Consider the following 144,179-nt stretch of genomic DNA (forward strand, 5'->3'; position numbering starts at 1 on the left):
GGACAACGTTGAGATGGACCTAAGGGAAATCGGTAGGGATGGAAAAGAGTATATAAACCTTGCTCAAGATAGGGACAGATGGAAGGCCTGTGTTGCTGCAGCCATGAACCTTCGGGTTTAAGAAGGCTAGAGAGTTAGTTAGTTAGTTATGTACTCTCTCTGTCCCATAATTATAGTCCGGTATACCAAAATGGTAGTACAGAAATGACAGACGAAGAGGCAGATGGAAAGCACAATTTGTACTGATCCTTGAGTAGTAAAGTTGTATGACTCATTCCCTTGTTTCATGTTCTTCTTCTGCATACACCAATGTCACAGTTTGAATATCAGGCAATTATTATGAGACAACAAACAAAGGTGTACCGGACAATAATTATGGGACAGAGGGAGTAAGATGTAATGAAAAAAAAAAGAACAAAAGAGGCGGATTGTTTGCGACGTACATGGTGTCTGAAAAGTCATGCAATGAAGACTTTAAACGTATGTAACCTTTGTACAAAAAGCGATAAGAGACATGAAACTTATAACAGGTATTCTTGAAACACTTAACAAGAAAATCATGCCCTACATGAACATTCAGTATGTGTAAAAAATCACCAAGGTGTGAAGTAGAGAAGAACAAAATTTTCATCTATAGCTGTGGAGTCGCTTGCAACAATGTTCTGTGTATCGATGATCTGTGTGGATATTTATCGAATTGATAAAAAGAATGATATTTTTTTATGCATAACCATTTATGGAGTTAATTATGGCACACTCATAAAAAAAGTATGGCGAAATATTGTTCTCGTTTGTATGACTTTTTTTCGGATACCGTACAGTACAGGGTGTCTATTATTTTGTGAAAACAAAATTCCCTGACTTCTTCAGGTTTTCCAGACCAAGTCATTAGGGCAATTAATGTAAAGGGTCTTTCATTAAGAGTGATACTTTTTAAAATTTGAAAAAAAAATAAACCACTCAACGTATCAAAGTAAATTGTGCTTTATTTTGAAGCTTAGACATTGCAGTTATGTTCTGAACAAAATATCGTTCAAATGTCCACCACGGCTTTGAACACACTGACGCACACGATGGCTCCACTGATCCTGATTTCAGTGGAAAAATCATCTTCTTAGACGAGGTGCATTGTTGTCTTAGTGGATTCGTCAATATGCAAAATTGTCGTTATTGGAGCGAGAAGAACCCACAAGTGGTCCATGAGGTGCCATTGCATTTAGAAAAACTCACTGTGTGGTGCGGTTTATGGAGTGGCGGCATCATTGGACCTTATTTCTCTCCAGATGATGAGAGAACCGTTATCGTCAATGGCAACCGCTACAGATCCATGTTACGCGAATTTCTGTGGCCAGAACTTGAGACCATAGATATTGAAAACATGTGGTTCCAGCAGGATGGCGCTACGTGCCACACAGCTAATGCTATGCTCGATTTGCTGAGGGAGAAGTTTGGCGACCGGATTATCTCAAGACGTGGATGTGTGAATTGGCCGCCACGGTCGTGTGATTTAACACCCATGGATTTTTTTCTTTGGGGCTACATCAAAGCCCAGGTCTATGCTGACAAGCCATGAACTTTGGAACATTGGAGGCGAACATTCGTCAGGCTATCGCAGACATAACGCCACTAATGTTGGCCAGTGATTAACAATTGGAGCTTCGTGTGCGTCAGTGTGTTCAAAGCCGTGGTGGACATTTGAACGATATTTTGTTCAGAACATAACTGCAATGTCTAAGCTTCAAAATAAAGCACAATTTACTTTGATACGTTGAGTGGTTTATTTTTTTTTCAAATTTTAAAAAGTATCACTCTTAATGAAAGACCCTATACATGAACATGTATGTACAGTAGCAGTGTGTAGGGGGGATTGTCCCCCTACCTTTTGCCCCACCAGAAAAAATTAACTGTCCTTGCCCCAACCCCAAAGTTTTGGCACTCAGTCAAAGGTGATATATGTAAGAAAATCAGAGCACTTAGATGAAAATTCACACATAGTCACAATCAAGTTTAAGACCGTAAACTGTAGTTCATCAGATTAACATTTTCACCACAAAGCATACTTTATCCTCTTGTACCTGTATATTTATGATAATTTACCAATATACTAGCAAGCTTTCATTATCACATTATGTGAAATTATTGATGGCCTCCCTTCAACCCTTATAGCCATCCGATACACCCACACATTATAAAATAATTGTTTTACCAATTTTTTGGAGTTATTTGATTTCCATAGCAATTCAGTAGTCACAAGAAAAATAATATATAGGCTATGTTTACAAACTGAATGTAATTTTGTAAGATAGTTTTCTTCCTTTAAAATAAATGCACAATTTGAATACTTGAAATATTTTTCTAACATAGAAATGGCGTTCACATAGTGTTACCATATGGTAACGCTCAACATTCGAACATTTTCGTGTTAGAGGCTTGTCTATATTCAGTGTGTAGGCAAACCTAGTGCCAGAAGTCGCTCTAGGAAGCATAAAGCTTGTACTTGATACCTTTGTTTTGGTCCAGATAATGGCATTGTTGAGAGAGGATGAATTTGTTTTGACCTTTGATTTTTTTATTCAATATGTCATACACTGGAAAGTAAATATAGTGTTTTTATCTGATTGTCTTTCATTATGTAGTTCTGAATGTTTTCAGCATTTAGTAAACACATAACGGTGGCGTTACCATATGGTAACACTATGCAGATACAGTAGCTACAGGCCTCTTCAAGCAAGAAATTTAAGTTGTAACGGCTTTTCTCGTCTTTTGCATGGTTTATTTATTTCTATTGCTTATAATTTATATTTTATTTTAATAATAATATAAATAATAAAATAATAGTAATAATATATGACCATTTCATGGAACATTTTGTGCCTGTTCAGTAGCTCAGCCTTGTTGAGTCTGTGATACCGTATTATGGAAAATGTTCTTGCAAGCTATTTATTACAGGTAAACCTGTAAGATTTGGTTTACAAAGCCTGCCTGGTGCTTGAAAACCTTCCGTGAATCCATATGCTACACGAATTCCCCGAGACAAAAATTCTCCCAGCTTGAATTTGGATGGATATCACTCAAAACTATATGACATCATTTCACGTTGCACCTAAGGGAGCTTGGCGGCCCATTACAACACAAAGGAAGGTTTTGAAAGATATGTGGTATGCTGGTGGTTCACCAGTAGTGTTCGCATTGGACATATCAAATATGTGGTTGGACTTCACGTTCCATGTTTCATATGTTTCTATGACAAGGGACTCCCCGATGGTGTAGTGGTAACATAATCACCTTGTAATCAAGGAGTCCTGGGTTTGATACACGGTGGAGGTATATGGCACATTGGTTTCGATCTAACTTTAAATTGTAGGTCCAGTCCCGATTAGCTATTCTGTGTATAAAGTGGACTTAAAAACTTCAATTCAACTCAATACAAAGTTTCTATGACAAGTGAATATTCAAAAATGATAAACAATATGTGAATATAGAGTAATCATTATGTACTAAATAGATACCTGAGCACCTTTAGCTCAGAAAATGTGAGATTAATGTACAATCGATCTATAATATTTGTATTATTTAAAAAAATAATTAAATTTTAAAAGTAATTTTAAGGTTAATTAAAAAAAAATCCAAGTTTTCAATAATAAATCAATTTGTAGGGGTGAACGCATAGCGTTACCATATGGTAACGGGGTATAATTCGAAAAGGGAGAATGAAAATTTTCAAAAAATGATTCAAAATCACTTATTAGTACATAACAACAGATATTAGACTAAAAACAAGAAAAAATTGACAAAAAATAATGGTAAAACTTCGATAGCGTCCCAAAGGATTTCTTCATTTTTACACAAGAAACTACTTACCGAAATGAGTTTCTGTAGCATTTAGAAGTTCTTGTTGGCATTTTCTTTCATCGAGAAAAACCGATGTTGTCCGTATATGCTAAATTGAACGAAATGAGTGCTAATGGAACCTAACCTAACCTCGTAGGCATACCTCGTCTCCGTGATTGTTCGTGGGGCTATCGTGAATTTTTGGAGCTAACCTCAATGGTTTTTGGGGCTACCCGTGGATGGTTTTTGGGGCTAATGTCAATGGTTTGTGGGACTAACGTCAATGGTTTTTGGGGCTAACGTAAATGGTTTAATAATTACTCTTTATGTCAAAAATTGAACTTTTTTTTGTCAAAAAAGCAAAATAGCACCTTGAAGAATCTTTCGCAATGCAGAATAGGTAAGTACGAATGTTAAAAATGACGAAATAAACGAGTGAGAGGTGTTGGGATGCTATCAAAGTTTTACCAAAATAATTCATGCGTTTAAGGGTTAACATGTGAAAGTTTCAAAATAACACATTACTCCAACTTCATCAACTTCTTGGATTTCCTTTGCAGATCTCTCAAGGATTTTAGCTTTCTTTGTACTCAGTTCTTTCAGTTCTGCCATATTTCGTTTCCTCTCTTCTAAATGAGTCTTCTGAGTTTCTGTTGTATCATGTTTACTTTTCAGTGCTTCCATTCACTTTCCATTTGCATTCCTTGCTGCATGGATTAAAGATTTTGTTATAGATACTTTTTCAACCCCTCCATAAGTTACAATTGCACCATGTACACATCATTGGGCAATAAGTGAGTCCTCATCAAGATTATCCACAAGGCATTGCTTACTTACAGAGAAACGGCGCTCAACAGAAGCATTTCCATGTGAAAGCATTAAAATCTTCTGGACAAACAGTATAAAGGCACTGTTGTTACAGTCTTCAAGAACTGTCATCCACATCTGATCCAGCCGATCAACAGCAATGTCAAAATTTTTCATTCTTGCATTCACACTGTCATTACTACACAAGTCAGTATATAACCATCTTATATCATCTGCAGCAGGGCCAGAAAAATGGCGTTCCTCAACTAGAACTTGTAATGCCACATTTACTTTGTCTTCACCTACTTCTCTATCCAAAACAGATGCTGGAGAGAGACATGCTGCACCATATGTGAGCCTATATTTCAATGGTGATGTCATACATATCTTATTACCCAAACATTGTAATATTTTCAGCCAACCTTCACGAAAATGTAACACTTGGATGTCAGATAGTTTCACAGATCTAAATGCTACTCGGGTTGCAAATCCAATATCAACTTCTTTTGCAGAAGAGACACATTCTGGATCAGTTAGATTTAGTTTCAAAACATCTTCAGAACTTACAGCTTCAAGCAGAATGGACTTCTTTATAAGCCTGGACATAAGGGATTTCAGTAGCTTGAGCAAATGTTCACAATGGAAAGATACCATTGGTGAATCAGACTGAAACCTGACAAGAAGGGTTCTATATCAGCGGCAATAGTCTGATAGATAGCTAGCCTAACTGGTAACAGAGGATTGCTCACTTGTGACTTAATAGTTTTAAAGCTTTCACACCTTGATACCAGAAACTCTGTCAGCATAGGTTTTCAGAAATGGTAAAAGGTGCTGTGCTTTTTCCACCACACTTCCATTGTCTAATCGCCGAATTGTACAAAACTTTTGATCCTGTAGTTCTTGTGAAATCTGCTCTGCGAGATGGAACATTTTCAAATAAATTGTACACTGCTCTCAAGAATACCACTACGTTCCAACCAGAACTCTGAAAAGATGCTTTGAAAGCACCATGAAGAACATGAAGTATGCAGCTTCCTATTTCCAGCAATGTTGTACTTTCTGACTCATTAATAGGCATGTTTTCCTTGAAAAAGGTGAAAAATTTCCAGTTAACTGTTGGTCCATCCATGGCTATTTTCACTATGCTTTTCAAATTGATACCTTTTGCACCTTCTTGAAATGCCAGTAGCAAGTTACTAGCTTTGGTATAGCCCAGAAAATAAAATACAAATTTTTCCAGAAAAATAGTAAATTTCCCTGACTTTTCCAGAAAAATAAAATTCCCAGACTTTTCCAGGTTTTCCATGTAGAAAAGACCGTCAGTCTTGAACGTCGCATGTTGCATTAGTAAAGTGAATAAATAGGATATGGGCCACCTCGGTACACACATCTTCTTGGCCGTGCAAGGCATAGAAATTAATAAGTATAGGATCATTAAAATAAAATTAAAAAAGTAGACTACAGACACACTGGGGTTGGATCGTCACAGACCTGGAGTACACCTTTAATTTATTTATAATACGTCCAAACTTCTGTACCGCGAAAGCAAATATACTATATCCTGGCAAAAAAAAAAAATGAACTTATTAATGCAATAACAACATTTAAAAACATTTGCCACCTTTCAGTCATTTAATCAACGATCCACCAAATCACACAATAACCGACAACACTTAAAACTGACAAAACAAATCGCGTTGCTTGGCAACGAATTACATGCCATTCTGTCCAGGTGTAAGAGGAATGAGTAAATGTATTTCCTTATTATTCTCCAAAGAAGATGAAGTATTTTTTCTATAAATAAAAATAAATACAAGATGTTGACCATAATAAAAAATGTTGCATCTAAACACAGATTAAATCTAACTAATTAGAAGATATTTCTTGTGTGGAGTAATTATAACCATTGATGAATCGTACTATCAGTGAAAACATGAATTATTCTCGTTTCCCAGAATTCAACGCTTGATGCACTATTCGGCGTTCCGTAACTCACCGATGTCCACCACACCGAACCATGGTGTCATTATTTTGCCCCACCATGCATAGCTGGTGTGGCTGGTGCATCGAAATGACGTTGTTCCATTTTGAAACTAGTTCTGATTTATTCATGATTTCAAGGGGTGCGCGGGATCCCGAAAAGTAGGGATCGGGATCGGGGGAAAAAAATTCCCGTCCCGATCCTGACTTCGGGAAATGACTTCCCGAATTTTTGGATCCCGAGCAGTCGGGAAATACCGAATGGTCATTTTAAAAAGTCGTTAATTCTTGACGTTTTCTGCATTGTAAACAGGGTTGACATGTTTAAAACAAAAGTGTTTAAAACACACGGCTTTGTTTTTTTACAAACGTTTTAAATTTTAAAACAATGTGTTTTATAGAAGTGTTTAAAGCCCCTATCACACGGAACTGGATTTCTAGTAGGAACGCTCTAGTTCACACTTTTAAAATACGATAACTATTCAACCGAGAGGAATATCGCTTCGTATTAAATGGTTTTAGGTAGAGAAGAACGGCGCTGATAAAATACAACATGCCTTTCGTGCTGTATGCACTCGGAAACCACAGACAAAAAAGGCTACTTTGCAAACTCACAGATTATCTTCACATGGCCAAACTTTGCTCTGATTGGCTGGTCCACAGAATCTAGTCGAAGTCTAGCAATTAGAACATGTCCTATTCCTCAAAACCAGTCAAGCAGTCAGCCAGGCGCCCATAATTTCTACCTAGAAAGTCAGTTCATCATTTGGCCATGTGAAAGATAATCTGTGAGTTCGCAATGCAGCGTTTTTTGTCTGTGGTTTCCGAGTGCATACAGCACGAAAGGCATGTTTACAATTGAAAAAAGCTAAAATATTCTTCCATACGTGTATAGTAAACGTTGTAAAGTATGTATTTTATCAGCGCCGTTCTTCTCTACCTAAAAACATTTAATGCGAAGCGAGATTCCTCTCGGTTGAATAGTTATCGTATTTTAAAAATGTGAAGTGATACATTGTTAACATCTCGCGCGGCCGCCATTATGGGAACGAAAGACTATCGACAAGTGCGGTATAACAAGTACCGTGTGAGGCGAAAACTAGCAAATGGGTAGCCAGTCCAGCGTCAACTAGAGCATTCCAACTAGAAATCCAGTTCCGTGTGATAGGGGCTTAAGTTAAGAATAATGCTAAAATATTTTTCAAAACTGCTAAAGAGATAGGTTTGGAAGTTAACAGAAAGTGTCAATGGACATTTCCACTTTGACATGAAAAACGTTTTAAATCCATTCATTTTACAGATAATGACACAAACATGAGATGTGCAAAATATCTCGGCGATATTTGTTTCGGTTCTCGAGAAACACGTCTTCAAACACAGCTGAAATTCACCTACTACGTCACGCATTTGAAAACGTCCTCTCCACAGACAGGAGGTCCTCTGACGTCATCACTTAGAAATGCAAGCAGGCGGGGCTTCTGCTCCTCCCGTCAACTTAGCATGAGCCGCGGAAGCGACAGCATATTCACTTGTTACTGTGTAAAACAAGTATCTTACAACCAGTGGCGCAGGAACGGGAGGGTACAGGGGTACATTGTACCCCCCTAAATTTTTGAAGGGGGGTACTGTACCCCCTAAACCCGTAAATCGAGTTGTACCCCCTGTACCCCCCTTGGTAATTTGACAGCAGACGCAAGGTGCTACTGTTAAAAAAACCTATTTTCAGTTCGCCCAATAGAAAAGTGTATATTGTTTATAACTTATAAACGTTATCTTCCTTTTCCTTACCACAGAAACTCAAACCATTCTAAACTTTTTCTACTACATTGTGCTTGCTACTAGTTAGTTCATTGACCTAAGTTCTTGGAAACCTCTTTAAGGAGATGAAAATTGTTTAAAATGTGTGTGGAACGATGGAATCAGATTTGCTGTCAGAAAATCACGTTGCAGACGAATGCTCCTTTGCGTAAGGGTGGTGGGGGTGGGGGTACACTTTTCTAAAGAAATGGTCGCGTCGATTCGAAGATAAGATACAAATCTTCATCAGAAGAGTATATGACTGATCCCATTTCCTTTTGAATATTTAAAATGGAATTTTCCAAAACGAAATACTTACACGAACGAGACGAGACACTACAGATCAACTTGGTTGGGGATACAATGTACTGCTGTACCTCCCCCATATTTTTCATAACTTTGTAAGCGGGTGTTCGGAAAACCATACTTAAACCTATATATCAAGAGATTTTGAAAATAGAGTCCCGATTATCCTATCTGAGCATGAAGTGAATCTAGAATAAGTTTTAATAACTTCTGAGTGGAAACCGAAACAAAAATTAACACAAACAAGAACGAGACTGACCTCGCCACACCGGAGACGAGATGAGGCTGTGACAATTCTCGACTCATCGCATCGCGATATCATTCCTAGGTGAAATGAAATTTTTCCTAGACATTTAAACAAAGTGCAATTTGCGACATTATCAAAGGAGGGGGGAATTATTTTTACCTATGTATTAGGTATACTTATAATTGGACATTAATTGCTTAAAATCTAATTTTGGTATCGAATGCAACACAAACAACGCCATTATAAGTTAAACCCTAAAGTCAGTCTGTAAGAAAATTACATTAGTCAGATGAATGTACGAGATAAATGAAACTCACTGCAGGTTCTATTGGCAGATTTTGGATTGGATTCGCAAGGTCTTTGAGTGAGATGGGAATGTTTGATTGATTTATTTGGTTTATTTTACTTCGCATTTCTGCCACTTTTGGCTAATCGCAAAGATGAGGATGGGTGATGATATCATGAAATTGATGACCACTCACATGCCCAACCTGGGACCTTTGGCGTCAAAGCCAGTGCCGGATCTACAAATCTTAGGCCCCCGCAAAATATTGCCAAAGGGGCCCTACCTTTACACACACACACACACATAGCGTATGTGTGTGTGTGTGTGTGTGTGTGTGTGTATGCGATTGCCGAGAGGTGTCACCTGTAGTCATTTCACATCGCTATCGTGCTATCGAGATTGCTTAGATTACAAAGCTAACCGCCTATGAACAAATGGTTTGCAGTGGTTTTAAGAATTCACTGGAATTTTTTCACGGTTAGTCTTTTAAATTACATATTTACTTTTCTAGAATGTAGTATATGTAATTTGTATAAGCAAGCGTAAAAGAGGACTTCTTAAAGTACTCGATGTTAGGAAACAATATGATTATATACTCGGTACACAACCCTTCAAGTAATTCTGCCGGACGCCATGCTTATGGATCCCATGAAGTGTAATATCCTTCAAGGTGGGTCCCAGACAGAAAAAGGTTGAGAACCACTAGCTTGGGGGGGAACCACATTGGTGTGTTCCAAGTAGACGCTCACCATATTGAATTCAACTCATTTTTTAAAAAAATGGAAAGGGAGGTGATGTGGTATATACGAGTATTTGACACTGTTTTCTCAGACCTGCAAAATGATACATTTGTTACAATCATGCAGTCGTAAGTTGTTCCTGATTCAAGATAGTTTGAAGAAACCTTCACCTCTGCATTGCTAGTGAAATTCTATCCTCATTTGATTCTGTCTGACTGCCACACGGGAAATCCGGGTGGGTGTCTTAAAATCGGAAATTTTCCGGCTTTGACCCAGTATAAAGCGGCTCTAGGGCCCACCCAGCCTTAAATCAAATGATACCCGGGGGATAAACGCGGCCGCAGCGTGGTGCTGATCACATCACCTCCAAGATGGCCGACAACGAAAATATGTGGAGCCCTACCCCGTGCCTTCATGTCACGGTGCTACGGAGATGCACAGCACAGGGAACTTTACCTTTACCTGTATATATTGTATTCATTTCTGTACCCCTGAGTAACGGAGTTTATTTTTTACATACTTTTTACATACGCATATACGAACCCTATACTATGTCAATGGCTTAGGGCCCCCTAAATGCTTACTTGTCTCGCACTGCGCGATTTTGCGGCTTGTAGATCGAGCACTGGTCAAAGCGCTATGCTAACCTCTCCGCCACGGAGGCCGGCGAGGTGGGAATGTGTGTTGGATTTTCTTTCTAGATGCGAAAATCTTTAACTGTGACGCACACATGCTTTTGCTTACATTAAAGTTTACCTTTTCACATAAACGAGAAATTGACATATCACCCTAAAACACACGCATTGATCTGCATTTAATACTACTACATACGAAAAGAAACCTTGGGCGGTTCTTCATATTGTCCACCAGAGATTGAAACGAAAAAAACAAAACCTACGAGCGTATGTCTTTCCTTGCTTCCCCTGACATCTGAATGATTTCGGTTTTGTATATGTAATGACTAATGAGAGTACTTTCAGTGCTTGAAGAGTGTTATTAGGTACAGCTTTGTCAAATGTTTCACAAATATTTCAAAGTTAGACTTCTTACGAGTTGATCGGGAACCATTTCAACTCAGTTTTTTTTTTCTTTTTTTAATACAACGCCCTTCAGATGTCTGAGTAAATACCAAATACATGGCTTCTAAAAGACATTGGATGTGGTAGTCTACACATCTGCCATAAATTGTTTAAACATATTTTTATGCGTAGCTATGGGAATTTAAAATTACAATGAACTGAACTGAAGTGGAACTCTATAAGTATGGTATATTCAATAATGTGGTTTCTATATTCAGTGGGTGTAAAAGGTAAAGGTAAAGTGCTCCCCTGTGCATAGCACCACGCCATGAAGGCGTATAGGGGGTGTGGGGTAACGCTACACACTTTCTTGATCCGGTCGCGAGTGGGGGTGATGTGATCTGCATCAGTGATAATAATCACCATCTATATTCAGTGGGTGGGAGGTGATTATTCCTGGTTGGGGTGGCTCAAGATCCTCCTCACTCCCTTTAATCTCAACCTGCATTAAAATGAATAGATGTATATTTCTTCGCAATTTTCACATTTCGAACTCCTGATTTTCCGTTCCGTTTAGTGTTGCCCACGAGACGAGACTTTGGCCTGTCTCGTCTCGTGGAAGTCTCGTGGAAATGCTGTCTCGTCTCGAAAATATTCGTTTGTCTCTTGACACATGGTCAATCTCGTCTCGTCTCGAATTTTTAAAAGCCTGTCCCGTCTCGTCCCGTGGACAACACTACTTCCGTTAAATTCAAATAATCCCAGAACAAATTCCAGAGCGTTATATGTTTCAGAATTGTTATCTGGTTTTAAAATCTGTTTTAAAAAACATAAATTCTAAAAAAAACAAAGAAAAAAATAGTTATGCAAATTTTGCATTAAATAACAGGACATTCCTGTGTGCTGTTCTAAAATAGAATATTTCCCATGCCTTCACATTATACTTAGTATCAAGGACGTATTTAGGAGGATGTCCGGACACTCCCCCGAAAGACTAACCAAGAAGTAAAAGTAAATAATCAAAATATAATTGTTTAGCATTTGTTATATAATCGATGGTTATTTCCGCTGAACGTATTGGAAGGCAGGGAATTTGGCTCATACGGCTTTGAAGGGTTCCAAAAGATTTATGCACACAACTAATGATAATATCCATAAAATATTAATCAGAAACTTTACTCTTCGTTAATTGGATCTAACTCCTTGTTTGGTAATCAATAAATATTGAATTATTTTTCTATTTGACATTAAATTCCTTGCCAGGGCAGTTGTTTTTATGCAAATCTTGGCGATCATAACTACACGTAAGCTAGATAACTTACATATTTAATTAATATTTTAATTAATTAAATATAATTATTATAATTATAATTATTTATTATTATTATTGTTATTATTATTGCAACATTTGGTTGGACCCCCGAAATGTATTTCTAGGTGCAGTAGTATGTGTGTTTATATATATGGGAGGCTGAATTTTGTACCCCCCCAAATGAAAAACGTTCCTGCGCCACTGCTTACAACTTCCACTGCAAAAATCTGTGCTCCATTTCTTGGAGATGAATTATGCCCTAGCAATATAGTAGTATTTACTATAATTCAGCTATTCGGTAGAGGGTTTTCCCATTACGGTGACAAAGCAAACCTTGTAACAGTCAATGGATGAACACGTGAACAGCCTTCTTCATTGCGAATACATAGGTTAGTTCTGACTGGCAAGAACTTAATGTTATAGGAATGCCTTTTCTGGAATTACAATTTTTATCGTCATAATATTTTCTTCACAAATTTTAAGATAATACTTTTAGAACGCACTGGTTTACACGCCAATTTCTGCAATATAAGAGGTGATACGGTATAAAAAGGTACGGCGAGTTTTTAAATTTCCTGCAGTAAATGACAGTTTTCTTCAGTTAATATATATATTGCAAATTCTTATATTTAGCCTACTTTTACGTCGCTTTTCCGTTCACTTTGTTTAACCGCAACGATGAGAACGCATGGTTAATTTATTATGTATCATCTCTAACATCACATTTCTTCCCACTTTTGGCTAATCGCTACAATGAAGATGAATGACTTCAAGCCCCCCGCCCCACACACACACACACACTACCACCAACTGCACAATCTAAGTATCACCAAACCTGCCATAAGAGACGAACTTTTTCATCTGTCCCATCTCGTTTCGAAAACATTCACTTGTCCCATCTCCTTTTATGAGACGAGACGGAACATGCCTCGTCTCGTGAGCAACACTAACATTAACAATAGAAGCATCCCCCTAGGTGTCCCCAAAGTCTCGAGCAAACATCCTACCATGTAACAATTTCCAGTTCAATGAAATGTCACTCACAAGGAAACAGTCATGCCCAGGTCGAGAGTCAAACCTGGAACATGCGACTTCCTCAGATAAATCATGAATTTTGTGTATAATAATTACAACGCCAGTTCATTCCTGGTAATTCTGAATCTGCAGTTTGGTTTGCATATATAAGCAGGATAATATTTAGTTTTCGAGGGCTGTACCGTCGAAACGAGGAGTCAAAAAATAATAAAAAAAAAATATTAAGAAAGGTTGTTTTTTTTGTATTTATAATGATAAGCCTTTGCAAACATTGTTAATTCTATATTTTTCTAGACTTGAGACGAGAACGAGAATTGCCCTCCCAAACCGAGACGGATGTTTATAAATTGAGACGAGACTGTTAATGAGACATTTACAAATAAACACGAGACAGACATTTACAACTCTCAACGAGAACGAGACCAAGGCTGCCATGTCTCGTCTCGATAGGATCCTTAGTGGTGAAGTTGTGAACCAACCAATTAATGCGTTCGGGGTAACGAGATGAGGCGGCTTTTTTCGCAGTACAAAATTCAAAATAATTATATCGTACTATTTCAGTATGGGATATTATTATACACATGGGCATAAGGGGGGGAGGGATGGATCAACTTTTAGTATGATTAGGGTTGCTTTATTTCGTAAGTGAAAATCCAGGACACTGCTGGCCGGGAACTTGTTGGGGAGCATGGGGGGAGGGAATGTTGGACCCGACAAAGTTGTGTGTTTGTAGTCACGAAGTGATGCTACTTAGTATTGATACTTTTCTGTTCATCTTGTGTCACTACGTTTCTAAGAACCAAATTTCTTTAATATGATTCGAGGGGGGGGGGGGAATAACTGATTTGACAGTCTCAATGCAGTTTCTTATCGCAGAAATTCCGAAACTATCAGGAAATTCCGAAACTATCAGGAAATTGCAGATACTAGTATGCAGTCCCATCTGGTGTGTGGAATTACGAAATTTCCTTCCCGTCCGTATCCCGTCCTATACGTCTCTAATTTAAGAGAATGAAATAAGTCCGAAGGAATTTTTTATGAACAAGCGGATAGAACAAGGAAACTGGTAATTTTAGTGAACCAAAAAAAGAGGGGGGTTGGACCCGTTGAATCCCCCTTAAATACGCCCATGGTTATACACATTATTTCCTTGTAATAATTATACATAAACTAAGTATAGATATGTACTCTGCAACTAATGTAATCTTCTCAGTGTATTTTCTCTTATCTGCACAAAAATATTTGATCATAATTTGCGCAACAGAAATGGAACACACACTGAAATTGCTTTATGGAAAAGAAAGTTAAATAGGCTTTATAAATAAAGTGAAGAATGTGAAAATTCCTATTTTGCACTACATAGGTTACGGTAAATATCGATAAATATACGTTTAAAAAATATTTTTCAGTGTCTGGTCAGCAACCAATTTTATAAGCAATATTTTTCGCATGGCCTGAGAACACACACGCAACTGAACCTTTCCATTTACCTTGCACGTGAGCAGCACGGATATTTCATAGAAGAATGATCATTACAAAGCGTAGCTTTCCTTTCTCCTATTGTTCCTTTTTCCAGTATTTAAATCGGTACAGATTTGTAAAACTGCTGCACGTGTTCGCTCACCGTGGGCTACCCATCTGGAACTGGACGCTCGAAGCAGACGACAAACGAGCTCTCCCTAAGGAGTGACGTAGTAACATGGCGGCGGCGTGTTTTCAGCGCAACGCTAGCCTCCCAACTTTGGAAGTCTCGTTTCTGCCTTAAACTGGACGCAGAGAAACGCGAGAACTTGCAGCGGTCATTTTTCCAGGGTGTAGTTTTTAAAATTGTTATAAAAAAAATTGAGTGGAAATGTCCATTAATCCTTGCTTTACGGGCCTCACCTATCGCACAACATTTGAGCAATCTTATGTACTGACGTTTTTAATTTTAGGCTAAATGCCTATGTTGTTAGGTTAGGTACGCTAGCTATGTATGCACAAGGTAGCAAAACTGTTGTTCGACAAGAAAGGCCCGTACTTTACTGTGGAATTCGAAACATCTCAATCCTTTGATTCGTACCCAGGGTTGGCAAAATTTGTGTTTTTTTTAAAAAGAACAAAACAAACTGTTTTTTTTGTTTAAAACATGTTTTTTTTGTTTTAAACATAGTTTTAAACATGAGTTTAAAAAAACATGTTTTAAACATGTGTTTTAAACAAAAGAAAGTCAACCTTTTCCCAGTAAATTATAGTTAAAGTCGTTAAAGATAAAAATAGGGGTGTGCGGGATCCCAAAGAGTCGGGACCGGGATCTGGAAAAAAAAATCCCGATTTTTCGGGTTCCCGAGCAGTTAGTTTTTGTACCAGAAGTGCAAAAACAAGCACTTAAGATGAAAATTACGTGTAGAATTCGATATTTTCAGAGGTTCGGGAAATGGCGAATATTTCCCGTCCCGAATGTCGTGATTTAAAAAAATTCTCGTCCCGACCAAAAAAATTCTGTCTCGCACACCCCTAGAAAAAATACTCATTTTTATGAAACTATATTACTGAAGTACAGTGGCTGCAAGGACAGTTCATATCCCTTTGGAGATAATGTTTACCATACTTCAGGGAAGGGGTGTGCGGAACAGAATTTTTTGGGTCGGGACGGGAAAGTCTTTAAATCCCGACATTCGAGACAGGAAATTTTAGGGACGGGATATGTTCGAAATTTCCCGAAGCTCTTAAAATCTCGAATTCTACACGTAATTTTCATCTTAAGTGTTTGGTTTTGCACTTCTGGTACAAAAACTAACAATTTCCGATACGTTCCAGACATACATTTACAGAAGAAAATGTCGAGAATTGACGACTTTTTAAAATGACCATTCTGTATTTCCCTACTGCTTTGGGCGCCGAAAAGTTGGGATCGGGACGAGATTCCCACCCCGATCCCGGTACCGAATTTTCGGGATCCCGCACACCTCTACTGCAGGGACAAAAGTAGGTGGTAATAGCCCCCTTTTTCCGCCACTGCTGAAGTAGGTTAGGATTCATATTCATCTAAATTTCAAGAAACTAAATATTATAGAATTACTATCTTCGTCGTGGAAAAATGAGGGTGAAATATTTCCTGCTGCCTGAACAGTTTATATAGGAGAAAACAACCTGCAGTGTCATAATAGATTCTCCAGATCAATTTATTTATCCAAAGTACAAAATTGTGTTACCAAAAGTAAGTGTCTGCGCTTCATTCAGTTATACGAACGAATGAATCCTATCGCAAGAAAAAAAAAATCACGTCATGATCAAAATCACGCACTGTGTATTCAGTTACTTCCACCAGTCTCAAACTTACAGTACGGTACGAAACAAAGAACTGAGAAGTTTCGATTTCTACAGTAAAGCACGGGCCCTTCTTGTCGCACAACAGTTTTGCTACCTTGTGCATACATAGCTAGCCTGCCTAACCTAACAACGTAGGAGCCAAAATTAAAGGTAGTGTCTGCTGCCACGTTCTTTTTCTGCTGTAACCCAAAAGAGACATGCGCGTGGCAGCAGACTGTTTTATCGTGATTTCATCATGCTATGTATGCAATTACGTCCGTAACACATACTGTGAAGTTTTAGCGATTAATTACACAAAAATGTTTTAAGATTAGGTCCCTTAGCATTCTTCTAATAATAAACCTAAATGCTCTCGTAGTTAGGTTAGGTTCTGTTAGCATTAAAATAATATAACTAAATGCTTTCTAAGAAAAAGGTTCTAAATTACCTGTACAGTGGGATCCATGAGTATTACCGTGCGAATTGTCCATGACTGTTTTCAATAATTTATCTCTTACGTCCTATGTGTTTTTAAGGAATGGATTCTTATGTATGCTGGTGCAGAAGTTCTCAACAGCTTGTTTTGAGTTTTCTTTTAATTCTTGAAGCTCTTATTGGGTCAAATATAAAGTGCACAAACATGGTGATGGACAATTTGCACGGCAATACTCATGGATCCCACTGTACATTGATTCCCACTAGTCATATACTTGTATTTTTATCGTCTTCATCTGTTCTTAAGATTTGTAACATCCTCTTAGCAGACGAATTAAGTGGCAGGAGCAAATTTGACGCTTATTCTTACTGCTGACACGCGCGTGGCAGCAGACTCTGCCAAAATTAAAAAGCTTTCTCCCGTGATGTCAGAACATAAGGTTGATCAAGTGTTGTGCGATAAGTGAGACCCGTAAAGCACGGATTATTTGACACTGATTCAATGGAAAGACAGGGTTGCCAAACAAAAAAAAAATATCACAGACTATAAAATATCAAGTACCAAAATGTGTTTTAAACACTTCTAAAAAAAACATGTTTAAAACACATTGTTTTAAACGTTTAAAACATTTGTAAAAAAAACAAAGCCGTGTGTTTTAAACGTTTAAAACAAAGTGTTTTAAACACTTTTGTTTTAAACATGCCAACCCTGTTCGTACCGTTCTGCAAGTTTGATCATGACGTGATTTTTTTCTCTCTTGCGATACGATTCATTGGTTTGCATAACTGAATGAAGCGCAGATGCTTACTTTTGGTAATATATTTTTTTTTACTTGGAAAGATAATTTGATCTGGAAAATCTATTATGACACTGTAGGTTGTTTTCTGCTATATAAACTGTTCAGGCAGCAGGAAAAAATTCACCCTGATTTTTCCAGGACGAGGATAGTAATTCTATAATATTTAGTTTCTTGAAATTTAGATGAATATGAATCCTAACCTACTTCAGCAGTGGCGGAAAAAGGAGGGCTATTACCCCCAACATTTGTCCCTGCAGTAGAGGTTTGCGGGATCCCAAAAAGTCGGGAAGAAAGATTCCCGTCCCGATCCCGACTTCGGGAAATGACTTCCCGACTTTTCAGGATCCCAAGCAGTCGGAAAATACCGTATGGTCATTTTAAAAAGTCGTCCATTCTCAACGTTTTCTGCATTGTAAATGTCTGGAACTTATGGGAAATTGTTAGTTTTTGAACGAGAGGTGCAAAAACAAGCACTTAAGCCCCTATCACACGGAACTGGATTTCTAGTTGGATTGCTCTAGTTGACGCTGGACTGGCTACCCATTTGCTAGTTTTCGCCTCACACGGTACTTGTTACACCGTACTTGTCGATAGTCTTTCGTTCCCATAATGGCGGCCGCGCGAGATGTAAACAACGTATCACTTCACACTTTTAAAATACGATAATTATTAAACCGAGAGGAATATCGCTTCGGGAAATTTCGAACATTCCCCGACCTTGTCGGGAAATTATGAAATTTTCCCGTCCCGAATGTCGGGATTTAAAGAATTTCCCTTCTCGACCCAAACAAATTTTGTCCGGCACACCCCTATCCTGCAGTATGGTAAACCTTATCTCCAAACTGAAAAAAAACTCTCCTTGCCGCCACTGTACTCAGTGGCGGCAAGGATTATTTTTTCTTTAACGACTTTAACTATAATTTACTGGGAAAAGGTTGACTTTCTTTTGTTTAAAACATGTTTAAACAAGAAAAACATGTTATAACAAAAAAAGTTTGTTTTGTTCTTTTTTTAAAAAAACAAATTTTGCAAATCCTGATTGTAAATGTCTGGAACTTGTCGGAAATTGTTAGTTTTTGTACCAGAAATGCAAATACAATCACTTAAGGTGAAAATGACGTGTAGAACTCGAGATTTCTAGAGCTTCGGGAAATTTCGAACGTTTCCAGTCCCGAAAATTTCCCGACCTTGTCGGGAAATTGTGATTTTTTTCCCGTCCCGAAAGTCGGGATTTAAAAAATTTCTCTTCCCGACCCAAGAAATTCTCTCCCGCACACCCCTAATGATTTCTGATTAGATATCCGTTTGAACAACCTATTTATAATAATATAATAAATTCTTTATTTCCGTAGACCCATATCCATGGGTGTGGAAAACGTCATACAATACTAAATATTACAAATGGAGTAAGATTACAATAAAAAGAACAAAATGCAAACACAAAAATACAAATAAATCATATGGGTTAAACATAAACAGTTATAAGTGTTACATACTAAACTTGTAAAACAGATAATCCAAATATAGGAGACATACAATATCAAAAGAATTTAAATGCTTCAATTTACTAATCCAGTTTAACTATTGAAATTCATTGAGATTATATAGAGGTATATCTGTTAAATACTGTTTAATTGATTTCAGTTTCTTGTGAGTTTCTGTAATTTCTTTAATGTATGTGGGAAGTTAATTTCTAATAATATCACTATGTGGGTTAGAATGCTACGTCCAACATGACATATTGAAAGGGAAAGCGAACAAACTGGGTGTAGACAATCAAATAAAAGAGGTTGATTCATTGAAGCATGCGTCTGCACTCTGCTGCAGTGTGCAGAAAAAAAATCAATCTTTTTTGCAAGTAATGCCAACTCATGTACAATGTACAATGAGAACTTGGGGGGAAAAAGCCGTAATAAAAATGCAAGCATCACTTACATCCTTAAATGACACCGTTAAATTTTTTGTTTCTTGAACAACTTTTTTAATGACGATTAAAAATGCCAAATGGTAATCTAATCACAAAATATTTTGTTGCGCATGTCCCCCAGAACGCAGTAATCAACCCTCTCCAAAAAGGTGTCAGCGCCAGGAGATGTCAAACATTTTGCTACTTATGGCATATTTCTTTCCTGACGAACGTTAGAATAAAAAAAAAATCCCTCCCAGACCAAAGAATATCGGTGCCGCACTTCGCACACCCGTATTTAACACAAGAAAAGAAAAAAAACTTTATGGCGTTTTTGCTTCCATTTAGTCTAGATATGATGTCACATGTCGCTGACGACGAGTTGTGACGAGTGCTGGAAGTATACCACCGATTTCGAAAGTCTTTGCAAGTCTAATCGAATTCTGGGTAGAATACGTGGTGTGATATCAAAAAGAGCAGAACCTATTTATTTTAAAAAAGCATACATGATGTCGGCACACGACCAAATAAGAGCGATGTTGGATCAATTAATGGGGACGGGACGAAATGGTAAGTATAAGCTTCCTTTTTTTTTTTCCTCATCGAAAGTTTTAAACGAATGTGTATGTTTGCTGGTCCCTTTAATGACGCCAGTGCAGCATTTTCACAAAATGGCCGTTTGAGGAAGAGTAGGAGGAATTTATTTGCGAATGTCCAAATACCTTAATAAATATATGTACATGTTTACGAAATGCTAAATGTGTGTAAAACTTTTAAATATCATATTGGAAATAATTTTACTTCCAAGGCAATATAATTTACCAAATGCATACCTTTTCGTGAGAACTTTAGTAGGAGTTACACTTTCAATACGCCTTTTTATTTGGTGAAACTGGCTGTAGTATCCAAATAGCGTCATGTTTGAGGCAATCAGTTGTGTAACATGCACAAAATTGTTTACAGTTAGAGGCAGATGTCATTAGGACAATTGCAACAACCTTTGTCCTTATTGTCGACGAAATTTGAACAATTTTAAGTTAACTACGTATGCACCAACGATGAAAATTTTTTAAAGGTTTTATTTTGTGTGTACAGTAGCATTTTTTAAAAATTTCCATTTGAACTAACGGCAGTCAACAAATTATCACGCTCTAGGTTTAGTACTTTCGCCTTGTGGAAATCTTTTTTTTTCTATGTGCAAGAAAAATAAGTTTAACCCTTAACCACAGTCGTGAACATTTTGGGCACTAACACAGTCGTGCGGTCCACAGGACCTCTGAAAAAAAGGAATATAAATATATCAAGACATATTTTAAATGATGTGAATTTAATCATGTCTTATGCTTTGTTATTCACTGAACACAATTACGTAGTTTTGAGAGCGAAGCATTATTTTTTAACTTCCCTCAAAAAAGTATTTTGTTTATATTGTGAGTTTAAGCAAAACAAATACACCAATCCAAAATATCTCTTAACTGAGTATTTACACACAACTGATCAACGTGAATTTAGTCCTTAGTTATTGTTTAACATTCATTCTTCAAAACCACGGGTCCCTCTATTCAGTATATGCCACAAATAAAAAATCTGCAATTCTCTTGTCTATTGATCGTAATAAATCATTGGTGATTTTAACCCTCAAACACAGTTGTGACTTCCGTGGGACCGCAGTATATAAATAGAACACCACAGAAGCAGATAATGCAATCATTCCCTTCACGCTTTCACAGCACACTGAAGTTGAGGAAGGTACTAAGAGAGAGGTAGCCTCAAGGTCAAAACTACTGCCGGGGTAACAAGCAAAACAACACACTGGTCCGTGGGACGTCACAACTGTAGTTGAGGGTTAAGATCATCTTGCGAACCTGGAAAGTTATTCCTCCTGTAGTTCACAGTGGTTACAAGCATTTAAACACATTCTTTGTAACGTTTTAGGAGAACACACCATCCCTTTATCCAAGTTTGATCATAATTTCTGTGTTCTCCCGAAACGTTACATCATGGAGTGTAAAACTGCTCATAGCAACCATAAACTAGCTACAAGATAAATAATTATATGATGCAAGGAAAGAAACCTGGAGAGGTGTGAAACTTGTGTAAACTGTTGCAATGGATGATGAGTTCTGTTTTAAATATAGGTTTCTGGGAAGATGAAAATAAAGAGGAATCTTGATCAGCTTCATTCTGTATTGGTGGGTGCACATTAGTTAGTTTATGGTTTGTTTTTTATATCTACAGATCAGAATAACCTGGAGTGCATGATCTGTCTTTTGCGTATTAGAGACATTAAAACAGATGTGGAGAAATGGAGGATGGAAAACTTCTATGCTATTTTCTAAATGTCTGTTTACAGTGTACGTATGTATGCAAGTCCAAATGAACATTTATAGTACAGAATATACAGGAATCTTGACTACACTTTCTTTTCAACACTTGAATTTTTGATAAGTATTTTCTTGAAAATGTATTTGAAATATAAATGCAATTTTGTTTTCTAAATGTAATGGAATAAATACATGGAGTTTCAGCTGATTTGCCCTGAATTCAATCTTCATTAAAAAGAAAATTACTAGAACGGATAGAATCTTCCACAAGGTACCGTTGTAAAGAGGAAAGTTCAAAGTTTTACTAATAGTTGATGCTATGACTTTTTCAATATTTTCCACGCTGCAATTCTTGTCAGAGACAGGAAAGTAGAAATGCCTGTACTTTGCGCATGAATTCTCAGATCTTGTGGTAGGCGATGATTCTGTGCTGGAAGTGTTATGGGTGAGTGATGAGACGTATTTTCATCTCACAGGAGAAGTGAATAATCAAAACTTTCGATTGGGGCTACTGAGAAACCACATGAGTTTCAAGAGTCGTCACACCATCCTAAGGAGATGTGGCATCATTAGTCCCTTTTTTTCGAGCAGTATGGTACGTCTGAAAATTACCTGGCTATGATCAATACCTTTTTCATCCATCCCAGAAGGGAGACATTGCCTCCCACAAGTCCAGACTTAAATCCATGTGATTTTTACTTGTGGGAATGCATGAAACAAGAAGTTCTTTAATCTGGCCCGAGGACTATCCATGAACTGCAGGAGGATATCCGCAACAATTTTGAAGGAAACATTGAAACCTGTTTTTGACATTTGTATTTGCCTTTGTCATCACTGAACTGCATGATAGCCATACTGAGAACATACTAACGTACTTTAAACCTTCCTCTTTCCATAGGTACCTTGAGTAAGTTTGGCTGTTGTGGTAATTTTTTTAAATAACAATTGAAATCAGTGCAAATCAGCTGAAACACCCTGTACATAAGCTTACATCCTTTTTCTAAAATTTTACCCCACCCCCCCATCCCCCATGGCAGAGTGGTTAGCACAACATGCTATGACACTAGGGGTCCTGGATTCAAATCCCAGCCTGGGCATGGATGTTTTTGAGTGTCCATTCATCATATCATCACTGATCCCCATCTTTGCAAATTAACCAAAACTGTTACAAAAAGCGAAGTAAAATAAAGGAAATCGATAAACAATTTTTCTAAAATTGTACTTACTGTAGTAGCTTATTTTATTCATTCTGTCAGTTTACAGATTCTAATTTCAAAAGTAAATTTCTTTCTCAAGAGAATTAGTGCAATATCAGCAGCAGTACAGATTAACTGCATTCCACCTTTCCAATGAGAATTGCATTCATGAAATTTCTTTAATCATAATTCATTCATTACCTCAGAAAAGACAGAAAGGCCATATGAGAAAAGTACAAGTAATTTTGCACTTATATCACACTAAGTTGGCAATGAAAATTACAACATGAGAAGAGAAGTTCCACAGAAACTACTCATTACTTTTCTATGATGCATCTCCGTGAGCAGATAAAAAATCTCTTGCAGGAGTGCATTTGTCATTAGTAAGGCTCGGAAGTTGAGGAAAAATCCTTTTTTTTTCCTAGTGTCCGAAGACGAGGCCTAACATAATATATGTTCATTTTGGGTCATTGTAGGCCCGAAAAAGGTGGGTTTTATTTGTCCTTTTTCGTCGTTTTTTGGTTTATTAGTCCTTTTTTACAATTTTTTTTAGGTGTTAACGGCTTTTCTTGCAACTTCACCTTCTTTCGACTACGTTTTTACTGCTCATTCTCAATTCCAATCATCAGCTCATCACCTCTTAAACATCCATTCTGTAGTAAAGAAACAAAAAAAAAAAAAGAAAGAAATATATTTGAACCATCCCAGAAAATAGAGAAAAACATTTTTGAATTACTGAAGCAGGGTCCTTTAACCGTAACTTGTCTGGAAGGTCGCGCTGTAAGTGGCAACTTTCTCTTGTTTTGAAGCTTTCAGTTTTTTCGCACTGTGTTCCATACCACCAGAATTTTGTATTTTTTTAATTCATTACATATGTAATTAAAACTGAAGTTATTAATTAATTTGGATCACATTTATACGTCCTTTTTTCAGTTTTTAGGTCCCTTTTTTGATATTTTTAGGTATTTTTATAGGGGTCTTTTTTGGCAAGCCCTAGTCATTAGCAACACAACAGCAAGATTGAGTTGGTTATTACAAAATTTTCATTGAACGACAATTATAATACAAATAATTAAAATAGCAAATTTGTAGCTATTTTTGCTTACTAAGTTTTGAAATTTAGATCCGCAGTGGTCTAGTCAGTAGGGCATCTGGGAGTTCCTGGTTCGATTCCAAGGGTGGTTGACCTAAGGTCGGAATTTTTTACTCCTTGTCTGGGATCACCCAGCCTCAAATCGATGGGTACCTGGGGGTAAAGGCATCCTGAGGGTGATGCTGATCACATCACCTCCAAAATGGCAGAGAAGGAGAATGCTGGGGTCCCTACCCCCTGTACATGGGGAACTCTTACCTTTACCTAAGTACTGAAATTTTGTTTGATCACAGTTCTGATTGTGTAATAATTCCTTAAGTTGTATGGATGCCTAATTAATGTTTTTATAATACTAAACAAGTTTGGAGAAACTAATTTGGGTAATGGTTCTGAATGTTTTTGCAAGTATTATTGCAGTATTAGGACATGCTTTTGTAGTACTAGATATGATTGTGGAAGTAAGTTCGAAGGTGGGTGAAACTAAATTATGATTTGAAAAGTTATGCCTGTGCTTTGTGACAAGCAGCTGTTCTTGGTTTACGGTCATCTCACACTGAGTTCACGCAGTGCTTGTAAGTTGCTGCTCTCAGAAGCATTCTTTGCATGTATAAAATAATAGGACCGAAGGGTGTTTCAGACCATAACTGATTGTGTGTTGGAAGCATTTAGGGACAATATTTTAATGCTAGGGCCCCTAAACCTGATCTGCTTACATTTATTGACATAATACCTCTACCACTTTACGTTATTACATAGTAGCAGCAACAGTCCATATTAAAGACAACAGTAAACGAATGGCTGTTAGCAAGCAAATACACAAATAGGAGTATGCGGAAGAGAAGAATCCTTCTCTAGAAAGCATGTATGTGTTAAGACATAAATATAAATCGAACCATGTAAATAGTGTTTTGTGTGTTTTCCACGATTTGTTTGGAATTAAACAACCAGAACTTGGGCCCTAATTTAGGCATTTTAAAGATTGGAAAGTATTAATTTATGTGGAACTTTGTCATGGTCCTAAGTTGCTTCTCTCTGAATCACTCTTTTCGCATATACTGTGTTGTATACACCTGCTTGCAACATACACATAGTAACGTCACACGATAAGCTTGAAGAGCATTAAGTTTAGTTCTAAGAGCACCAAAACATACCTGCCAGACCCACATAAGAATAATGGTGTATGAGAAAAATTAGTATGATTTGCTCCCATACATCTGATGCCAGAGCCAGATTTTAGTAACATAGCATACCTTTTCGGGTAAAGAAAAATGTGTTTAAGAACAAAAGTAGAACTGAAATATCATTAGTTTTGGAGCTATAATGATAAATGCAGTCTCGGGGGTTACACACACAGGAATGCGGAGACAATGAGACATCCCTATACATAATACTTAATAGTGTTATCAACATGGGTCCATTTTTGTCTTTTGAAGTGGAAAGGTGATATGTCAGAATGGGCTAAAATTTCATGAGAAACAATGATTCTTAATTTTAGCGTAAAACACTCACCATTCTGCTGCTATAACCATAATTTTTTTGTGCTCCGTAAGTGTGCAAACACTATGTAAAACAAACATGGATAGGGAAACTCAAATGTGTCAGTACATGATATAGGAAGGGATACAACATTTTGGGGTATGTTAACGTAGTGGCTGTCTTTTTACATGGAAATGTGGAAATTAAATTCCAAGATAGGAGACCTAAAGATGGCTGCCATAGTGATAACATAACCAGAAAGGATTTCACTGTTTCCTACATCCTGTGTAGAAACATTTGGTTCAAGTTTCCGTGTTTGTATTTGTTTTTAAATGTGTTTTTTGACTGCTCTGGACATGTCTGATTTAAACGTTGAAGTAATACAGAATGGAAGAAGGCAGGGGGAGCTAATCCCTGTTTAACTAGCCTGCACCATTTGTTACCCTCCATCTAACACAAGTGGATTAGTAAGTAGAAATGCCTTTTCAGCCAAATTACACATTCTTTGAATGGCATGTTGAATATGACTGCCTCCGCGTCTGCCTATTTGTCATTTTTGATATTGTTACTGCATGTAACATGAAAAATATGAAATTTTTCAATAGCTTGGAGAAAAAAGTCTCTATTCAGTGTTAAATTCCACAATGTCACATGGAGGGTGTCAAAGCAGTACCCTACATATTTCCCTGTCTCTTCCATACTGCAGAAATAGAATATGCTAAAACACAAATGGCCATCCCTTGCAACCAAAACAAAAAGTGTAGGAAATGAGTGTAGGGTTGGTCATGGGTACCTTTTTTTTTTAAATTAGAGGCTTGGTGAACCCCCCCCCCCCCCCCCCCCCGAGTTGCTTCATGTAGGGACACTGTTCAATGAAATTCCCACTTGACATCAGCCATCCTGGGAAGCAAACCTGGATCTCCTGTGTGTGTGAGGCAGATGCCATGCCTACTAGATGCTATACTTTACATGTAATGGCTCAGTATGAGATCAATTTTCATACAACACGTGACATGCAGGCTACAAACAGCATGTGTCATGTTGTTATGATAGTTTGCATTTATTTCTGAGGGTTCATTCCCAAGTGACACATGTCATCTGTTGTCACTGGTCTGAAAGCTAATTATCATACTGATAGATGCAATGGATGGTATTCAGCGAACAACCTCCCCCCAATGCATTACCCGAAATCATGCTCTGCTGCCATATTTCGGGCAAACAGATGAGATCCTGCATGGATAACATGCTGGATAAGCATTGTGCATATGATCTTTGCCGAAATGATTCAAGTATGATTATCAGGAACGTGTATGTGTAAAATATCGTACATTTCTCGCTCTAATAAGACTTCTCATATGCTTCCCTTAACATGTGTAAATCTGTTTGCCCAACTTCATTCTGTTTCTTCCCAAAATGCACTGCATGATGATGTCAAGTTGAATATCATCCATTGTCCCATATCACTACAGGCTGAAATTGATTGAAATTAAAATTTTGTGTGCATTATCACATGGGCTATTTGCACCTGTCTCATTACACAGTCATGACTGAAACTAACAAGTGTGTCTGAGGGCTAAAATCTCCTTACGTACATTAAAAGCTGAGGCTTTAAGGGGGAGAGGGACAATTTCCCTTAGGTCTTTCTCACTGGGGCAGCTGCCGATCACTGTTGCCAACTTCACTCTTTTGGAGCCAGATCTTTCGTGCACTCGTTTGGCTGTGAACTGTGGCACCTGCCCTCTGCCCCACTATGATGCCACCACTGGCACCGGCCCACAAAGACCAACCTTTGCCATGAGTGTACATTTTGCATGTGACGTGATATTCATATATAGGCTGCATCACCCCCCCCCCCATCTTTCCTCCCCAGCTACTTTTATATATATATATATCGCTGTGGCTAAGGTGAAGATGATAATATTATCCGGGAATCCTTTATTTTCGATTTCATATAAACAATTGGATTATTGAGATGTGTGATGCAGTGAAAATTAAGAATAAATTGCCATCACTTTAAAGCTAACGGTAATAGCAGCACCCCCACACCTCTGACACCTAAAATTACCCTAGGAGGCACTTTATGCAGCCTTCGTTAATCTAGCTCCTTGAAAGTCATCTTTAGCTCTATTAATGGTGAAATGTAGCTCTTTTATACATATAAGGTTTGTTAACACTGCCAGGATGACCGTATGAAGCAAGGAGAAATGCATTAGGTTTATAGGACCATTATTTCATTCGTTCTCTCGGGAATATGAAACATTCAATGTCTTAGAAAAGCACATGGTCGGAAAATAACATGTTGAACTATGTCATAGTAGACGCAAAAGTCAAAACTCCCATTTGATTAGCAGTAACTTGAAGTTGATTTCCCATAAGGAATACATGGGATTCTGTAAATACTTATTAATCATATTTTTCAAACATCATGTCTAGCTTAATAATCAACTTGAAAAACAGTTTCCACTTGCAACATGGAGAGAAATTCATACTATCTTGCATACTAAAACCTTTTTTAAATAGCAGTACAGCACCTAGAATAACATAGTGTGGAAAACGGCATGGTTATGCGCTCTCTGGCTGGTTCCACTCGAAAATGAGGCGCTGGTGTTGAACCCGGTGCTTGGTATTCGACTGCTTATAATGGAAGTAAATGGAGTTTTCGCTGCAACGTCTGATTCTTTTACATGAAGCATTTCTATGAATGTGATAATTGCTATGATATTTGGTACAGTGGTCGCGAAGATATTAACGAACATTCTAGACAGTCGACCACGTCCTGTTATCGTCATACTTTTGTTAATAATACGGGAGAAAAAATACGCGTGGAATGTTCTTCGCAACTAAATTTTTGTGTATGAATTATGAATTAGGTTCATTATTATCATCATCATCATTTTTTTTAAAAGATATACACACTGAAGCATTTGTATTTTTTATATTTACGGACTCTTTTCTTCCGCTTTAAACTAATCGCGGCGATGATGATAATGATGATTGCATGAAACAACAAGGGGAACCCCACAAAACTTTCTTAGTGCCATCGACATGAGTGTAAGGCAACTTTCAAACCAATGGGACAAGCGACACGGGATGTTCACACTGTCACACTAGTGACACACACTTCCAGACTGTAAAATAGCATTCATTGCACATGAGGGTCCAAACAGCAAACAACACGTTCATATGGCGTATTCGCGTGCTACTTGTTACTTCGGTCGGAAAGCTCCTTAAAGGAAGAGTGCTGAGACCGAAGCGACGTGCTACAGGGGGAGTTCCCAACTAAGTGACAAGCGACATGGTGCCTTCAATCTATTAGCAAGTGTTGCTTGCGAACAACAGATAGGCGGCACGATAAACCACACATAACAAAAACAGATCTAGGCGACACGATAAGCCACACGTGTCGCTTTGTCGCTTCTGCGTCGCTCAAACTGGGCCATTTCCTCAATAGCTTGCAACATGTTGCCGTGGTTTGTTGTTCGCGCATACACGATGCAATGAGTATCTTGCTTTAGTGAGATTGCGCACCAAAGCGACAAGCGGCACGTGCCACTTATCGCTTGAGGATTGACCAACCGAACGCTGGCCTGTGCTTCCCGTCATGCCGCTACGATGTGAAATGTTGCTCTTGATTGGCTCCTTTCCAAGCAACATGTGTCACTTCGGTATGAAAGTTGCCTTGGACCGAATGACCCGTGTCGCTTTGGTGTGAAATCCTCGTATCGTTTGTCGCGTGTCGCTTTGGTGTAAAATCTCCTTGAGGAAACGGTGCAGTCAGAGCTTTTGTCCCTACGGTTCCAAAGGCTGCATTGATTTCAGACTGCTCGCTTTCAAGCGACATTTGTGGTTTGTCGCCTCGGTACGAAATATCCGTCAGGATACTATTTGTATTCTAATAACATTGAAAAATAAACTCTAATACACAGTCCAAGACCTGACGTCCGGAATCACATTGAGATGTTTCTTCTTGTGTTACGCATGCTATTTATTTATTAATTTTATTTTACTTTTCTTTCCAAATTAATGCCATTTCGTGACTGCAAATCACTCCACAAATATAACTGTTTCCATCAATTCACTTACCGCCTTTCCAGAGAAACAAATCTACACAATATATTCCAAAAACTAACTAAGCCGCATTACTTTCATAACAAAATTAGCACCTGGGTCGATCACACTGCCATCTACTTGTCATCGTCTCGGGGAACCAGTTTCTTGGGTCGTTTTCCACACTACGTTATTCAAGGTGCTGTAATAGCAGTGTCCAATCCGACGATATTGAAATAAATGCACAACTAGTGCGTAATTGTCCCTCCTCGCCTTAAAGGGACACCTAGCACAAGGACTCCAGGAGCCCCAGGTTTGATACCCGTTGAAGGCACATAGTGGTTCGGATGCCACTTTAAACTGTACGTCCTGTCTCGATTAGCCTACCTGGCATAAAGTGGACTCAAGACAAAAACTCAAGGACAACACACAGCCCTACAGAAGATTACATTGACTGGAGGTCCAAATGCCAGAGCCTCGTTGGCTTGCACAATGCAGTTTTAACTGAGTGTACAACATGGAAGTGAGGGTGACACTTGAGTCCATTCAGCAAGTGTCACCCCACACACAGGTTGAAATTACCTAGGGCAGCTTTGAGAACATTAGAAAATGTTAGTTGTAATGTGTGATTGGTATGCATCAGTTGATATAAATTCCCATGCATGTATCTAGGGCAACTGTATTACGTTAACTGTTTTTTAGGTCTGAGATTTAATGCATCTGTGTTCTGTGTAGTGAATAATAATATATTTGCTATTTAATAACCAATGCTGGGACAGCTATACTACGTCCTTCACAGCTATGTTTGCACATAATGGATCATCCTTATAAATGAGAATCAGTTTTTATTAGAATTATTTCATAGTGAATTTCTATGATGATAAAGTTAGCTGTCCCATCATTGCATGTGACTTATTTTTATCTTAGTATAAGGAACTGTTGTAAGTAATGTGTACTTTCTAAAGCCTCATCCCCAATTTCATTCTAGGGAGGCTACGGAGCTTTAAACAGAAATTGAGGGTAAAGGTCGGCTGAGGGCAGATCACGTGTGTATAAAATTGTGTTTTTTTCTTTTCTTACTCCTGTACAAAATCTGTAAATCCTGGTGTAGTTGTCTGTATCTTGTAGTCAGCAGGCATTTATTGAAAACAGGAAGTGAACCAGAAATGTACGTGGCCTCTAGCAGCTGTGGTCGATTCTTGTGTGTATGTGTTTAAACCTATACACTTTATATATTTTTCCTGTTCAACAATTCTAAATTAAATCTCATATTTTGGTAGAAAGTAAGTGTATAACAGATTATTTTTTATAAGAAGCTAAAGTAAGGAATGTTAGTTAAAGATAGAAAAGATTTAGATTAATATTGCCAGATTTCCAAGTGAACTATTCTTATTCGGTTACGTGTGTGTCATTTTAGGTGAAAACAACCGGTTTCAAGTGAAGTTCACAGATCCGAAGGTGTGCAAGAGTTTCCTGTTGAGCTGTTGCCCTCATGAAATATTATCATCTACTGTAAGTACCGTTTAATATTGCAATTTCATATAGCATTTTAGATTTTAAATTTAGTCTATTTTAATTTAAAGTATTGCGTAGAAAGTGTTCCAATGCTCTTGAATCCAAACTTTTTGGTGAATGTTTTGTAAGAGTGTGACACTGACTGCATGTCAGTGGTTACATAGTATCGTACTGCTTGATAGGAACTGCAATTAACTTTACTCGAAACCGTAATGTAAGAATCTGTAGGTTAGTAGAAGGTTCAGTAGCAATAAGGATAGGCTGGATATTTTGGTTTTTCATAGTAAGAAGCACATCGTGTTTAAAAGATACGCTTGGCTTAGGTGCCCTGATTTACATACAAAACTATTGTTTGGTGTCAATTTCCTACTAGGAAATACAAGAAGCTTAAAAAAAAAAAAAAAGGATTTAGTTGCACTTGTTTATCTAGGAGCACTAACACTGGATGGAATTCTGCATTTAGTCTTCAGGATTGTGTAACACAACAGTTTGGCAACTTGTAATGGAAATCCTGCAGTCATATTTTTTCTTATCTGGCAGAATCAAAAAGGCCAATCACATTTCTTCATTCTAGAGTAAGAAACATTGTATTCAGACATTGAATTTCATGATAATCAGGGCTTGTAATTTTATGGAAAGCCTTCTTTTGGGGGCCTTGAAGATGATGATGCTAGAACTAGAAAATGTTTTTGTGTACTTTTGGTCTTTTTTGTTGTTATTGGTCATCGTTCAGTTTTTATCATTTCAATTTTCTAACTGCATTTTGTTTTTTTGTGACTGTTTTATGCATTTTAGCCAGGTGCGCTTCTCCCAAAATTCTAATGGAAAATGTTTTTTTTTTGTTCACTTTGGTTCAAGTGCGAAGAGGCATTTGCTAGCTGCAAAAAGTTTTCTTTTTTTTCTTCCTTTGTTGGTAATTTAAAACCACCAAACACCCAATTGTGTGAAAAGTAATTGTATAGCTCATTTTTAATATGCTCCGCCACAATTATTTTAAAGACTTTTTGGGTATTTTTCAAGCCCTAGTAACATAAATGGTACTAAATTTTGTCGTAAAATAAAATACACCTGGTCTTTGTGCAGTATTTTTTAGCTTTCCTATGCTCTATCTTTATCTTCACTTGAGCCAAAGTGTTGCAAAATTTTGGGAGAAACAAATACATGCAAAATGCAAGAAATACATTGAAGCAGTAAAAAAACACAAAGTAGAACTGGAAAAATACTGAAAATGTCAAATAAACCGCAATAGCCAAAAAAATGCAAAATAGAAGCAATGTTTTCTGGTTCTAACTGAATGAAAATTTATGATATATTTGGTTGCTAGGTGAATGTGTTTCCTTGAGTATTTATTTGGAAAATGATTTTTTCAACGTGTTCATGCTAGCTAGAAATAAGCATGACTTGAGCATATTGAGCATAGGTTTCCTGGACCTCATTTAAAGGCATACACTTTTCACACCTTAGCTTCGCTGTTTTCGTGACTGTCCAGTTACCTAGAATTCAAAGTGGAACTGCTGTGAATGTTATTTTAGCCAGGTACTGGATTTTATATTCCAGTGTCCTTACTCAGGTGTTTAACTTGTTTTGGATATAGAATCAGGGAAATCAACTTAGTTGTGAAAATGTGGTGGAGAAGTCAGGAAATTTTGAAAAATACTTGGAAAAGTCAAGGAAATGAATTGATTTTTGTTTGCTTTCCAGGATATTAAATTTGAAACACATTTCATCGTTTCCTCAACTTTTTTTTGGTAATATTTCACATAAAATGTACACTTATAATATATTTTGTAATTTATATTCAATAATGTTGATTCATTTGATCAACATGCAAAAGTTGAAGACTCAACCCTTCGTATGTTAAAGCATTTTGGAGTGCTCTGTAAACGTAGCAGGAAAAGTCAGAATATGGTTTTGCAAAATGGGTAGGGACCTTGCTCAGTGACATGTAACAACTAATGCCGTCGTAGAATATCCAGAGAAGGAAAAAGAAGCCACGGTTGGGAAACTGATTAACTTCATTGCTTAGAAGTACGAATGGCTTTTTAGTTGATATTATGTTTTGTGAAGCTAGGATTTTAACCCACCAGACAAGGCATGGATGTGCAACTTCGTTCATCTTTATCATTGTTTGTCTTATCTTTGATAACCTAGTTGTATGAAAGTGCAATATAAAGTTAATGAGACAGTGCTGAATTACAGGTTTTGGTTTCAATGGAGGATTGTTTTGTAAACTCGTATGTTCAGGTCCTAATAACTGAATTCTGTTTTCAATTTTTAAAACCTTATTATTCAATGTTTTTATCACTAGTGAACTCAGTTGAAATTCTATTTTACTACATTTATAGGTATTCCTATATTATGTAGAAACATTGTAATTGCTTTTTTTTAAACTAGGCAGTGTTCCCCTAGTTTCTCTACTCCAATTCTCTACTCCAAATACTGATAAATATGTGCACACAATAGAAAATAAGTTGACATAATCAGAGTCGAGGGCTCCCGCATAGCTAAATGGTTAGCACTCTCGCTTTTGGTGGGAGTTCCCAAAATTTTGATGTTGAATCAGCATCATGGGGATAGCGGGGGAGGTACTTGAAAATAAATAGTAATAGACTCCTGTCTCGAAAGCTAGAAAACAGCGGTGATGGGACTCGATGCACTGATTTCCTGTTACCCAATGAAAAGCTGCCTGGCAGACATTGTCCCTTAGGGGGCTCTTGCACCATGTTTTGTTTAATCAGAAAGAAGCGTAGGAATTGTGAACACCTATGCAATGTACAACATATTCCAATATCCATATACATGCATACTAGTTATATATTGCTTTGTAATGAGGTTGACCTATGTTGTCTTGCCAGGAACTCGTATCTTTAAAACAGTTGATCCAGTGCCAAGCGGACTTTACATAAAATGGACTATAAACTGAGATTAATGTAAAGCGCCTTAAAATTTTGACTGAAGGTGGAACCATATGATCATTTAGCACGTAGTTTCCTTTACAAATTAGCAAGCTTGTTTTTATCATCTTCATAGCCAGTTTCAGGGATGTATATTTCGATCTTGGTGGGAATAAATATAATTATAATATAATTTTTATTATTAAATAATGTGTATTGATATTGAGTATTTTATAAAGATGGCAAAGGTCATAATCTTTTGTATTGTAACTTGAATTTAGCAAAATTTTCACTGAAAAATTAAAATTGTTTTTATCATTTCATTAGGAGATACGTCAGTAGCCTGCTGCCCTCATTTGAATATTGTTCCATTATTTTGTGATGTTTGCAAGTATTATTACTGAAAATTTTGTGAGTTCAAGTTATACAGAGTTTTTAGTTTTCTTCATTTTTTTTTAAATATCAAAAGTATGTACGTTCTAACAGTGAAAAGGCTTTCATATTAGAAATTTATTTATAGGGAATGTTGTGTTAGGCATCACAATTTTAACATGTATATCCCATATATATTCATTATTCACTATTTTCTGCAAAAAAACAAATCAGGATAACTTAATAATTGGAAAATGTAGTGATATCAGGTGGAGGGAAATTTCAAAGAAAACTAATGTTAAAATATAGTTCTTTTCAGAAAATCACATCTAAATTGAGGCATATAAATATCATAAATATCTGTAAGTACATTGTTTGATTAAAAAAGTAGGTAAAAATCATGCAATGGAAAGACACACACAGGTGATCTTTGAGCTCTAGTTGGTAAGTAGCGGGGTTATTTGTGAGGTGGGGAAACCGAAGGAATTGATTTCCGTAGAACTGGATGTTTTGATTGTATTAAATATATGTATACGTGTGTGTGTTTCTCATAAAATATATTTAATGTTTTCCTTCCACATAAAATCATGCTTCATTTAAATTCCCACTTGCAAAGCCGTGTATGCACTATGCTAAATCTTATCTACGAAGGGAAATGTACTGTCTTTGCCCCCCTCTCCCCAGTTTTGCCACCTTGACCCCTCCCCCCTGGAATTTTGGGACCCCATTGCCACCACTGTCGGTCATTATGGTCTCCAGGCAACCTAACGGACCAGAAAGGGTACAGATGCATCCACTGTGCAGTACACCATAGGGTGAGGATTCTTGATCTTTGCCATATGTGTAAGTGATGTGGTCAGCACCATGCTCTGGCTGCATTTTCTTCCCAGGGTTCACCCCAGATATGAAGCTGGGAATCCCCAGAGCTGCTTCATGCAGAGACATTATTGAAAAATACCACCCTGGGAGCTAAACTAGGCCTCTCACATTGCAATTGGATACCCAAGTGACTACCACATTTGCTCAGATCAGGAAAAAGTGCTGAAACTACACCTTGCAGTCTTTTTGTAGTTTGTGTAATCGGAGCCATTTTATATTGTACACTAATATGAATGTAGTCTCATTTACGCAACATGTAACTGTTATTTCAAAATAATAAGTTATATGACAAACTAAGTTTTACATGAATTGGTGTTCACACTGTTACATTTTTGAAAGAGAAATACACGTAGTATAAATAGAAGTGCACCAGGAGTCCCAAGTTCAAATTCCAGCTTGGCCTTGAGTGTTCTTTGTGAGTGTCTCTTCATAAATTCCATCATCATCACTCATCCTCATCTTTGCGATATCCAAAAGTGGCAGAAAAGTGAAGTGAAATAAATCAATCAGTTAATCAAATAAGAATGCACATGTTTACTAAATGTACTATTTATAAAAAAAGAAAACAAATTATCGTTATTCATGAGACCATTCTAGAATCTTTCCTGGCAACAACTTGGGATATCAGCCGGGTCAGTTCCGGATGTGCTTCTAAGCTTTTGAGAGCCAGCGGCATATGACTAGCTCTCGAAAGCTTGGAAGTCTAAAGCTGATGTGCCATATATAAAAAGAGAATCTCTTCATTTTACCTATTCCTCTTTCTCAAGAACTCCATGATAGTCTAAGCAGTTAAGTCTGTGCCATATTAGGTCCTAGGCTCAATTATCGGTGCAGGCACATTTCTGTGGTATGGGTCCTACTTCAAACTGTCCATGAATTGAAAGGAAAAATGCAAAATGCATTTGCATAAATTTTGATGTATTCACAAGATATTCTGCGACCGTAATAAGCATCAGCATGTTTGCCAATCACTGAAGCATGGTTTCAGCATAGAATCTATAATAATATAATTGCTACCCAGATGCAAGAAGTGGTAATTGAATTGAAGCTGTAGTAATACTTGCAGCTTTTTTGCAAATACATTTTGATATGAATTCAGTTAGTATATAAAAGTTATTGGTCACACACATGTACGTATATATTTAACATATTCCAGTTCTATTGTGCAACTCTGCAAACTGAACAGGGTTAAAAGACACACAGCCCAAGAAGGAATTGCCTATATTTCTGTAAGTAAGACTTGTTTTTGTGCATGGTGCTCTGTAGCATTGAAGCCGTCTCGTCCGACCTTTGGGTGCAAAAGTCTTCTGTGAGTATGAACATCTAGACTCTATCCAGACATCCATTTTTCAGTGTACAATAACAATATATTGGATTATAATACAAATACACCGTGTTTTTTCATTAGAACTATGAATCGCATCATACTTGTTCTAGAATGTTGATAATTTCTCAAGCTGACAGTTCACAAAACTAGTACTTCTATGAAAGTACTGGAATGCTATGATAGTTGAGCTGTAAATTTTGTTTCAGTTAACTTTTCAGTTCAGAATTGTGATAGATTTGTCTTGATTGGATGTACTGGCTGGCAAGTCCTATTATGGAACTTTCTTACTAGAATTTCAACTGATTTCTTTCACCCTCAGGGAATTTATTAACGAATTTTGAGACCCATGATGATAGTTTAGACGGGATTTTGTCATCGTTACACATGGAGTCAAACTGCAACATCAAACGAGTAGCTGCTTTAGAAGATGTTTCTCAGAGTCTGTAAGTTAAAAAGTTTAGAACCAAAAGAAAAAAGAAAATAATAAAAAAAGGCTTTTAATATTGAGAATTGATACTTATATACACCCACACGCAAAAAAAAAAGTAAATGTATGGTTTTGTTTTTTGTTTTCGTCAGTTGTTTTTCTTTATATTTGAACACTTGTGTTCCTTTCAGTAAAGGGAGATATTGAAAAAAATTGTGCAGTTGTGACTCAAGCAGCTGCTTGAGTGGACAAAAGTAGTTTTCAGAGGCTAAATGTGTGTATTTTGGGCTGAGTGTGGTTGGTTGTTTTTAGGTTATCATGCTGTGTTAAGTGTCTTTCATATCTGGTATTTTCCACCTGCTACACAAAGTTACCGTATATTTCGTAGTGAAAATTCTTTAATAATAAATCAGTGTGTGTATATTTTTTCATTGCTACAGAGCTGATGTGAAAAGAGCTGTCCATTCCATTGCATTTGAGTCTTAATGGGACATAGTGTAAAGTTTTTTTTTACTAGACAATATAGGATGTAGTCTATACATGTTAGAATTATTCAACCAGATATCTAGCACTGTTACTGGTGCAGATAAGAAGCAGAAAATTGGGTCTTTCATATGTCTGCTTCTGAACTATTGCCTCATACTTGTGTGTGATACAGTGTAGCATATGTTATTTTGATAAGAGTTATAAAAGATCTAGTATCTAAAATTAGGCAGCTTCCCCCCCCCCCCACCTTATTTTAAGTTTTTTCAGCTTGGTCCCCTAAAAATGTAAAATAGAGGTTTCACTGTATTCAGGAAGAAAAACTGCAGCTTTGGAATTAATATTGTAATGCAAAATTATTATATGGGCTGTAAGCCACACTATTTTTAATAAGGAAAATGTCTATTATCCATTTTTGTTTCCCAGGTATCGAGTTACTGTAATTAGCTTATTTGTTCATAGAAATAAAAGTATACTATCATTCTTTGATAGACATTTGGTATATTTGAAACACACACTAACTATTGTGAATGGAAAATTTTCTTTGGAACTGACACTGGTAATTTGAAGTCAAAATACATTTGCTTCAGGACCCACCTATTACAAATTTTATCTTGTCATAGAAGATACATCAGAATGTAATGGAACCAGAATGAATCAATACTATAAATATATTATTTATAAATAATTTACATAACTTCAACCCAAATTGACCAGAAGCATTGCAGATAGGAAATTTTTACTGTTGCATTTGTACAACTGATGCATATAGTAGAGTGAACTCTCTTCTTTGAAACTTTTCAATTGAAATTGGATGTAAACTACAATTTCAAGTTGAGAAAACGATGCTTCAATCTGCATGTTTTGTGATACAGGCAGAAGGTGCAGGTTCCTGTATTTTCAACAGACTGCATATCATCCTGTAGAATTGAAGATTATATGATTGACTCATGGGCGTTTGTGGTTTGTAATTCATGACATTTCCCTATCTAGCATTGCTGTGAAAATACAATATAGTTTCACTGCAATTACCCTCAAGTCAATTTGGCATTCAAATATTTGGTGTAGAGGATTATTTATGTTTGCACATTTCATAGAGATGTGACATTAATCCGTGCTCCGTTGATGTTACTCAGTGTACTGCTTTATTGGTAAAATTGAAATACTGCTTTATTGATAAAATTGAAAATAATTCTATGAATCGAATATATCCATAAACAGCCAGTAATTTAGTGCAGAATTCTTCCTTTTATGTAATTTTTGGCAATTAAGATTGCTGACATACGTCCAAGAAACCTTTACAATTATAAATCGAATTATTACAGGGGAAAGCCACTAAATAACTGGAATTTTATTAACTACAAAAGTATATACAGAAATTGTTTGTGTCTTATTTTTCAACAGCCCTCTGCCCTGCTTCACATCACACTTCGTCTACCTATCCGCAAAATTGTCGATGCCCTGTAAGCACAGTTTTTCTGTGACGGTTACTTTTTTGAAAGCTTTCTGGAGTGATCTTTAACCAACTTTCCACCATGTCCATTACCTCATTGTCATCTGCATACTACTGTGCTCTCCCAAGGTCCAGCAAAGTGAAAGTCCAATTGTGTGAAGTCTGGTCTGTGGGGTGGGTGTTAGACTAAATTTTCAAAGCACTTTTGAGTATCCACTGTACGTTTGGTCATATGGTGTGGGCGTCGTGAATCAACAATACTCCTTTTGATAGAAGTTCCTATATTTCAATAGTATCACTGGCTTCAAATTGTTCACTAGCATGCCACTGTACGGAGCACTAATTACAGTTTGACCCTTTTGCTGCAAGTGTTCCATTACAGGACCATTGGCATCCTAAAAGATGGTCAGCATGAGTTCCATTGGAGGATATTGATTGTCTCTTACACTCTTGTTCCTAATGATGCATCCAGGACTTGTCTCCTGTCACAATTTGATCAAGAAAAGTATCTCCTTCACAAGCACAACAGTCCAAATGCTTCTGACATCTTGTTTACATATACCAGAGCTCATGGGCAATATTGTATGCACAACCGTGACTCCTGTTAAATTCTATGGAAATTTCATCAGTAGTGATTTGCCTGCAGTCAGATTTACTGCTCAATCTGCAGTGGATGATCTAAGGTTGGAATTTTTCTGTCCATGTTCCTGCATTAAGCAGCTCTGGGGCTCACCCAGCCTCAAATCAACAGGTACTGGCAGGGGTAAAGGTTGTCAGAGCATGGTGCTGATCACATCACCTCCAAAATGGCAGAGATCAAGAATTTATGGAACCCTACCCCAACATTCCTTAAATGTGCACAGTGCTATATTCACGGGGAACTTTATCTTTACCTTACCGTTGTCATGCCAGCCTCCTTCCCACTTTGGTTTTGTTCACTAAAATGTTTCTTTGGTTTTTAAATCTTTCCACTTATTTGTACACTCCCCCGGTGCATACAACTGTCTGAATGAGCTACTATACAGAGGCATACTGCTTAATCATCACAACCCGATATAGGATTTTGTATTTTGTATCCTGAAATAAGATTTTTCTGTTGAACTCGCTTTGCCATGCACTTTTAAAAAACAATTCCTGTTATTTTGACCTTTCCTCGTACAATCAAAAATTGCAAATCGATCTATCCCTAATATTTGTAGTCTTCCGCAAGTGGATTTTTTAGTGGTGTTTTTGCTTTTTTGCTTGCATGGAAAACTATAATGGTTGTTATAGTGTGTTCCTTTTAACAAAGGTTCATTCCATGTTCAGGCAGCAAGCTACAAAACACTCAGCTTTGTGAACCAGAATTTTCAAGGGAAACTTCGTACACTTACAGACAATGATAATTGCATTAAGTATCCGAAATATGCAGACCAAGAAGAAAATTGGTTCCATGTTCCTGAAATGACCTCCTTCCAACAGTGACATCTTATATATATAAATAATTAAAGATGAATATACTATTAGTGGCTTAAAGTACATTTTCTCAGCTTAACACAGTATATCTTTATTTATTGAGATTCTCATATTGTAAAAGTGCCAAGAAAAAGATTTGAACCATGAAGTAGTATGCTAAAATTTCTACAACGTCTGAGGCCATTAAGAATCTGGAATAATGCAAATTCTTAATGTATGTACTTACAATATATATTCCTCTTCATAATTTATCATTTAGTTTGCAATTTTTGCAAAACACATCTTTAAAATGTTCCATCACAATCACTTCTAGATGTTTAGTTATGTTGACAAAATATTTCTTTTAAATTTTCAGATCGTTGTACAGATCTAAGTAGCAAATTTAAATTGAGTGGAAGTCATCATAACACTGGGAACAGTTAAATAAACTTTTTTTTTCAGTAGTTTGTGTATAATCACCTCGAAAAACTGCTTGGGGGAAAAAGATTGAAAACTTTCATCGCTCTTCTCTTGCACTTCTTTTAAAAAAAAATTTCTTCATCTGCATAAAGTAATATTGCAGCTGCCTCAGCCCATTAGAGTAGGGTCAGAATAGTACATTTGTGTGTGCACCATTATGAAGTATGTTTAAACTATTCTGCTTGCTTGCAGCGGATGGATCTTGGAGAGTGTCCCAAAATACACGACCTTGCATTACGAGCAGACTATGAGCAGGCGAGCCACGCCAAGGACTACTATTATGACATTGATGTGAGTATTCATTTTTCTCTTAGTTCTATTGTCCAGTGTCTTGTTGTTTTTACTTTTGTGGAATTTACAAAAAGCTTGAAATACCTAGTGAATGATTGGAATTTTTGTTACTTGTTCCCTTTCAGGCTGAAAAAGAAGTTTTAAAAAAAACCAGCAAGTGAAAATGTTAAGGCATGAATTTTTTATTTTTTTATTTTTTTTAACATTGAGTGTTAAACCACAAACATTTGGTGAATTTTCAGTAATATGAAATGAAGCAATATTCTTGAAAATCAAGTTTTATAGGTGGTATCATAAGAATGTTTCGACTTGCGAACAAAAATATATTTTTTTGTATTAATTTTTATCCATTGAGAAAGCTACTAGAATGTGAAACTAACAACATGTCTGTACTTTTTTATTTTGTAATTCTTTAGTGGTAAAATTATTACAGTAAAATCATGTACGATTTTATGATTCACTACATTAACAGCCTGCTGTCTTATTTGAAATTACTAAACATGTTCCAAAATAAACTGTACCATTAAGGACATGCATATTAAGAATCTCTCTTAATGTGTAATTGTGTGAGATAATCTAGAAAAGAAAATTGTCAACATGTTTGATCATATCATCCATGAATAACTTTTTTTGTCAGTTGCGATTTTCAATACATAGTGGTTGCAGTGTCAAATGAAGAATACTTTGTGTAAGCATAAATACAAGATGTTTGGGAGTTATATCAGAAGATGTTTTGTTGAATTGTGGAATGTGAAGAATACCCGTTGTATAGTTGGAAGTAGATGTCTGGTAGCTTTACACAGTTTGTACTAGGGTAAGACAAGCTGCTTTCTGAGCTAGCCTGCCTATTTCTCTGCATAGGGACTTGTGGTTGATGATTTGGTATCTCATATCAAACATGGAACCCCTCGGTGCTTGGCCAGGATACTCTTCGCTGACTCTTGGCCAAAAGTACCACCCTTTCTCTTTTATTCCTTCCTCATTTCTAAGTTTGCCAACTTTGTATCTAATGTGGCATTCCAATCTTTCAATTCCCTGTAAAGGGTGAGCATAACCCAAGTGTCTTGTTTTTTGGTAATAAAAGTTACGTGCGAACTGAAGTTGTCTTGTGCGCTTATTCTTGAGTGGATCAGTGACTTGGTGTGAAACTGTGACAAAACATTGCATGAGGGTATGTCAAGTGAAAAGCTCTTTAATTTGCTTTAGTTTTTTATCCAGTAGTAACATGTGTCGCTTGGAAGTGAACCCTCACTAATCAATTAAACCTTTCAAAACAAATCGACATGCAAGCTGTACATGTCACTTGTTGCTCGGACTGGGCCATTTTCTCAATGCCATGTCGTTTGTCTTTTGAGTGCAGGGGCTTGTCACTTGTCGCCGTTTTGGTGTGAGTTGTACATGTCGCCTGTTGCTTCGGTGTAAAATCTCCTGTAAAGTTTTGAATGTAGGGTTGCACAAGTTTGCTATATTTCAGCATGCCTTGTAACCCCAAATAGGGTCACAAGCATGCGCACATACACCCATGTAGCTGACCTCATAACGGAGTGGTTGGCACAGGGTGCTGCGACGGCAGGGGTTCAAATCCTGACCTGCGCATGAGTGTTCTTTGCGAGTGTCCATCAATTTCATCATATAATCTCTCATCCTCATCTTCATGATCAGTCAAAAAATGGTAGAAAAGCAAAGTAAAATAAACTAAATCAATACACCTGTGTACTGCTGCTAGAAGTCACATGAAAATCTTTCCCTCCATGTGCCTACAAAGTGATGCCATAATCAAACTTTCTCCTCCATTTCTAAACGTGCTGTGTCTGGCAGGAATAGGGATACTGAATTTTATTTTTTTTAAAAAAAAGTAAAGTACTCCCCTGTGCCTAGCACCATGCCATGAAGGCGTATAGGGGGTGAAAAAAAATTACTGTTCTTCACTGCAAGTTTGTAGTGGAGCCTCAATCATTAACATGTTCGCTGCCATCTAAGAAATGGCATACTTTTATCAAGGGCCGATTAATACTGTAATTTTGCATATTTGTTGCACAAAATGGATGATTTACATAAAATACATTAACATATTGTGATGTGCGTATTACTCACAGCTATCAAGAGAAATGTTAAAAAGATCAAAGATCGCTTACGTGTGCCAGTACGAAATGTCGTCAAAACAACGTTTCAGAGGTGATGACTGCCTCCTCCTTCAGGTTAATACGTATTCCTAAACACCTGACATGGTGTCACGTTAAAAAAGTGTTAGTTGAGGATACCATACATAACCTTTTACCTGTATCCTCAACTAACACTTTTTTAACATGACACCATGTCAGTTGTCTAGAAATATGTATTAACCTGAAGAAGGAGGCAGTCATCAACTCTGAAATGTTGTTTCGATCGACATTTCGTACTCACACACGTAAGTAATTGATCTTTGATCTTTTTAACGTTTCTCTAAAATACATTGTAAATTTGCAATTTTCATGTAAATTTTACAATGACACAGATGTGCATCACCAGCATAGAGTATGATTTTTCTTACTCTGTGCTGCATGATGCACAAATGCATCATATTTTATTGATATAGATATTTTTTTATATTTTCACAATATTCTTTTTCTTTATTTTTAATGTTCCTCCAAAAAAGAGTACAAATTATTACATTACAATGTAACAGTATTATTATTATATAACGCAGTATAATATTGGTAATGGTTATATTGATGCATTGTTGGTTGAATACTTTGTTAGATATTGATGTAACATGACAAATCACACATAAAAGCAATGTCTCATGTATAGGTTTGCTTTTAAAAGTCCAATAATAAATTTCGAAAGTTCCCATACATTCACTTCACTTGTGGTAAAGAGCAAAGCAAGGTTCAGTGCGAAGTCCTGGTTTCTCTGGACATTCTGAACAACAAAAAGCACTGTCTTTGCTCTATTGGTACAGGAAATAACAATTGTAATGTTCCAGACTAACAATATTTCCAAGAATAAAAAAGGAAAACAATTTCTTTGCTGTCAAATGATGCCTTGATACATGAGTAAGAAACAATAGGAACTCTTTTGATTCAACAATGCAAAGAGACACGCAAAATATAAACCAAGCTAATATTTATTTCAAACAATCCGTAAGTAATATGCCATGAAAGACTTAAAATTAAAAGCCTCCTGTGCAGTTCTGCTGATGGGCAAGCATTCTAAGAAAAAAAATATGTATGATGGACATGTGCGTCAAAGGCAGACAGCTAAAACCCCATATGATGCATAAATACGTCAACAGCAGCGAATGTATTAAAATAGTTGCAGCCTTGCAGATATTTTGCAAACAGAAGCCATCGGAGGTGTATGCACTCCATTCTAATTTCTGTTTTGAGATTTTTGTCACCTTTGTATATCACTTGAGTAAAACTTTATAAGACACACATGTATTGTCACTTCAGAAAATATGGATGAGAGTTACCTTCAGAGAACAAATTAAAATTGCATGCACATTGCATTGCATTTTGTTTCTAAAAAAAGGCATTTGATATCACTGCAATGTGGTGCCCACGTCTATTCCTTTCTTTGACTCTCCTCCACCACTTCCATAAGTTCAAGTAACTCCCCTAATGGTTTGTCAGTTGCATATAAGGTCTCGAACAACGAGTGTCAGTGAATGCTGTATTTTTTACAACATGCACCTTTTCGTGTATTATTTTATATTTATCATACGTTATCGTTCAATTTGAGAATGATTTTGTCTTATTCAACATATCACATAGATTAGCTACAAGTGCAAAAGAACGATTTATTTAAGAATCTTCAGGTGAGGAGGACAATTTTGCATTTTTTTTATTTCATAAAAGTTCAAGTGAGTTATTAAAATAATGTAATGAATACTCTCTTACATAACTTAAGTTCTTTTGTATTCTTGAGAAAAGAATCTTGTCACCAATATAAAATAATAAAAATAATTTGGAAACTTAAATTGGTGTTTTATGCCACTTTATGTATACCTAGGCTAATCAGGGGACTGGACATACAGTTTAAATTGGGATCCGAATCACTGTGCAATGTGCCTACAAAATTAATAAAATAATCTTAACCAATAAAAATAAATCGAAAGAATTAGAAATAAAAAATAACAAAGTATACATATAAAAACTAAAAAAAACAGCCGCAGAAAAAAATAAATTAAACTTGTGAAAACAGCTAAATTTTGAATGTTGTAAAAAGTACAACGCACGACTGCTCGCGTAAGTAAATTAAACATGCGTCCCGAAAGCTTAAATGTGCATTATTGATATCAAAGTCTGTAGTGAAAGAAGAAAAAAACTAGGAGCTGGACTGTCTATGGATTTGAAGATAATGGAATTTCAGAGTGCTTGAAGATTGGTTATTCTGTTTGAGATCAGAAAATCAGAAAGGAAATATGATAAAGTAGGTGGATGACAAACTTTTTGGCACATTTAATAGAATAGGGAAAACTTTATTCCAGTGACAGAAGGGTAAAACCTTGATGGTTCTATTGCCACAATTAGCCAAAATTGGCAAAAAAGTGACATGAAATAACCCAGTTCATTCAATCTGTCGGATGGTTCTAAATTCCTAAGATAGTGTAAGAGTAACTCGATCTAGGCAATGTGCATATTCAGAAGCAGATAGATTTTGTAATAATTTTAGCTTCTGGCTGTCCATTTCTATCAAGGTTTTACATTCAGTTTTTAATCCCTGGCATAGTTTATTGATTTACTGATTCAGATCTAGTTTTTAATTTGCCATTTCTTCATTCTTTTTAGTGGTGCAGTTTAATGTAGGATCTTTGTACGTTTAGTCATAATATGGTGTATTCAACCTAGGAAGTGCAGCGTTAGGGGACAAGCATCTTTCCGAACTTATATGTGCCATTGCGCATGCTTAGGAGAATGTGTTAAGATTATAACTACATGTGGTAAAATAAGCACTTAATTTATAAAATAATCATTTCGTGCAACCATACATGTAGTACACCATTGCTTCACTCCAACATGACAACAAAGCCACAGAATATAAATTCTAATATCAAATCCTGGTTAGACCATTTAGTCGTCTTTATACTTTTAACAACTCTCCCCATCTAAAAGAAAAATCACTCATAAGATTTGGTGGAGAATTTTAATTTGAGTTTTTCGGGTTCCTTGGTGTGTGTATTCGATCGTCTTACATTCACCTCCATATCTTTCCTGGATGCTCTCTGCCTCTGGTTCAACTGCTCCTCCTCTACCACCATCATTTGGCTCTGGGTTTGCCTACATCAAGAATTCATTAGATTCTCGCTTGTAAAACTTATGTTTTGGTATCTGCCCTTCAGAGTTATTTTGATTCCTGCTTCTTATCGGATGTAAATGTACTTTCCTGCAACGACCATCCTGTAATCTCACTATAAACAGTCTATTTCCTATGTGTCTCACTATTGTAGCTGTTAGAAATTTAGGATTTAAAGTAGGAAAAATTTTCACCCAAACTTTGTCATCTTCTTTCGGTATTTCTCTAACTTTACTCCAATCTGTGTTTACCTTTTTATAATTTAACTGCTGCTGAGGCAAATTGAATATACATCTTGGTATACAACCTAGATTTTTTTTCTGCTGGAGATAACCCAATTGCTGAACATGGCGTAAATCTCAAGAAGTACAAGGTATCATTTTATAGTTTCCTCCCAACATATATATATTATTATTGGTTTTTTAATTAAGAGTATGTAATACCTTTAAGGGTACACTAATGAACAAAAAAAGAAAACCAAAATATCATCTGTAGGTTTCAAGAAATGGCTGCCTTGCACTGCTGGTATAAATCGACCATCAGTCCTCAACGGAAATAGCTGTGGTTGTTGAAATTTTGACCACCACATGTATACCAGTTGAGGATGGATGGTCGATATTTTGACCAGCAGCAATTAACGCACCATTTCTTGAAAACTACACATGATATTTCTTTTTTTTTTATCTTTAGTATACATATGGAGGTATGAGATACTCGAATTACAAAACAATATAGCCATTGTTACTATTATTAAGAAGCAAGGTTTGAAAAGGTCCTTTGATACCCCCATAATATTATGGGATAGATGTTGAAAAATGCATTTTGTTTCAACAGTGTATTGGAAGAAATTTATTCAGCTACTAAGCACCACATCCATGAACTGGTCTTTTTTCCGCAGACTTTAGCACACTGGGAGCACCTGAGGTCCAAACATTACAGTTTTTTTTTTGGTCAAGATTTTTGGGTAAAATTTGTATATGATTGTACAGTGGGATCCATGAGTATTACCTTGCAAATTGTCCATGACTATTTTCATTAATTTTTCTCTTACATTCTGTGTATTTTAAAGCAATGGATTTTTATGTATGCTAGTGCAGAAGTTGTCAACAGCTTGTTTTGAGTTTTCTTTTAATTCTTGAAGCTCTTATTGGGTCAAATAAAGTGCACGAACATGGTGATGGACAATTTGCATGGTAATACTCTTGGATCCAACTGTACTTAACATGCATACGAAAGCTGAGATAGGGTGTCCTGTTTCTATATGATATTCATGCACATAACAAAGAATATAACTACATTATCAAGAGGACTACAGAGGAATAATATAACTTTGTCTGTTGGTAGTTGGTGTGTTTCCAGTTAAGTATTATTTCAAATCATCATACAATCAATTACCGTATGGCCTGCTGGATGGGTAAGGTAATATACTGCTTCGAGATATACCTTTTCCATGAATTGTTAATGCTGACAGGCAAAGAAGAAAATGTAAGGGAAATGTACTTGTTTCCAAGTTGTATCCACGTCAAAGCATGGATTTCAGGCAGATCAAAGAGTATGCTAGAGTGAATGCATTTCAGAATATGCAGTGAACAAGTTTTAGGCCCACTTGTGTTATCTTGAAGTTAGCGGGTTACTTTCACAGTATTTTCCGAGAAGCTGTCGGACTTGCAGCATTGTAACTTGTTTTGAGGTTTGCGATGGAAATTGTCACCAAACCGACAGACTTCAAAGGCTTAGAAAGATTTAGAAACATAGGACCTTCATGATTCGATAAATGCAGTCTGCCTTTTGCACCGTATGTTCGCTTTGAGCTGACATAGACTTCATATTTCAACATGATCCTTATTACTGAAGTAAATCATGTGTATTCCAAGAAGACACAATCATCGAGTTACTGAAAGTTGTCAACGATGCTGCTGAACGTACAATGTCTATTATGTGTAACACACTTGATGGCAGACCACTTGAAGTCAAGAAAAAATTGTGGAAATGCTCTGGACTCTGGAACATCTCCCCCATAGCCCTGATCTCTCTTCCTGTAATTTCTCCCTGTAATTATCATTTGTTTGGGCCACTTACGGAGGCATTGGTAGGTCAACATTTCAAGAGCGATAAGGATGTGGAGTGCTTCTCTTGCAATTTGTTTTTACACCAACCACAGTCTTTCTATTACATGGGCATTATAAAAATCACCAATCTGGATGCAAAAGAGCCTTGATTGTAGTGGAATGTATACACAAAAATGAGCTATTTGTATTTTTTCCAATATTTTCATGTAATAAAAAGGTTAGAGAGAAATTCAAGTTTATATTTGACCGATCCATGTGTTATTTCTTTGCGAGTGTTCCTTCATTTCAATAATACATCATTCCTCGTTGTCACAATTAACGTGAGTGACAGAAATGAAGTACATAATTAGAAAAATGCTGTTACAAGAAAAGAATTTCCATAATCTGATAAAAATTCCATGCATGTAGGTATCAGTATCTCCAAATAGAATAGTTTTGCCTTACGACTCGTTAACTCTCTTCATCCCACATGATTTTAAAAGACTTCAGTTTTGACATTGACGTGTTGATTCCATATTTCTTCACCATGTCATGTGACTTGTAGACAACACACATGAAATGATTACAGAAATAGCAAATATTACAGTGTAATTAACAGTTTTGAAGTTGTCTCCCCCAGTTACTATTTATGATTTTTTTTGGTAATATATATTTGTGTGTGTGTGTGTGTGTGTGTGTGTGTGTTTTTGGAATCCCATGGTAGATACATGCAATAATGGAAATCATGCTTTAATCTGTGAGGTCCACTCTTGTGAGTCTTGAAAAAGTTTCTGTAAGATGATTCACCTGATCTATGTTGTGTTTTGGCTTGTTTATTTCGTCTTCAATTTCTTAGAGAGATTTGTTTTTTTAGGTTTGAGTGGGATGGAACATCACAAGGTATTCAAGGGGGATAAGTGAGTAAGTTGAAAAATTAAGTTAAGAATTTTTGTATCACCGTGGTTGTAATGACTTTTTATTTTTGTGTAGTTATTTTTATTACTTTCTCTCCCCCATTTTATAAAAGAAAAACATATTTCAAGCATTTTCATTGAGGAATTTGATTCATGATTATGCCTGCACCATGTGACTTTTGATGAAAACAGACTAGGGTCTCGCTGCTTTCAAAATTGAACATTGTAGACAGGATTCATGTCTAAGATTTTTATTTTTTCCAGTAGCTACAAGCATGAATTTTAACATTTGATATTATCTGTGCTTCATACACACAAAATGGTTTTGATTTTCATGCTGCTTAAGTAATAAATCTGTTAATTTGAAAGATATATTGTTCAGATTTTATGCAGGTAGATAGATTCATTTAGTTAGGGGGTTTAATTAATTTTGTTGTAATCAATTTCGAACCCTATCTCCTTTTTTTTAGAATTTATTTCAGGTAGTTCCAGACTTCAGCAATTTTTTTTCTCTTGTGCTTTATAAAACAGGAATTTTGTTTTCGAAATGTGAGACAAATACCATTAGCCACACAAACTTGCAACTGTTACAAGCATAATGTGTGATTTGCAGGGTTTCTATCTTTATACAATGAGCTTTCTTAAAAATAAATAATGTGTGGAAACTTGAATGATCATGTAGTGGGCATCTGAAAGTGGTCACAGTTGAGAACACTACCTTTATGCTTGCAATCTTTTTTCAAAGTGTGAAATGTAGTACCAGGCTGGCCTCCATGGCAGAGTGGGTAGCACATCGTGCGACGACATCGGGGGTTCCGGGTTCGAATCCTGGCGTGGGCATGGATGTTTGTGAGTGTCCATCAATTTCATCACATCATCACTCATCCCCATCTTCGCAAATTAGCCAAAAGTGGCACAAAGGCAAAGTAAAATAAAGGAAATGAATCGATCAAGCAGCACTAGAGGGTTGTCTGCTGAATGAGTCAACAGTCAAAGTTGGCCTTCATGAGCCTGAAGGGACAAAAGAAAGTAAATAACCTGTGGCGCAACAGCCTTTGAGGGACAGCGCCTAACTACCAACTGCTGGCCCCTCAAGGGATCCTGGCTTCGATACCTGGTGGAGGCATATTGCACAGTGGTTTGGATCCCATTTTAAATTGCAGGCTCAGTCCCGATTCTGTGCATAAAGTGAACGTAAAACAACAATTCAATCCACTGCCAGCCCCACTTCCATGTGCCTGAGCAGAGATGGGAGATCATCAAACCAGTTACAGAGTGATGTGTGTTCAACATGACTAATCCCTCGTCATTGTAGTTTCCATGACGGGTTACACTACGCATCCAATGTTGTCACGATGGTGGGTGGCTACCAGTTCCATACACTTGCTGACTCTTGTTACGCTTTCCCCAGGTGAGACTAACCAGCATGCATCCCATAGCCTGAGCTCAAAGCCTTAGACCACACGGCCATGATGCGGGATGAAGTGGCAAAATAACATCATAAAATAAGAAAAGTCAGTCAGAATTCAATAATGTAGTCTGATAAATGGCACCCATAAAATATTGAAACACAACATAAACTGTAGGCACAATGTGCACAAACTGTAGAGTTCTGTCACCATGTATTGTTCAGTTTCACTGAACCAGGCTATTGACTTTGCCACTGTGTCATGGGAAACTGGTGCTTGATAAGGACAACAATGATTGAGAACTACAAAGACCACATCTACCTTCATTATGGATGCCTTCTTCCTTTGTTAGTATCATCTTTGTTAACTGCCAAACAAACCACATTAGCAATTTTGTAAACATTGCACCTAGGTAAAAACTGTTTGCAGATTTGGATATCTTGTGAATCTAATGTGTTTTCATGATGGATGCGGTCAGCTTGGTTTAAAATTACTTACGTGAAATTTTGATATTTCGTATTTCTGCATTGCACAATTTAATGGTTAAATGCTATTAATTTCACAGACTTGTCTTCATTAACTAAGGGTATGGTGTCTGGAGCTGCGAAGCTGGGGATGAAGGGGCGGGAAAGGTGCATTCTCTCTCCCTTCCTCTCGGTGGGAGAAGCTGGTAAGGGAGGAGATTTTTCTTTATTTTTCGGCCTCCTGGGAAAGAGAGGAAGAAATTTTTTTGGGGGGGGAACTGTTCCTTCTTTCCTTTCTTCAGCTTCTTTCTCTCTTGAAGAGAAAGAAAGCCTTCATCTTTCTTTTTTCTCTCTTGGGGGGTGGTGTCCCTAGATCTTGTTTCTTTTTCTGTCAATTCCATATCCTCCCTGTTGTCCCGTTTCGAGGGGGGGGAGGGCCCTCATCCAGATGCCATACCTTTAGTGAATAAAGACAGTGTCTTTGAAATTAATAGGATTTAACCATTATATTGTACAATGCAGAAACTTAAATTTCATGTACTAATTCACAGTACCACATGACACCAATGCAAAAATTTCAAAATATACCACTACGAAAATTTTGGATATTACTTTTGTTTGGTTTGCGCATTTTGGAAATAAAAAATGCAGAGTGAAAAATAAAATACCCAAATGGATGAGAGAGAATATATTATACAAAAATGTCAATGTGAAGTTCTCTTGCAGGTTTAAGTTTGATTTCATGTTGCTTAAATTTTTATTCCTTTTTTGTATTGAAATTGTTCCACCTGTTGCCATGTCCAGAGAGCTGAATTCAGTTTGATGGATAAATATTAGGTGACCATTTATTTGAATGTTGCAGTGCTAATCTGGCTAACATTTTTTTTGTATGGACCAGTGTTTTACCCAAGGCATCCTGCCACTGTATTCTATAATTTACAATTGTTTATGAGATGAAATGGAAATTAGTAGCCATGCTATTTTTCATACAAGCATAATGCAGTTTTTGTAATGAACCTATTTTGCTGTAAATGATGCGCACAACACAAGCACATTCAATGATTTTTCTGCCAGCTTGGTAGCAAGAACTCTTTAAGTAATATACTTTCTATCTTGCAACCAAAGTTCCTGGATTAAAATCCCAGTCTGGGAGTGGGTGTTCTTCGTGGGTGCCCTTCATCAGTTTCATCTAATCATCACTCGTAGCCAAAAGTGGCACCTTTATTTTCCAAGCACTTTTGGTACCGTGGAACAACTTTTGTATTCTCTCTACATAAAATTCCACTGCCTGGGAGTTAAGCCAGGCCATTACTGCAATACCTCACTTTCTTGAAATTGATTGATATAAAATTTTTGGAAACGTCTGGATAGTGAGGGTGAGCGAGTGTTGTCTTCACAGGAAACAATTCCTGACTTCAGCATTCCACATTGTCAGTTTTGAATGGCACGTCCAATTTTTTAAAGTGTTTCATAGTACACTTGCAATGTGATTGTTGTTCCTGCCTCCATGAAATATCTTTTGGCCCCAGCACACAGTTGCCATGATCTTTTGTGAAATTTGACTATACTTGAATTTATTTTTTTATTTTTTTTACTCTACTGTATGATTGTGGTTTTATCTCAACATTGACATAAGAAATCCTCAATCATCACCAGTCATGACGTGGGATCTGGTACTAGTCCAAAGATGCACGTAACAGCTGCCATTCTTGGGCTCTTGTAAGAGTGTGTCAACATTTTTGTGACTGATCATCTTCTCTCTTTCTCCCTTCCTTAAGAAAAAGAAGAACAGAGAAGAGGAAGGGATTATCCACACAAGACGGGCACAAAGAAAGGTGCCCCTTGCGGGAAATGTGGTACTTTTAAATGAGAAAAGGGGTGAACTCCTCTTTTCTCTCCCATTAGGGGGAAAAGAAGTGCTTCCTCCTCTTCTTTCGAAATTTTCCTCCTCTCTTCTCTTTCTTAATGAATGGAAAGGAAGGGTACACTTTTCTTTCTTTCTTATAGAAAAAAAGAGGGAGAACTTACTCTTTCTTTACTTCTCGGCAGGGGGGTGGGGGGCTTTCCCGCCTTGTTCCTCCTAAAAAAGAGATGCAAAAGAGAAGTCCCTTTTCCCGCCTTTCCCCCTCCATTTTCATGGATCCCCCCCCCCCCCCGGGGCCCAAAGGAAGAAGTAGCCCCCCAAAGTTGATGGCGGGGAAAGAACTTCCGGTTTGGGCTTTGGGGAGAAAATGAGATGAAAAGGAAAGGGAAAAGAAGTGAAGGGAAATTTCCTACTTTCCCGCGTCCCACGTTCTTCTTTTTTTAAAAGAAAAGGCATCAACAGTTTTCGATAGCCCAGTGTGTCTGCAATAATTGGGAACAATGTTATCTGAAATTTATGGAAATTCTGTAGTAAGAAAAGTAATTGTGAGAACATTGCCATTGTTGAACATTGCTCTCCAAAAAGTTTCACTGATTCTCATAACATTGCATTCATGTTTTAATTGTCAAAGGCAACAGTCAACAATTACAGTCTTCCACTTTCTCCAAACCTTAAGAACGATTTGCACCTTTCAAAGACTTGAATAAATTACATCATATTCACCATAAACCTCCTTCAGTAGTTGAACAGAAATTTCAGATTGATTTGCCGCTCAGGTTTCAGTGTGGCCACAAATCCAGCAGAATGACTATGCAAATGTAGGTCAAAGGTAAAGTAAGCGATAGACAGAGATGAATTCAGTCTTGGTTTAGTTCGAGAAGGTTCAAAGTCTATTGTCTTTCACTCGCTCTCAATGCCTCCAATTTTTCCTAATTGAATGTGTGCAGCCCATTTTTAATGAGTCTGAAAAGCTCTAAATAGGAATGTCTTATGTTGCTTTTAATCATAACCTAATATCTCGAAATAACAGGCAGAGGAACTGTATGAAGGGAAAACTTAGGAATACATAACATTGTTGATATTGTTCATGCATATGCTGCAAGATGCACGTGTTCTGAATTTTTCAGGTGCTACAACTGTGGAAAATATTTGGCAACATTTTAAAATTGCACACGTTACAGTCAGGTTTTGTGTATGCTTACTCATTTTGTTTTTCAGTATTTGAAATTTATTTGTAGGAGAGTTTGTTTAAAAACTCGGAAATGTCAATGTTTCTTAATCATGATGTGTTCTCTTATTGTTGAGAGTATCAGATGAACTGACTCATACCTGAGCATTGTTGCCAGAATCCTCACCAGAATATTGAAATATTGGTAAATCTTGAGACAAAATGAGGACATTTTACAAAATTTACTTGGAATTATCTATACAAAGTCTGTGTTTTGTACATGTATAAGCAAATATTAAGAAATGTATATGTACATGAAAAATTGAAAATTTGTTTTATGCGAAATAAATATTTGAATTTTGCTTCTAGTTATCTTGATCAGAATTTACAAATCAGTTGAGAGCTGATATTTACATGTGGGAAACAACACTTACCTTAAAAAACCATGATCATAACCCAAGAGAAATGTTGATAACATTTTGGGCTTACTTTAAAGCCTTGTTTAATTTGTTCTGAAACTTGACATATATGATATGTGCATGGAATGGCTTGGTAACAAAATTTGATTGCACATTAAAGTGTGTCCTGCGAGAGGGGGAGATAGAAGGTGCATTTAAATGTAGATTTTAGTTCTCGGGAATGCAAGAAACTATGATGGAAAAGATGAATGCTGTACCATCTTTTGACATGATCCATCTCCGTTGTTCTAGTCAGCATATAATTGGATGTCTGAGGCACTAGTGTTGCAAAGTACATGATTTTCAAATTTTTGATGATGAGATTTGTAAAATTCTGAAGATTATGAAATTTTTGCCAGACTTCAAAAAAACACATAAATATTCGTCCCAGGCAAGCATGCTTAGTTTGGGGGAAAACATTTCAGAAGGGTGAGACACTGTGGGGAATGAACCTCATGTTGCGTAAAGATCAGCGTAATGAAAGGGTTGCAGACAGTGTAACCAGCAGTTGGGTCGATGTTAACATTGTCAGTGTTGAGAAAATTTAAGTGGGATGTAATTTGCAACAGAAGATTTTCAGCTTTGGTAAGGTGATTTGCCCAACCACATCACTGCTGCTCGTGTGTTTCACCTTGGTGACATATTTCATACCATTCATCAGTTCTCTAGTATTTTGCCTCTTGGGAGCTTATTCCCAATAGACTTTCTCATTGGATACATGGACAGCCAAAAACTTCTAAAGTGACATTCAAGCTACCAGAAGGTTGACAATAGTACACTGCAGTTGATGGGAACAATCACATTGTAAAATAATGTTAAATGTTTGTAACGTTGTAAAATAATGTTAAATGTTTGTATTGCAGTGCTAATCAAGATATTGGACACATCTTCGTTGATAGTTGAATGCTCTTCATATAATTTTGCCTAGTTTGTTCCTGTGTCTGCCCTTTTTAGAAACAGATGTACAGCTGGCAGCAGACGAGAAGAGCGCTGGCAGAAGAGGTGTGATGTACTGCCAGGCGACTCCACTCTTTCGCATGGGGGAGGTGCTCTTTCACTAGAACTCTTCTCGTCAGCTTAACAATGACCCGCCAAGAAGAAAACAAGACTTCCATCCCCCCGGCCACCCCCAACCACCCCTAAATTCTGCAAATGAACCTGGACCTTCCTTTCCCTCTGTGCCCCATCTCCCTTCATTCAGCGATCTTCTCGTCGGCTGCCAGCTGTACTAGAAAGATACAGCTTAGCACAAAATAGGTTGCTTCTTTTGGTTGTGTGAAGACAGAACGACTGGACATTTGGCCAATGCCAGGGCAGCTGTTTTCGAATGTCCCTCTCCTTTCGGAAACCGCTATGATAATTCAAAATCTGAAAAGTTACATATGCTTAGAATACCTTCTAGAGCAGTGGTTCTCAAACTGTGGTACTCGTACCCAAGGACTTGAAGGGGGTACGCAATCAGCTTGGAAGAGAAATGTTGATAATACCCACACAACAACATTTGTGTAGAGCAGACTTCATGGCTTTAACACTCGACAGGAGAATAAGGCTGATTTTGTCACACACACTTATCTTTGTTTCATATGTTTTGAAACAAAATACCCATCATTTTTAGTTCATTTTTTAAAATTGTGCATCATTTTTAGGTCATTTTTTTAAAATTTTGTCATTGCATGCTGAAACACAAGAAGTTCAACAATTTATGTTCTATATTCAGTAGAATGTTATCTTGTGGTACTTACTCTGTGTACATGCAACATGCACCTTTAATGCAGTGAAATTATTTTTTCTCTCCAAATGTTTTTCAATTAATACTTGTGCTTTGACTTTGAGGCCGCGGTGGCTCAGTCGGTAACGCATCTGACTGCCATGCTCAAGGTCCCGGGTTCGATCCCCGGCCGGTTCAAATCCGGGAACTTTTCTAACGGTGGAAGCGGCCCCGGCGCCCACTCAGCGTCGAATAACATGGGTACCTGGGGGAAACCCTGGGGGGTAAAGGCGGTCAGGGGTGTGATGCTGATCACATCACCCCCACTCACGACCGGATCAAGAAAGTGTGGGGCGTTACCCCCACACCCCCTATACGCCTTCATGGCGTGGTGCTATGCACAGGGGAACACTTTACTTTTTTACTTTACTTTGCTTTGACTGTATAGAAAGTATGGATACCTATTTTTTTTGTGTAATACTCTGATATTTGTGAATTCTTCCCAATGTTATCGATTGTGATCCATAAAGGAAGTGTACAATATAAATATATATACTATTTTCAATAAGCAGATCGAGTTTTGTACGAATTTTTGGGTCATTTTTCAAAGATGCAAAGCCATTTTCGAAAATTCCTCTCCTTTTGAAAAACTGCTATGATATTCCAAATTTTGAAGAACTACATCTGCTTAGAATTGATTTTGCTCGTGTCAAGATGTCCATGATGGAAAATAGGCTTACGTAGTCACGAAACGATTGCAAATATCATACAACAGTGAAGCAAGTCACATGTGAATACTACAGAAGAAATTCTAAGCAGATGCAATTCTTCAGAATTTGTAAAATTATAGTGGTTTTTTGATAGCAGAGGAATTTTTGAAAGCTGCCGACAGGCATTGGCCAAAGGTCCACCATGGCATTGAGCATGTGAATGCAATGACTTGTTTTACTTTTAAGTCTGTCATATTTGACCAAAACGTGGTATATAAGCATATTTTGTCATATTTAGGTATTTTTTAATATTTCACCAATGGTTTATAAAATCAGGATTTTGCCTTCAGTGCAAAAGATTTTTTCTTTTTCCCGCTTTGTATGTATGATGTATGTTAGGAAATACACTTATCAGGAATGCATGAGTGAGTTTTTTGTTTTTTATGCAAAAAATATTGTTAAAATTTTATCTCTACAGGGGAAACAATGTGTTTTTAGAAGGTAAATGCATGCATGTTTGTAAAGGTTTTTTTGGTCATATAAATCAGTTCTAGTAAATGAAAATTCAGATTTATTGACAGCAGTAGTGTTGTGGTAGGAAACAAAATAGTAACTTCAGAAACATGATGAGTGTTTGACTGCATAAGTCTGATACGTAAGCACCACACCAACTTATCCTAAAAGTAATTGTTGGGTTTGAGGTGGGGCTATGGGCTGAGCAGGTAATTTTTCCACCACCATATTTTCCAACCAAGATGTGGCAAGATGTGTTCGATCTTGAACAGGTAAGGAAGGAGCCATTGCAAATTGAATCCACAGTGTGTAAAAAACTGAATTTTGTATAAGTGTGTGTCCAGTCACTATCAACACTGTGTGTGTGTATGTATTAAGAAAATAATTTCTTGTAGTCAGAATCCTTACCTAATAAACTACCTATAGTAACCTCCGTTGCAGCACTTGTCAAAAAGGGGAAGAGGTTTTGTAGGAATCTGTCGCAAGTAAGTTTCCTTTGATGCTGCATGTGCTGTTTCATTCGACATGTGCAGTTATTCAGTAAGGCATGGATGAATCGGAACAATGTGGTGGCTGGATATATTTTGAGAGTTCTAAACACGTTTAAGGCAATTGCAAATCTTTCCAAGTGTGAAAAAGTCCTAAATCCAGTATTCGAACACTAGGAATGGTTGAATGACATTCATTGGCAGACTTGTAAAGTGTATGGAGAACGTGAGTGATGGCTAAGAGAAAGGTCTGGCTGTAGGGATGGACTGAAGAAGAAAGTATGAACTGTCCTTGCAGGCTGCAGGTTTTTATGACAAGCATTTAAGGCTTTAATGAATAATGGGACTATATCCAAGGTGTAAGGTAAGCGCATGTTATTTGAGTATCTGTTGTGAAAATTGAAACAGCCTCATTTCAGATGGAAGAGGGTGTTTGGCCAATTGGTACTTTTTTTCACTATTAAAACATACGTGATTTTCCTGAAATGAAAGTTGCTCCATGAAGCCACAAAAGTTGAGCTGTGGGTGCTTGTAGGGAAGGATTCAACTGCCCTCTGAAATAGATACTTTAAATAAAGTGTGATTACAGTGTGTAGTGTATACATGTTTAAGTAATTTGGAGGTAACACACATGTTAAATCAATGGTAGATTGATAGGAAGCAAGCAGGCCCGGTGCTAGTCATTCTTCCGGCCTGAGCCCCTTTGAACCCCCCCCCCCCTGTCATTATGCAGCAATGGAAAATTGAAAATCAATATATTCCTAAGTAAAACATCAAACTATAAAATAAATAATGCGACTTGTTACGCTATTTCAATACTATTAAGCACAAGAGATGTCTCGCTCAACCAGTTAAACTTTAAAAAATGTGACATTAATTTTATATTATATTTTATGAAAACTCTCTCTCTCAAACGTATCTTAAATGTAACAAGTATTAGGAAAGGAATGAAGGCTTGAATTCATATGTTTACTATTGTAGGTCTGTGACATATGATTGGATTTTTAAAATGTGGGTGATCCAAGGTCTGAATTCTTTCATGTGTTGTTCCCGCATGAAGTGGCTCTGGGCTTCACCCAGCCTTAAATTAATGGGTACCTGAGGGCAACCCTGGGAGGTAAGGTGGCCAGAGAGTGGTGCTGATCACATCAAATAAAATGGCCGAGATGGAGAATGTGTGTGGCCCTACCCCCCCACATCCTCTAAATGTGCCTTCATGACATGGTGCTATATGCACAGGGAATTTACCTTTGCATGTAATATTCTTCTTGGTATAATGCTATCTTGCATAAAATGGAAACAACCGTGTTTCAGACATGTTTGACCGAATATAGTATTTTTATTAGCCTAAAAAAAGAAACTAAAAAAATTATTTCGCCACTTACCACGGTTACCGACAAAGTTAATAAATTCGAAGTTCTACACTCGCACATTACGTGCAAAATCATGACCCTTTATCAGTTTTAGCTCTCCTTTGATGTAATTGTTTTATTATAGACTAAAGCAATTTTAGTTCAACTTTTAATTCGGTAGCCTTCATGCGTTAACATTTTGGCATGTTTTCTACACATTTCCGCCAAAAGATCAGATGGCATGTCTTTGTCCTTATTAATATCATAAAAGGAATTGATAAATTCCGTATGATGTTTAAGGTGCTGAAATCTTTCTCTTAGAGCTAAAATAATCGTCTAGAACCTGATAATAAAAATCAACTTCATACCGTTTTTGTGGATCGTCAACAGTTTCATCATACTGAAACTGATTGTTCTTTCGATTTCAGCCCTGTACAGTGTTGCCTATCTTTGGATAATCTATATCTAAATTCGATGCTAATTCTCTTATCAACTGGGACTCGCAGGTTCCCCCCCCCCCCCCCCCCCCGATGCCTCTACAAGTGGAGGGACGGAGGCGCTGCCAGGTGGCATCTAAGAAACTTTGAAATTTTTCATCACTCCTGCATTTTTCAAAGCACTGATAGGTTTGCAAGAAATATAGCAGCATCTAACAAATCGTAGATTAATGTTTTGAAGACATTTGCTCATTACATTACGTGGAGTAAAAAGTCATACCAGATAACTAGCAAACAAAGGAATGTAAAGCCACACAACTGGTTTGCAATACACTGAGCCTCATGTGCAACCATTTGGACAGTTTTATTGTCGCCAATTATTTGAAGGAGCACATCATAGACCTCTCCCACTTGATATCTCAATGGAGTTAAGGCATCGAATCTGCTTTCCCACCTTTTGGCACTCTGTGGTTTTTAAAATGAGACTATACTGATATGTTCCTTCAAAAGAGAGGGTTTGCATATATTTACTTTCAAGTTATATAATATAATATAACTCAAGTTTTCAGGAGGCTTATTTTTTCGTTTCAAATTTTGCCCCCCCCCCCCTGTCCACCGGCCCTGGATGCAAGAGGTTTGTGATAAAATTGTGATTTGACCAATTTTTCAACAATTTTCTCTGTTTCTGTGTGAATTCGTTCTCGAAGCTGGAGATAGAAGGCTCTCATCTTCACATGCCTTTAGAATTGTCAATTGCAGAAAGAAGTTGAGATTATCTTGGCACTCCTGCTGTAATGGTGGAAGAGCACTCTTATGCACTTATGGACTGCATAGGAAGCAGAGGTATTGGAGCATTGTAAGAGGGGCATATAGGGAGGGAGCGAGGGATCAAGATAGGAGGCTTCATGAATTGTGGAATGCTTTGGGGTACTGCAGGCAGGAACCTCTTACCAAAGGGGGAGCGTTTGCTGGGCTCAACAAGTGGAAGCGAGTTGCTCAAGCCTCCCTTATTTATATTATAGAAGAAACCATCAAAGTTGAAATAGAATCTTAAATTGATCTGCTTTCACTGACTGAAAAGATCTAGGTTCTAAACTCAGTAAATTTACAAGTAGTTGTTTCCCATCATATTTCCATTAGAAGTTATCTCTAGATCTGCTTTTCCCTTATTGTTTGATGTTCTGGTAAAAATGAAGATTACCAGAAACATATAAATTAAGAGGCCATTTTGTGGTTTGTCTTCACAACTTTGTTAACAGAAGACTGACTAAGCAAGTGCTCAAAACATTTTTTCCCTGTATCAGATAGGTACATACCATATGAAGAGCATTTGTGTAAAAATATATTTCATGCCTTGTTTTTGTCACCATATGAAATTTATTCCTATGCATTCCCATAGTACTGCAATATATTTTATTTAAAATGGAAATAAAAGTTAAAAGTTGTATTAAAAGGCAGGTTCAGAATAGACCAGTCTGTATTCTTATACCTTTTTGTGTATATGTACTTGTTTTATCTCACGTTTTTCTCCCATCTGAGGAAGAAATTTACTTTGAAATTACAAATTTTATCATCAGATAAGTGTGTGCAGACAGTCAACATTTCTGATGGGTATGCATGTATCCTGTTGAAACTTGTTTTACTGAATAGAACAGGAATCAACATAGGAAAATCTATCTTGCTTTTCCTGCCTAGAGTTGTGGATTACTTCTCATTGTACTAGGTTTTAAATTTAGATTTCATGGAGCAATAAAACAACAGTAATATTTTTCATGTTTTACCCTAGTGTTTCATAACCACTTTAAATCTACTTTGTGCTGATGTTTACAAAAAAAAAAGAGAGGCATTGTAGCAGTATTTCGTATTTGCTGACATTAGCAGCTACAGAACTTTTGTTTGCATCCTGGATAAGGAAAACACATTCTGGAAAAGACTGTGTTTGTCGTTTCAGCTACTTTGTCAATTCACTGTTTAGCCTTATCACACTTAGCCAGGAGATGTAGAAACCAACCTCCATGGTGGAGTGGTTAGCACAACATGCTATGACACCAGAGGTCCCAGCGTCGGTATGGTTGTTCTTTTATAACGTAACTGAAATCAATAAAACTATCTATTATGGACTTATTTACCCTCATATTGAATATGGTATTGTAGCATGGGGTATATCTTCTCATATTAAAATCTCCAGAATACTAAGACTTCAAAAAAGGGCATTGAGAATTATGTTTAAATTAGGTTATAGAACTTCCTGTAAAGAAACTTTTAAAGAGCAACGAATAATGACTGTTTTCTCTCTATACATATACAAAGTCATGTTATTTGTTTTAAATACTGGTCTAGTGACCAAAAATTACCAAATACATGACCATAACACTAGAAGCAAAAATGACTACCACCTAAAACAAAATAGACTGCAGTTATCAAAAAACACACCACTGAATTCTGGAATAGGGTACTATAATAATCTCCCAAACAATATTAAAATATTCGCACCCCAAATTAAACAGACATTAGCTATAAAAGACTATTTGCTAAACAAAGCACTGTATAGTCTAACTGAATTTTTCCAAGTCTAGAAATTAACTAATGATACCTCTAATTTTTATCATATGTAATTACACCATATTTACTCATTTTATATATATAAATATATAATACTTTTTATTTTCTACTAGTTGTACCATATATGCCCTCATGTATGAAATTCTGTTCAGTAATATCTTCTTTTGTGTATGATAATTTTATGTAACTTTTTAAGGATATATCATATTCTTAACAATTGTGTATCTTAAACTATTTGTAGAAAAACTCTCAATAATACACATGTAATCCTTGACGTTTGCCATACCTATGTATTGCAGCTTTACGGAAATAAATTATTATTATTATTTTCCATAAGGGGCAGACAAGCAAAGTAAAATAAACTCAATAAATAAATCAAGAGGTAGAATGCAATGGAAAATAACAAATTATAGTTCTATCACAGAACCATTTCTCGCATACATTCAGATTATCTACTTTTGCTAGCAGTGTTGCCATATATGATTAAACATATATTTCTGCATGTTGTACATTACAGGCAATGGAACATCTACAGAGCTTCATTGCCGACTGCGACAGGAGGACAGAGTTTGCCAAGCAGCGTCTTGCGGAAACTCAAGAGGAGTTGTCGGCCGAAGTAGCAGCAAAGGCCAACAAAGTTCATGAACTGGCTGAGCAAATAGGAAAGAAGCTTGCTAAAGCAGAACAGATGGGAGCAGAAGGGTTCGTTGAGGAGAGCATGAAGCTTATGGAAGAGGTAAGAGTTGAAATGCCAAAATTCGTTTCTATAATAAATAATCCCTATCTTTGGGGTATATTATATCAAAAACCTCTTATGTAAGATTTTCATTACTTTTCCCTATGATCATCAAATAATTTATGTATGCTGCATCGCCTGGCCAGCAAGGCCTTGTTAATTTAATTATCATAACTGTCAGGAGATGAATATAAATTGTGCAGTTCAGTATTATATAATCTTCTCCACTTATCTGTTGATTTTCTTCTTTTTAGTTTTCAGTTCAAAATGTTCATCCATTATCTCTAGATATTGCAATTTCAGAAGACGGGTTGTTTGCTGAGTGTTTTTGTAGTGAATTGTAAACGAAAGAAAAAACATAAGTAATCCCCAATATTGCAATTGAAAACAGTAAATGAATAAAAAATAAGAAGGGCAACACAAACAGAACATTTTGCATATATTACCAATGCATTACCATGCCATGGATTTCTGTTTCGTGCTTGCAGACAAGAATGGCTTTCCACTAAAGGTAGTATTCTATTGAAGAAAATCCTTGCACATGTGTTTTAAGTAGGGTTGAGCCGATGTGCCAGTATCAGAAAGTATCGGTTGGAATTTATTTACTGATACTTTGCCACAGGACCTTTTCACGGAATCTCATTATCCTGCAATATTCATAGTTTTCATTTATTCTGCACCATCTTTGTGGGGAAAATGGAATTTGTGTTTATGTACGGGTTATTTTAATACTGTGAGGTAATTCTCAAAAAATTTAAGGGCTTCCCCGATGGCGCAATGGTAGTGTCGCTGCCTTGTAATCAAGGGGTCCCGGGTTCGATACCCGGTGGAGGCACAAGTGGTTTGGATCCCACTTTAAACTGTAGGTCCAGTCCTGATTAGCCTTACTGTGCATAAAGTGGACTTAAAACACCAACTCAACTCAACTCAAAAAATTTTTAAGCAAGTTTATGACACAATTGGAGTAGAATTCTGTACTTACACAATAATATTAATCAGTATTTTGAACAACTTTTTATTACAGTTTCAAGCATCGATATTGGTAAGATATCTGTAATCAGTAGGGCTAGGATTTTGATGACCTAAAAATTCGTAAAAGATGCATTTATGACCTAAAAATTGGCAAAAAATGACCTAAAAACCGTTAAAAATTCCAAAGTAAAATTTTATTTGCACTTCAAATTACAGCAACTCTAGTATGCAACTTTTGACAAATTATGAGAGGTTACTGTTCAGTTTTTGAGTTGCAGTGTGTAACGAATATTTTCTGTAAATTTTCAAAAAGAAATGAATGACGATTGTCAGCTAGCACACTTTTATACATAGAAAAGCTCCTTTCAACATCAACAGAGGTAATAGGTGCATATTTAAAACATACAATGTCACTTGGTTCTAATTAGGTTTCAGAGTCTGGCAATGAAAACGTTTTCCCACACAATACGTCACGAATAGAACATATTATTGTGTATCCTGCATTTTTCCCTAGCGCTTTCTGCATCTTTTCTCTCACTTGTATTCCAACAGTACCTGGAACTGCTTCCAAATTATCCTGAACTTTGTTAAGGACATTAACTTGATCAACCAATGTAGCTCCAGATGTCTCGAGTGAAGTTATGGCAGAAGGTAGGAAGCCGAAGTTGGACTTTATATAGCATAATTTTCCCTCCATTTCGGGATCAGCCAAGAGTTCCTGTGCTTGTCTTATACACAATGCTTCACTGCTGTCGAACGAGGTTACAACTTCTTTCACAACTTTATAATTTTCACAATAGTAACCACAAGCCTCTAACTATGTACCCCATCTAGTAAGAATAGGAGCTGGTGGCAAAGGCACATCAGATGCATGAGACCTAAAAGCTAACACTCGTGATGGGGACTTGAGGAAAATCTTCTTAATGTTTGCAATCAGTTGGTCTACATCAGGAAAGTGACTTCGCAGTTCTTCAGCAATACGGTGAAACGCATGTGCAAGACATGTTACATGTACCATTTTCGAGTACAGACCTTTCAGAGAATTCCCTGCTTTAACCATGTACGGTGCCGCATCTGTTAATAAAAGCAACACCTTGTCATATTGAATGCCGTTGGTCCACAATAACTGCATCGCGTTATTGAAAACTTTGCTGATCGTTGAATAATTCACTTTTTCTAGACATTCACAATTTATTAGAAACACTTGAGTAGACTCGGATTCCTGCATCGTACCAATCACTACATTTGCAATGTACCGTCCGAGTGAGTTGGTACTTTCGTCAATTGACACCCATATTTTTTTACCATGAATTTTCTGCCGAATTTGATCCATTGTTTGGTTGTAGCATTTCTTGACATAATTTTTCCTTAGCGTGGAAGAATCTGGTATCGATTTCCCAGCATGCGCGCCGACTATGTGGGTGCTCCGGGGCTCGAGCACCCACATAAATAATCTTGTGGGTGCGCCGCAACAAAAACAAAATAAAATAAATATTTCTCACTTGCCATTATCAAAAAATAATAAGCAATTAAAACATTGAGATGGGACAGACTTTGATAAAGACAAGCTAACATTGGACAGGGACATGTTTCTAGATGTGTGCAGAACGAACAAAGAAAAAGTGGCCAACTTGTCAGACATTACAAATATTTCAAGTAGAGAAAACAGTGGTCCCATGCATGAAATGATCACAGAATTTGTGAAGTTTGTACGGGTGATTTTAACTATACCTGTTACACCTTGTACCTCTGAGCGGTCATTTTCAGCACTTAGACGATTAAAAACGATTTTGCGGTCAACAATGACCCAAATAATATTGAATGATTTGGCAATTTTGCATGTTCATAAAGAAATGACTAAAAATATTGACATTACCAAAATTGCAAACAAATTCAGAAGTGCAAATGATGTAAGAAGGAATGTGTTTTATATTGAAAGTTAACATGTCATGATTATTATTATTATTATTTGGTACATAAAGTTAGTCATTTTGTAGTTTCTGTTCACAACAAAATCCTTGCATAGTTCATTCTGCAATACAATTAAAATTATTTGCATTTATGAAGATTTTTCCATTTTAATTTGTATGAATGTGGTATTTTCTTTTAGTAACGTGTTGATAATATCATTGCCTCTTGCAATCATTGTGCATGCGAGTTGTTTAAAGTATACAATACTTGATAATTACAGATCTAACCGCCATTGATATGCACCCACAGAAATTTTGGAAAGTCGGCGCCCTTGTTTCCCAGTATGTTTTTCCAAAAATGCTCGAAGTTTAGGATTATTTAGTTTACTTAGAGGAATGTCAGCAGAAATAAAAGCGTCGCACAGTTCTTCAGAAATAACAGAGGATTTGGAGGAACACTCACCCATTAACAATTGCACCGTCCTCTTCTGATCTTGAATTTGCTTCAGAGCTGCCTTGTATTTCTCGCGGTTGACATGTTGCTCCACCGTGAATTTCTTTTCCGCAGCAACTCTTACACCACAAAGCTGACAGAATAATACTGATCCGTCCGTACTGAACGTATTTTCACCATACTGGGACACAAACTGTTTTAATTTGTACTGTGTACTTTGCTTGGTTTTTGGCATCTTGTCCAATGCTTCGAAAACCTGCTCTACTGAACACTGCACCAAAGTAAATTCTCGCAATAAACAGGAACTTCGACAATGGCCAGATCACACGTTCCATCCATTCACTTTCAAGGAACACAACAATTGGTCTGAGCAGATTAGAAGATAAGATTAGGCAGGGCAACAACTTTCTTCTCCTGGGGCAAAATTGCGAGCTGTTTTGAACTTCTAACAATTGAATTTCATTGTAAGGAAATTGTTATATTCGTGTTGTTTATTTTCTTCTGAGACGGATGGAAGGTAGCTGCAGTTTCATATATTTTAAATTGTCTAGGGAAGATATGAAAAAATAGGATATTTATTCATCTTAATCCTTTCACGTTAATGCTGCCCATGCACTAGCAGCGTACAAAGTGCTCTGGAAAACTAAGAAAATAAAAAAAAATGACCAAAAAATGACTTAAAATGCCAAAAAATGACTTATACAACCCATAATGGCAAAAAATGCAAAAAAAATGCCCCAACAAATAGTGCTTAAAAGTTTCAGCACGACATGAAACATATAAATATTAAAAGATTTGGGTTTCTTATTCACCAGAAAAAAAGATGCAATTTCATCAAAATCCTAGCCCAATTTCATCAAAATCCTAGCCCTAGTTTTAAAATATGAAAAGTGTTATCTTCTTTAGCACTGTTATAATAATTTTTTCACTGCAGTAGAATAAGATTTAGCAAAATATCCCTATATTGGAAAAGTTGTGTATCAATAGAATGTTTGACTAAAACTTAATTAACCTTTGTAAAACCAGTCATCCATTGTCCCTTGGGTACATGTCACTACAATTGTCACTACAATTAAGATCTTCTGTACTCTATTTAAAAAAAAAAAAGAAAGGAAATTGGTGTGTTTGATTTGTAAGATTAATATAAACAAATGATTGTTGATATTTGACATGTAAAAATCTCCTACAAGAGATTGGTAGGATCTTACATTTTCTACATAAGAGATACCTTTACAGGTGGAAGATTTGAGAAAGAAGAAGGCTGCAGCAGAGCAGGAATACCGCAATTCCATGCCAGCTAGCAGTTACCAGCAGCAGAAGTTGAGGGTGTGCGAGGTTTGCTCGGCTTACCTTGGCATCCATGACAATGACCGTAGACTTGCAGATCACTTTGGCGGGAAACTACACTTGGGATTTATCAAGATTCGTGAGAAGCTAGCAGAATTAGAGGTGAGTGATAACACATAGGTATCAATGAAATTCTGTGCATGGAAAAAACTCTTGGCTTGAAATGAACTTGTTGGTTTTGACAACATGTCATTCAACATACCAATTTTACACATATGCTCCACTTTTCAAATTTGTCTGGCTTTATCATCCTTGGTTAACTCCTGATGCTTTTGGTGAGAAGCTGACTGAATTCCATGGCTATGTATGGAGGGACATTATAGCATATTCCAACGCTTCTGTACAATCTCCATTGTTATAGTTTCTGTAATGCAAGTGATGTGACTCATTTCAAATGGACATGTCTAGGAACGGAACAAGTTCATTTATTAAACACCATGGGTAATGCATAACCAAGAAACAGGAGTTCACAGCAATGCTCATCATTTGAATACAACAACCCATAGATAGGCACCACCTGTTGGGCTCTTGTAGCTGTACTCTCCATATCGCAGTGCAGCAAAACCTCCAGAATGGCCTCCCATCTCCCTCTGGATATTTCCCCCAAGTTCAGCAATCAGGAAGTAGTCCTAGATCTGGTGATGTGGATGGCCGATTGATATTGCCGAATCTGGAAATGAGGCCACAGGGGAAATGTCAAAGGGTTCTGGTTGGTGTGTAAAACCAGGCTGCCTTATTTCTGGAATGAAGCTGATTAATATGTCATTGTAGCACTAGTAATGAATGCATCCACAACATAACGTAATTTTGACAAGTCACCAACACCATAATTCATTGGAACAATTAAATGAAAGTGTTTGAATAACCTACTCTCCAAAATTACAAAAAAAAAATGTAAATATGGACCACCCTGTATATTGACTAAAGTGAGAATCATAGAACTTAAGACCTTCTGTAAACATAAGCACGTGTACCAACTTATGATAATAAAATTATCTACGTAGCCTACAAGGTGTAAAGACGTTCTATTTGTCAACGGACGCGTTATAGCAATGTTTCACTTAAGGAGGCCCTATCACTTGTTGGAAGTTAATTTAATACGTAGCTTAAAAAGAACAATTAAATATACTCTTGGCTACTGGGTGGCTGAGTGCAAGAAGAGATGATTAGCCAAATGTGGAAGATAAAGTCGTCAAATATAAAAAATAACGAACAAAATGTATATCTTATCCCCTACCGGGTGTGACAGTTCAGTACCAAATGATTCTTCTTCTGTTGTCTTAGGCTAAAAATAACCTTTGCTAGGGAATGCGATGACACATTGAGATAAAGGATGTTTTTAAAACCACGGTTTATTGATTAAATTCATTTGGGGTTTGAAAGTGTTATGATTTATTATTAGTATTGCACATAAGTAAGCTGATAGATTTAATTTGATGAACTAAGTTTTTGAATCGTATTCATCGTCTCAGTAACTAATGACATAAAGTGTGTGTCACAGTGTGGGGGGATCTACACCTCAATGTCACACATTACAACATGCTTCAACGTCTCTAAAGTTAAGTGGGGGAAGAAGACTGTAAGAGGCAGTTACATTTTATTGCACCCGACATATAAAATAAAATGCATATTTGCAGGTTTTTTTTAAAAAATATTACCATTTTTCTTCTTTCTAGAGCAAAAGTGTTCATTTTAAATCCACCTCCACCCATCCCCCTCTTGCATCTTGCCCTCATCTCACCCTCACAGTCTGCCTTCGCCCTCCTGCACCCCCACAAGTCTTACAGAGTGTGAGGGTGTTTGTGAGGTCTGCAGTCATGAGGGTCGCAATCAATGGTGAACACATCTGCTATGGTCAGCCCCTCTGTGTCCCTTCACCCCACAGCACCCTCACTGACAACATGAAATCAAATTATCATGTGCCGACATTTGCCACACCACTTCAGTTTCCTCGCTGACTTAGTGCGAAGGTATTGAGGATTTCTTCCGCCACATGTAGTTTGTTTTAAAAAAGCTTGCCAATGCTAGAAAAATGTGTAAATTATCCCAGAATTTGAATTTTACAATAGCTTTTCATTAAAGGTTTCTGCTTATAATAATAATACGAATGATTGTATAAATTACAACTGATCATGTGAGCGGCAAGAAAGTAGCGCCAGTTTCAAATATGGCGACTTCCATGCGTGCAGGAAGGTCTGTGTTCTCAGAGTTTCTTTCAGAAACGTCAGCAAGGACAGCCATTGAAAAGTGGCGAGAAGCAGATTGTTCTGAACGTTTATGCAACATTCTGACGGTGGCATCTTGATAAAACAGTGAAGGAGATGGTGAAGTTGGTATCAGAGGGCAGTGGTGTGTCGGCATCTTCTGTTTTCGGTGCGTTGAGAGAACTGAAAACGACCGGTGAAGTTGTGACTCCCAGGAAGAAACAAGTTGTTGCTCGTGTGAACAAGTACACCGATTTTGAAATAAGCGCAATACAGTGCAAAGTGCATTCCTATTTTTTTATTCAAGAACTACCCACCGTGTGGAAGGTATTGGTGGATGTTAATAACGATGAGGCTCTCTCTAATTTTAGCACGTCCACGTTAAATCGCCTCTTGTCGGACGTTGGGTTCGTTTATGGGAAGCGAAGTCGGCAGACAGCACTCATTGACAGGGACGATATTGTTGTTTGGTGCCGAAAATACCTCCGGTCTATAAGGGAACTGCGAAAGCAAGGTAAGAACATTTATTACTTGGCTGAGACGTGGGTATACGCAGGGTACACTGTGAGCAAGGCAAGGCACGATAGCACTGTCACCTCCAGGAAGAAAGCTTTTCTCGAAGGACTGTCAACCAGACTGAAGCAACAGTCAGGAAAAGGCAAGAGGCTCATCATTGTTCATGTTGAAGTGGAAGTGGGTTCGTGGATGGCGCACAGCTAATTTTTGTGTCCAAGACTACAGGTGACTACCACGAAGAAATGAACAATGATGTTTTTGAGGAATGGTTTTCATCTATTCTGCCAAAACTTGACCCGAACAGTGTTGTTGTGCTGGATAATGCTACCTATCCCAGTGTGAAATGCGAAAAGTTGCCAACCACTGCTTGGAAGAAGGCTGACGTATTAACTTGGCTGAGCAAAAAAGGTGTTGTACTTCCAGCTGACATGCTCAAGGCGGAACTTTTGGATCACGTGTCATGTATGAAGCCAAGCTATGACAAATACGTTGTAGATGAAATGACGAAGAGAGCCGGGCACACAGTGTTGCGTCTACCACCATCTTACCATTGCAACCTGAATCCCATTAAAATTATATGGGTTCAGGTCAAAGGGTACGTTGCGTGCAAAAAACAAGACCTTCAAGTTCAACGAGGTCAAGAGACTGACTAAGATTGCCATGTCTCAGATTTCGGCATGTAACTGGGCCGACACAGCATGTCATTGAAACCGAAGAGCGGAAATTATGGGAAGTGGACAACATGACAGACAATTTAAATATAGAAAGATTCATTATCAAAGTTAATTGAATCGGAAGAGAGTTGTGATGAAGATCTGACAGGCATCGAACCTCTCCCATTGGATTAAAGTAAAGGTAAAAAAATGTAAAGGTAAAGTGCTCCCCTGTGCTTAGCACCACGCCATGAAGGCATATAGGGGGTGTGGGGGTAACGCCCCACACTTTCTTGATCCGGTCATGAGTGGGGGTGATGTGATCAGCATCACGCCCCTGACCGCCTTTACCCCCCAGGGTTTCCCCCAGGTACCCATGTTATTCGACGCTGGGTGGGCGCCGGGGCCGCTTCCATCGTTAGAAAAGTTTCCGGATTTGAACCGGCCGGGGATCGAACCCGGGACCTTGAGCATGGTGGTCAGACGCGTTACCGACTGAGCCACCGCGGCCACTATTGGATTAAAGTAAGTAGATATTTTTCCCTTGCATAAATAATGTTAATTCTTATTGACACTTTTTTTTTCAGTGTTCAAGAGAGAAATGAACTGAGATAAACAATCTATTTTTTTATCTTTTGGCTTGTCTTTGTCTAGTTTCTGCTAAAACTGGCGGTACATTGTTGGACAAAGGAGAAAAGCAATTCTCTGCATGTCAACAATGTTGGGCAATAGCTTGATGGAGGGGTAGCAATAAAACTAAAAGGTTTGAATTTACTGAATCTACTCTCTCGCTCTCTTAGTTTTACTTTGGCCCCTTCATACTAAGCGAGAAGGGACCTGTTAACCCAGTGTCAGATAAATTAATTTTTTGAAGTCTAAAATATATTCATACCTGTACTTCAAGCTTCAACAAGAACACGTATTTAATCACACTTCGAAAATTTCTTATGCTTCAATGTGAAGGGATGTCATAAAAAATAGGAATAGGTTTTTTTGTTTTTTCATGTAACGTATTCAGGTGAAATGCGAGTGAACAGCATATGATGACCATGAACAGCTGACGCGGAGTGATACGTTACTCGAAGTGAGACTGTTTGTTTACAGAGGGTGGGAAGGTTCGTGATTCAGACTTTAGGGTGAAATTTATGAGCATTTATACCAGCCTCATAGCAATATAGGGGTCCTGAGCAAGGGATGGAGGATTCTCTGCATTCATTTCAAGCATTTTATCCTTATCACAGTTAACGTAAAGGGAAAGAGAAATATAAAATGCAAGTACTTATCATTCTATTATGTAGGGAATTCAGAAAAATAAATTGTGCACCTTATCAACCGTATTAGAGTTCAAACTTAGCATATATTGGGATGTAAAGGATACGTTTCAGTTTTGCACCAAACTAAGACACATCTAATGATGCACTTCAGGTACACTCCTCAACGATAGTGCAGAATGTACAAATATGGAAAGATTTCACTATTTCACGATGCATTGTCTCAGAATATTCACTTTCAGTTCATGGGAGACATACTACATAATATTTTGGGATTTTTCCCCCCACAAACTGATATATCCTGCAAGAAAACAGTTCCCGCAAAATTGTACTTTTGTAATTAACTATACAGTATTTTACCTTTCTTTAAAAGGAATTATGAATACAGTATTCCATTTTAAATTAATAGGATATATTTACTATTTTAACATGCCTACACAAAACTTACAACTTCAAACCTCATTCATTATTTATAATTACAGGCATATATATTGATGAACATGTCACTGGTAAGTAATCTGTGTTACAAGTATCAGTGGTAAATAGAATATGATTTGCTAGAACCACACTTCATACCCAATTTCAAAACTAGACATCATCTCTAAATAGTGTGAATTCTACACATGCAGAATCTCCAAAAGTGAGCCAATAGTCTTTGATTTGTAAATCTCGAGAGATTTTAAATTACAAGGTAATACCAGCTGAATACTGATAGTTGATCCTGTGAAATTTGTGATATCACATTTTCATTATGCATAGTTAAATATAGAAGTCAGGATTCTCTGACCTGGGAAACTTGGAAAGGCATGGAAATCAACTTAGGAGTGGAAATATTTTGGAAAATAAATTGTTCTTTGCTTGCAATGATTGTAAGTTTAAAACAAGTTTCACCTTCCTCTCTCGGCTGGTTTCATAAGAAAGTTACAGGCTTGGTGAAATTGGACCAGGATTGACTAGGCCGGGGCATCAATTATAGTGGACATAAGGCAACAATTAAGAGTGAATTCCTCAATAGTTTTGATATTGTGAACGTTACTCAGGGTGTCACCGTAGATGATTATCAATAAGGAGAACTACGTTCAATGAGAGATGCCAAAACCTTTTTACACTAAATATATTTTGATCTGTTATCTAATGAATAATTTATGGACACCCTGTATTTTTATAATTTACTTCATAATTCAGTGCTTTACATGCAGGAATTTTTTCTAGATTTTCGAAGAATCATTGTTGTCATACTCAAGTAAATTTTCACTCTTAGCTGATGTAGGATTTCATCAGGTTTACTTTGTCATCATTGATGAAGGAAAAGCATAAAGGGTACTGACATTTTCTTGTCTTTGTGCATGCATTGTATTTTTTAAAATGGAAGATAATTGAAAATTTCATTGGATTCACCTTCTATTGTCTTGTTTTTAGCAAACTGTGGAAGACAGGAAGAGGAGAAGGAAGGAAGAGAAGGAACGTGATAAAGAGAGAGAGGAGCGAGAAAGGGAACGTGAGAAGGACAGAGGCCGCGAGCGGTACAGAGGGCGACGCAGTCGTTCTCGATCCCACCGTAGGACCCGGAGCCGAAGTCGAAGCAGAAGCAGGAGTCATAAACGATCACGTTCACGGTCGAAGCGTCGTGACTCAAGATCACGTAGCAAGTCTCATGGATCAAGGTTTGTGTAAGCTTATTCTTTCACTATTTTAAAGAAATTGTAACAGTTCCGTGTTTCTTGCAGAAAATATTTTTATGGCTTGTTGATTTTTGTAGACAATCTTAACCTTTAGTGGACAGGTGTCTAATTATCCTGAATATTGTGGGAAATTCAAATTGTCTTGTTTTGCACCAGTATTGTGTGAAAAAATGCATTCTGTGATGAAATGGCAGATATTTTAATGTAATTCTTGAGTACTTTAAATCAAAACTGTCGTAAATTGATATAACTGCAGTGGAATATTTACATATTAACATTTATCACTGTTAATTGTTACAATTTTTGAAGGATTTTTATCAGCTCAGCCCTAGTAAAAATGTTTGTTTTATTTTTCTGTATTTAGAACTATTAAATATGGAGAAACTAGTACTCACTTTATCCGCGAAACTGTTTTTTCTTCTTTGTTCTATTAATTTCAGTGGCCACTGCCACCATCCTCATTGGAACTCGCTGTACTGTTGCCTGGCATGCATCTTTTGTTTGTAGTTCTCTGGTCGCCTCTAGGTGCGCTGTTGTTAACTCTACGTCTGCGCCCATGTCGTCTGCTGCTATTTCCCGGTGTTAACTGTTGTAGTAGGGAAATCCAGGTGTGGTGTGCCTGCCCGCTATCGATGTTCAGCTCGTGCGGGAAGTGAATTATGGCATGTGTTTCCTTGATTTTGGAACTCTTGTTAAATAAGTCATTCATTTTATTAGCATGCCAGGTTTAAGATAACATTTAGATGTTAATGTGTTATGGCATTATAAAATGGCCTGGAAACTTAAACCTGGAACAGTCAGGTAATTTGCTTTGGCAAAAATGACTGGGAACCTCAGTTAGTAGGTTTGGCTTATATCCCACAGGCCCATTACCTTATTGAGAAAATAATTCAGTTTTTTTACCGATAGCTCCTTTGAAGTTACGTATTCAGTATGCTTTGGTGCTATAAGGGTCTTCAAGTACAGTCACAGACACAACTCATTTTTTTTCAATAGGATTGATACAGCCTAGAACTGTACATGGCTGTATCATTAAAAATGTCAATGCAATGGGTGCAATGAATATTTTTTGTACTCGTAGGTCGCACAGATCTCGAAGCCACAGTCAGCACAGATCACATCCTCACAGGTCACATTCTGGTGACAGAAAGAGATCTAGGTCAAAGGAGAAGAGGGATAGACATGACAGAGAGAAGAAAGAAAGGTAATTTATGTGTAACCATGATTCTGTCAGTGAGCCTTTTATTTTTTTCACTAATGAAAAGGAAAATGTAATGTTACCTGTAGTAATTAACTGTCTCAGTTGAGAATGTATTACACACGAGATACATCATTTTTATGTTTATAGACTCGAGATACACATTGTCGCACATACAAGAAGTATTTGCCAATATATGTTGTTTTTTTTGTTTCCATGCCATATGTGGAGGTAGGGCTTCCACTCATTCTCGATCACAGCAATTATTGGATGTGATGTGATCATCATGATTCTCTGTTCACCTTTACCCCCAGGTACCCATTTTTTTTATGCTGGGTGAACCCCAGAGCTACTTTATGCAGGGACATGGCCACAAGGTAGAAAAATTTCAACCTTGAATCAACCACCCAGGGAATAACCTCAGGTCCCCCTCATGGTAGTCAGATATGCCCTACCAACTAGACCAGTGCAGCTTTGTTAATATGGGTGATTGATAGAGGCATGCATATTTCGTTTTTGACGAAAACACTAAATGTGAAATAAAACATTGTAATGTTAATTTTTCATGTTTCTGAAAGGTGTGGGGTTCATTTTCCTACCCTGTTTTGTCACGAAATAATGCAAAATAAACTCTTAAACGCGAAATTTAGAGTTTATGTACCGACGTGACACTTTCTGAAGTCACTATTATCCTGTGAGTTAAGCAATTTACGGAAAATTGATTAATTTGCTGTAAATTTTTGACAATAAACAATTGACCCCTTTATACAGGAATAAACTTAATATTCTGGTAACGACATAAATGTGCTATTAGAAGGAATATGTTTATTTTGTGTAGTAAGTGCAGTTTATAAATCAAATTTGGGATTATATTTAAATTTTTAAAACCAAAATGTCATTCTATTTACCGCTTTTGAATCTGAAATTGACTTTGTTTTTGTACCGGAATGTTGCTTTTTTATTTACCAAAAATATGTGCTATTAGAAGGAATATGTTTATTTTGTGTAGTTAGTGAATTTGATACCAATACATTTTTATTGACTCGTCCCTTATATTTTTTTAAAGAGAAATTCCAGTTTTACTTAAAAATGCAAAATTAATGATAAATTATTTATTTATAATTAAATGGGTCAGTATTTGATGTTTTTTTTGTTAAATCTAATTTCGATCCATGCCCTGAGAATGCATCAAATGATAAAATGTTTGATTTTTTTTTTTTTTTTACAAATTCTCCGTACTTATCTTTACAGAGAGCCTTCCCAGAATCACAAACACACTGAGGAGAATGGAGACGGCGAGGCTAAAGTTCCAACAGAAGAGAGGGAAGGAGTGAAGGAGGAAACATACTGAAACCCGTGGAAAGTAAATTTAAAATTAATTGGCATAAAAATGTTGTTACAATATAATTTTTAATTATGTGCTGTAGTCCACTAGAGAACAGAGGCTGCAGCAAGCATCACAGGCAAACTCCCCCATTATTGTTCTTTGGGCACATATCAATCAGTGTGCACAAGTTATCTAGGTTTCGCAGCCTTTTTGTATAAGCCGTACATATTCTGTTATGAAGCATGTTGTAGATTTTTGTTTCTTTAATGCTTGGAAATAAATGGAAAATAAATGCAAAAAGTGACATGTAGGTCTAAAACACACACATACATATATATATATAGACACAGCATTCTGTTACTTACATTAGGTGGCATATGTACAGTTATGGTTAGGTTTGTAATATAAATTTTCATGTTGCAGTGTGTGCATTATCAAGTATTCTATATATTACATAAATATATTTGTCCAAGGACTTTTCAGCTTCAGACGATACTGCACATGGTGCATGCTCTTCCCATTTGTGTGTTGTTTTCATGTTCCAGTATTTTGAGATTTCTCGTAAGATTAGGCAAACAGCAATGTATGCTGCAGTAGGAACCCCTTTTCAAGTTTTCTTGTGAGCAAGGTAGAAAAGTAAGTCTTGATCTCCATTGTATGAACTTGTGGCAAATTCTTGACATTGTTTACATCTGCCGTGAGCATTCTTTAGCTTGCTTCGAGACCAGACGGTTGGTTATTAATTCACACATTTTTGTTGTAAATTCTAGATGTTGCATGGAAACCAAGTAAATGACAATGTGAATATTTTTTTTCTTCAATCAAAGTGTAAGTTTAAGGTAATAGGGATTTTGTTGTATACATTTGTTTTAATCTTATTTATGATCAACATAGATAGTTTTATAACTATCTGATATACAAGTGTACAGTCTGATGCTTTTTTTCAATAAAAAATTATCTTTTAACACAGTTGTCGTTGCTTAAACCTTTTCAAGTTATCTGTGTAATCTACGATCTTACAAATAATATAAATAAACACTAGAGTTAATCTTATACTGATGTATCTGCATCGCCCGATACCTTTCTGGCATTCTGTTCTTTCGCAGTGTCAGCGTAAATCCCCATGCATTACTTTTGCAGTTTTAATTATTTTAGAAATTATGCAAAATGTGAAGTTTCAATTTTTGTACCAATATTGTGTGAAAAAATTGTATTGTGTGTTTGCATAACAGGTAATTTTTTTGATAAGGCATAACCTTCACCACATGCCCTCATTTCACTAATTCATAACTTATGGTTGTGTGGATTACTAACTTTTTCAGATTAATATGTATTCTCAAAAACATTTAAGAATACAAAACTTCTTGTACTTACGTTTAGGTGAGTATCTATTTTCTCCGAATGATGTTTGTCTTAATTATTTTATTATTATTCAGAGAGGAGTCATCCTGAAGTCAATATGGGGAAGTGAAATGTCTTGCACTTTTTTTTTAATTTGAAATGGTTCTTTTAGACTGAGAAAGATTTTTATTGTTGTGGTTTTAAACAGTCATGGGGGGATGGGAGTTTTAACAGTGTTAGCAAAATTTTCCAAATTCTTCCTTCACCAAAGTCATACCCATATCCTTTTTCCTTGTTTTTCACGAGAATTGACGTGGCTATGGAGTATTTCAGATAGCCTAACAAAAGAACCTGAGGAAGGGGGACAGTAGTTTCCCGAAACGTCGTTCGAAGAAAATAGATACTCACCTAAACGTAAGTACAAGAAGTTTTGTATTCTTAAATTTTTTTGAGAATACATATTAATCATTTCACTAAGTAATAAAGAGGAGTTTTGGCATGTACTTACTTTGTTCTCAAGCTTTCACCACTTCATTTGGCTTCCTCAGGAGATAGGCCAAATATAGTAAAGATTAAGACATTGGAAGGTAAGTTTAAAGGGTAAAAAGATAAAAAGTTGATAAAAGACAAAGCAGTGCCCTTTCACTCCTTCCTACTCCAACTCTGGCTGGCAACTGACTGACAATCTTTTTGCCCTTTAAACTTACCTTCCAATGTCTTAATCTTTACTATACTTGTCCTATCTCCTGAGGAAGCCACATGATGTGGTGAAAGCTTGAGAACAAAGTACATGCCAAAACTAATCTTTATTACAGCCGGGAAGGAATAGCCTGGCAGTGACGTCACTCCCTGCTAAGTCAGCGTTGCCAACTGCTATGAAAGAAATCATGGCATAAGTAAGAGTACGAGCAGTAAAGATCGCGGTGCAAACTACCAATCTTCAATTTAATGTTAGCACTGCTAGATGAAATCATCAAAATAATAATAATAATAAAATGATAAATAAGTAAATAATAGTAGAAACATTAACATTAATGAATTAAACAATTGCTGAAAGAACATGTTATATATTATTGCGTAAGGCAAGTCAAAACAGGAGAGTGCAGAAAACTTCACTCAAAAATGATTGCTGCAAAGCAACGATGCTGTTTCGTTCAAGGAGTAGCTTCCTGCTGCCTACGCTGTGCTTTTTAAATCTGAACCCTAATTTTCGTAGGAACATACGCAAGGACCAAGGCAAACCCTTAAAATTAATATTTTCTTGCAGTTCCTTCATCAGTTTATCTACGGTGAGAACAATGCCTATCGTGGATTGTTCAACGCACGACTGCTTCATCAAAAGAATCCAGATTTGTGACACGTTGCTGGGCATTTGGTCGGTTTTTGCCCGGCGTTGAAAAAAGGTTTCCCCGCTCGCACTCGCAACACTTTTGTCTTTCAAAATTCTCCACACAGATCTTTCACTGACACTTGTCGCCACAGACATTCTGTGAACATCTGTTGTTTTGTTTTCATCGCAATCAAAGTACTTATACACATTTAATTATCTTGCATCACTGTGCAAGGACTTGCCTTTCTTTACGCCACCGCTCATTGTACAACAATGACAAAACAACAAAAAAAACTCGCTAACAAAGAAAACAAAACAATCACTCGCTCATAGCTGCAATAAAAAAACTCGCTAACAAAGAAAACAAAACAATCACTCGCTCATAGCTGCGGTTTGTTTCGAAAGACTAAATGTAGCAGTGTGGGGGTTTGGATGCCTGCATCATCCCTCTCGGAATGCTTTCGATTGGTTTGCACATCACCTTCTCATCTGCTCTAGCGAATGAGCCTTCGCTTCTGGGAGGATAGGTAAAGATGGGAGATGACGTCGCTGCCAAGCTATTCCTTCTGCGCCGTAGGTAAATTTTTTTCTGATTTAATTCTTGAATATTTTAAAGCAAAACTGGAAAATTTATGCTTATTGGAATACTCGCCCACTAATATTAGTGGACAACTTTTGTTACAATTCTCAAGTATCGGTGTATGTATTGGTGGGTATCTTTAAGAGCAATGTCATTTGTATGGGTATCAGTACAAAGTGGTATCAGTTCAGCCCTAATAACTTCTGCGACAAGAAAAAAAACTTCTTTCACATGCTGGCAAGGACTTTTGTTCTAGTTAGAACTAAAGGGATTAAATAAAGTTAGGTACATAGCTGCCAAGAGACTGAATACAATCTAGAGCTCTTTTGGAAACCATTCCAAATATCACCGATTCAAGTTTATTCTCATTCAATGGAACTTTAGATAGCACACATTCCATTAAACTGTATGCAAATATTATAAATAATAATTGTATTATTTCTTTCGTGGTAAAAGCCTTTAATTTGCTCAACGTTGCGACATATTACACATCTTTATCAAGAGCTAAGAATGCTTCTCTATTCTTATAAAGTTGTTTATAATATATCAAATCGTTGAACAAATTAATGACTTTCAAGCCATTAACAAAATAAAATAAGACTTAAGCGAGTTACTAAAGATATACCCGCGAAACTTACTTGTAAATGTTCTATTAATTTTGGTGGCCTCTGCCACCATCCATCTGGGAACTCGATGCTCTACTGTTAGGTTGACTACCAGTTCCTGTTGTTGTTTCCTCTACTACCGCTATGGGTGCTGGTGTAGCCATTTCGTCTGCTGCGCACAATGGGTTTGAGCTGTTGTAATAGTGGGAGCCAAACATGATGACCCCGACTGCTATCGATATTCAGTTCGTGCGGAAAGTGTTTTTAATAAATAACGGCTGTAAGCCCTTGATGTTGCACATTGTACAAGGGTCGTTCAAGGTTGACCGGGACTTTTATTTCTGCAGAGGAAATAGGTAGCAGAAGAAACACCAAACTATGTCAGTTTTTCAAAGTATTCTCCGTGCGCGCCGAGGCACCGTTGCCATCGTTCTGGCAGCTCCCGAATTCCTTTGGCGTAGAAAGAACTTGGTTGTTGTCGTAGCCACTGGAGGACATCGCTCCGCAGTGCTTCGTCTGTCGTGAATTTCTTCCCTCCCAGATGGTCTTTAAGGGGTGCAAACAAATGATAATCACTGGGGGCTAAATCCGGACTGTAGGGGGGATGGGGCAGAACTTCCCAGCACATGTCGGCCAGAGTTGTTGTTGTCGCATTGGCTGTGTGAGGGCGGGCATTGTCATGGAGAAGAATGACATTTCCAGACAACATCCCAGGTCTTTTCTTGCGAATGGACTTTCGTACAGCACCACTCAACAATGTGGAGTAATACTGGGCATTAATCGTGCTCCCTTTGTCCAGAAAATCCACATGGATAACGCCCTTCGTGTCCCAGAAGACACTTGCCATGATCTTTCTAGCGGACGGCTGCGTTTTGCTTTTCTTGGTGGGCGGGGAATCTTTATGCCGTCACTCCATGCTGCGTCTTTTGGTCTCTGGGGTTGAATTGTGCAACCATGTTTCATCACACGTGATGATGGATTGCAACAATTCATCACCTTCTGCTCGAAACCGATTCAGAAGCTGTTCACAGACCGTCCTGCGTGTCCACTTCTGATCGAATGTCAGCTGGCGGGGAACCCACTTTGCACAGATTTTGCGGAAGCGGAAGTGGTCGTGAATGATTATCTCAACACTCCCGACACTGATATTCACCTCGGTAGCAATATCCCGCACTGTTACTCGCCGGTTCTCAAGAATCATTTGCTCAACACGTGCGATATTCACTAGTGTGACTGCAGTCGGCCGAATGTGTCCATGCGCTTCATTTGTCACCAGCTCCCGTCCTTCGCGAAACTGCTCACACCATTCGTACACTCTTGTCCGCGACATCGTTTGTTCACCATACTGTGCTTGCAATCGTCTGAAAATCTCAGCTGGTTTCACTTTCTCCTTCACGAGAAATTTGATTACACACCGCTGCTCCACAGCCACAGACACACTGCTTGCCGCCATGTTTGCTGCTACTGCTGCGCATGCGCGAAATACGTCATGCCGGGTGCTAGTTACTCGCGAAGGAATACATTACGTCACCCGCACGTTTCATCATGATCCGGCTATTCATAGATTTTTTACGTACGAAAATCCCGGTCAACCTTGAACAACCCTTGTACACAAAGTTTTTCATTCTGTAGCTGTTCACCGGCACTTGTAGTCGTCTAGTGGTTGCAGGTACTTGACACAAGTTGATGTCAAATGGTTAATTTTTCAATGTGATTGTATTGTCAAAGACAAATAAAGGTTCCCACATACATTATCCTTTAATTTGTTAAGATTTTTAATTATCTTTCTCTTCCTTTAACATACTAATGTGCCAATCTATTCATACAGTGGGATCCATGAGTATAACCGTGCAAATTGTCCACGACTATTTATATTTTCTGTTAATGTTGGTGCAGACGTTGTCAACAGCTTGAAGCTCTTATTTGGGCAAATAAAGTGCATGAAGATGGTGATGGACAATTTGCACGGTAATACTCATAGATCCTACTGCAGGGGTTTATCCAGGATTTTTCCCTTCAAGGGCTGGGGGTGTAAGTGGGGATGTTAAGTGCATATTTTGGACAGTTTTTAAAATGTTCGCCCCAATTCAATTTGTTCATACATGTTTCCAGAGATTTACCCCGCCTGCCCTTCCCTTCCCTTCACGTAACATTTCAGAAGAAATATGTCAAATGCAGAAAAAGATGGAAGATAGATTTTTGTGATAATGTTAACATTTCAGTCTGTTTTGCTCTCCGATAATGTTCAGTACTTGATTTAATCAATCATTAGATAAAACACAAGAGATGACATTGAAAAACACAAAATTTAAACATATTATTACCAGTAATCATTTCATGCAATTCTTAAGCTAGTTATAAAGAAATTAGAAACATTTGCACAATATTTTTTAACTGTATTTGTATGGTTTTTGTCGTAGGTGTAATGAGTTCATCTTTTGGGGTGCCCAATTCATCGATGAAATATCAGTGCATGGGTGCATGTGCGCTTGCTAGTCTGAAGTAGTAGTAATAAGTACAGATATAATATGACTCTTGTCCGTTGCACCTTGGAAACTGCAGACTGTCACCGCGAGTCAATGCAAGCGGTGTTGCCACGTTCCGCGTACAGCTTAACTCCGCTGAACAAAAATCTATAAAATCGGTTTCCCAATGTGAATTTACAATCATAATGCATTTTAAAAACGGATGCAAAGAGCTTCAAAACAAGATCAATATTGTATTTGTATTTCGCAAAATTGTGAAAATTAAGAATTGTGTTTGAAACCTTTCTGCCTGCACCATACTAAAATTCCATCATGATCGGACAACTCGTTTCTCATTTATAGATTTTCAAAGAGCGATCGTTTCCAAAACTCAAAAAAAACCTGCACTCATTTTGTTCTCAAAATGGTAAAAAATATAAGGCAAACTCGAAAAAAAGTTTGGTTAGCATTGATTAACGCAGAATTCAATAAGCTAAATTTTGATGTAACTCGTTTTTATGTAGGTCTACTGGTTAATTTTTAATTAGTCCGAGTATCTGTAATTTTTAATCCGATAGTAGTCATATTTTCCCACATAATAGCATTGCCCCCTTAAAAAAATCAGTATTTGAATTTTAAGTTGTTCCTCAACACCCTTACAATAAAATTACTAACTGAAATGAAATTATATGTGTGAAATATATAATTTTTGGAGCACCACTGAATCTGAGGGTGTGCATCAAAGGTTCCATGTGTGACAACTTTGTCAATTATAATCACACAGTTGTCTTATTCAAGCAACATATGTCCACAACAGTTTTAGTAATCCTCTTATAAAGTAACTAATATTCTAGTGATTGGAAATAAAATCAGGTTTTGCCTTAGGAAAACTGTATTTTGGCATTTACAGTAGAGCGTCGATTATCCGAAGTAATTGGGGGACATGGGTGTTCGGAAAACTGGTTTGTTCGGATAATCGAACTGTACATGTTTATTTGCCAAAAAGAAGTACTGTACAGTAAATTTATTCATAAAAACAGGCATCTCTTTAAGTATGTATTACAAAGTAACGTACAAAGGCAACTTTAGTAGGAATATATAGTATGTGGTACAGTTTATTAAACAAAAATATGTACATATTACATACGCATTTTGCATGAACAATACACACAGTACACAAAATTAACGTTTAAAAAAATCCTTTATTTTGGTCTGTCTAAGCAAGCCTACACGCTTACGAGCAGCTAAGTCACGTACTTTTTTCATTACAGATATCTGAAAGTGAGCGAGTACACAGTTCGGTTAAGCGGTCGTTCGGTTGACCGACGTTCGGATAATCGACGCTCTACTGTACTTTATGAAACCAGTTATAGAAATTGTACCTTCATATAAAAATAATGAAATGACTGTTACATACCACATTTTTTTACAGATGTCAGCAAAAACTGATAAAACACCAACTAGTTTGAACAATTCTTTAAAAAAAAGTTCATGGTTCTCGTAAATAAGTAATATCTTGTGTATTGATTGATGCAGTATCACAATGTTACATCATGCTAATTCACAATCTCATTCATTCTTTTTTTTATTAAAATGTGAAGTTAAACTAGACTTGTCAAGCAAATGCATCATTTATATAAAATATGTTAGATAAGAGGATAGATAAATTCAAAAAAACACATCAAAGAAATAATTAGAAAAGTTGAAAATAGCCATAACATGCATGAAATGAATCTGGTAAAGTTCAATGGAACAACATAACAGTCCTATGCAAAGAAGATAATCAAGTTAGAAACAGAAAACACAAAAGTAGCCTCCGTAGAGCTGGTATAAAACCCTATAATTCACACAAATATTGCCCCCTCTGCTTAGGAAATAGAAATAGTAACAAATATTCCGAAATTTATAGAATTCAAGGGGAATTGTAGAGTAGTAGGTTAGCACACTGGATTTGGAGACAGTTTCAGTTCAGTTATAGATTCGATTCCAATCGCTGGCAAAAATAATATTTTTCAACTGAAGAGGTGCTCTCTCGTGTTAGAATGGTTAAAATAGATGACGATAAAAGAGAATATTCTTGTTAACAGATTTTTAGGTTCTATGCTACAACAAGAACGCTGCATATGAAAGGAAATATGAAGGGTTAGAGGTAAGTATACAATTGTTTGAATTTGTATTTCTTTTACGAGGGGTGTCCCATAAGTAGTGAGCCTGATAGGGATCCCATAGTTCAATCTGAATATAATTTGGGGATTTGAAATAGCAATTTTTTTTAAGTGTGTATGCAAAGTGGTGTCAAGTTCGAGCCATCCTATTCGTCTTTGCAGGAGCTACAAGTGTGCTAAGTGCGTAACGTCAGAAAAATTAAGAAAGAAGAGAGACGAGCAGCAGGCACGTATCCAGGAATTCCTTTCGGGGGGGGGCTCAACGCCATTTTTCTAAGAGGTATAGTAAGAACCTCACAATTGTATGTTCAAGATCGGTGGTGGCAATTGGTTTCCAAAACGGGGGGGGGGGGGGGGGTGCAGAGGGCGTTGCAAGGAAAGTTTACTTTCTCTTGGTAGAACAAGGCTTAACATTAAGAGGCCATAATGTTGAGGCAAGAAAATAAAAAATGGGGAGAAGCTATCCCTTAAATCGTCGCCACTGTAAGGCTGTCATTTTAATCAGAACGTGAAATCGGACCATTTTTTACGACTCGACTCCTCTGTTTCCATGCATTAACATTGTGTGTCGGAACCATCTCAGGATGTGTGTTGGTCCATTTCTTCTCATCTGGCATAAAAACATCTATGGTGTCTTTGAGTCTTTTTACGAAGCTGTTACACATATGCACGGGATGGACAATCCACTCGACAACGCGAGATTCAAACTGTGGTTTGCAAACTGGACGCAGACAGTTCTCGAGTATTTCTCTCTGATTCGAACCTGAACACCACTAACGTGTCTTGTCCTCCCATGTTTGCACCTCTTATAAAAGCCAAAACCCACCAAATTATTCAGATTCAGGCCTTAGCACTCACAAGTGTTCAAAAATGCCTGTCACAGCTTCCGCTGTCTTGTCATATATCGGCACGAAATAAAGGAAGTCTACTCGAATACAGGTGGATCACGAAACAATTAATGCACAGTGAAAACCCTTCCGTTCCCAACACATCTAATGTTTCGTTTCCCAGTATGATCAAATGCTTACTCATTTATCTCCAGTGACGTGCCCAAGGGAGGGTTGGTGAAGTTATAACCCCATTTGAACGTCAAAGACAGGGAAAAAAATGGCAAAATCAGGACTGACCACCAAAAATAGTATGCGTAACCCCTCTCCCTTCCGAAAATCCTGGGCACGCCACTCTTTATCTCGGACATATTTTTTTTTTAAATCAACTCACCAGAAGTTTTTATCATTCCGTATCGGAGATTGAAGTAAGATGCGTTCTTCCTGCAGGTTTGGATATGATCCTTTGGGGTGCTGTCGTCTGCCTGCCTTCACGCCTAACCTTAACAAGGCCCTAATTTTCCATCCTTGTGACTTGGATTTTCAAGACTTAGGAAGGTTTCAGACTGAAGGGACACGCAATACATGTCGATTGGAATGGGCCAATCAACAGCAACGTTTCACACTGTAGCGACACAAAAGGCCACACAAACCTAATTTCGACTTGTGAAATCCTCAGGCGACACGGTGTGAAATCTCCCTTATTAGGCCACTGTCATTGTCACCTCGAAGTAGTAGCTCTTGTTGACCACAGAAAAAAAATTCTCCTCAACAGGTGGGAATGCCCCTCAGTTTTCTTCGCTCTCCTATATTTTCTGTGCTTGTTCACTATACAGGCAACACCTTACGATTTGATATACTACACAGGACATGTACTATGTAGACATTTTAACGAAAAATCGGTTGAAGTGAAGGATGGGTAGGTGGCTCAGTTGGTAGAGCCCTGATTTGGGTCCTGGTAGAGCCTGCAATTTCCGCCTAAAATGTCTACATATGCAACATCTTCCTTTCTCTTCTCGACATTCATAAAATTTTCTGCTGTCTCTTTATGGTAGTTAAGTGTTTGAATGTGTTTCGAACCCAGTAGGCTTAAACAAAAGTTTTTTTTTTTTACCATGAAATTCTCGGACTGCATATACGAAATTTAGTTCTGGCAAAACTAAATCATCACTCAAAACTTTGATTTTCAGTTGATCTATGCAGCTTATTTCTGTTTTAATAAACCACTCCAATATCCGGTACTGCTGAAATATTCACTTCAGAGAGAGAGAGGCCTTGATCTGTTCGGCCCTCGAACCGAGCTAGCACTACTCTGAGGCCCCGGAAGTTCTGCTGTCGTCAATGTCTTCATTTTCGAATCGATATATCTTATAAAGCAACCAGAGGACGCTGACTGATATGATCACCAATCGACTGTATGAATTGTCTTACCTCTGAAATCTCATTAACCGATTCTTTGTACAGATCAACCGAAAAATTGAATCCGCGAATTTATATGCTCATTATATTCTAGAACGTTCCGCAGATAAAATGATTCGTTAATATTGCCAGTAGTTGACTCCTCCTCTCATTCAAGAACGTACCCTCTCCCACCTTTCAGAGATTAGAAATTACAACGAATTGCCCTACGTGTGGCGCTACCTTTGTTGTGCAGCTTTCAAATGCTGACAAGTCTCTACATAGTGCTCAAGTGAGCTGCGACAACACCGAAAGTGTAATAAAAGTTTACGTGCAATATTATCAACAACAGGGCTATAGAACATTCTCTGTCTTGCCTCGATAATTTTCTATCTCCTTAAATCATCGTCACATTATTCAAAAAGCCAAAAACCTAATTTTATCTAGTATAAAATAGAAAATTTCCTGGGGGGGGGGGAGCTCGAGCAACCTGAACCCCACCTAGGATACGTGCTATTAACAATAACAGGGTTATAGAACATTCTCCGTCTTGTCTCGATAATTATTTCTCCCAAATTATCATCACATTATTCAAGAAGCCAAAATCCTAATTTTATCTAGTGTAAACAGAAAAAAATCCTGAAGGGGGTCTCGAGCCTCCTGATTCCCACCTTGGATACGTGCTATTGACAATAATAAGGTTATAGAAAGCTCTCCGTCTTGTCTCGATAATTATTTCTCTCAGATTTATAAATTTATTATCTGTACATTATTCAAGACGGCAAAAATCTAATTTTATCTAGTGTAAATTGAAAAATTTCCTGAGAGGGGGCTCGAGCAACCTCATCTCCACCTTGGATACGTGCTATTAACAATAACAGGGTTATAAACATGCTCCGTCTTGCCTCGATAATTATTTCTCTCCTTACATTATTTTCACATTATTCAAGAAGCCAAAAACCCTAATTTTATCTAACGTAAACTGAAAAATTTCCTGGGGATAGGGTCGAGCCCCCTGTGCCCCATCTTGGATACGTGATATTATCAATAACAGGGTTACGGAACATTCTCCGTCTTGCCTCGATAATCATTTATTTCCTTAAATTATTGTCACATTATTTTATTTCACACCACAAGAAACCAAAAACCTCATTTTATCTAGTGTAAACCTAAAACTTTCGGGGGGGCTCGAGCCCCCTAAGCCCCCCCTCTGGATACGTGCCTGACGAGCAGTGATAAATTATCTGTTGGAAAAGAGGTTTAGTCCCAAGGAAATCCATGAGGATATGCTGACAACATTAGGAGAGGATGCTCCATCCTCTGCCACAGTCAAGAGATGGATAGTTGAATTTAAGGGGGGAGGGGAGAGTGAGTGTGGAAGATGGCCCTTGCCCAGGCAGGCCAGTGGAGATGGTGACAAGAAAATGTAGAGAAAGTGCACAAGATTATTCTTGCAGACAGACGTGTGACTATGCCATATATGCAGAGGAACTGAAGATGTCCGAATAGAACAGTGGAGCGCATTGTGGATGACCAGTTGGGGATGAAAAAGGTTTCTTCGCGTTGGGTTCCAAAACTTCTGACAAGTGAACAAAAGTTGACAAGACGCATGATTTCAGAACGAAATCTTGAGCTGTTCCAGGCCGATCCAGACGGATTTGTTGAACGACTTGTGACTGTTGACGAAACTTGGTCTCATCACTATGTACCGGAGCCAAAACAGGCATCAAAACAGTGGAAACACCCTGGCTCCCCCACCCCAAAGAAGGCAAAGTCCGGTCCCTCTGCTGGGAAAGTGATGACGACAGTCTTCTGGGACTCTAAGGGTGTTTTGTTGGTCGATCATCTCCGATAGGGAAACACCATGACAGGAGAGCATTATGCTTCCCTGGTGAGGCAAATACGGGGTGTTATGAAGACTAAGCGACGGGGAAAGCTCTCTAAAGGGGTGATTCTGCATCAGGACAATGCACGTGTTCACACATCGCTTGTTGCGATGGCAACCATCCGTGATTGTGGGTTCGAATTGTTGGAACATCCCCCTTATTCACCCGATGTTGCTTCATCAGACTTTCATATATTCCCTAACTGAAAAAAGCTTTGGGCAGTGTGCATTATCAGTGTGATGATGACATCATCAGTGCTGTGGGTGACTATTTTACAAGCCTTGAGGAAAGTTTTATGAGACTGGGATAAAAGCACTGCAGAAGCGTTGGTAAAAGTGTGTGGACCTGCAGAAAGACTACGTAGAAAAATAGGTTGCTATTGTGGTCCCATCCTGTTCCGTTTTAGGTTAGGCTCGCTACTTATGGAACACCCCTCGTATATTACATCTCTGCCTCTTCAGGCGAATTAGGATGATGATTAGATGAAATTGATGAAGGAACAGAGGGACTTCAAACCTGGTGATTCCCATACATCACATATCTCCAAGGGATAACGATTAGCATTTCTGGATGGCCAGACTCGAACTATGAATCTGTGAAGACAAGATCATGAGTCCAGCTCACAATACGTTTGTCCATAGAAAGAGCATTCTAATATTAGGAAAATGTTGTGTAAATCAATTGATTTAACATAATGTAAAGTATTGGAATATAACCTGATGTACCTATGAGTTGGTGTTTGAAGTCCACTTTATGCACAGTAAGGCTAATCGGGACTGGATCTACAGTTTAAAAGTGGGATCCGAACCACTGTGTCTCTCCACGTGGGACCCCTTGATTACAAGGTGGCGACGCTACCATTGCACCATCGGAGAGGCCCCCACGTATGATATTTGTATGTGGGAGATATGACTTATCATAAGCTCGATTATTATTACAAGATACTTTCACGAAGCAATCAGTAGGGTGTCTGACTGATATATGGGTGATCTGTGTTCATTTTCTGAGCTGGTAATTTTTTTTATCTGTCTTTCAATAAACGCCTGTGGGATTCAAGCTGTAGCAAGGATATAAAGGCAGGTAGAGCATGGTGCTATTTACATTACTCCCACTAAACAAAATCCAGAATTTATTTTTCTTATTTTATATCACTTTTCTGCTAATCGCAAAGGTGGCTATGGACTATGATTTCCATTCACATTCACACATTCATGTGAATGGATTTTTTTTGTTTGTTTTTTGGAGAGCATTCCAAAATACCACACACAAATTTCAGATTTGGACTAAAATAGCATTTATTGAACCCTTTTAAAATGTTTCTAATGGTGGAGAAGTACCGGTTGTCTGGGGGTAATGCCCTACCCTTCCCAACACACATCCTTATTTTGTTGCAAATCAGGGGCCGGTGTATGGGGTGGAGCAGTCAGTGTAATACGTTGGCAAGCCCAGGTTCGAAACTTGAGTATGTACGGCATCCATCATCTGTTCATTGCTACACTCAATATGTAGAAAGGTAAGGTAAAAAAAAAAAAAGAAGAGAAAATTAACCAGGCGAGATAATTGGCTATTTAGTAAACAAATGTTTTCACAGGAACAAGGACATATATATGCTGCATAATTAATTGGAAGTGCTTTCTCTAGAAAAATATTTTAGTTAGTAATTTCGTAATTTGCAAGATTCATATATTTGTTATTTCCCAAAGTTTAAAAATATATTGCACGTGCATTTGGGGGCTGCAGTCCCATCAGCCCCTCCTTTTTGCACGCCCTTTCGTTAGATAGCAATCTGAAATCAATTAATCAGATTTTAAAGCGTTATGGAAGTTGTTTTCGTTCAAACAAATCGTGACAAGTTTTTTTCGAAATTAGTACAACATAGTAGCACATACTACATGATTATAAAAAGTGGGCGTGCCTCTAAAAGTTCTCATATTCGTAGTTTTAACGTAACCTAATTTCTCTCTGTTGGGTTCAGATTTGATTTTGTCTGCAATTTCTTCCTTAAGGTTATCAGGAAACAGCTAAAAGTAAGGGCATAATTCACAGCATTTCCGTGATGAAGTTAAGCAAAGTGTCGTAAGGGAGTTTGATATTATATTGCATATAGATAGAATGTCTGTTAAATTGCTTGGTTGTCAATAGATGGCTCAGCAATCGCATTCCTAAACTGACAGGGTTCAGTTGCTTGGCGACCTCATTTGGCTGTGGCCGGACTAGGCAGCATGAAATTTGTTCGTATTGAGTTTTAAGTATTTCGGAGTCCTTGTTGCGAGAGTAGCTCTGTAGTTCCTTAGCCCTTCTCCTCCTGTCTGTGTGTCCCAGAGCTCAGGTACAATTTTTACACGAAGTGGAATGATAGGCAGGCGAGACGGTGAATGTGAAGATCGGTTTATGGCTAGAAGGGAATTTTTCTCGGGGACGATACCCAGGGAACAGGTGAGTATTTACAATACCTTCTTGTTAATTAGATTATTATATTTATGTAAAATGAATAGAAGTGTTTCATTGATATTACAATGAAAACGATTTGTTTGGCCAGGTTGACGTTTTGCAGTACATGTAAAATTTGTATGGATCTCGGAATGGTGGGGAGTGTTTTGTTTTCGTCATGAGGTCAAGTGGCAAAAGTTCGTAAATCAGCTGACTGGCACGGCGTTATGATTTAATTAGGATGCGTTTTACGTAATAATCTATGCAATTACGGTAAGTACCTCACTTGAAATTAATTTTTGTCACTCGGTCAGACATTTAAGTGCAGCGTAGATTAGAATTATGTACTTACAAACGGTGGCAGATTCAGAGAAGTTGCAGGGGAGGGGCCCAAGACAATGGTAGATCTTCAATGTAAAATATAAGTAAATAATGATATTCAATATTATTTATATTTATAAAAACGAATTATATGTAACATATTTAAATTTTGTTCGCGACACCCCTAACGAATTGTTGCAGCTAGAGAAGGTGCCGAAATGGCCTGTATGAAATTTGGAACGAGGCAGACATTGCAGACCTTTGCAAAATGTAGACGAGACTGACATCAACTCGGTCTCTTCTTCTTTTTCGCATTTCTATCTGAGGATGAATGATGAACTGATGATGGATGGTGCCTTAACGGGGTCGAACTTGGGTCTCTAACTTCGTGGAAGCTCTCGATCTCGTTGCACACTCACTTTTGTAAGCTATAATGTGGACCATACCGAACAAACTGTTTCTAATCGCAGAGGGCGTGTGATCATACGTGTATGGTACGAAGGGGTGCTGATAAGTCTTAGGCTTTACCTAGAAGAATTGGCAAATGGTGTTGAGGTTTTTCTTCATCTTATTCTCCCAGGAGACGAACCTTTAGGGTATCAGTTTCGTACATCGGAGACGCATTAAAATCTGATATTTTGTGTTTCGCATGGTTCGTATCTACCAATTCTGTATTGCGGAATATAGTTCAAGGTGCCATATTTCTTTTTACACGAAAACAAACACAATTTTTCTCATAGAGAGTAATATTTTTTATTCCTATTTTCGCTTCCGTAACACACAATATGGCAGCCACAACTTTACTACCGTTACAGCGCCTTGAATAACGTAGTGTGGAAAACGACCCAAGAAACTGGTTCCCCAGACGGAGGAGAAACATAGATGGCAGTGCGATCAATGTCGGTGCTAATTTTCTTATGAAAGTAATGCGGCTTTGTTAGTTTTTGGAATATATTATTTAGATTTGTTTGTCTTGAAAGGCGGTACGTGAATTCATGGAAACAGTTATATTTGTGGAGTGATTTGCAGTCACGAAATGACATTAATTTGGAAAGAAAAGTAAAATAAAATTAATAAATAAATAGCATGCGTAACACAAGAAAGAAGAAACATCGCAAAGTGATTCCGGACGTCAGGGGTTGGATTGTGTACTAGAGTTTTATTTTTCTATGTTATTAGAATATAAATAGTATCCTGAGAGATATTTCATACCGAGGCGACAAACCACAAGTGTCGCTTGGAAGCGAGCAGTCCGTAATCAATGCAGCCTTTCGAACCGTAGGGACACAAGCTCTGACTGCACAGTTTCCTCAAGGGGATTTTACACCAAAGCGACACGCGACAAACGATACGTGGATTTCACACCAAAGCGACACGGGTCCTTCGGTCCAAGGCAACTTTCACACCGAAGCGACACATGTTGATTGGAAACGAGCCAATCAAGAGTAACATTTCACATCGTAGCGGCATGACTGGAAGCACAGGCCAGCGTTCGGTTGGTGAAATCCTCAAGCGATAAGTGTCGCTTTGGTGCGCAATCTCACTAAAGCAAGACACTCATTGCATCGCGTATGCGCGAACAACAAACCACGGCAACATGTTGCAAGCTATTGAGGAAGTGGCCCAGTTTGAGCGAAGCAGAAGCGACACGTGTGGCTTATCATGTCCCCTAGATCTGTTGTTATAATGTGCGGTTTTTCGTGTCGCCTATATCTTGTTCGCACAATTGGCAGCGAACTCTTGCCAATAAACTGAATGCACCATATCGCTTGTCACTCAGTTGGGAACTCCCCCTGTAGCGTGTCGCTTCGGTCTGAGCACCCTTACTTTAAGGAGCTTTCCGACCGAAGTAACAAGTAGCACGCGAATACGCCATATGAACGTGTCGTTTGCTGTTTGGACCCTCATGTGCAATGAATGCTATTTTACAGTCTGGAAGTGTGTGTCACTAGTGTGACAGTGTGAACATCCCGTGTCGCTTGTCCCATTGGTTTGAAAGTTTCCTTACACTCATGTCGATGGCACTAAGAAAGTTTTGTGGGGTTCCCCTTGTCGCTTCATGGAATCATCATTATCATCATCGCCACGATTAGTTTAAAGCGGTAGAAAAGAGACAGTAAATATCCAAAATACTAATGCTTCAGTGTGTATATCTTTAAAAGAAATGATGATGATGATAATAATAATGAACCTAATTCATACACAAAAATTTAGTTGCCAAGAGCATTCCACGCGTATTTTTTCTCCCGTATTATTAACGAAAGTATGACGATAACAGGACGTGGTCGATTGTCTAGAATGTTCGTTAATATCTTCGCGACCACTGTACCAAATATCATAGCAATTATCACATTCATAGAAATGCTTCATGTAAAAGAATCAAACGTTGCAGCGAAAACTCCATTTACTTCCATTATAAGGAGACGAATACCAATCACCGGGTTCAACACCAGCGCCTCTAGCAAATCATTTTTGAGTGGAACCAGCCAGAGCGCGCAGAACTGTGTCGTTTTCCACACTACCTTATTCAAGGTGCTGTACTACCGTTGTGGGTATGCAGTGTTTCTAACCTTCTTCACCGAAAAATACCTACTATCGTGTACGTCACGTGCAAATTGTACATTATGCAAGGGTAGCTGACTGATAGCCCCACGAACCATTTCCGATAAGGTTAAAACAAAAAGGGTTGGAAACACTGACAAGGGGACAAACATATGCAGCATCTGGTTCATGGAGCGTGAGCAATGGCACTTGTGCATCGGTGAAATATTTCTCTTGAAAAATTCATGATTTCCCGGTCAAATAGATTCCACGATGAAAGAAAATACCTCGACAAACGTTGGAAACCTTAGAGAAACTCATTTCCTTAAGTAGTTTCTTCTGTAAAAATGAAGAAATGAAGAATTCCGATATGCGAAACTGTTGCCAAGAAATGTGTCTCCGATATACGAAACTGTTGCCACCTTTCGTTGCTCCTGAAACGCACATTTACAGACTGGATGGCCTCAGCAATGGTTCTAATAAAAGTCCCCTTCAGGTCTTTTATGAGATTTTAGAAGGTAATATTCCGAAAATGCTAAATCTGGGGAATATGACGGATGATCCAGCACTTTTGATTCTACAGTCAGTGGCCTGGGCAGTGGTGCATTGGCCTGGATGACGATGATTTGTCTAGACAACTGTTTGGCATGTTGATGTTAGTTTCTGCTTCAGATGATCAAGAAGCCAAGTGTAGCATTCACCTGTTATACTGGAGTCAACACCATCTTTGTCCCAGAAGACAGCAAAATCTTTGTCGGCTGACTTTTGAGCCCTGCATTTTCTTTTTCTTTCCCAGCTTTGAATCTCAGCCTGGGCATGACCCTTCATCAATTTCATCACTCATCCTCAATGTTATGATTAGCCAAAAGTGGTGGAAAAGTTTCGGGTCGGGTACCCTATTCTACAGCCTCAAATTTTCAAAATTTTTCTTTTTCTTTATGAAGATTGTGATCCTAATTGTGAATTTAAAAAAATTGGAGCGCGGAAAGAAGTATTTACGACTGTACAGCAGTTTAAAGTTGAGATTTTGTCGTTTGGAATTGTTGTCCAAATTTCCCACGGATTCCGGGCTCCACCCCTAGGGTAATTGACTTACCGCCTCCTACCGCTACCGAAGCCCCGCCTTAATATAGAGAGTCCCTTTTAAAGGCATGTTAGAAATTGGCCGGAGTCACCTGCCCCCAACACTATTTCTGACTGTTTTCTGCATTGACACATGAAGGTACCAAAAATGAAGGCTAGAATTAAACCTAAGAAGGTAACTTACCTCTTTTTACCAAGGCCAGGCACTGAATTGCAGGTAAGTCCAAAAATGAAGTAACTTCTACGTTGAAAGTCCTTGTTGTCCTTTCGACAGAATACCACCCTCCACTCCCTTCCCATCATAAAAATAAGAAGTCTCAAATTATCCCATCCCACAAGTCATTTAGAAAATACAACCCTCCCCTTTACGGCCTGCAGTTGCCAAAAAGAAATAATTAATTCCAATTTCTGAAGTCGCATAAATGAAATCCAATGTCTGAAATGTCCAATCCGCCAATATATCACACAGATAACATATCGCAATCGCAAATGTTCCCATTGCACATGTGAATCATAAGAAGAAAAAGCAAAAATTCAGACTTGCGCCTGTGACATGAATCCATCATCCGCCATCATAGAAGCTGTGAAAAACCTTTTTGACGTTATGCAAGGAATTTTAATTTTAAAAAAAACGTAAGTTTCGTATATCTTAAAAATTAACTTCCGCGCTATTTGCAAGCACTGTTTGTTATGAAAAACTAAATATTTTCACGAAAATATTTGAAATGTGCCTGAAATCGAGGGTGTAGACAGGGGTACCGGAGCCAAAGTTTCGATAAATAACTAACTTGCTATCCCCTCATAATCAAGGAGTCCAGAGTTGAATTACCAGTGGAACGCAGGTCAAACTGGGTGTACAGTACTGATTAACATACCTAAGTGAACTTTAAAGAAAAATGGACAAAGTTTTTACAAATCCCTATTGAAGTGCTAAAGTCCCAACCACTAAAACTGTCCATTCAAGGTCTGAGCTTTCCCTTGGCTCTCCAGGGTTGCCATTCTTCTTCCAAGCTGCTCAGTCAACACTTTGTGCTTTGTACGTATGTGGTCGATTGCATCTTTGCTGGTATATTGTGTATGGATTATTTGGTTTTGCATTCATTAAAAATGACATTGAGGAGCAGCGGTACAATAGCAGGTGGAAGTGTTGGTGCTGTACAAGCCTGGAAGAACATCAACTTTGCACAGTTACAAAAACTGACTGCGGAAGCTGTGGGATTTCTGGAAAGTCTGTACAACATATCAGCAGTACTTTAACTTTGGAGAGGCTCCAGGTTGAATGTGTGTCTTTTGAGTCACCAAGAAAGAGTTACAAAAGGGAATACTGAAACACTAAACTGAACGATTAATTTATAACATTTACTTTGATGTAGTAGCAGCAGTCTCTACAAATATCAGCGGTTGCTGTCTTTCTTTTACCAGTATTGTTGTTAAGAATTGTTTCCCCTTTTGTTTATTCATTTGTCCTTTTCAGTTTACATTTTATAACTAATTTCTTGAAGTGTAAACATAATATAGTATGCCCCTTAATTTGATTCCGCATTCCCCTTTGTACCCGTAGATGATTAATCCTGGTGCCGCCACTATTATAGAGAGAGATTGTGATGATTCTTACTGTGGACCAAATACAAATACGTGGACTTACGGGAAATATTTTGTTCCCCCAGTAAGTAAATGTAGCCAGGCACACATCACAGGCAGTGCTCAGATGAGTTCAAGATCGATGCACAGCAAATTTCGTTCAGATAAAACATATATAGCCGAGACGTCACTCTAGAGATACTGTATATGTTCTTAAAATTAATTTCAATGTTTTATTACTATGGAGTGGAAGTTGATGATCTAAAAATATAGTATATGATCTATAGAATATCCTATAGAATGATGTAAAAAAATGCAAAAAATGACCATTCAATTTGTTAGTTTCATTTTAAAAATTGAAATGAAAAGCAAATGAAACAAAATGCAATCTTGCTTTAAAAGGAAAAGGCAGCAGATGATACCACATGCACATTCAATGAAAATATGCAACGAGGATACACCTAGTGGTTTCCTCGGACACAACGAAGACTGTCACCAGTTCAGCATTTCTTTTGCTCGTAAATTGCAATCATGCTAGATATATATACTGGGCCTATGTTCACCTGGGTGAAAAGACTCAATAATATTACGAAACAATACACCGAATATTGCGAAAAATGCCGAAAATGTGGGAAAATGACCTAAAACCTGAGAAATTGGCAAAAAATGCACTTTAAAATTACCTTCTTTGGGTTCTAGATGAAGTGTAATATTGTGTATATTTAATGGGCATCGTGTCAGAAAAAAGATGACATTTCATCACCTTCCACTCCCTATTTATTACAAACTTTCTCGCTGAAAGATTTTACATGATGAAATAGAACACGAGTTAGACAGCGACGATATTTTACATAACATAACCGGAAAATTTTTGCAAATCTTGGAACATTTTACTTTTTTACTTCACATGCTTATATATTTTGTGCATGAAATAGTTACTGTATGCATCTATGACCCTTAAGGATGTTTCATGATTTTTTCAAACTTTCTTGTCACTGCTTTCATTATTTTTTACAGTTTGAAGTAAAAGATAATAATTTCCTCGTGAATTTCATGGAAACATATTTTCATTTGGTTCTGAATAGCCAAGAAAGTATTTCAGTGTAAAAAATATGTCGTAATGTTCTTTATGTTAAGTACTATTTTATAACATTTTTTAAAAATTATTATTTAAAGTTGAAATTGTTGCTTATTGGCAACACTGTAGATGGGTGGCGTGACCCTGACTGGACAGTTTTTGTGGCGGGGACTCTAGTCATTGTCAAGTGTGTTGTGAAAATCCATAATTTTAGTGACTATGGGTAATATTATAAATGTGAATATAATGTTTTGTATGAGGTTTATGAAATAAAGCAAATCAAACTGCGAGGTTAGAGAAAAATCATACCTGACAAAGGTTCCTATTAATCACTGGTACTTCTCTGATTAAAAAAAAAATATGAACAAGGAGAGAATATAAACAGTGTGTACTGCTTCCCCTTAGGCAAGTAACCACAATCTTTGCATCACTCAACTCATCACTCATTTTACCAAGAATATAAAAGTAAATATTCTGAATGAATATGTAGTTGAAGCACTTAACCCTTCTTCACATGAATGACAATGCAATGCAAAGAAGAGAATGCTTAGAGATAAAAATCAAAGGTTAACTGAGTGCTTCATGTGCAAATATTCAGGTCAAGTGAGGGCTCTTCCATTGAATGCTTCTAGGTTGTCAAAATTGAATTGGAATTGAAAAGATTAAACATGCAGAGCAGCTGTATGTGAATTTGTTTCGAGAAACTAGGTTTGAAATTGGTCGATCGTGCTTAGATGGAATTAGGAATTGGCTGCCAATAACGCTGATCCAAGAATGATGTACGTAAACCAGGGTCCCCAACTTATGTTACTTGCCTTAAGTTCAAATTCAGAAACATTTTATTTGTAAAGAGTACTAAATAAGCATATATTTGGAACAAACATATCATTGATTGAATTTCAGTGAAAATATTGGAACATTTCGCGGTGCTCCTGTGAACCAGCCATGGCACACACATTGAGAACCACTGGTAAACCAATATACAAGGGTAATGCACCAGAGCATGAATTCACATAGGATGTATGTTAGGTGGTCTGTACATTCCTGATCCCTCCCACTTGATCACATCCATGTTCTGCCCACTTCCAGAATGGACTTGAGGAAACCCAGAGAGGGGGGGGGGGTTGCTACATGCTTGATTTTTGTCCAATTGTACAGGACACTGTGCTGTCAACATACAGCTTCATTCCTCGCATTCCAGGTAGAGGCAGGGAATGTGAAGCCCATTCGCTTGTTACGTGGCGGCAACAATTATACTTTACCGTGCATAACCTTGTTGAGGGTTCTGCCTGTTTTGAAAACGACCCGAAACGAAAGTTCATGTGATGCTCCCTGGCTTCAATGGGAAAGACAAAGTTATAATTTTCAAGTTCGTTCTTTCGACAAAGAGTTTTCTTAGTCATGAGACAACTGGACCACCAGACTCTTTTGGTATTAGTGTGGTTTGAGACTCGAGGCGAGCACATGGTGGTTTAGATCACACTTAAAACTGTAGGCCCAGCCCTAATTAACATAACAGATCACAATCTGCATCAGCCAAAGATGGAAGATGTAAAATAAGCAATGCATTTCAAAAACTTATGGTATACTCCCCTGCTTACAAGGAGAGGGCACAGCTTGGGAAACTGAGTTTGTGACAGGACTTTGTGTAGTGGTAGGGTACCCCTATAGGCCAAGGCACTAGTGCGCTCTAGCCAGCCACTTACAAGAAAAAGTGTTTCAAAGCTTTCCAAGTGTGTTTCATGTGGCAAAGGTATTGTGGGAATTCCAAGTGGCCCCGTGGTAGGATATAGGTTTAATGTGCCCAAAGATGTAGGTTCGATTCCTGTTCTATTGAACTTACTTTTTACTATTATCTCGAGCAACTATTTATTGCATTTTATACTTTGAAGCACTTTTTCCCGGATGTTGCAACCATCTGGAAAGATGGTCTTTCATTCAGGGTTCATCAGGGATGAGAGGAAATGCTTTCTTGCCAGCGCTGGTGAGAAGTCTAAGCCACTGAGAGTGGACTGTTATAAGTGCAGTCTCCAATTTTGAAGTGCAGTAAAGGGGCCTTTCTCGAGTTAGTCCTGGAACGCTAAAGCTACTTGCATCCTGATTTGGCAACCACCTGGAAAGAAGGCTTTTCGGCCACGTCGATAACTGAATGCTTTGGTGACTGATCTAATGTGGGGGGGGGGGGGGCTTTGCTTCATTCCTCCAAATTTGGTTGGATACTGTGGTCAATTTAGCTTGCACATCTACTTTAATAAATATACTGACGTGGAAAAATTCTGATTAGGCCTGTCTGAAGTGGAACATGCTTACCAAATTATTTTAACGATATTAGGCAGAGAAAACTAAAAGATTTAATTAGATCCAATTGTTATCAAGTAATTAAAACCAAATTTTATATTTGACAACAAACCTAGACATAGCCTATCGAACTAATACTGTCTATGATTATGCCATAATTTATTAATATTTAATTTCATGAGTACATATTAATTAGCATATAAAGTTAAAAAATGGAAAGCTACCTTACGAGTAAAATTATTGGGATCGGGGCATCGACTTTTAAAAAAAGAATTTAACCGGGCCGCGGGCTCTCGAAAGTCAAGAACCAGTAGTTTACATTGGGATGCACAAGTATTGCTCGGCAAATTGTCCATAACTAATTTAAATTAATTATTAATTTTTCGCCCTTCGTGTTTTTAAGGAATAGATTTTCTTGTGTGATGGATGCTGCAAGCCTGTCAGCAGTTTGTTTGCTGTTTTGTTTCAATTCTTGAACCTCTCATTGGGCAAAACCAAGTGTATGGACATAGTGAGGGATGTTTTGTGTGGTAATACTTATGCAACCCACTGTGCACTTAATCGCAAAGATAACAGTAGGCAAATTGTCCATCGACATTTTCGTTCTGCGTTCTATGTGTTTTAGGGATGATGCTCTTGTGCTGGAGCAAAGGCTCTCATCTTACTTGTGGTTTTTGTGTCAATTCTTGAACCCATTGCGGAAAACTGAATGGACAAACAGTGGGCTGGACAATTTGCTTCTTATTATGCTTGTCACTGTACAATCGTGCATATAATAATAGGCATGTTGTTCATGACTGTTTTCTGTCACTTTTTCCCATATTTCTACGTGTTTTAGGGAATGGGAGTGTACAGCCAGCTGCAAAGATAATAGTAGGCAAATTATCCATCACTATTTTCTTTTTGTTCACATGTGTTTTAAAGGAACGGAATTCTGTTGGTTCGAAGCAGATGTTCTCTACTTATTGACGTTTTTATTTCAATTCATCACCACATTGTGAAAAACAGACAATGGGAATGGACAGTTCATATCTGTCATTCCCTTTACTGTTGGGTGTACTTGTACAAAAGAGAGAGAGAAATGACAGTGAAAGGAGTCGTTCTTGAGCAGAGATGCATAACTTGGAGGGGGGCAAGGTGTCATCTGTCCTCCCCAATTTTTCAGGTTTATTAATAATTACGAGTTAAAGGTCTCCTGGTACAGGATATGACAAGTGATATAGGACAAATGTATAGTTTTTAAGCAAAATAGCCCTGGACGCTGTTTTTATGGGATGGGAAACTGTTTAATTCTGTCCCCACAAAGTTGGGCCCAATTTCATTTTTTCATCCCTCCGTGCCCCAAGTTACGCCCATGGTGTTTTCTGCTTATTAGTGTCTCTTGCTTCAATTCTTGAACCCGACGTGTTGGAAATTTGCCTATTATTATGCACGGTATGCAAAAATTATGGATCGATTTTGTAAGGCCAAGAACTTAAATTAATTCGTTGTGCTTCCCATGTGTGACAATAGACATTCTCGCCAAACCTTCTCAAGCTCATATTATGTGACGTTTGCGATGGGACTCTGTATCCGATTTCTGCCCGTGGGGTTTCATCAAAGACAATCCCCCACAGATACTGACAGAATTGCAAGGGTGAAGCGACATGGCCATCGTAAACGTCACACAAGACATGCTCGAGAAGGTTTGGTGAGAATGGAAGTATCACCTGGACATCTGTTGCCACACACAGGACGCACAACGAACGAATTTTAGGTCTGTGTAAAATGACAAATATTTCTCTTTCAAATGGTGGTAATATAAAGTATTCTTGTTCACTATTGGTGGAAATATGGCCTTACAATATCGACCAATAATTTTTGCACACCCTGTATTTGACGTTGGCTGCATTTGGAACAGAGCGGAACTGCGAGACATGCCTGCTAAAGGCAAATGCCATCGCCACGCTCATCGTCTGCCCAAAATTAGCTAAAGGAGTGCGTTTTCGTCAAAATCAATAACCCATGCATAAGAGTTGGTATCGTGCGTTGACCTACATTCTGTTTGCTATCGTGGCCACCAAAGCATTTGCGAACCGTTCGTTCGACGTTGGAACAGAACAGCCTGACTACGTCGAAAGCTTCTCCGGACATCGAGTATCTCGAGAGCATTGAAATAGGAGCCGCGGTGGTTGATAAGGCTGGCCTGATAAGATTAACGTATTTCAAGATGTCGACCTGAACGTTGTTTAGAATGTACGCCATACTGCGTGGTAAGACGACTTTCCCTGGACTTGAATGCATTTTGTACGCTTGGTGAATAAGAGAAATTAGCAAGGTTTGGCATCAGGTAGTATGTTGGTTAAATCACAACATGTAATTAATATGTTAATCATTGTTGCAGGGTCAACCAAAACGTGACAGGGGTTTCCTCTCAAGGTCTGAGGTCAAGAGTACATAGATTATGAACCACATTCCGACTCGAAGAAATACACACGTACTATTGGACTGAACGCCAACCTATGAGACCCAACAAGAATAAATTTAGTGTAGCGTCATTTGTAATTAGCCTCCCCGATGGCACGGTGGTAACGTCATCGCCTTGTAATCAAGGTATCCCGGTGGAGGCGCATAGTGGTTAGGATCCAACTTTAAACTGTATGCCCAGTTCCGATTAACCGTTGTGTGCATCAAGTGGGCTTAAAACAAAAACTCCGGTGTTGGTCGGATTAAGGAGGGGCGTCATGGAGGGTACAATACTAAGTCTAGGGTTACCAGACGTCCGGATTTTCCCGGACATGTCCTACATTTTAGCCTTATTTCCGGCGTCCGGGAGGAATTTGAAAAATATCATAGATGTCCTACATTTTGAGCGTCACATAATATCAATTAGGAAAATACGTAACAGAAACAAATTATGCAAGTTACAAGTCTATGGACTGCGCTTCCAAACTCAGTAGTGAAATATATTTTCATTCGGTCATTGCAAAAAAAGAAAAAAGTTTGTCCTGCTATTAAACGGGAAAACGGAAGCACTTAATGAACAAAGTCTTGGGACCACTTTCTGATAACGTCACTGTTCAATGCCTGAGCAGAATTTCTTGCCTTAGGGTTTATACTGATGGAACAAGGTGTTGACCATTCTTATTCAGTATTCAATATAATTTGATTGTAAAACAGGAGTATAGAGAATAAAGTTATTCAGGGTGCAGTGTTGCCACATGAAGGGAAATTTCCCTTTTTGAAGGGAAATTTGGAGCTAATTTTAAGTGAAAAGGGAAAAGGGAAATTCTATGAAAAATAGCGAATTTTCAGGGAAATTTTAAGGCAGACTCAACATTAATTATATTAAACATTATAAGAGTTTCCAGTTTTGAAAATGAGAACTTATTTTTTATTTTATTTTGTCGTATACTTTGTTCTGAGAGCAAGGGTGGAATTTGGGTTGATCCACATCTGGCTACCGTTTGGGGCAAGAGGTCATTGGCCATTCAGCCTTATGTCCCGGCTTTGGGAGTGGGCGTCCGAGGGTATTGTTTATGTTGTAAAGCTTCCCACTTTTCTCTGAATTTTGCCTCAAACACTACATGTGCAAACGATAAAGTTCTCTTTGTCGCAAATTATCTTTACTTCAGTCATCAATGGACATTGGGTAATGGGTATTCGTCGTGTGCGAGTGTTTGGTGGAAGGCTGTGCCCGTCTTGGACGATGGAAGAACAAGGGGAGCAAAGGAAACGATCTGCAACTCCAGAATATATTAGAAAACGTCGTGGAGAATTATTGGAAGATGAAAAAACACCGCGGAAACAAGTTTAAAAATTCCGTGCGGAGTGGCAAGAAGAAGTGGCCAACAATACTTCTCAGACTAAATGGATTAAATGTTAATAAAAAAACTAGTTGTGTTTTTAGAAGTTTCCACCTAATATGTGAAATTTACCACAATGGAACATTTGCTCATGTATGTACAATATATATATATATATATATATATATATATATATATATATATATATATATATATAATAAAACGTGTATACCCATGCGCAAAAATTAAAAATTTTGATGGAGAGGAAAAATGTGATTTTCCACACAAACTCTTCATATCTGCGCCTTACTAGAACCACACAAATTTGTCTGTGCTAGAATAGCATTTAGTGTAGAATAGTTTTCATTTTCTTCCGATGGTGTGATGAAGACATGGGGCATTGGCCTCCCTAAATCCATCTCTTTGTGTGTTTTGCTTTTTACTGATGGAAATCTTCAGTTGCCAACTTTAATGTAGTTTTAGCATATGGTTTTAGCTTTCATCTCAAAACGAAAAAAATGGCTTGGTTTAGCAATAAAATCTAAATCTTCCAAAAAAAACATTTAAAAGTTATTGATTTTATTGCTTATTGATTTGGTTTATTTTACTTCGCTTTTCTGCCACTTTTGGCTAATTGCGAAGATGGGGATGAGTGATGATATGATGAAATTATGAATGGACACTCACAAACATCCATGCCCAGGCTGGGATTCGAACCCGGGACGCCTAGCGTCGTAGCATTTAAAAGTTAAACATTTTATAGATACGAACATGGTTCAACGATAATATTTAATTATTATTATTAATTATAATAATAATAATAATAATAATAATAATTCTTTAGATGAAGGGAAAAAATTGGCGAAAAAGGGAAATTTTACCCCTTGCAAAGGGAAATTGTGCTTATAGATTGTGGCAACACTGTCAGGGTGTCTGCCAGTCAAGAAAGTCATGGAAGTCAAGAAAAAGTAAAGAAATCAACAAGTAGGTCAAGAAGTCAATAAAAAGGCAACAAATTATTCTTGTGGTCAAGAATTTTGCTATTGATTGATTCATTTAGTTTATTTTACTTCACTTTTTCTGTCCCATTGGCTAATCGCGAAGATGATGATGAATGATGGTAAGATAAGATGGATGAATGGATAGTCATAAACATATAGGGACAACCGACACAAACCCTACATAAGATTATACTGGCTGTAAGTTCAGACGCCAAAGCCTCGCTTGTCTGCCAAACACAGTTCAGAATGCATTAATACGGAATAGCAGATGTAATTCTCTTCTTAAATTCAGCTTCAGTTTTTATCTTAACTGGTCCTTTGGTAGGGGTATTCATTAAATAAATATTTATTTTCTTAATTACTAATTTCCAACTTTACCTAAGTAGGATCTAGAAAAGTCCAGAAAAAGTCAACCTTCCTGGATGTATTATTTTGGTAGACACCCTGTTATTGAACTAAAAACTACCCAAGATGAAACCATTTTAAATTTTGAAAAACTAAATATGCTGACCAAGGCAGTAATTTATTTTATTATAAAACATAAACTAAACGTAACATTTCAACCTTCTAGTCTTCTTCAGACTCTGCACCAAGTACAAATGTAACAAGGTACAAAAACAGGAAGATATATATACACAAACATAACTCCCCTCCAGACTATTAGATAGTTGTTCTGGAACATTCTAGCAGGTGGCTTTCCCTTGTCAACTGTACTTTCACCTAAAAAGCTAAACATATTTACTTCCATCTAGAATGTGGTTGGACTCTTTATCTCACGCTCTTTTTTCTTCATTCTTCTTCTCTCCTCTTTCTCTCTTGTCCTTTCCACTCTTTCTAACACCTTCTTCCATTCTTTGTTTAACTTCAGTCCCCCATTCCAGTTGATTGTGTCTTCTTCACCTTTCTTCTCTAGTTCCTTGGCCTCCTTCCATTTTCTCTCTAGTATTCTCTTCTCCCTTCCTATCTGCTTAGCCTCATCCCACTCTATGTCATGTCCTATTTCTCTCGTGTGTTTAAATATCGCATTTCTCTCTCTCTCTCTCTTAAGTCGTACATCATCCCTATGTTGTTTCAACCTGTCTTTCAGCCTCCTTTTCGTTTCTCCTATGTACACACTCTGACATTCTTTACATTTCACTTCGTAGATAATCCCTTCCTCTTCCTCTTCTCTGTTTTCCTTTTTCTTGTTTGCATTCTTCGCTATTCTTAAGATGCTTCTCCCTCCCTTCCTGTAAGTTTTAATGCCCGCTTTCCTAAGCACTTTGCATATCTTTTCTGTGGTCTTCCCCAAACTCCTTATTCCAAAACTCCTCTCTTTTTCTTTTTCTTCCTCTTCCAATTCTTTCCTGCCTTGCTAGAAGATTGAAACGTTACGTTTAGTTTATGTTTTATAATAAAATAAATTACTGCCTTCGTCAGCATATTTAGTTTTTCATATCATGGAGACAAGGCTTAATGGTGTTATAACATTTTAAATTACAGTAATTGCTGAATATTTGTTTGCCATTACAGGTCATAATTCAAATGTTGAGAGAGTACTTTCATTACCATCAGCACAACAGACTCACGAGAGAATTATTTTTTCATAAAGTCTGTAAAATGTTTGGTATTGGTCCCTATAATTTCAACGAGTTTGACTGTCCACTCTAACATCAATATATAGTTTGACAAAACCTGAAATTTTGATAAAAATTGTCTCCTCTGAGAAATACCACTTAAATCAAGTAGTAAGAGGTGCATTGATTAGTATGATTGCAAGTTTTGAAATTTTGCATTTAAACATTCGTTGGGAAATGATTTTTTTAAAACTGAAAAGTGTCATTTTTCAACTACTTCCTAACGTGGTCTATAGAAATATGTATTATTTATTAAGAATGTGTTGCGTCCTACATTTTGACTTAATGTCCTACATTTTGGGACAGCATGTCCTACATTTCCCTTACAGCGATCTGGTAACCCTAACTAAGTCATCATTTAACGTGCGTAAGAGTAATTAAATGCTAGCTCTCTTTCTCTCTCTGCCTCATGTTTGAGTGAACTTTCATACCGAAGCGGTACCTTCGTTACGAAATGTTGTATTTATTCCTGAGGGTTCGTGTCCGACCAACACAGGTTTTTCACATCGAAGCGACTAACGACACGGCCCCCTCCAGTCTATGTAAGAAGGCATTCACAACCAACAGACCGAGGCGACACTGCACGATATTGAGGAAAGGGGGCCCCCAAGCGACATATGCAGCCGTGTTTCTTCTGAAAACTGCCAAAAGAGGCAATCCCCTCCCCCGACATGTAAAAATTGGGGCGCAACTTCTAAAGCCACAGATAAGGGTTTCGATTGGCCCACCGGGCGGCACTTTGAAAAATAGTGATTCGTCACCTTCTGAGAGTAAGGTTGTTAATCCGCTGCTGAGCTCCCTTGGAGCCTGTGCTAGAAGTCATGGCAACCCCCTTTCCATGGCCGGCAAAATTTTTGCAAGGCATTCCCCCAGCTAATTTCAAGGCTCGATCAAACATCCCCAAAGTTAACATTTTCCACTTCAGGCGCTGCTTGGGGTGGCAAAGGCGTGAGCACTGGGTAGGAAATCGATATGGCTATTGCACGTAGTTGCCTTTCTTCTTATTCAATTTTCTTTTCGTGTAACGGGGGGGGGGGGGCATTCCCTCTGTTCTTCGTTGGTGACTTTTGTGGTCGTCAAGGTGCAGTTGGACCTTTACCCTGTGCCACCAAACCTTGTCAAAGATCTCTATCGCAGCACAGCTTTCCAATTCCAATTATTGCTTTTGGAATATACTTTCTAGAGCAGTGGTTCTCAACCTTCTTGGGACCGCGGTCCCCGCCAAATTCATTTTTTTGAAAGTCTATGCCCCGATCCTAACCATTTTACTCGTAAATACCTTCATTAATTAACATGTATCATTGAAATTAAATATTAATAAATACATTATGGCATAATCATAGAGAGTCTCAGTTCGATTATGTCCAGGTTGACAAGCCTAATAAAATCTTTGTGTCCTCTGGCCGATATCATTATATTAATTTGGTGGGTGCTGATTTCCATTCGAGTCTTTCATGACACCGACAAATTCCAATTAATCAGAATATTTACACTTCAATATATTTATTAATGAATTATTTATTAGTGAACCCCGAACGGAAGGCCACCTTTTAGCCGGTTGCCAGCTTGGGTTCCAAGTCGCTTCATCCTTCCGGCCCTGACTGGAAAGCGTTCTCACGCTTGTCATTCAAATTCGGAAGCTGCACGGTAGACAGTCCCCTCTCTGTGGCTCTGATTTCTCACCATCACTGGCGAGAAAGAATTTCAATCCTCTTTATCGCTGGTGAAGTGAACCCCGAACGAAATGCCATCTTTCCAGCTGGTTGCCAATTCCCAGCTCGGGCTTTCAAGTCTCAAACTTCAGAACCTCTCGCGGCCCGGTGGTTCAGACACACCTCTGTAGCATTCAAGTGAGTCGTACTTCGCTTTCTATTTTGTCTTAACTTCTTAATAGTTTCGTTGCACCGTAAGTTGATTTTCTAACAAAGGTTCCCAGAAAGTTTTTAAGATGCGGGAAAAGGTTCAGCTGCTTCAGAGGCATTTTTCAATGCCATACGATCACAGGTGTGTGTAGACAACAGCGTTAGAAAGTTACACGAAAGTTTCATTGAATTCTCGAGAAGGAATTCTGTTGTGATTTTTCAAAACCGGAATACCGTAGCAGCTTTCCGAAATTAAATTTTCGACAAGCCATCGCGGCAACACCTGAATGGAAAGCTCATATCCTGGCTCGGACAGGAACCCAAGTCCTTTGGAGACTCACCCCCCCCCCCACACACACACACACAAGAATGGAAGCAGCAGTTTTAGAGAAATTCGAATGGGAAAAACACGAACCAATGTCCCAATACATAATAGAGGATATGGGAGAAAGGTTTTGGGTATTATCAACACTGTGCGCATCCTGGGGTCAACTTAATTTTCTTAAGATTACTTGTATTATCGGTCTATGTATGTTAATTCTATTGGTTCTCTTTATTTTTTTGGTATAAATTTATATTTTGTACGAATGCTTATATGCCTTCTGCGATTGGGAGGTTTACATCTGACGAGGCAGTAATAAATATATTAAATTGAAAGGTTGTCATGTGACACAACAATGGGATATTCTTAATTCCAACATAACTCATGCGTATGCTGTTTGAGCCCCGAATAGTACTCGCATTAACTGAGACAGACTTGAGTCTAGAATAAAATCAGACTTCCACTAAAACCACTCATGATGCACTAAACTCGTAAAAATTTCCGGATCACAACTTTCACTTGAAACAGATGGACATCTCTGGCAAATCCATTTGCGCATGCAATCCCCCTCCCATACTTTGCAGACATTTTACAGCTTTTCTGTGTCAAATATCGAACGCTTGTCACATTTCCCACGCCCAGAGCAGAAATTGTCGCAGGACTAGTTGAATAAGAAATATCGCACCATGGGCGTCCCCAGACTGGTAGAAAATTGGCCAGGTCTTTTATTAAACTTGAATAATATAAGTAATAATTATACAGTTGTTACTTACAAACTTATAAAAATAATTCCTACTATATCCTCGACATAATTGGATCCAGCACCACTATCTTCATTATTATTATTATTACATTTCATACACTTGTGTGTACTAAAATTCATATATATTAATTTCTACACACTTCGTCCAAGGAAAGGCTCTAAAAATAAATGTGCAGTCACAACATTATTGCGTGACTGCTCAGCGCAGACAAAAATCCCATTTTTAGAATTTTTGAAAACACTGGATACATTTATTCGTGGGGGGGGGCTACAGATTTCGGAGTCAAATTCTCGGGGGGGGGGTCTAACTAATATCGGCTAATACATAATAATTTAATACTTTGCAATTTACAGTGACATATTTCAGTCAATTGCTGAGATGCTATGTTGCATTTTGTTCCATAGGCACAAATCTTTCATGTCAAATAAAATATGCAGTAGTTTTACTGCTTTCCATTCCTAAGCCAATATTGAGGCGAGTAATACCACAAGCTTACTATTAATGTGAACAGTAAGCAAAACACACCATAAAAACTACTCATATTATCAACTCGCTGGATATAAGTTTGAATACTACACGTAACATCCTTTCTATGTAAAGAGTGTGAATCCTTTTTTTGCTCAAATAAGAAAGCAACCACAACAAGAAATTACGATAAGCTAAGTCTGTTTTTATAAGCAAACTACAGCTTTGTTTAAATCCAAAGATTTTGCAAGCTCTCAAGGACAGAATAGATAATCACTCAACCATTCATTACATGGCCGTAGGCAGGAAAAAATTTCGGGGGGGGGGGGTTCATTCATAATTGTTCCCATGGTCGTCGGCAGAAATTTGAATAATAGAAATAATAACAATAATTGTGCAATAATAATTAAAATTTCATAATAAAACAATTTTATTCCATAATAATAATACTAATAATAATTATTATAATATTATTTTTATATCCTTGAGGGGGCTTACTCAATCCAGCACAAGTTTCTTCTTGTTTTTTTTTTTACGTTTCATACAGTGTGTACTGAAATGCACAATTATTATACTTCCGTCATTAAACTTTAGATACCTTCAAGAGAAAAGCTTTAAAAGTTAGATGGAAATTTTAGTCATAAAGTTTTTGTTGTTTGACTTTAAAATTATTTTTTTGGAATTTTGAAAAGTGTGGAACCAGTTATTCTTTTTAAAAACTTAGCCTGGTGCATGGAATGTAACCTCAATCGCGAACGTAATGCGCTACAAAACTGGAGATCCTAGGTTGAAACTCCTATCAAGGGGGATTTTCGACTTTATCGGACAGGGAATTTAAAAGCTGGAAAGGGAATTTTGGGACAATCATAAGGGAATCTTCATCTATATTCCTTGTGACGCAGGAGCAACACTGGAAAGATGACAACAGAAGTGATAATGGAGGGGTCGCGGGTGGGCGTCGATTCTGAGAATAAATCCTGTTTCACTCAAGTTTCAGAATTCCAAATATATGAAAATTCTAGCTCGATCGTTTCAACATTGTCTCCATGTATTTTTTTTATGCTTCGAAAAAGAAAAACAATTGAAAATTTGTTACAGATTTGGGTTTCTGAACTTCCATTAATCCAACATGTCAGAAGTTTCGGGGGGGGGTTGAACCCTAGAAACCCCCCCTCTAAATACGGCCATGATTCATTACCAATTGATTACGAAGGTAACACTTGATTTGTCGCAAGCAGCCGTTGATGGGGGGGGGGGTATGCACAATCAGTGACAAAGAGCTTATAAAGTTCGTAAAAGGTAATTTTGAATGTTTCAACCATTGCAAGGAGGTGCTGAAAAGTCTTTATTTTTAGTTCCTTTCAATAAACAATATCACCATTGAATAGAAGTGTATTAATGATACTATTTTCTCTGCCATGATGAAATATCTTAAGTCTTCTTGTTAGACGACTGGGATTCAGAACTTCGGGCTAAAAATGGGGAGAATGCGAGAAATACCGTCCACTTAGGAAGTGCCACTCTCAAGGAAGAAATATATTTTAATTACAAATTCAGCTTTACTAGGAGACAAATTTGACATAAAAACAATGAATATTGTTGCAACTCTTGTGCTGGGTATTTTGATTAGTGAAAATAACTGTTGAAGATTGTAATTTAATTTCAGAATATATTATTCATATATACTGATGAGATTGCATCAATAGATTTAGATGTGCTTCAAAGAGTGATTCCGCTGCACAGAATCAAGTTTGGTCACTGTGGGGGTACTGCAAAAATTGTTTTCTAACCTCAAAAGTTATAAGTACTTAACATGTAGGACTAGGACTGCGAGTAATGAAATTGCCCAAGCATGCTGATCTTCGCACCATATTGCAATTATTACTTGATTGGATTTGTATTAAGGTTCATTTTATTCACATAAGCGGGACGAGAGCTACAGCTTCTAGTGGAATTGAATTATTTTTGAAGTCCACTTTATGCACAGATAGGTTAATCGGGACTGGACCTACAGTCCATACTTTTCTTTGAATTATTTTCATTTAACAGCAGTAGCTGTTCTCCTTCTGCAACGTTCTTCAAATCGCTCGTCCATCTTTTTATTTTGTCTGCACTGCGCAATGTCTTATGAGAACACTAAACAAGTATTGTGTGAGGAAAAACTAGCAGCTGAGCCAGTACCACAAAACTAGTCCAAGTCCAACTGGAAAATCCAGCTTCGTGTGATTCAGGCATAATAAAGATGCACATACTGCATTACAGCTTTGCACATACCGATTCCAAATCGGTGTAAAGGGACCAGACAGCGGGGACAGTCCCTTTTTGAGTGTCCCAATTTTTTAAAACTTATAACGGGACGCTCACTTTTGTGGCATTGACTTATCAGCAAACAATTATTGCAACAATACACTTTTTCTTCTATTAGTATGAACTATGGCATTGTTGGATAGAAATTACTTTACATCTCAATGTCAACAATGTGCCTTCTTCCAATTGTCTCCAAACATTGAAGTTTCCTTTCTTTTCACCTGGAACTAATGCATCCACTGAACGAATGTTTTCGTATACATGAATGGCTTGTGGACAAGTGACAACGCTCTTACAATACAAACATTGAAAGCGGTATGAACTTTAATCATACCTGTGTAAACTTTTACACAATCTTATTTGAAAAGAAGGATGTACTGAAGAAGATCCATTGATCGGCAAAACATCAATGAATGACTTCTCATTCTAAAGGACTTCTTTCGGCCTCCCTGATGGCGTAGTTGTAACGTAATTGCCTTGTAATCAAGGGGTCCCGGGTTCGATACCTGGTGGAGGCCTATAGTGGTTCGGATCGCATTTTAAACTGTAGGTCCAGTCCCGATTATCATATGTGTGCATAAAGTGGACTTAAAAACAATAACAACTCAATAAAGGACTGCTTGGTTGCAGTGCATATCACTATTTTATTTGTTATTTAAACAGTATTTGTGTGTTTAATGAGTGTTCAAAGATAAGTATTTATGCCTTCCCGTTTTGCCTTTAGGAAAATATATTATAAAAACATGGGCGTAACTTGGGGGGGTGCGATCTTGTGAGTAAACTTTGGGTGCCAGAATCAAACTTGAGACTTAACTTTGAGGGTGGGGGGGGGGGGCAGAATTAAATTTGGAACTGAACTTGGAAGCAGAATCAAACTTAAGACTTAACTTCGAGGGACAGATTATGCAAGTTTTCCACCCAATAAAAATAGCATCAAGGACTATTTTGCTAAATAACTTACATTTGTGTATAACTTACTTCACTTTTAAATTTAGTAACCTGATTTTTTATAATAATAATAATAAAAAAAATCGCCTTTATTGGAGCGGGCGTGTTTCGGCCTCTAGGGCCGTTCTTACAACAGACCCTTGTCTGGGATATTAATACAATGGAATAAAGAGTATACATTGAGAAAAAATAAAAATAAGAACATGAAAAGGATTACATGTCAATACAAATAAGAACAATGAAATATATAGGTATATACGCGTATATGTATAGATAATGAAAAAGAAAAACAGATTTACCTATAAATTGTTGAACATAGGTATCTAATGTTTGTTGCTTTTGTTTTAGTACATATATATTCAGTAATCTGAAACAATAAAAAATATAATAATATTAATAATGAAGTTAAATAAAATAATGAAATTATAAGATTTATATGCACACAGTTGCCAAACGTTACAGTGAGTATTTTTATGAATGAAAAGTTGCTCGTGATTAAGTATTTCGCTGCCTTGCCAGTAGATACTGTTTGAGATTCTTTTTAAATAGCTTATTTTTGTTGATGGAGGTTGGGAGGGAATTCCATTCTTTAGTGGCAGTTACGGTAAATGTTTTTCCGTAGGTGGTCGTATTATGTACTGGGACTGACAATAATTTTTTCGTCGTGTTACATGTTCATGTCTGCTCGAATTTGTGTTCAGTTTTTCAAAGAGATATGCAGGCAGTTTGTGTTCCCCCCTTACCTTCCTACGATACGTCGCTTTTATCGTTATAAAAATCTGGTCACCTTGGTGTAAAGTGAAAGCATATTCAAGCGAATATAAAGTAGAATCCGAATCACTGCGTAGAAACACGATGAATCTCGTCGAGCTTGGCGTAGACGGTTCTGAACCCTCTTCCGCGTAGCAGAATGATCATCTTCCCCCTTCGTGCATTCATTTGTTGTCGATCCCTTTAAAGCCGTTTCCCCACTCTGGCAACAGCGCCGTGGTGCGCAGCGTCTGTTCTCCCCAAGGTCATGTGCTTGCCCTGATTTCAGACGCTCTGCTAGCAGTCGGCTGCACTCTTGGCCGAAGCTATTATCGATCAGCTTTATCGCCACGTTATGAAATAGCTCCAGCCTGGCAGCGATTGCGAAGGTGGCGTGCATTTACCTTACTCGGAAGGTAAACTTTACGGGTCCCCCAGTTTGTTGTGCGCAGCTCGCCCGTTGCACTGTTGCCGACTTGGGCGCTCTGGAACCAAATCTTGCCCACTGATTCGCTTGCTTATTTGCTGCTGTAAGCAGACATGGAATACAGGTGGGACACGAAACAACGTTGCCAACCTTCAGATAAAAAAAATATACAGTAAAACCGCGTTAATCCGGACTAATGGGGGGGATAAGTTAACCAGTTTAAGAACAGTAGAAAGTGCATTAGAACTCCGTTTATAGCAACAAAACACGTTTATTATGGTGTATTTAAAGGGCATAGGCCTAAATACACTATACAGTACAGCACAAAGTCTGCGGGAAACAGAATTTCATCAGTGGTTGACTGCCTTTTCTTTGGGAAGTTCTCTGTTGACTTCTAAGCCACATTTTAAACCTTGCATTGTTTTTTTTATATTATTATTTTTTGCCTGTCGGGATTAACGAGGTTTTAATGTATTATACTGGGGATGTATTATCATTCATTTTCTGATAGTTGTAGGTTACGTTCGATTTATGCATCTATTTGAGGAGTTTTGAATTTGCGTTGGTTGATCATGTACTACAGTTAAGTAATTTGATTTTTGTTATTTAGCATAGCTTTTCTGCCGCACTTGGCTAATCGTGACGATGAGATGATGAAATTGATGGGACTTAGAGCACTTTTGCTTTATACGTTGGCACCACTGCTATCCTGAGATGAGAGTTACAGTACTTTTGCTCTATACGTTGGTATCACTGTCAGTCTCACTACACTAACGGAAGAGTTGCGATAGGGGCGAGATCGTATTATCTATCACGTGAACCAGGTTAATCTCGCTCAAGTGTCAAGACTACAGTGTGGGAAGGAGTATCAGTTGGAAGTGAGAGAGAAAAACCAGTCACTTCTGAATTTCCAGTGTTGTCAAATCAAACTAATGGAAAAGAACTCGCGCCTAAAGTGGAACTAAAAGCTTTTCTAAAACTCTGCACAATTTTTTGTGCTTCTTTGATTCAAAAGATCAAGGTGCGTCAGTATTGGGGGTTGTTTTTCACCTCTGTCGATTTACAATTGTCGTACACCGAAACAGCTTCAAGAGCACCAACACTTTGCCAGGAATCGAACCCAGACCTTTTTGTTCTCTGTAAAAGAAGCGTAGCTTAGGATGGTAGCAAAACAGGCATCACGGGTTTCTTGGTGCTCTTGCAAGGAAAAGGCCTGTATTTTCTCTCGTGCAAAATCCAGAGTGCAGTATGCCAGATCTAGTTCCAAAGGAGCCAGGTTGGCAACGCTAAATTCCACAGTAGCTGATAAGGGGATTGACAAAAACAGTTCCTCTGACTGTGAAAAAGAGAGATCGTCAACAAGAACCCACCCATCCCTTGAATTGGGTGCTGAACCAGACAGGAATGCAATTGAAAAAATAGTCCTTCCTAGAATTCCTGAGCGCGCACACGTGAATCTTCGTTTAAGTCCGTTCAGCTGTTGTGAATATTTAGACAACAGCGGAAGCAAACCAAACTAAGATTCACGTGAAAGGAATTCGAAGCAGATGTAATTTTTCAGATTTTTGAATGTCATAGCAGTTTTCAAAAGGAGAGGAAATTTCGAAAACTAGTTCGCAGTCGTCGGCCAAAGGGTTCGGCCGAGCCTTAATGGATTGCCAGTTTGTCGTCAAATTGAAGATTCACATTGCCGGCCCGATATTTCGAAAGAAATTGCAAATTTTGCAGTAATACTTTTTCGCCAGGCAAATATGCAGTGGATGTTGTCTGAGACAAATGTCAACGTGGAAGTCACTTGACCACCCTTTTAAAAGGACAAGTTGTTTACTTGACATTTAAATGAAAATCTGTTATTTGCTAACTATAAATACGCACATGACCGCCACAAAATGAAAAATACAAGATATTTGAAATTGGTGAAAATATTTAAAAAATATAAAACTGAAATTGTATATAGTATGAAAAGTGAACCAGTGAACGTCAACTAAAAAATTACATATTTTGCACAATTTCATTTCAGTCATAGTAAGTAATATTTTAATTATTGCAAGGGCGTCAGAGGAACGTGATAACTTCAAACTAAAGCAATGATGTTTGATGTGACAATACAATTATGGGTTAAAATGTGCGGGGAAAAACTAGGAGGCTTGTCCCCCCCCCCCTGGAAAAAATCCTCCGGACGTCCATGTATAGGAGGCCTCAAAATAATGTTGACTTGGCTTCCACACATTAAAAATTGAGACCTGTTCAAACATCGAACTATGTCTGTTCCGTCTTAGGCCAGATAGTATAAAGGCTCTGAAAAGTACAAAAATTGACTGTTGAGCATTTCTTTTGAGTCTTTTCTCACACACACACACATACAGTGAGAGAGACACATGCATTACATTCTCAGAAACTATTCACGGAAACAATGTAACTGTATGTACAATATCTTTTAACTATGTCGTTCTTGGAGGGTATGTACCCGATGATGTAGAATTCACATTATAGCCCTGTAATCAGGATGTTTCTAGTGTATGTCCAATCCCGATTAGCTTACTTGTGCTAAATATTGTTTATTTTTTTTTGTCTGTAAAATAATACTGAAGGCAGCTATATTGAGGATTCTACATTACGTTGTAGAACACCTTGGTCCTTTGGAAATTATTACGTCATGACTTTTCATTATACTTAGTCACACCTGTTCGGAGGGACACGTGTCCCCCCTCCCGTTAAATCCGCCAGTCAGCGAGCCTACCCTTAAAACCATTTACATACCGGGTGGTCCAAAAGTGCCGGAAAGGTCACATATCGGGAGAAATACACATCGAATCGGAAAACGAAAAAATACATGTTTAATAAGTAAAAGAAAGCTATTCAATTATATCACTTGATTCCCCACCCCCGCCCCCTGTGGGTGGTGCGGGGGGCAACTGAAATTTTAAATGGAAACCCCCATTTTGTATTGTAGATTCGGAAAGAGTGCTTCATTCGGAGTCCAACCTTTCAATAGAGTATATGGAAGGGGGTCCAATTTTTTTTGCGAAAATTTAAAATCACCATATCTCCCTCCGTTCCTAATTGAGCTCGTTGGACTCGGAATGAAGTCCTCTTTCCACTCTTTCCGATTCTGCAATACAAAATGGGGTTTCCATTTAAAATTTCAGTTGCCCCTGATAACATTGAATAGCTTTCCTTCACTTACTAAACACGTATTTTTTCGTTTTTCGATTCGATGTGTATTTCCCTCGATATGTGACCGTTCCGGGACTTTTGGACCACCCGGTAGACTTTACAAGTGCCATTCGAACGGAAAATGATAAGTACATCATTCTCTGATAATTTGTTTTTGTGTAGTTATTGATTTAGGTTAAGTTTTCCTTCAGGAATCTCTCGTAACGCTTGTATCTTATTTTCATATTCAGATAACGAACACAGATTAGATTGTTCTTGCCAAGGTTTGTTTAAAGAAAAACAATTCTTGTCCGCCATATGACACTGATCTTACATAAATTCCTTCCTTGGTTTCCAATTGTTCTCTTGTTTCTACTTCCTCACTTTCAGTTATTTCATTACTCCTTTCACGCCCGTTTCCTTTATCCTTTCGACCTTATGGTTTTAATTTCGTTACTCTTCCTTTTTTCCCCATTTTGTCTTCCTGTTGTGCTCTACAGCCAGGGGCCCGGGTTCGAATTTCGGCCTGGTCATGGATGTTCTTTGTGAGTGTCCCTTCGTCAATTTCATTACTCAAACTCATCGTCGCGTTGCAACTCGAAAGTTGCAGGAAAGCGACGTTAAGTAACAAAAATCAAATACACCCAGGAACGTAACTGGCTGATGTGTTGGGGCCAAATTTTATTGATTGGTTTGCACTTTTACTCCTTTTTACCGATTGTTCGTTTTTGTATTAGTATTTGTAAAAAAAAAATTGCTTCGCTTTGCTGCCACTTTGACTAATCGCGACGACGTGGATAAGAAAGTGAGGAGTGAAACACTCAGGCTGAAACTACAGACTGTGGTGCCCGTGTTGTCATAGTAGCTATGGTGGATATAATCGACATTATGTCCTGCATATGTCATTTGAGAGGTTCTAATTCCATCTGTAGGTAAACGGTTATGCCCAGACACTAATCGATACAGGAACTTATGTTCAAATAGAATCCAAACCACTGCACTGTGCAACTACGGAGAATTAGTGGCAGCGAGTATACGATCGGGTAGGAAACATGAGGTGTTTGTTTCGAAGACTATTTCGGCCATTTGGTGATTTATTTTAAAATTCAGGAATACGGAACAAATTCATTTTAGTCAGGGTAGCGACCATGAGAATGAAAAATAATGTAAAAAAGACACTTGCATGTGTAAAAAAAAAAAGACAATAACGACAGTAAAACCAGTATTATTAACTATTCATTGCTTAATTCACGCAGCTTTGAATGTTATTTTGGAAAGATGAAAGCCTGGAGCATCATTTAGTAAACTGTACATGGTTTGTAACCTATAAAGAAGTGGCCTTTGATCTATGGAAAGTCGTGGAGCTTTTGTTTAAGAGAGTTTGTGACATTTGCTATTGGTATGTGGGATCCGGATATGAAAAAGGGCAAGAGTTCATTGGTGAGGAGTTGTCCATTAATTATTCTGATGGTTGGTGGTATTTCAATAAAAACAATGATTCAAACCCAGATCTCTTAGCCACATACCTGAGGTCACGCGGAATTTTGAGTATTCCACTTCAGTACAGACACGATCTCGATTTTCTTCCCCAGATCAGAAAATTTTCCTCGGGGGCGGCCTCTGTCGACAAAATTTCCTGGAAATTTTTCACAATGTGATCCGTGGGGGCGACTAGATATTGGTGCTGATCACATCACCTCCATTAAGACCAAGATCGAGAATATTGAGTGATTGAATGATGTTATTTTACGTCGCTTTTCTACCACTTTTGGCTATTTGCGACGTTGAGGATGAATGCTGGCTGCTAAGATGAAACGGGGACGATCACTAACACGAATGGGCAGCACGCATCACGATGCTCACAGAATTCTACTGGCTGTGCCACCAGACGCCAGAACTCCGTTAATTTCTAAAATACGTGGAAGCGACGTTGACATTTAGATGCTCTTAGAAATGGTCACCCCTTACACCCCAAGATCGAGAATGTGCGGGACTCTACCTCGACTCACTCTCCCTTCCCCTCAATGGTTTCAAGATACATCAACAAATCGGAGATAGTTCAACCTTTGCCTTTTTAATTTTTCACAAGGTACCGTAGGCTCAGGTAACCCCCTCCCCAAGTTTAGGAGTGACCCCTGTTGTTTACTGATAAGTTTTTCTCCCATAAGTTTAAAACTACAATTATTTAATGTTATTAAATCCTTATACTGTGACACGAAAAAAAACGTTGCAGAAAAATAACGAAGAACCCCTGCGGTCTGCGAAGAACAAGTCAGGTACGGCGTGACGGTGCAATTTTCTTTTTTACTGAATGTATGACGACATTAACATCTTTTTTGAGTGAAAAATACAACTTTTTCAAATCGAAAAATATCGAATTTTTGAAAGGTTCTAACATTTTTACCCTCTAAAGAAAAAACCTATATTTTAATGGGTTTTTGGTTCATTTGTATATAGTTCAAGATTGTGAACATTGCTTAAAGTGCGGACAAAGCGAGGGATGCTGTTAGTTAGGAAACCTTGCATAAGCCCTCTTCCCCCCCACGAGGAATTTCCACTTCAAGCACTCATTGTGAACGTACACCAATAAAATATTTTAAATCTGACATTGTCAGTGTTTTATGTTAAGGATATTGAATTTGACCCCACTGATGATGATGAACGGTGAGTGGATTGAATCGATGGACAGTCACAAAGGAACAGCCCAGCCAAGACCCAGCTCATCAACAGCCTTGGTGCTGTTTGCAAGTGGAACAGATTAGTTCCATACTGTTCTAGGTTGAACAATGAAAATATGCTATGTTTTCGGCCGTTATAGTCAGGTGCACACGAATACTTGTTACGTTGTTCCTCGGTCTTTTTCTGTAATATATAATACAGAAGGGAAAGCTAGTACAATTGGCCGGAAACGCCACGCTCCTTAGTATCTGATTAATAACCTATATGTAAATTGTAGGTGGGACTCTCTTGTAAAACTGTTCTACTTAGCGCGCGGTGCATTAAAAAGCCACGCGAATATCTAGGAATATCTACTCCACTTGCGTAGGCGGGATTTATTTTTCAGAGGGGGCCGTAATTGTAAAGGTGGGTATTAAATAGCTATGTATAATATTCTAGGCGGGGATACACTTTAATATTTCGTAATTACTATTTTTACAGTTTTTAAAGTTCAAAGACAAAAATGGTACCGGGGTCATTTTAAGTGGAGTTTGCATGTACCACTTCGGTTTTTCTATATACACTAGTGTTCAAAATTAAAGCAACAAACAGAAATCCTTTCCTCGTGTGATTTTTTGTGTTGATAAATTTGCCAAGTTTAACCTGTTGCTACGTGATTATTTTGTTGAAAAATCCTGGCAGGGGTGCCCACAGGGAGGTTTTATGGCGCAGGTTGCGCCATCGAGATTTTTGGGGGTGATTTTTTTCCTTCAAATAATATAAAATTCAACACTTATATCTTTTTCAAAATATATGTAAAAATTTTACACCTTAAATGCACCATATTTAATCTATTAGATGAAGAAATGGAAGTGTTTAGGGCATTATCGAAAAGGGGGGGGGGGGGATATCGAACTCCTATATATTAGGCCTAAATTGACACGTGGGTTCTGAGGGGGATTCTGAATTAAACTTTGGGGGGGGGGGCAGTATCCAACTCTAGGTCTTAGATTATGGCGAGTACTTTAGTTAGAGGGGGATTGAGAATTAAATTGAAGGGGATATCCAATTCTTGTGTATTACTATTGTCTTAGACTGTTGCGGAAATTCCGGTGTGGAGACTGAGAAATAATTTTTTGGAGGAGGCAATATCCACTCTTCAATATTAACAGTAAGTCTAAAATTGGCATGGAAATTTTGGTGGTAGAATTGAGTATGAAATTTATAGGGGGAGATCTTGGATTGTCAAGGGATTTCTGTAGTGAAGGGAGAGTTGGAACATTTCATTTTGGAGACTGTATTTAGCGATAAGGCATCCACACGTTTTCGACCCCGAATGTGCCAAAGGAAAAGCTGGAAAAGGAAAATACTAAATATATCGGGATCTTAAGAAAGTATTGACACCCCATTAAATTAATATTCTTCAAAGCCTGCAAAGAAATGGATGTAAAAATTTTCTTTAAAGTCCGCTTTATGCACTCTTAAGGCTAATCGGGACTGAACCTACAGTTTAAAGTGTGATTCACGCGATATTCTCGATTATGATGAACGATTTTAGGGGTGGTCTTGAGTGACGGCACCCCTGTTTAGGGAGGAGGGGCAGATCAATTATAATGTTCAGTAAAGCTACGAAAAAAGTTACTTTCGGTAGACACGCTGTCGTAATTAAATATTTTTTGGGAATTACGATATGGTTTAAGGGCGCGAATGATGTGATTTGGGGGAAACACATGACATGATTCGGGGGGGGGGGGGATGGGCACCCCTGAATCCTGACACGTTCGTTTATTTTCTATCTTAAACCAGTTGTCTATGACATAAATGTTACTATCACCTGATCGTATTATGTGGTCAAATGAACACACGGGAAAGAATTTCCGTTTGTTGCTTTAATTTTGGACATTATTATAGTTCTTTACAGCTTTCATTTGCAAATTTTGATTTTCTCAACATTTCGGGACTGGCTGTAGCCCCCATCAAGTCCCCCCTGGGTACGCCAGTACTACTTTGAGTGAATTCACAATTTTTCACTTCCTTTGAGAGGCAATGGCGAGCTCATGTGAGATGCTGATGAGTGGCACGTACAGAGTGAATGCAAATGGTAGGAGCCTTCTTAAAAAAAAAGACAATCAATTCCCCCTCATGATCAAATTTGCCTTATGCTTGGCTTTACGTTGTTAGTCCCCCTGTATAGTGGGATGCATAAGTATTCCCAGTGAAATTGTCCATTATTTGTAGTCATCTTTCCTCTTCTACGTGTTTTTGAGAAATTAGATTTTAACACTGTAAAAAGGTTTGTTTCCTGCTTCGTGTATTTTTATGTTGTTTCTTGACCCTCACATTAGGTTAAACAATGTGCATAATGGTGATAGACAATTTCCGTGGAAATACTCATGTATCCCACTGTACTTGAGTGTGATTTTCTAGTTCTGTGTCAGTAATGGAAATGATAACAAAACTAGAGTACTATCTAATTGCAGTTATTTTTAGATCATTTATGATACAATTGAAATAATCCAACAAATGAAATAATCCACCATTTATTGATAATATAATTGTGAGCTATCCCGTAGGACTGCGTTGATAGCGTAACCATGTGTTTCAGTTGGGCAGAGAGAGGTTAGTGGTCAAAACAATCTCGTCAACTAGGATTTTAGGTTCGAACCCGAGCAAGGGCATGGGTGGTCGGTCATTCAATCCATTGTTTTTATTTTTCATTGGTCATATTCTCCGTCCGATAAACCTCGACAGATGAGAAAGCGACTGGAAAAAGTTAAATACTAAAAACAAAATGTGTACAGTTGACTAAATATGTAGTAAAATTGAGGAACTGATCATGTAAGGGACGTATTTGGAAGTTTTGAAAGTGCAAATAAAACATGTTATTACATTTGCGAAATGTTACGGAACATATTTCCCGCAACAGCGTTTCTTGTGCCTGACATTTGGGGATTATGTTCGAATGCTATCGGTATCACGGAATGGAAAATCAGGTCAAGTCTTCCCATGTTATAGCCATTTTTTTTTCAACTCGTCGTATGGTTTTTACAGCAGCATATAATCACGTCATCTCGCTGCATGAATTAACAAGTGCCGTGGAGCAGGCTGCTATTGTGGACAAATATTGAAATTGTATATATTTTTTACTAAATAAGTTATATGACAGAAATGTCAGCTTTAATTTTTCAGTGATTCTTGCCTGCAGCTCTGAACGCACCAAATGAATTCTTGCGTTTCTTCCAAGTATTTAGTTAATCATAGTATTCTATTAGATACGAATATAGTTAATTATACAGTATCGACAAATACGTGTGATGACATTTTATTCGGAAGCATTAATTGATGTTGCAGTACGCCCAGGTAGTAATTTGCGTGCCATAGATCTGAAGGGGGTCGCGAATTGTGTAATGTTTGCTACTTTTCGATTCGCGTTGCAAGTCTGTGCATTCATTCAAATAAAATTTGATGCAGTAGACGACAAGCGAAGCTTCAGACTTCCATCCAGGGAATTATATAGGTACGCCGCTGCGCTGTGCTGGCTGTGCAAGCGCAGAGCGACCTGGGAATATCCTAGGGTAGAGGCTAAAATAACCCCGCCCGTTGAAGAAGGGAGTAGCAGTGGCAGGCGGAATGGCATATGGAACTTTTTCTGCCACGTAACAGGCGATCAATAAGAGCTCATGTTACCCGATACAATAATTTTGTAATCAGGGCAAATGTAATAACCTTATCTCCAGTTTTATTATGTACATAAATAAATGCAAAACATGTGATTTAGCAGATTGCATAAATTTTCCACCTGTAAAAACGAGCAAATAAACAGTCGTGTAATCTGGTCGAACAAGGGCGAAACTCGCTGAACGGAATGGCAAACTACAGAGACTCTCTGCGATAGGACGAGGCGTAAGCGAGACAACTCCGTCTTGGCTTCCTCGTCGGCCATCAGAGTTGTAAGTTCAGAAGTTACGCATTTTGGATTGATATTTAATTAATACTTGTATAGATATGTGCTAGTGTATTGGTGTGTTCTTAAAGCTGTGCGAAGTTAAGTGAAGTTGTAAAATGTGTGAATTATGGTTATTGGTCTAGTTTGTTGAGAGAGAATGTAATGGAAGACAGATGTTTAAAGCTGCGTTGCATTTTTCAACATGAAATTATTTTCCTTTCTGGAAAAGAGACATTTTCCAATCACTTAAAATCGGAATTTCATAATAAATAGTGTAATTGCAGCAGTATATTGCACAATAATTTGGTTTTGAGTACGTTATGTCTGTTTTAAATCACTGATCAGCTGATCTTGTTGCAAATAGGAGAGTGTAAACAACGTAAGCAATGTCGTGAGATGAGATGTTTTGGTTCAGTAGCCGTCGCAGTGTTCTGTGGACTGAGAAAAGCTTGTGTTGAAAGATATTCGGTTTCGTGCTGAAAATAAACCTTAATTTTTCTTCGTATAGCTACAGAATAACTGCTACGTGATTAAATATCTAAATTAATATAAGTTGTGATGTGTAATAAGAATTATGAGTTAGGTAAAGCGGCCTTGGATGAAATTTGATGAACATGTTTTGTGTGTAGATTTTTTCTCGCACCTTGTTCGTATATTTTTAATTTTCAGAAAATGGATTTTTTTGTCTTCTTGATTTGTTTGCCTCTAGTCCAACATAGAACATAATAATTTGTGCTAGATCCTTTGGTTGTACTTCACATTTTAAAATTTCTAGTTCTACTTGATAGTTACGAATGTTCGAATTAAGGACTGATTCCATCTAGGAAGTGGATTACTTTTATTAAAGGAAATTCGCATTTTTTCGTGGTGTGAGCCAATTTTAATTCATGTAGCTAGTTGGAAATTTAGTTTGATTTCACTCTTTGGAGGTGGAATTTGTTGGTGTACAGGATTAGAATTTTTTTTGTTTTTATTTAGGGAAAAATTATTAAAATACCATAACAGCATGTCCTATTGTTCAGTTTTATTGGATGAAAACAACTTGGCTTCATCACCTAATGAAACAATTTTGAACATATGATTTGCAATGCATAGTTCCAACTGGTTAAGATGCTTTTTTTTTTTCCAGATCTCTACCAGCATGGATCACAATGCCTACTGTTAATATCTTAGTCACTAAGGTCAGTGCACTTTTATGATTTTTCATGCAGACTAATGTGTTTTAATAACTAGATAGTAGGTGGTTTGTGTTTTCAATCTCGTTGCTATTTTCAAATGTTGGTACCTTACAGGAATATGGCCTAAACAGGTTTTGGAAAATTAAACTAGGTATATGACTTGTGAATTACATTATCTGGTGGTACAGAATTGTGTGCCTGTATTGGATAACTAACAATGTAGCAACACTGAAGTTTATTATTTATTGGTTTGAAGCCAGATTCTTTGCCAGAGTGGTTAGTGTGGTATGTTACGAATTCAGGGAATCCCTCATTTGATACCTCAGTAAGGTATAAATGTTTCCATTTGTGTTTGAGATTGTTCTTCATATCTTTGTTGTTAATTGATAATTAATCGTCATTATCATGGTAACCTGGAGAGATAGAAGCCTGCTACAATAGCTAAGAGGGTTAAGCAGGGCAATTTTTCCCCAAAACACTGCCTCAGGTTGAGGTTTCATTGTTTACACTATGATCTCTATCAGTATTACTTGCAATTATCAGCCATTTACGATAATTAATGGAAATTATTGTGATTGATATAGAAAATGTAATTTAATATTGGGCTGACATTCATTTTCCAGAAGAGTATACCCCCCTCTCACTCCCCTCTGAATGCACTTGTCACCCTAAATTAGGGTTGTTATCTCTTCGGGCCTGTAAAAATACTGTATGACAATTTGTCTAATTGTCCTGGAACTTGTGGATAATGCCTGAATCTAATTACTTATGCCACATCCTTACGGGGAGAAATTGATTTTGTGATTAAGTTATTCTCATGTGAAATTAATGTGTTATAACAAAACTGTCACAGACTGATATGGTATGGTTTCAATTGGAGGAAAAGCAATGGATAACTATTATGGTAAACCGTGGCGGCGATTTGGTTGCAAAGCTTGTGGAAGGGTGTGATCAAGGACAGTTTACTTTCTCGTGTATATAAGGTTTAATACAGTGCAGGGGCAAAAAGTAGGAGGGGCAACTGCCTCCCTACACCCCCCTAATTGGGACCACTGATGGTAAAATTTGCCATGAAAGATGGAATAAAACACATTTTTTTCCTGCGTCTTAGTTTTTTGCACATTGTCATCTAGCTTTGAAGTAGAGAAACAATGTATAGTTGAGATACAAGTAACTCCTTGTTCTAATGGTAAGATGTTTAAGAGAGAATGAATCTACCCATGACTACTTTTATCTTTGGATGTGTGGTCAGCAGGACGAACCCCCATTCATTGTTGAAGGCTTTTCTGACCAGGTCACGCTACTCATTTGTAGCTCCCAAATTGCCACCAGTCACATGCAGTGGCCAAAATCTCAGGAGAATAGTTGTTGCGGTTCCCCCATGAGACTTGAATGTGCACACATCCTATAGCCGTAGCCCAAAGTCTGATGCCTTGGAACACACAGCCACAGTGCGGGACAACAGTACATTGATGCATCAGACTTAATTAGAAGACGTTGAAGAGGATGTGAGTAGTACAAAAACAGAGGAATGAATTATAGTTGTTGTTGAATAACATCACTCTTCGTCTTCAGGGATTGAAATCTAGAAATGACCTAATTGATGTCTGGAGAGAATCATGTCTTCATTCGCCATCAGGAAACTTCCAAGAAATAGCTTTAATTGCTGCTCTTATTTTTAAAATGCAAGTGTGTTGTTATTTGAGACTTTTGTGATTTCCACATTGCCATAATTGTATTGTGTGCACATAAATATTTTTCCCCCCTAAATTAGTGATATTAAGCAGCATATTACTTGTGTTTTGCAGGTCTTGGTTTCTATGCATTGCCCGCCAAAGAAGTATTGAGCCCAATGTTTCCAAACGAATCTAGTTCAGATGAGATTTCAGATCCAGATGCCTTCTCACAAAGCTACAAGGTATTTTCATGTGATGTATTTTTTATGAAAGTGTTGTTTCTTGGGCAAATGTTTTTAATACCCATTCCTTTGAGGAAATATTGCATCTCTGAAAGATTTTTTAAAATACAAATCTTGAAAATCCAAACATTTCCTTGAAAATGGCATTTTTTAAAAAAAAATGTGCAACCCTGTTTGACCCCTATTTAGCGAATGGTGAAAAAACTGTTTGCAACAATAGGGCATATGTCGATCTACCCAGGAGATAATGGAACTTTGTTATTCACTTCATTGCAGGACCCACAGGGACTTTTCAAATGGAATTTTTGTGAAAAATTTCAATATTCTGCTAATTATGTTTTTTGAAAAGGATTACCAAATTCTTTTCCACAAGAGCATAATTGTTTGAGAGGAAAAACTATCCTAAACTGTCTACTGTAAATATTATTCCTTGAACAAATTTTCTTGCTGTAGGTGCACATTTGAAGAGCATCCTACCCATCACGAGATGTTTATAGGTGTGGGAAGACGTCATATTGTCATTTCAGGTTTTCATTTCCACAGTAGTGTGGACATGAAATTTTGTAGGGTTATGTGACATTTTCTTGGATTGTCTCTTCACTAATTCATGATCAAAGTTGTGCGAATTACTCACAAATTTAATATAAATATATTAATAACTTACGTTTTGCGAGTATCTATGTTGCTCCTGCGACGTTTCGGGATGCAACTGCTCCCTTCCTCAGGCTGTTCACGTTTAGTTTATATATAATTCATAACCACGTCGACCTCTCCATAGGTACAAGATATGGGATTGGTAAAAGGTGTGTGGTTAAAAAACAATAAAAATCTAAAACCCATTACAGGTGCACGTCATACTACCATGCTGTTTCCCCGATTAGAAACTGCTCCTTGGAATGTTAAAACTTCAAAACTGTGAATAGCCACGGCCCTTGTGTGCTGCAATTGCAATGTTCACTTTGTCTTTGAAACTTTAGTTTATAATAAGATGAATTGAGTAACTCATTTTCGTCAGGACGTAATATGTTACATATTATTTCCTCTGAATACATTCTGTAAACTTATTTCTGACTTTGGGGGATTACAAATAAATTGAGTCCTGTTGAGGCCTCCCCGATGGCATAGTGGAATGACATCTTGTAATCCAGGGTTTCCAGATTTGATTCCCATTGGAGAGACTACAGTGGTTCAGATCACAATAGCCTATCTGTGAATAAAGATTTAAATTTTCTGCATTATAAATAAATACCTTGGCTGCTGCCCCTAGAAATTGAGGTTGAACTATATTCACATTCGTGTTAGTAGCATCTGCCTGTTGCCACAAATGTAAAGATCTAAACAGAACCTAATGACGCAATTCTCCTTACAGGAGGCTAATAATGAACAAAACAATGTGCCAGAGAAGTTAGCAGAGAGAGCTAACATCTTAAGTAGTAGAGTTGTCTCTAGCAACGAAGTCACAAATGCGGACATGAAGCAGGCCGCATACCCAAGTTCCACATTTTCTACTGACCAAGTGCCTGTTTCTAGGGTAAGTTGGCTTCTCATCTTTGTTATTGCAAAAGTTTACATAGTTTTGCATGTTGTAGGTGTTTCCCTGGGATGTTAGTGTCTGATTTGGGTAATGCATGATTAGCAAAATTTTTGACCAGGAAGTAACATTTCAAATATTTCCAACATCAAGTAGGGAGATTTAATGGACAAAAGATGGCTTAGAATATTACATACGAGTAAAGCGAAGTTTAGTTCATTGACCCTTGGTTCACTCTGGAGAAATTGTAAATGACAACCCTGAAGAATGCCTCATCTTGGATTCTTATTCAAACCCTCCAGCTTTTCAGCTCTGATTAATGTCCTTACACTGACAAACATTGCAGATTTAGATGCAAATTGCTGACAAAAAACAATTCTTCCTTATCCGATATGTTTCAATATGAAATATTATATTTTAAAATATAATTATTATTCTGTGGTATTAACCCTTACAATATGGTACTGTTTTCAGTGAGAAATTAAAAATTCTGTACTTTCTATAAAGAAACTTTAATATCTCTGAAATCACTAATTGTACAATTACAAGTCATGCCTTGTTTTGTTCAGTGTAAACCAGGCTAATAAAAATCAATGCTGCTACGGAACAATTTTGTTCCATCAACCCGAAGAACAACAGGGGCAAAGTTTTTCTTTTTAACGAAATTTGAGATTCACCATGCCTAGACTGTAGGGCTGAAATCACAGGACTGCATACCCCTGCCCTTCCATTATCACGTTCAGCTTTAAAAATTAAACTTGCCACACATGTCTACACACTGGAAAAGATTGCCCCTTGCAAAACTTGTGCTTGGGCCTGAGAATGGAAAAACAGAATTGATTTAAAAGAAAAAATGAGAAAGTTCTCAATCCTTCCGAGACTGACAATTACTATGTACTAATTATGAGCATCACAATGAGAACATGTGTCTCTAAACATCGTCTGAGCTATAGTACCTTTCAAGATTGAAAAACTAGTCTTGGCGCACATGCTGTACCAGGCTGTATTCTAGTGGTTAAGCATTATTTTACTTAATAAGTGCTAGCAATTTGTGTGGCAAGCTTCAAATTTATTAACTTGCAAGTCCATTTTCAGACTGAACCGAGAAGGCACATGTGTCAGTTGGGAAAAAAACTTTCAGAAATAAGTACAATGTTTCATACCAAAGTGACATGACAAACTACTTGATGCTTACATGACTGGTGTGCATTCCTCTGTGTTTTTTGCTTCAGTCTGAAGGTAGCTTAAGTTTCAAGAGTTAATGAAAGTTAATGAAAATCGTAACATGAGTCACAGGATGCCTGTACATGTACATGGAATAAATGTTTGTAATAATCCATAAAACTGCATTATTTGATCTTGAATTTGTTCTAGATTGATGTATAACTGTTTTTTCTCACAGGACACGAGTGATAGCACCATAGAGGAAGGTGCAGTTGCTTCTGTGGCAGCTGTGATTTGTAACGATGCACAAACACCTGTGCAAGAGTCATGTTCCAAAGAACAAATATTGGAATTCCAACAGCAGCAGCAAAGACCACAAACATGGCCCCTTGTATTTGAGGCAGCTAAATGTGTGTGTGATAATAGTATAGAACAGTGGGCAAATGGGAGCAGAATCAAAGCAATGCACACAGGTAATTGTCTTGTGTTTTACTTGATATGAAGTCTTTAATAGCAGCTATTTTAACATTCTGATTCACTTGTGAACAATTTAATATAAATATAATGATTGATATCAGCTTATGCCTAATGAAAGTTGGAAATGTTGAGACAGAAATACATTTATGGAGGTGAGACTGATATCACATATTAGATAAGTAACCTTTTCATGCAACTATAATTGTAACTAGTCAACTTTTTTTGTACATTTGAGCAGTAACAAACAAAAGTGTGGTTTGCTAAAAATAATATCGATCTTTTTATACCCTGCTGAAAATTAAAGTATTATATGTACACACCTGTTACAAACAGATGTTTGTCAGGTATTTTTCCAAGTATAATGGTTTACTTTGATTTTGCTACATTTACATTTTTCATATGTAATACATAGAGGCACATATTTTTGGTAAATAAAAAAGCAAAATTTCAGTACAAAAACAGTCTATTTCATGTTCAAAAGCGGTAAATAATATAACATTTCGGTGTAATAGCGGTGAATAATCACATCAAAAGTGCTATATAAAATGACATTTTGGTTTTAAAATTGTGAATATAATCCTATATTTGATTTAAAAACTGCACTATTACACAAAATAAACATATCCCTTCTAATACCACATGAAATCATAACAGAATATTAAGTTTATTCCTGTATAAAGGAGTCCACTTTTGCTTCTCAAATATTTACAGCAGAATTAATAAATTTTCGGTGAATTGCATAACTCACAGGATACATCAGACTTCAAAAAGTGTCGCGTAGGTATATAAACGGTAAATTTCGTGTTTAAAGAGTATATTTTGCATTTTGCAGTTCATTTCGCATTATTTCGTGACAAAACATGGTAGGAAAATGCACCTCACACCTTTCAGAGACATGAAAAATGAACATTATAGCATGTTATATCATATTTTGTGTTTTCGTCAAGAACGAAATGTGATGTCTAGTAATACAAAAAGTTAATTATATTTTGGTGCTATTGCACAGCAGTAAAAAGTATTTCTTGTCCACTCCAATTTCGTGCATGCTATGCTCAAAAAGTTGGAATAACCTGTAATACGGTAACTATGATGGAGTTACTTTTCACTAAAGTGACAGAAAGTTGGTTAATTTTAAAAGTAACTTTCCAAATACTGCTACAGGTGATTTTTGTGTTAAATCAATATTCATGAAGTGGTAAGGTGTCTGCACTTTTTTAAGTGCAAAGTTAAAAGTTTTGAGAAAATCGTTGTGTCCAATATGTAATATAAATGAGTATGATTACTTGTACAGTGCATTAATGATTTTTGTTCTCTCCCTCTTCGAAGGAATAGCATCCTGTAAATGTAATCATCACCCCAGTTTCAAGTCTGAGGCGCAAGAGCAAGGCTCTTTGTGCCAGGTAAGCCTTGAGGAGATTGGTGATAGGGCAGGAGCTGACCCATCACTCAATGTTCCTCGTGAGGTATTCTCAGTGTCTGTGATATCCAGCTCAAGTTGTGGCACCGCGGATGTGAAACCTCCGTCCCTGTGTAGCAGTGGGAGCAGCCACGGTGCAGAACAGGTGGGTGGACTCGTGCATGATAGAAACATTTGTTGTTTCATTTTGGATGTCTGGTGGAGTATTAAGTATTGTGCAATTTTGTGTTTGATCAGATTTAACATCAGGGAGTTTTGATTGGATACTAATTGAAAATAATCAGTTGTAAATTCTCAGCCTGGATCCTATTTTTCTTTGTACTCTTAGGGTTGACATTTGTCCTGCTAAGGATGGGTTTTTATGTGGAGGAACTTGAATCAATGGTTGATGGATACTGTTTATTTTTTACCTTGCATTTCCTTCTTGTTGACAATTTTGAATAGTTTTTCGAGGTAAATTCATTATGCATGATGGATGCGGTTTCAGTATTATGTAAGTGAAGATTCAGGTTTCCGCATTGCACAATTGGATAGTTTTTTTTGGTTAAGTTTCAAAGGCTTACTTCCTACATTCACTAATGGTACGGCATCTAGACTGAATGAAAGCAGTGAGTCTTTGAAATTAATCTGAAAAAAAAATAAAAAAAATGTGCAACGTGGAAACACGAATCTTCACGTACATAACAAATTCATGATGTTCAAGATCCAATATATTTAGAGATTTTCTTCTTTACATCGTTGAATAAATTGTGTTTTTCAGCACAAAGAAAAGGCTGTGTAGAAAGTGGCACACACTACTTTCTCATCTTTCATCTTTAGAATGTCACAAATTCTCCTCCACCATCTGAATCTGTTGATGCACTACAGCACATAAAATAACTCATCTGCACACAATTTGTTAAAAAATTTAATCACAAATACTCTTAATTTGCCACGTTTAATAAACAAGCAGATGAAATTACTTAGGTATTTCCATGTTGCACAATTTAATGGTACCCTGGTACCACTCCAGATGCCGTAGCCTTAGTGAACGAAGACAGTCTCTTCGAAATTAATCGGAAATGACCACTAAATTGTGCAGTGTGGAAATACCATAATTCAAGTAAGTAATTCTTAAACCGCATCCATCATGAAAGCAGATGAAAGTCTACACAACATATTATATAGAATGCGAACGCACAAATAAGAAAAAATGACGGACATCAGTGTCGCAGCAATCATGCTTCGGAGATATTCATCAATGTGGACCAATTATAATTACCTACAAACGTTAATAAAAACAGAAGGGTCTCAATGACCCCCCCTCCGCAGTTTGTTACCCTGAGAGACGGTTGAAAACTCGAACCTAAGTTTTTGTTTCATGCTTTTTTTTTTGTTCTTCCAAAAAGTGATAAGACACAAGAGCATGCATGTCTTCTCAATCTGTCAAGGAATGCTAATAATAATCATTGTCTTAACTTTGTGGATTTGAAATATGCAAATTAAAAACACAATGATAATGATCGAATAAGTATGAATGAACTCTCTTTCTCGTTTCCAGGGCTCCAATGCAATCTCTGCCAGTCACCTTGGTTCTTCCAGCAATAGTCTGTGTTCTGCACAAAGTTCAGAAGTGGAGTCTCTTGTCTCTCAGGCCATAGAAAATCCAAATACAAGCAGAGTCCAAAAACAAGCAACATTTATGCAATCTACTGTGAACTCTTGTATAAGAAGCAGGGAGGGGACAGAGTCCCCAGTTAATAATTTTGGGTTACGGGCTACACCTGAGCCTCGAGTCGAAGAGGACAGTTCAACTGGTGCTTTTTCTGATCAGGATAAGAATTCCAAAAATTGCCTCGGGAGGTCCGCTCCCACAGTCCCTGTTGCCAGCGAGCAAGAGGGCGTTCCAGATGCCAACGCTAACTTATCAGCAGAATACCACTGTGGTAACAATGTAGTGAACATTCCAAGTGGAAGCGGCACCTCGTGTGCCCCTTCTCAATCGAGCGGGAAGACAAGTGTTCCTGCAGATGCCATTTATACAGTCCAGGGTAATTGCAACCCAAGCTTTAATTACTCCAAACCCTCAGGTATGGAGGATGCTTCACTCCCAAGTGCAACTCTCTTAAACAAGTACGCTTCAAAGTCATCTCAGACTCATGTATCATTCTCTCGGGCTGCAGGCAAGCCCCGCCTTTCCAAGTTTGCTTCCTATCCTTGTGGCCCAGCCTCCAACAGGGGCTGGGGGATCCCACGGGGACTTGGTTTATTAGGAGGGGGTGAAAACTCCCTAAATAGTGGGACCTCTGGCTGGGGTACCCCTCCAGCCAACAACTCGAATAATTCTGGCTGGGGTCAAAATTCCAGTCAGAACAATACTTCTGCTCAAAGCCAGTGGGGAAACAATAATAGCGTCAATCGCAATGGAGGAACTAGTCAGGGACCCAGTGGACAGCAGAATACAGGTGAGCATTTGTAATGCATTTTTTAAAAATATTATAGATGGAACAAGTTAATCTGTTCTCTATTGTTGATTAGGGCTTATCCGATCAGTATCTGAGAGTATCAGTTGAAACTTACACCTATACCAGCTGATACTTCTCCAGAGTGAAAATGCATATTTTTTTATATTTATGAATAAATTTTGGGGAGAAATAGACTTCAGTAAAATAAATTATACCAGGTGTCCCATAAGTCTGGCATGTTAGGAACACCCACCAGCAAAATAACTTGCATTCACTCCTCCTTAGTGCCATGGTTTACCTGTAACAGAAATAAGGGTAATATGGTTTCAGACTTATGGGACACCCAGTATATTAAAACTTCATCAATATTCTGAACTACTGTGAATATTTACAGTTTGCAAGTATCGATGTCGACTCAGTTCAAGTAATGACGTATCAGATATTTCTATAAATAATCTGTAATTTAGTGCAAAATTGTTAATTGCTTAGTTATGTTTGTGAATATACATGTGTAATTCATGTACTATGCTTCTGTAAAGTAAATGTCTACACAAGAGTTTCTGTACTAAAATGTAGTGCATTCACTCGCTAGGAATTGATCAAACCATTCAGGTTTTGTGTAGTTTAAAATCACACCAGTAAAATATTGGTTATCTCTATGTTTACTTTTATTGATACATTATTGGTATTAGGAGTCATTACATTGCATGCATCCTGATTTAATTACAAAAGAAATGTTTAGACTTCAAATTATTGATTGTACAAATTTTACTATTCAGTGGATCAAATCATAATTGATAATTTATTCCTAGAATTTGTTTACGTGCAACATTAGTGTAATCCAATTTTTTATGACTAGGAAACGCTAACAAAGGGAATACACAGTCACAACAACAGCCTTCACAAACTCAAAGTCAACAACAGCAGCAGCAGCAACAGCAGCCATCACAACAACAACAACAACAGTCATCACAACAGCAGCAGAACGGTTCCACTTCATGGGCTCAGGCAGCTGGCAAAGGGCTCTCTAATAATCCCCAGAACAATGGGAACAGTGGAAGTACTAACACTAGCAATAGCACCAGCAGCACAACTAAACAGTTGGAGCAGATCAATACAATGAGAGAAGCTCTTTTCAGTCAAGATGGATGGGGTGGCGTAAGTATTTCCTCACTTCTGTTCATGGGAGTCCCTTAGCAACATTAGCTAAAGATTTTCTTTTGGGTGAAAGTGAAAAATCATCTTGATGTTCCTATTTTGAAAAATTATGTATGTTTAAGGTGTCCAGATGCCACATATTAGCTGGGACAGTCTCGTTTTTTAGAGGTCCCGATTTTTTAAAACTTAAAAACAAGATACCAAAATGTATGTCAACTTGAATCATGTGTGTGCAAACGTTTACAAACTGTTATTTGAAAGGAAAGATATTCTGATGAAGATCCTTCAGCAAAATACCAATGAATGACTCCTAATTGTAAAAGACTGAGTGCAGTGCATATCACCATATTATGTAACTTATTTGCACAGTATTTATTTAGTTACTTAATTATTTATTCATGATGGATGTGGTAAATGCAGTTTTAATATTGTATGTGAAAATCCATGTTTCCATGATGAAATTTTCAATTCACCTCAAATTCGCAATGGGGAAACGCACGAAATTTCATGTACACAACAAAGTATTTACAACGAGACAGTTTTTATATTAAAATGTGTACATTTTGCTATCCGTTTTGTCCCATTTTTCCTTCTGGAAAATATGAAAAATGTTCTGGTTTGTTGTTTCAAACATCTTGTCAACTTATATATGCTTGGAATTCCTTCTAGAGAATAGGTTTATTGATCATCAGCATTTTCTAAAATAGATACATTTTTGAAGAAAGTGTCTTTTTGACAAGTTCAAGGTGAGACTAATTTGAGATCCAAACCGTGGTGTTGCATTGGGAATCTTGGTTTACAAGACAACATCGTGGGCTATTACTCTTAATGGTTAGCGAATACAGTTACAGGTGGAAATATATTATTAATGTACATAAGTTGTTTAAAAATTCATTGCTTTCATAAATCACCAAAGGTTTTTGAAGACTAAATTTAGGACCACCATGCCCCTTTCCCCCTCCCTAAAAAAAGAACATTGTATGCAGGATAAGATGGCAAAATTAGGGCTGACTACTAAAAACAGTATACCGTACAATCACCCGATTGTTTATATTAAGGGATCGTAGATAGGCTATGTGAAGTCTGATATTCGAAGTTATTTGGCTGCGAGAGGTGTATCGTAAGAGGGGTTATAACTCTGAAAAGCTACGTCTACACTTAACCAAGCAAGGGGGCTAGCCCCGTGAAATAAGAACTACACTCACGATTAACTTTAAACACTACAATTGACTGGTCTGGCAAGGGTGTGAGAGAATGAAAGACAAGGATAGAGGAACGTTCGTTACCTGTAGATCTGGAAGTTACGATCGACTCGCTGGTTCGTTGATGAAACTCTGATGAACTCTCCTGAAATAAAACTCCTTTCCGATATTGTACTACTCCTCGCTGTAACGTACGGTAACAACTATTCACGCCATAACTTTCTTAGTTCAACAACTTGTATAATTCCGAGCCACTAACTGTGCACGCGATAGATTTCAGATACTGACTGGGCGGAGAAATATTCTCCCGAGCTATTTAAACGAAATTCGAACTTCGGCCGTTGAGACCGTGTCTCTCAATAACGGTGCTTTCAAACTAAACCAGTAGCATATTCTCCCATGTTATCTGGTTTACTACTAGTACACCAACTTTTCTCACTTAAATTCCTCCCTTTCAAAAATCCTGGGCACGCCACTGGCCCTGCACAGCAATTTCAGAGTAATTCTCTCTTGTGAGAGGAGATTAGAGACTTCTTTCACTTGTTCCTAAACCAATATTGGATTGGCAAATTATTCTTACTTTTCTCCTGGCAAACAAGAAAGAAAAGTTTTCCAAGCAAGTCCCCCCACTCCCTCTCTCCTACCCCCTTCTACTAGGAACGATTACGTAGATAAAGAAATGGGAATAGTGATTGAGCCATGTTCTCAACTGTCCACATACATAATGACTGTCGTTTTGGCAATAGTTCACTTGTTCCCCGAATGTAAGGCAGGAGTTCGAGGTCGCATGGTGAATGAATAGGCTGCTACAAAAGTAAGGAAGAGGGGGAGGGACAGGTCAACTGTCGTACGGGATTGGCTTCTGGCAAATTTTGTCATCTGTGAGGTTTGTAAAACTTATAAAGCAGAGAAACGAGAGTTACAGTACACATAAGATCAAGATAAACGTCCTAATGTTCAGCATAGTTTTTTGCAGGGAATTGGCTGAATGGATCAAGCGGGTAAACCTTCCTTATACCCCTTTCACCCCCCCCCCCCCCTGCACCTTCAATGTCTATTTCTCGTGAATTTGGAATTTTCAATAACTATTTAGAACAGATTAGTGCAATACAGCAAACTTTGGTGTATATGTAGTACTCCTTTTCTTCCTTTGTGTACTTAATGTTACCATTTTAATTATATTTCAATAATACGTTTTTCTCAGTTATACGTTTCTACCCTTCTGTCCCCCATAATACATAACTGAGAGAGATTTCCCTGTATACTAAACTGAAATTAATGGTTTAAATATAATTCGTGTGGTTTCATTCCTCCCTGATATGACTCGTCAGGTTTGAAAATTAAAAACACAAGGTTCATTTAAAATTTTTAAGAATGGCAAAATTTTGTTATTGGGAGCTTTGAAGAAAAGTATGCTCATAGCATTCCGTATTTTGCACTTGCAGCAACATGTCAACCAGGACACAGGCTGGGACATTCCTTCATCACCAGAGCCAAGTTCAAAGGATAGTGGACCTGTGTGGAAACCGAATGTCAATAATGGTGAGCTTTCCATTTTTGTAATAAACTAACAGTTATGGGTCTGAGTGTCGACTAATATTTCTGCTGAGTGAATAATTTGTCCAATTTTGCAATTATTGATGTATTAATACATGTGCATAAATTCACAGTTCAGGGTTGTAATGGCACTATTCAGTGTCTATGGAAACCTAGAGGTTTCTGGAACTAGGTTATTTGCATAAAATGAAAAAGGTAACTTACGAAAATACAATAAGCAAGCTCTATAAATTTGTAATGATAGAATAATTGTACAATTGATGTTTTGAGTTTTTATACATATATCTACTCTGTCATTAGATCATTTCAAACAGTACACAAATCTACGTAACGAAAATAACATTATATTGTGACAAAACATTAGTAATGCTTTATATCACTACGAATGGTGAAAATTGGTTAAAGTTACTATAATGAAGAGTTTCATCTTTTTTCTCCACATAGTTTGCATATAACTAGAGGCACATATTTTTGGTAAATAAAAAAGCAAAATTTTGGTACAAAAACAGTCAATTTCGGGTTCAAAAGCGGTAAATAAAATAAAATGTCGGTGTTATAGCGGTGAAAAGTTGGATGAAAAGTGGTATATAAAAAAACATTTTGGTTTTAAAATTGTGAATATAATCCTAAATTTGATTTAAAAACTACACTTATACTACAGAATTAACATTTCACTTCTAATAGCACATTTATGTAGTTATCAGAGTATTAAGTTTATTTCTGTGTAAAGGAGTCCATTTTTGCTTCTCCAATATTAACAGCATAATTAATCAATATTCCGGGAATTGCATAACTCTCAGGATAATTCAGACCTCAGAAGGTGTCGCGTCGGTGAATAAACCCTAAATTTCGTGTTTAAGAGTTAATTTCGCTTTTTGCAGTTCATTTCGCATTATTTCGTGACAAAACATGGTCACAAAATGCATCTCACACCTTTCAAAAACATAAAAAATTAACACTACAATGTGTTTTTTCAAATTTCGTTTTTTCGTCAAAAACGAAATATGCATGCCCCTACATATAACTTAAAAATTTTAATCTTGTACTAACTGAAGAATTCATTCATTTCAATGTGATTAATTATACTCCTTAATCTGTAATGTTAATGTCATAGAACCTTAATTTGTTAATTCTTCATATGCAGGTACTGATCTCTGGGAAGCAAATCTACGAAATGGAGGCCAACCTCCCCCACAGCAACAAAAGACCCCCTGGGGTCACACTCCAGCGACCAACATTGGAGGGACTTGGGGAGAGGACGATGACATCGGAGACACCTCCAATGTGTGGACCGGAGTTCCTTCCAACAATGGCTCCACTCATGGCACCACCCATGGCACCACCCATGGAACCACCCAGTGGAGTGGAAATGCTGGTGCCAGTGGTATGTGGGGAGGTGGGTTGTGTGCTTTGATGGTGGAGTAGAAATCAATTCTTAAAATTCAGTGAAACTAAATTTCAGGTTGAATCATCTTACAATTGGTTTTTCTAAGTAAAATTCACATGAAATGGAATGAACATTTTCTTGTGTATATTGGAGGAGTGCATGTTGATTTGAAAGTTTTAATGGTGAAGGAAGTAAAAATGAGGAATATCTTGTGCAAGATTACGTGAAATTAATGAATGCAAAACATCATACTATGATGGAACTAAGAATAGGCTCAAACTTGTAGAGTACTCAAATTGTTTTTTTTACCTTTAAAAAGCTATACTGATATTTCCAGTTTTGTAAGAATTCCATTTGGAATTCTTCCTGAAGCAAGCCAAACTTTGTTTGTTTGTGAGTGTGTGTGTGAGTGAGAGAGAGAGAGAGATATATATATATATAGATATATATATTGCATTTGCTGTGAATGCATAGCTATATTTAATAATTGGCTCGGTGGAGAAATCAGTACAAATATCCAGACATAAGGATATTGGTAAAATTCCTGATAATTTATCACCCTGATGTTGAAATAAATAGCCTATAACTTCGTACAAAGTTACCTTTTTTTTATTATTTTTACAAATATATTTCCAACCAATATCAGTATTGGTTCAGCTCTAGTTATCTTAACGTGGACTTTATTTCTCGTTTTCCTTTCCAATTTTTGTTTGTGTTGCGAATGTTACTTGAAAATAAGACACCAAGATTCATTCCATTTCTGTTACATAATCCTTCAACATGTGTAAAAACTCCTTCCATCAATGCGGTCAAGTTTAAGGAATTTACTGCTTCTTTCTAAAAAAAAATTCTCATGTTTTCTAGTTCAGTGGCATATTCTGAAATTTTTACCTGGTTTACCATAACAATTCTTATTTATCGTACATATTAATTATATATAACAAAACACCAATGTGGACAAGTTAAAAAAAAACAGAAGTCTGACAACTTCAAATTTTCTGGCAATTTTTATGTCCATGAGAAAAGTTGGTGTACTAGTAGTAAACCAGATAACATGGGAGAATATGCTACTGGTTTAGTTTGATGCATTACGAAAGTTTTTTCCATATTTGTGTTTAAAATGTGTAGGAAAGGTTTCTCGAAGGTTATTAGCGATTATAACGTGTGTAGAAAAGTTTTCTTTAGGGCTAGTAATGCTATATTTGGGCATGTGAACTATTTTGAAATAGGTCAAGTAAATAGGTTTCAGTTAGTGTGTGCACAATTTACAGTAATGTTATTAGTTGTGCTAAGACCATCACACCAGGACAATCTGCAATAGTTTAATGTAGTCCAGTGTAGATATTGTAAAGATCCAATATTCAATTCTATGAAATAACTAAAGAAAAATATTCATAATTGGGAAAAGACTGACGCGGTAGTATATAAATACGGAGAAACTAGTACTCACTTTTATTTGCGAAGCTGTTTTCTCTTTTTCAATTAATTTCAGTGGCCACTGTCACCATCCTCATTGGAACTTGCTGTACTGTTGCTTGGCGTGCGTCTTTTGTTTGTAGTTCTCTGGGTACGCTGTTGTTAACTGTGAGTCTGGGTCTGTGTCGTCTACTATTTCCGGGCTACAGCCAGAGAACTACAAACTAAAGACGTACGCCAAGCAACAGTACAGCAAGTTCCAATGAGGATGGTGACAGTGGCCACTGAAATTAATTGAAAAAGAGAAAACAGCTTTGCGGATAAAAGTGAGTACTAGTTTCTCCGTATTTATTTAAAGAAAAATAATTATTAAAAACAAGAAAAAGTTGACCACCTAAATGCTCAAGTATATTTTAATGGAAAATTAATCAATATTTAGAGTAGCTTCATAGTCAGTATGTAGGAAAAATAACACATCGATTCCACCAATTTTACCACTGGCCGAGAGATGTGATTAATGGTGAATTATTTACTTTTCTGGTGGTTATGTTTTGTGCCTTTAATCTTATATGTATATTAGGGATGGAACAGTTTGAATGGTATCAGCCAATATAGGCATTTTGGTCCATTGATAAAATTCCTGATAATTTTATTGATCTGATGTTAGACTTCATCTTTGTGTTATCAGGAGCACACACTTATAATGCAATTACCTGATTACATACATTATTCAAGGCAATAAGTCTTTTCAGTGCACACCCTTGCTTCTGTGACTATTGACAGTAATTCCAACGTATCAATTTCTGTAAAAGTTTCACTAACTTTGTACAGTACTTGGAAATTCCTATTCATTTTGTTCTGAAATCTTTCAAAGAGGAATGCTCAAGCACCAACACATGATTTTCAACTGGCAATCTGTCCTGGTGCAACATTTTTGGATGCATTCAAGTATGGCACATATGAATAGCATTGCGGATGGGATAGATAAATTGGTATTAAGACAAAACCTGTTGCAATCACATTGTTACATACATTAACAGAGTCAATAAACTGCTTGGGGGTTCTGCTGAATATGTGTAATTTTATATGTCAAAACTTTGTATCGATCCATCCCTAATAACATGCTTCTCCCTTACGTTTCTGTTGTTGGTCTACACATCCATTAAGTTTAACTTTCTCTTCACAGCACCAAAGAAGGAACCTGAGTGGACAGGTGCAGGTTGTTCAAATTGGGGTGATCCACGTGATCCGAGAGATGCTCGTGATATACGTGATCCAAGAGATCCCCGTGAACTTCGTGATCCCCGAGAAATGAGAGACGGACGTGAAATAATAAGAGAGGCTAGGGACCTCCGTGAAATACGTGATCCAAGAGAACTGAGAGATCCCAGAGATCTTCGAGACCCACGTGACCCTCGCATGACTCGAATCAATGGTGATGCTAATGCACCAATGTGGGCCCAGCCCTCAAAGAACCCACCTGCAACCCAGTGGAGCGGACCACCTCCAAAGGAACCCAAGCCCACGGGTTGGGAAGAGCCATCGCCTCCGACGTCACGTCGGCCTATTCCTAATTACGATGATGGCACATCTCTGTGGGGAAACCCTGCCCAGCAACCAGGTAATTAGAAAGATCAGCACAGAAAATATGCTTGAATTTTAAATTTTATAGCATAGATATGGTTTGATTATTACATAATAGTAAAATATAAGTGTGCTTTATTCCTTAATGTCAACATTTTGACTTAGTTTACTGGGACAAGGGTCCCGTGGTCGTGATAACACTGAGAAAGTCCAGGAGTACTAAATACTATTGTCTTTTTGCAGTATCTTCCAATAAATAATAGAAGTATTGATATCGGACACAAATTTGCAAATTGCATTTATTTTTGCACCAGTGTTTTGTAGGAAAATGAGGTTTGTAAGTACAGTGTAACCTTTTGAGGCGACCAGGCTTAAAAAACTCAAAATGCGGGGAAATGTAAAATCTAGGAAAATTTTATAACATTTTTCTATGTTGGGACCATCAAGATTGATCTATAAATACAGGAAAATGTAAGATACGAGAACGTAAAATCGGGGTTCCACTGTAAATAGTAGGCATTATTCATATTCAGATACTCTTTCAATGCTTGTAGCAACCATAAACTGCACGAGGATTAATTGCACAATACAAGAAAAAATGTAGATTGTTTCTTTTTGACCCATAAAGTTGTAGGATGTGGACCTTTAAGGAATAAAAAGCTACTTATAAGTACAAACTATTTTG

The 144,179-nt window shown here is 37.5% G+C and overlaps 3 protein-coding genes across 11 annotated transcripts in view; 2 read left to right on the top strand and 1 right to left on the bottom strand.

Annotated features, from left to right (window-relative positions):
* Positions 1–6,194, bottom strand: part of l(2)41Ab (lethal (2) 41Ab) — a 49,045-nt gene extending 42,851 nt beyond the window's left edge. Inside the window, exon 1 of the mRNA XM_083110445.1 lies at positions 6,141–6,194. The gene's annotated coding sequence lies outside the window, so the exon portion shown is untranslated. The remainder of the gene's footprint in view (positions 1–6,140) is intronic.
* Positions 6,195–20,213: 14,019 nt separating this feature from the next.
* On the top strand, positions 20,214–78,090 carry LOC145978214 (putative RNA-binding protein Luc7-like 1). Of its 4 annotated transcripts, XM_083110672.1 has the most exons (9): positions 30,936–30,974; positions 31,346–31,440; positions 37,235–37,358; positions 41,385–41,483; positions 63,373–63,591; positions 68,164–68,376; positions 74,338–74,588; positions 75,682–75,804; positions 77,050–78,090. In XM_083110672.1, the coding sequence occupies exons 4-9, from the start codon at positions 41,388–41,390 to the stop codon at positions 77,147–77,149; spliced, it is 1,002 nt and encodes a 333-aa protein (XP_082966798.1). In that variant the 5' UTR covers positions 30,936–30,974; positions 31,346–31,440; positions 37,235–37,358; positions 41,385–41,387; the 3' UTR covers positions 77,150–78,090. The 4 variants fall into 4 exon arrangements, with proteins under 4 accessions (XP_082966795.1, XP_082966796.1, XP_082966798.1 ...); XM_083110669.1 differs by lacking the exons at positions 30,936–30,974; positions 37,235–37,358 and adding an exon at positions 20,214–20,362; XM_083110670.1 differs by lacking the exons at positions 30,936–30,974; positions 37,235–37,358 and adding an exon at positions 20,214–20,362 and having other exon boundaries at positions 74,338–74,582.
* A 13,825-nt stretch (positions 78,091–91,915) lies between these two features.
* The window catches only part of gw (trinucleotide repeat containing adaptor protein gawky), an 86,399-nt gene continuing 34,135 nt past the window's right edge, over positions 91,916–144,179 (top strand). For 3 of the 6 annotated variants that reach the window (XM_083110863.1, XM_083110866.1, XM_083110868.1), the window contains exons 1-11: positions 91,916–92,158; positions 126,191–126,242; positions 128,048–128,157; positions 129,527–129,688; positions 131,091–131,325; positions 132,656–132,891; positions 134,287–135,190; positions 136,050–136,348; positions 138,996–139,092; positions 140,252–140,503; positions 143,097–143,531. In XM_083110863.1, the coding sequence (XP_082966989.1) occupies positions 128,092–128,157; positions 129,527–129,688; positions 131,091–131,325; positions 132,656–132,891; positions 134,287–135,190; positions 136,050–136,348; positions 138,996–139,092; positions 140,252–140,503; positions 143,097–143,531 (2,686 nt within the window). In that variant the 5' untranslated portion in view covers positions 91,916–92,158; positions 126,191–126,242; positions 128,048–128,091. Of the gene's footprint in view, positions 92,159–92,335; positions 92,426–124,936; positions 125,066–126,190; positions 126,243–128,047; positions 128,158–129,526; positions 129,689–131,090; positions 131,326–132,655; positions 132,892–134,286; positions 135,191–136,049; positions 136,349–138,995; positions 139,093–140,251; positions 140,504–143,096; positions 143,532–144,179 lie in introns of those variants that run through there. The other 3 variants (XM_083110867.1, XM_083110865.1, XM_083110864.1) reach the window with 3 other exon arrangements.

The sequence above is a fragment of the Lepisma saccharinum genome, chromosome 24 (assembly GCF_977018435.1).
Source record: "Lepisma saccharinum chromosome 24, izLepSacc3.1, whole genome shotgun sequence".
Taxonomy (NCBI): Eukaryota; Metazoa; Arthropoda; class Insecta; order Zygentoma; family Lepismatidae; genus Lepisma; species Lepisma saccharinum.

Bases quoted from the DNA above. Each gene is read 5' to 3' on its own strand.
- LOC145978214 (XM_083110669.1), top strand. From the start codon at position 20,299: ATGATGTCGGCACACGACCAAATAAGAGCGATGTTGGATCAATTAATG. The intron at 20,363-31,345 runs GTAAGTATAAGC...GTGTCATTTTAG, and splicing joins AATGGGGACGGGACGAAATG to GTGAAAACAACCGGTTTCAA. The intron at 63,592-68,163 runs GTAAGAGTTGAA...ATACCTTTACAG, and splicing joins GCATGAAGCTTATGGAAGAG to GTGGAAGATTTGAGAAAGAA.